Below are 123,882 nucleotides of genomic sequence, written 5' to 3'. Positions count from 1 at the left end.
CACATAACAATAATTACTTTGTCATCGTCGTAACAAATAAGGTCACGCGTCAAAATTAATTTAATTTTATTTGGAAAATGTTTCCTGCCTACCCACCATCTACATGTTTGTTGATAGTGATCGATGCTACCTAAATGACATTATGATCGTGTTTGGTAAACGGTAGGAACAGATTTATAATAACTGATAACATATTTTAATAGTAAATTTGACTATCTAATTAAATTAGGATAGTAAAGAAAATGTGTTTGTTAATTAGTAGATTATAGGACAACTAAATTACTTTCAAGTGTAAATTAAATATGTTGTTATGATATGCTGCTATTAACACCATCTTCAAAAACTGTAGATTTCAATTAATATGCTATTAGAATATATTGTTTATCACACACATACACATAAAATTATTAGATTGGTTGGTCAATATACTACTATTTAGGTCAGGATTTACCGATTTCACCTATTACCGTTTGCATGCTCTAACATTACCAAAAAATATAGTACTTTTTACCAAATTAAAGATGGCCTATTTTTATATTGAGGAACTTGTTAACGATTTTTATTTTTACTTTTTAAATACGCATACATGTAAAAATAAAAGTGAGAAGTTTCAGTAGGTGGATTATACATCTGATGTATTACCACCAATTCTATAGTTTCTAAGCATTATAATGAGATTTTTGAGTTTTGTTTTAAAAATTATGAGTATTACTATAAAGTTTCTGAGTTTATTAATTAAACATTAAGTTCTAAAAATTACAATAAAACTCAAAAACATTACGTATAAATTTAGTAAAATTTGAGTTTTGATGAAAAAAAATGTAAATCTAACTTATAAATTTTAATAAGCTAAAAAAAATTATACATATGCTCAAAAACAAATAAAATTTGAGGTAATAAACTAAAAAAATATATATATATGCTCAAAAACAAAAAAGTTGGAGGTGATATATGTTTTTTTTTCTCGAGAAATTTGTATATACTTGTATTGGTTTCACACAAATGTTGTTGTAAAACCGTTGGTTAACTACCATGATTTACTAATAAAGACAATGTTTTTATATCGTAAATCTATTTTATAGAAGACTTAGGGGTCGTTTGGTTGTCCACTAAATTACACAGGAACTTTAATTCATGTGAATTGCAAAATGGGTAGGTTGTTTGTTTACCCCAATTCACATGAATTGAAACTTCCCATGAATTCCAATTCCTCCATAATGGAGGAAGTTGCTTACCTAGACCCCCCTAGGTAAGTGGGAATGCCTACATGAATTACAATGCCTACATGTAACCAAACAACATTTTCTAATTCACATGAATTCTAAAATCATGTGATATGACACTTCCTAGGTATTGTAAGTTCCCGTATGTAACCAAACGACTCCTTAGTTACTCAAGAAGTTTATAGGTCATGGACTCGGGGGGATTGTTGAATTAAGATCGATTCATAATGTAATGCTTAGACATAATTGTTTTTGATGTGGGATTACAACATGACATAATGAATTTTTTTTCGATTATAGATATATAGATATAGATATATAATTCGTCGATAAAATTGACGAATCATGCTTCATTAGGGCAATGATAAAGACTTGAGATGGAATTTTAGTGGAGGGCTAAAAAAGAGGACCAAGCAACTGAGTAATATGTAGAAAAATTGAGGTGTAAGAAGATACCAGCCATATAAATTGTACATGCATGTTTAAAGTTGTTAGGTGAATGTTTTATTGAAATTTTGTACGCAAGTTCGAGTCATATATATCCATTTGTTTGTGTTTTGTAGACGAGTTCGAGTCATATATATCTATCCATTTTTAATATCTTAATTATTAATGTATAATACCATATAAATCGTACATGCATGTTTAAAGTAGTTAGGTGAATGTTTGATTTAGATTTTGTACACAAGTTCGAGTTGTATATATCCATTCATTTGTATTTTATAGACAAGTTCGAGTCATATATATCTATCCGTTTTTAATATCTTAATTATTAATGTATAAAACCTTATAAATCGTATATGCATGTTTAAAGTAGTTAGGTGAATGAATGATTGCGATTTTGTACATACACAAGTTCGAGTTGTATATATCCATTTGTTTGTATTTTGTAGACAAGTTCGAGTCATATATATCTATCCGTTTTTAATATCTTAACTAGTTTTGAAACCCGTGAAAAATCACGGGTCCTATACAAATTTCTTTTTTTTTATATTAATAATATACTTGTATAAAATATATTTTGATTTGAAAACATTGCAGACAATAAAATAGGATGTAAATAATGAGATTGAACATAATAACACGGTAATATAAACAATAATAATAATAATAATAATAATAATATGAGATTAGTGGGGAATAGAGACATTGCATTTGTCGTTAAAATGTGGGTCTTTGTAAAAGATACAAAAAAAATCTAATTATGAGTAACTCTTCTTCTCCTCTATTAACAACTTAGTAAATTAATGGGATTTAAGCATTTAATAGAGAGTTTTTTTAATGTATATGTTGAACGGATGGCGCTGCTCATTGCTCTGATGATTCATGATTTATGCTAGCTCGTAAATTCAGTAATGATTTGCAATCTAAATTCATCATACTCAAATTATGTAGTCTAATTACATGTATATAGACATAAGTTGTTTATATAGAAATCAATGATTAATACTTATACATGGGTTATGTATTATGTAACTTCAAAATATTGGTGCTCCGGAGATTGAGGAGTTTCTTAACCGTCAATTTAACAACGACGGTTAAGTTTTTTTTCCTTCAATAGCTAAAAGAAAAATAGTCTAACAAAGTGAATGAAGTAAGACTAATATAGTAATTGAATACATTGAATACGCGTGTCTCCATTTCAAATTTAATTATCATTTGAAGGTTTTTTTTCTCTTGTAAGAATTATCCGTCAATGTTGTGTCGATACTATCACTACAACTAAAAGGCCAAGAATAACTAATAGGCTAAAACCTTAGCATAATTATTGGAACAAAAATAGATATTCTAATATCAATTAAAATGAACGACATAAAAATACATCCTCAATATGGTGATTACTCCATTCAAGAGCTTCAGATTTGATCATCCATATGAACACATCCTCCAACATCAACTATCGTGTTAACTGATATTTAACTAATATCTGAAATAAAAAAATGATAATTCTTAAATTGTGTTCTGTACTCACCAATTGTCATGTATTAATAATTAAAATAGGAAAATATCAAAAAGAAATTCCAAGAAAAAAAATGAGAAACATCATGCTACCTCTTAAAAAATCCACATATTTGTCGACTGTCATTTGCACGTATTGATCTCCAAGTATGTCATGCTCCTGAAAATTCAATCGATTGTACAAATTAGTATTATGCCAAAATCAATTGTACACGAAATACAAAATTGCACAAGATATACCGAGTAGATGTAAAATATTATCAAATGAGTTTTGTATTAATAATTAAAATAGGAAAATCTCCACAAAAAAAATTCCAAGGAAAAAAAAATGAGAAACATCATCCTCTTAAAAAAATCCACATACTTGTTGATTGTCATTTGCACCAAGTATGTCATGTTGCTGAAAATTCAATCAATTGTACAAATTAGTATTATGCCAAAATCAATTGTACACGAAATACAAAATTGCCCATAAGATATACCGAGTATATTTAAAATATTATCAAATGAGTTTGACCAATATAGTAAAATCTTATCATGGAAAAGAGAACATGAGAAAAATGAATTAGTTGTAGGTTGATAAAAAATTATAATAAAAATGCATGTCTATTGTTGTGCTCATGGAATAAACATTATCATCTCAAGAAAAAAAGTAGTAATTAAGAAGTCAGAATATCATCAAAAGTTTTAAGGTAAACTAAAATATGAATCATTAGTTCTTCAAAAAAATAAAATATGAATCATTATAAATAAACTTGAGAAATGAGTTATGGAGAAAGAAGATGAAAAGTATGGTTAAATGCTTGTGGTGAATTGAATAAAGTATTGAAGTGGAAGAAGATAAAAAGTTATTGTCTTCTTTAATTTTTTCTAATATTGTAATTGTAAGAATAAATATTATGGGACATAAAAGAAAATAATTATGATGATGAGACTTGTAATATGACTTCTTGAAATCATGTGGTTATATCACATGTCATTTAAAAATGTACGCAATGTTAGTTTTTTTATACTATTTATTATATAGATTTTAAAGAAACAAATAAATGTATACTTTAATTTTATGAGTTGTGTTAAAATGAAAAAATTTAGCCGATTCACTAACATCTATGTTCTCTTCCAAAAATTTCAATTAAAATGTGAAATATAATTGTAAATTATAAAACTTTTATGTGAATTTTGGTAAGTTACATCTTTTTTTTGGTTTTTTTAGCTTATCAAATCTTAAATATATACATTTAATTTAAGAATATTAATGATGTCTTTTGATTTTCTTTAATTTTATGTTACACAATATGTAAAGACATTTTTGTAAGGACTTTTAGTAATCATTCATTTTTTTTATATGAATTATATCAAATAACCAATAATGTAATATAATTAATAAATAATTAAATAATCAATAAAAATTAATAGAAATTAATGGGGTATAAAATACTAAATGTTAATGCCATGTGAAATTAAATTAAATGCTTTAATCTAACCTGTTAACTATATTGTATAGATATACTTAAGTATTTATTAATTTGTTTGTAAATTACTTAAATTATATAAATATTTTCTTATCCATATATTTTATATTTTCCAAAACCTTACCCTTTACGTGAAATAATTTCATGAACTAAATACACGGTATTATTACCCTTTTAAAATTCTATTATTAGTGTTTAATTTCACTTAAGTATTTACAGAATTTGTTTATAAATTACTTAAATTAAATAAATATTTTATTTTTCATATATTTTATATTTTCCTAAGAAAATATTTTATATGATCTTTAATACCCAATTGTCGATTAAGTAGTTCCGTAAAACATCGTCTATATATAAAAAAGTTATAGTAACAACAATAGTGATATGCCTTTCAAAAAAAGTAATGAATTAGTGATAATACAATTTTTTTTTTTCAACTTCATTTATTCATCTTCGTTCTTAATTTCATATGTATTCAGTTTTTTTATTTCGAATACATATAATACTACTCCATATAAAATATCTTGAAATTATTAACTTATAATTAATGCGTATTTTTTTATTATAGTTTTTTTAGTTAATTAAATTTAAAGCTAATGGAATATGGATAGATTTTTAAAGAAAATAAGTATTTTAAATTAATGCAATATAATAATAAATTGGATAATCCATGTCATATTAGTTTGCCAAGTCACATTGTTACGTGGCTTTTTTTCATCCCGTGTGGCATTGTCTACGTGGCATTTTTAGGCTAGCCTTTTAATAATATTTATAGATTATTAATGTATAAAACCTTATAAATCGTATATGCATGTTTAAAGTAGTTAGGTGAATGAATGATTGCGATTTTGTACATACACAAGTTCGAGTTGTATATATCCATTTGTTTGTATTTTGTAGACAAGTTCGAGTCATATATATCTATTCGATTTTGATATCTTAATTATTAATGTATAAAACCTTATAAATCGTATATGCATGTTTAAAGTAATTAGGTGAATGTTTGATTGCGATTTTGTACATACACAAGCTAAGTTCGAGTTGTATATATCCATTTGTTTGTATTTTGTAGACAAGTTCGAGTCATATATATCTATTCGATTTTGATATCTTAATTATTAATGTATAAAACCTTATAAATCGTATATGCATGTTTAAAGTAATTAGGTGAATGTTTGATTGCGATTTTGTACATACACAAGCTAAGTTCGAGTTGTATATATCCATTTGTTTGTATTTTGTAGACAAGTTCGAGTCATATATATCTATTCGATTTTGATATCTTAATTATTAATGTATATAACCTTATAAATCGTATATGCATGTTTAAAGTAATTAGGTGAATGTTTGATTGCGATTTTGTACATACACAAGCTAAGTTCGAGTTGTATATATCCATTTGTTTGTATTTTGTAGACAAGTTCGAGTCATATATATCTATTCGATTTTGATATCTTAATTATTAATGTATATAACCTTATAAATCGTATATGCATGTTTAAAGTAGTTAGGTGAATGTTTGATTGCGATTTTGTACATACACAAGCTAAGTTCGAGTTGTATATATCCATTTGTTTGTATTTTGTACGGAGTAGACAAGTTCGAGTCATATATATCTATTCGATTTTAATATCTTAATTATTAATGTACGAAACCATATACGGAGTAAATCATATATGCATGTTTAAAGTAGTTAGGTGAATGTTTGATTGCGATTTTGTACACAAGTTCGAGTGGTATACATCCATTTAATTATATTTATTAGTAGACAAGCTCGAGTTGTATATATCCAATTTATCCATTTTTAATATCTTAATTATTAATTTAATGTGAAAAAAAATATAAATTGTATATGCATGTTTAAAGTAGTTAGGTGCATGTTTAAAGTATTACTCCTAATGCATGCATTATTGTTCCATTTCCATTAGAGCTAAGACTCATTAACATCACTAAATTAAAGTAGTAAAGTGAGTGCGCTTCTTGCTATAGTATCAGTCCTTCGATACAGTTTCGACAGAATTTTCATCACAAGTTATTCGCAAACATCTTCTTTTGTATCGCTAACACAGTTAAGTCTGCGTATAACCGATGCCCTTATCTCGCAATTACGGGATTCATTGGAGTAGTAAAGTGAGTGCGCTTCTTGCGACAGTATCAGTCCTTCGATACAGTTGTCGACAGAATTTTCATCATAAGTTATTCGTAAACATCTTCTTTGTATTGCTAACACAGTTAACTCTGCGTATAACCGATGCCCTTATCTCTCAATTACGGGATTCATTGGCTCATTGGGTGGTTGTATGTAACTACTCCGTATAAATGCATGAAAACCATGTAAGCATCGAAATCCTACGTGAACTGCAATGAGAACGACGTAGAATCTTTCACAACCTAGCAAATCAAGGCAATTTTAATACAGACATAAATATCCTAACGTTGATATAACAACGACATTCTTTAATTATATTTGAGTTTGTTTATATATAAACAATAGGTCTTAGTATAGACGGGTGGGGCGAACAGACGGGTAAAGACCTCTAATAAAATGGGTAGGGGGGACAAGGTGGGGCACCCCTATATGCTTTCCACTTTATGGCAAATGGATATTTTGTGAGGGCAAATGGTATCCGTCTATACGTATAGACGGATAGTGTCCGTCTATAATGAGAATTTGTGATATATAAAATAGAGATCTCAGCTTTAATTATAACGATTTTTTATTATGCATGTGCCCTAATGACATACATTAATAACCTAAATAAAGAAAGTATTAAATGAATATTTTACTCCATATGAATAAAATGAGTTAATATATACTCACATTTTCATGATATATTCCATTGATTGTTCTGTATTTAACTCTTAATGTATGCCCTAGCCCTAGAGACTTAGGGCACACGTTAAAAAATCCGTTTAATATTCTTAATTATTATCATAGTATTCAAAATTTTGATCAAATACATGAAAATAAAATGAATAAATGGAGTTACAAGGCCGGTAACGGTAACGGTAACGGTTTTGCATGTCAATTATTACGTTATACGTTGTCTATATTTTTTGTTTAACGAATGTTATTACAAGAATAATTTTAATACTGATAAAATCGAAACATAAATATTATTCTTCATAACTTCATTAGTTTAATTAATTTACATCGCTTTAATCTACCTATATTCGATGTACGTATTAATTGTATTAATTGTTGAGAACATGAGAGTATGGACCATGAACATTAAGCACACTCAACTTAATACCACACGTAATAATCCTCCAAAAAATCCATTATTCCTTTACACAAATTTTAATTTAAGACCAATATATCCGTCTTAAACTCAAAACGAATAGATAAACTTAGAGACACCGAAAAAACTTATTATCGGTTAGGTCAAAAGGATGAAACGATGTCAATTAATCAATTATATATGTCACAAAGGTAATAGTACGTGACGGTTTTACGTGTCAATTGCCTTACACTAACTACATTTACCTATTTTTTCGGTTTGAAAAGTGTTACAAGAACAATTTTGATACTGACGCAATTCAACATGGATAATATGGAGTATTATTCTTCATAATTTTTATCAGTTGAACTAATTGACATCGCTTTATTCTACCTAAATTCAATGTACGTATTAATTGATGAGAAGATGAGACTATGAGAGTATGGACCATGAGCATTAAGCACTGAACCCAATAGCACACGTACTAATTCTTCATACATCCATTATTCCTTACACAAATTCTTATTCAAGACGAATATATCAATCAGTCTTAAACTCACAACGACTTGACAACAAAAATAAGAGTATAAAACCAAAACAGAGTACTTAGAAACAAAACTGACTCGACTTGAATCACCTCTTGGGAATTACCCGACCCGATATTGACCAATCAATAATATCACCCAACTCATTGTTCCACACAATGCGTTATTCTTAAATAACTTGATAATAATAGACCGAACTGAATGACCCGACCCAACCCAAGTTCTGTTAAACTCGAAAATGAGTCGACCTGGGCTTTACTGAGCCGGACGCGAATCGATTGACCCGTTTGTCAGATATAGAGAGACAACTAAAATGCTTATTCTATCTATCCATGTAAAGTATCATTTGCCCTATTAATCTTAAGACGAATATTCCCGTCTTAAGAAAGACTGAACGACCGATTTATTAAAAGTATGGGAAATGGTCCTGACCAATTAAATAAAAGCCGGGTCCAAAAATCCATACCCTGCAGAAAATCCGAGATCGACAGACCAAAGTGTCGATTAAAGGACAACCATGTGGGTCGGACCCAATTAAAAATTTAATCCAACGGCTACGATTAATCCTTAAGATCTCAAATTAAATCTCGACCGTTAATTTAATGTGTCCCATTCTTTTATACGTAAAACTCTAAGTTATGTCCAAACTTGTCCCATAAATATTAGGACAATATCCTCAGTTGTACAGCTGCCAAGCTTGTCTAAATTCATGGCATTTCGGAATTCCATGCTCCTATATTAGGATAACGATTGTGTCATCGATTGTATATATAACCTAGGTTGCATCAAAACGGACACGGACACGTGACACGCATCCCATGAAATTTATGACAAGGGATACGTTATTTAAATTTAATAAAATATATATTTTGTAGTTATATATGTGTGATTTTATTTTTGAAAAAAGTATTTGATATTAAATTTAAATAAATGAAGGTAAAATTGGACGTTAAATATAACTTATTCTCATTTCTAAAACCAAAAACCAACTTATAATCAATTTTTTTCGACATCTCATTACTTGTCTAAAGAACATCATTTGCCCACCAAATTCAACCATATAACAATTCACGCCATTTATTTTAAATTCAACTTTTCGTTTGAAAGTGTGTCCAAATACCATGGACACGCGTCGGACACGTGCCTAAATAAAAGATGAAAGTTAGACACAGCTTTACAGGTGTCCGACACGTTTCGACGTGTGTCCGACGAGTGTCGTGTTCGACACGGGTGTATGTCCAACACGGGAACACCGATTAGTTAGGAGGAGTGTCCGTGCAATCTAGTATATAACCCATTGTATTAAGTTTCAAAAAGGGTATTATTATCTCGCTCTTAATTTAAACCCCGGTCATTTAACTAAGAAAATGGGAGACTTCATTTGGTGTTAACTATTTTGGTATGAAGGGAGCTATAAATGCAATTTTGATTCTAATAGGTTCGAGCCCAGATTATGGGTAGAATTTTTTATGACTTTACAAATTAAATTAGCTAATATTTGCACATTAACAGAGTTAAGGTATAATTTAACATCTTGAAAATTGTACTATCAACTTTAACACTAATTTATAGTACTATCAAGTCATGAAATCATGATATTTTCACTTTTACTCCAACATATTCATATCACTAGGAGTCTAGGACACTAGATTCCTTAATATTGAAGCTTTACAATTTCAATTTACATTTTTCTTTTACAAAATTATACTTACTCTATTCCAATCAATTCTATACAATTGATTAAAATATAACTCACATATATTCAACAAATGTATAGAAATGATTAAAATGGAAGAAATACTATTAGCTCATATAAAAAAGGTTAAACTATTAGCTTAAAACATTAAACTAAAAATTAGGTCTTTCTTAAAACGGATATATACATCTTAAATGAATTTTTTTTGTAAAAAATACATAATACTCTATACAGTATATCTTAACCGGTATTATGCTATATTAACCGCCTTATGAGATATCCCATCCAAAATAAGTTTTGTAGTCAAACTAAGACATATTAATTTTCGTACGACAAATGTTATATCATACCTCCAAATTTTAATCCCCCTACTACTAAGAGAATAAAAATCTCTTAGTAGTTTTCCGCCCAACTCCCCCCTACTTTAATGGGCCCGTCCTTTATGTACTTAAGTCACCACAAATAAGATTCTGATTAATGGGCCTGTGCTTTATGTATTTAAATCACCACAAATAAGATGCTGAGTTGAGCCCACTATCTAATTAAGAATATAGAAACATATTGATTTCTATTGATTACCACCATTCCAACGTATAACCAAAAAATTCTTTTGACTTTTCTAATTAAGAATCTTATATGGAAACAAAATGATTTCCCATTGATAACACCATTCCCACATATAACCAAAAAAATTCTGACTAAGATAATAACAATCCTATATGGAAACAAATTTTTCTACATAATTTCGCAGATCTCATTAGAACCAACCAAAATAGTTCCCCTTATTTCGTATATTATTTCGACCGTTTTTTTATAAGGCTAACAGATTTTTTTAAGTATAATTTACATCTAATTTAATTTCATAAATTAGTTCCCCTTATTGATTTAACATTATAGTATTATTATTAATAGTTCGAAACAAGACTAACTTAGTTTCAACTATCTTTTACGGTAATAAACTTAATTTTTGTCCTCCTTCCTAATATTATATCTACTACTCCCTCCTATTCTTCTTTTTCTTCCGCTTTGGTTGGGGCACAAATATTAAGGAGGATAATAAAATATGAATTGTGAGTTGGGTGGGGTTTGATGATAGGAGAGAAGAATGAATAAAATAAGGAATTGTGAGTTGGGTGGGGTTTGGTGATAGGAGAGAGAAATGAATAATTAGGAATTAAATAAAGAATTGTGAGTTGGGTGGGGTTTGGTGATAGGAGAGAGGAATGAATAAAATAAGATTAAAAAGTTTCCAAAAAAGGAAAGGGGAAGAAAACCTGAATAATCCGTTTTAGGAAATAGGGAAGAAAATAGAGAATAGGAGGGAGTATATTATAACATTAACTTAAAAGTACCATATATTTTATGCCAAAAACAATTTTATTGTATTTTCCTCTTTATAAACAAAATCTTAAAAATGCCGTGCTGTAGCACGGGTCCTATACTAGTACTCAATAAAGTGATTAAGATAAATTAAGTATATTAAGAACTTGAATTATTTATCGCGTTCCGAGAAAGTGGTAAACTAGTCCTTTAAGTTTGCATCAATGTGAGAATAACCCCCTTAACTTTATTTTGGTGTAAACAACCCCCATAACTTTGTAATAAAGTGAAATCAAGCCCCTTTCTCTTTTCCAGTCAAAATTCCGAAATGTTAATTTCTCACCATTATCTCACCAATATTACGTATAATTGCTCATAATTTAACACTGAGATTTGGGTGCAACTTTTACAAAATTAAATTGCTACGTCCGTAAACAATTGGCTCGGGGAAAACAAGGAAACCTGAGATTGCTATCACCTCTTTGAGAATAGAATGCCATGACATCATTCAGTCTAAATCTTTGAATCATCTTCAACAATGGAACTCTCTTCGCTCGCTTCTTTAAGAATAAATTTATTTATTTGGCAAAGTTGAGAAAAGGAAAAAAGAAGTGATAATATTTGTGGTGAATGTTGTGGGTGAGACGTCCGGGAGAGAGAAAGTCAGAGGTAGGAGTGGTAGGACACTAGGACATGAATTGTTGGATAATGTGCTAAAATAAGGCATATAGATCTTGCGGATACATGCATTTGTATAAATAAATAGAGTAGAAAGGGTGAAAATTATACGTAATATGTACAACATATGAGATATTGGTGAGAAATTGGCAATCCGACGAAATTTTGATCGGAAAAGTAGAAGGGGGCTTGATTTCACTTTAGAGCAAAGTTATGGGGGTTATTTACACCAAAGTAAAGTTAAGGGGTTATTCTCACATTGATGCAAACTTAAAAGGCTAGTTTACCACTTTCCCGTTTATCGTTCTTGCCCGGGTTATACGTAATTCCGTACCTAAAATAATCCAATGGAAATGCGACACGTGTTACGTAACAACCCATGATTATTCTCCGTGTCTTTAGACATTGGACCCGTCATATTAAATTCCATTTATTCCCTACTTTCCTATATAACACCCTTCCTTAGACTTACGACCTAACAACTCAAACTTTTTCTCTCATTCAAAACTAAAAAAATTAATTTACATCACAAAAAAAAAAAATCTTAATTTTCTTAGCTTGTGTACGTTCTAAAACTCTAAGAAATTAAATATTATGGAGATGAACAAGAAAGAGATCGAGCACCAAGATACCGAGTTAAGATTAGGATTACCAGGTTCCGATATATCAAAATGCGTTAATAACAAAAGATCTTTTATTGATATCAAAGGAGAGTCTACTTCTAATAATGCACAAGATTGTGTAACAAAGAACACTCCTCCTCCAAAGTACGTATTTAAGTTACAGTATGACTTTTTATTAATGAAATGATTTAAAAACCCGTATTTTTATATTTTGCTTAGACAACTTTTTTGTAAGAAGTCGAGTTATTTAAATTTTGACTAATTTTCCGAATTGATTGTATAGGGCACAAGTCGTTGGATGGCCTCCAGTTCGATCATACCGAAAAAACTGTCTACAAACAATGAAAAAAGATGAAGAAATTGGAAACATGTACGTAAAAGTTAGCATGGATGGTGCTCCTTATCTTAGGAAGATTGATATGAAACTCTACTCTTGCTATTCACAACTCCTTAAGGCCTTGGAAGATATGTTCAAAGTTCAAGTTGGTAAGCACTAAAATCGACTCATATACTGTACTGTCTGAAACGATCCTTTTATATATAAAAACACTCAGAATCTCAAGTTATGAACAATGAAAAACGCGAAAGTTTTATTTGTTCCCCGTGAACATTTTTGCCCCTTAATCGTAAATTCTGGCCCTGTCACTGAATATATTACTGTCTCTTAGAAAAAATTTCGGAAGTTTTAACTATTAACCAAGAGTATGTATCCTTTACCGACAGTTAGGGCAGTTTTCTTCTTCTGGATACTGAAGGCAACTTAATAAAGTCGATAATAATAACTCGAGTTTGTTATTTGTTTATATAGGTGAATACTCAGAAAGCAAAGGATACAAAGGATCGGATTTTGTACCAACATATGAAGATAAAGATGGAGATTGGATGTTAGTAGGAGATGTACCATGGGAAATGTTCATTAATTCTTGCAAAAGGCTTAGAATTATGAAAGCTTCTGATGCTAAAGGCTTGGGTGGTTTGGAGTAATTAAATCTACAAATAATTTTTTTTTTTTGTTTTTGTTTTTTGGGTTTTAACTTTTTTTTACCATGCATGTAAATTTGAGAATATATCAAGTTTTGAATTTGGTAAATATAAGTTATGTAAATAGTTTTTTTTTTTTTACTCTTATCTCTTGGCTTTTGTACTAGAGTGTTGTATTTTTTTGTTAGTATGAAGTTACTTAAAGTTACATGTATAATAGTTGAAGCAAATAGTTTTTTTTACCACTCTTTGTAGCACTTCTTACTATTTACTAGATGTAATCATTCTAGTACAATTTTTTTTTAAAATTGCACTAATTCTTCTATGAGACGGCTCTAAGAGCACGTTAATAGTATTGTGTGACGTCTTATAATTTGTCCTAATTCACCTATAATTTGTATGAGACATCTTTTCATATTGGTGGCATTTCATAATCGTGTGAGAGATTTAACCTATTAGTCGTCATATAGTCTTATACTCCGTATATAATTTGTGTGAGACGGTAAAACTAACTCATTAAGCATATACGGAGTAGTAATTTATAAATAAATACACTTAAGCTGGTTAAAACTGTGACTTGATTTAATATAGATTGCCATTATTAACTTGTTTGGTTGACATAAGGGAACTAAAATTCCCGGGAACTTCAAGTTCACATGAATTTCCAATTCATGTGAATTCCCAAAAACTGTTTGGTTTGCATGTGGGAAGTTAATTCATGTGGGAAGTTCCAATGATCAAGGGGGCAGTGAGTGACTTCCCACATAATGGAGGAAGTAGATTCATGTGGGAAGTTCTACTTCCCATGATTTTGGCAACCAAACAACATCATGGTTTTACACTTCCTAGGAACTTTAAAATCCCATGATTTTAATGGGCAACCAAACAAGCCCAACATTATTATACGAACTGCCTAAGGATAATAACAATGGTAACAGACTAACAGTATCGTGCTACTTTTTTTTTTTACTACCACACACATCATGACACATATTTTTTTTTTTTCTTTTTGGCTAATGATAGAATTATTCCTTATTTTTACAATTTTACAAATTGAATGGGAATGCAAGGTTTATAGTCTAGCATATCCCACCCTCTATAGTACTATTGCTTATTAGTACAAAGATTGGCCAATAGTATGTAAAGTCATAATCAACTATTCATATATAGTTGACCATGATTTTCTTAAGATAATTAGAATAACGGTTCTTTTAACCTGTGCCCTAAAAACATACAATACACATTAGAAAAACCGAATAAATAATATACACAAATTATTACATAAGACTATTGTTTTCATACACAAGTTATCAAACAAGATCGTTATACTTGGTGGTGCTATCTCATTTTCCTTATCAATAATCTATGTATCTCATTGAAGTACACGAGTTATTGTTCTCATCATTTTGACAAACGATTAACTAAATAAAAGAAAATATAAAATATATTTATATCTCATACGAGTAATATTTAAAAGCAAGACGGTTTTACAATACACTATTCACAATTGGTTATTATTATGTTTTTCTTTTGTGTGTAACAACTCTAACAAGTCATAAAGTCGTTTTTAATGCTAAACGTATTTAAAACCTGATCATAAGCATCACCTTTTATGATTATCATTTATCAGTACTTATTAACTAAATTAGTTAACATCTGCCGAAAATTATTATATCGGAATATATTAAGATGACAAATCCACAACTCATAATAAGTCATGATTGAATTGATTCTCCACTCAAGTAGATGAATATAAACAATGGGCCGCGTTTTCAGTAGAGGAAGCTTTTAACCTACCAACAATATAATAGGAATAATTATAATAGTTGTGCCTTAACCATCACTTTAAAGTTTTGGTTGAGATGATTCAACTATCATGATATCAGAGCCAGTGTGACCGAAGGTCACAGGTTCAAATCCTGACAACCTCAAAACTCCTCAAAAACTCAAAGTGGAAACCCAGCACACGGTACGGGGGAGCCGGTGCACAACTAACCATTTTTCAAGCCCAATAATGGGCATTTGAGTGAGAGATCGTAATAGGAATAATTATAATAGTTGGGCCTCAACCATCACCTTAAGGTTTTGGTTGAGATGGTGCATCTATCACAATAATCTTTTAATTTCTTAGATTATATTATCTTTATATTTATTAAAGGACAAATTTGGGTGGGAATACAATGATTAATAATAGGGAAATGCTTAATAATAAAGTGGATTTTTGATTAAAGTAGTTGATTAAGTATAGCACTAATCAAGATCTCTGTCTATTAATCCTCAGACAAGATTGACTGTTAATTAAAGATTTAAATACTAAAAGCATCATTGAAAGCTAGTTGATCATTATAAAATGTTAACCCTACCAACCACTAGACATAAATAAACTATTTGTTTACTTTTTGATCATTAAAAATTATGATTATTTTTTCCCATTCAGCTGACTATTAAAGAAGTTTATTTTAAAGCAAAAACTTTTATTTGTGACTGTTGTAAATTACGACGAAATAAATGTGACCATTCTCTGATAAAAAATGACCACTAAACTTGAGGGTCACTTTTTTAATCAGAAAAACGATGACATTTTATGATATAAAATGTAAGTACTAAAAGAATGTACAATAATATCGAGTATCTTTTAACTAAACATATGCTGTATTCAAGGCCCTGTTTTTTCCAAACGTTAAATATGAAGGTTTTTTTTTATCTGTTAATACATTTTCATAATTTCTTTCAAAATATTACTCAAGTACCGCCAATATAATTATTTTAACGATTAATTTAAACAATTTATTAAAGTTTTGAGCAGAAGGGTAATTTATTCAAATGGACCGTTATCTTTAGCAAATATTCTTGGTTATAACCATCATAAGTTATAAGAACATTCACCTAATTTAAATAAGACAAAAATAAAAGACGAGTTATAATAGATCTTAAATTACGACGACGGTACGGGCTCACTATCGCACACATTTGGAATTCAGGGTCTAGTTTAGTGGGCTGTGGTGCTTAAGATGAGTGGGCTTTGGGGCTAAGATTGTGGGCCTGTGGCGGCCTTGAAGCTTGGTTACATTAGACTTTACAACTTTCGTATAAAACCGTCTTAGGTTAAGATGATCCAATAACAGGTCTCGAAATATACGAAACTCCGGCCTCTTGCCGACGAAGATATGAGCGTACTTTGTATTTGTTAAAAACTTTTATTTATGTGTTTTACTTTACTATCACCGTAGATAAGCTAGCTGACATCAGCAGTTGTCGACGAGTTTCCTTTGTGTATCTCCCAGGGAACATATGGATAACTTTGTCGTAAAATTTCCTTAAATCAAGTCCCTAATTATAGATAAGCTTCCTGACATCAGCAATTGTCGACGAGTTTCCTTTGTGTATCTCCCAGGGAACATATGGATAACTCCGTCGTAAAATTTCCTTAAATCAAGTCCCTAATTTTTATTAAAATCTAATAAGTTATGAGTTATCTAGATATAATTATAGATAAGCTAGCTGACATCAACAATTGTCGCCGAGTTTCCTTTGTGTATCTCCCAGGGAACATATGGATAACTACGTCGTAAAATTTTCTTAAATCAAGTCCCTAATTTTTATTAAAATCTAATAAAGCTATGAGTTATCCAGATATAATTATAGAAACCTTTTTTATTAAAATCTAATAAAGCTATGAGTTATCCAGATATAATTATAGAAACCTTATCTAAATAATTACCGTAATTCGAACAAATTAGTAGATAAGTACGAAACCATAATCCAAAATTATTATAAAAAAATATTATAGAAAAAAATCCGATATTTGTTCGAAAACTATATATAACAAACTCAGCTATTGTACATATCAACTCGATTTATATTTATTATTATTACATCCAATCTAATCTAAATTATATCGACAAGTAACGATGAAACGACGACAGGGTCAAGAACATGAAGACGCGGAAAAGCTGGAGCAACGACAACAGCAGGAACTGGAAAATGCGGAAAGGCTGATGCAACGAAAACAGGAACAGGAACAGGCGGAAAAGCTGATGAAACGGAAATTATGCAACCGGGAGTCAGCAAAAAAGGCGAGGGAGAGGAAGGAGAACCACATTGCGTGTCTCGAGAGCGAGATAAACAAACAGGAATACATAAACCGTGCTTTACAAACACACATTCAAGGATTAGAAAGTGTGATCAGGTCTAAGGATGCAATGATTCAGATTCTCAAGGAACAGACTGGACTCACCATGCAGGTTCCGTCTTATGAAACCGAGTACAATCTTCGCCGTCAGTTGTTGTTAGACGTTTGTCAAACAGCGTATACGGACGTCCCTCAAAATATGCTGGCTCCGCTTATACAAGAGTCCAATCATGGCGGTCCTGTTGATGCTCCGGAGATTTCTGAGATTTTGCTTACTCCATGGAACTATGTTGACGATTTTCAAATCTAGTGTTACGCGATCACTTAGCTCTAGCTAACATATCTCGTATAGTCATATATTAGGATATTTTTAACTTTCCTCGACATAATTTTTTTTTGTCGAGGATACTATAGTAGCCAAGCTAAGGCGATACTCGTTTTTACGGTATCGCCTTTAGAGGAAGCGCGGCTAATTTATTTCTTTCGTTTTTCCTAGTAAATGGAAACATAAGCTTGCTAGAATAATATGGTCGTCTATATATATGTTTATATTATATATTATATGATTTCGAAATTTTTTCGTCTCAATTTCTGATTTTTGTTAATAAAGATTATGCTACAATATTCATACATATGTAATTCAGACCACATCCTCTACGCACAAAGAAAAAAAAGGTAAACAAATGACTGGGACGGAAGGAATAGTTTTTAACTGCCAAGAAAGAACACGTTCAAACCGCTTATGATTTGATCAAAAGTCGAGTGAATCTCTCGGAAAATAGAGTCCTGTCTTGGGTATGTGGGGGCGACTGTAAGCATACTGACCTTGTGCTTCAGAAACAAAGAGGCGGTTTCCTGATTCTTACCAATAAAGGCCCTAACGAGTCGTTGGGCCATCAGAAATGGAAACCACTGAGTACTAAGTTATATAAATATCGCACAAAAAAAGACGCCCTGCGTTAAAACTTAAATTCAGACGGCCAGACGATGGGTTGCTCCATAAGAAATTTACTGTATCATTTACATTCTTTTTCTTTCACAAGTTCATTGACAGATATATGATATTATACTCGTCTAACTAACATGCCGCTTCCCTCCGAATAATTTCCTAAAGAAGGAAAGTAAGACAAAGAGCAAGGAAATAGTGTCGTACCAGGGTCGTATTTTGACAGTGATTCGACATTTTCCTCATTTACAGCAGATACAATTGACGGAGCTTCATCTGCTAATCTCTGATACTATTTGCCCAATGCGCCCTGTAGTTACCAAATCAACAAATGAATATTGAACAGTCTTCAACAATCTCGTCGTCTTTGAGTTATATAGCAGACAAAGGTAGGCCTCCAGCTCTCGGCCTGTTTTTTACTTCGGTATATAGCAATTGGAAGAGTCAAATTCTGTGGTAATTAGTAATTACCTTAGCATCTCTATTGAATTTAACTGGAGCCCACTCAGCACAGGCGAAATGCTGAAAGGGTTACCATCGCGAAACGATGGGTGTCCGAGAGGCATAGGCCTATCGGGAATTGGAGGAACTTCAATGTCGCCTTCCAACATTTTTAGCGCATCTGAAATCGTAGGCCTCAAAGCAACCATGACATGGGCACAAAGGATACCAACACGGACAAACCGTTCCATTATCCCCTTCGGATTGAGTTCCATGTTATCCCCTTCTTTCAACAGAAATGCGTCAAAAACCTCTTCGGCTTTTCCTTCCTTTACCAAAGACCACGCCCAGTCGGTTATTAAAACCGTGTTAGATGACCCTAGTGCTGACAGATCAAGCGCTCTTCTACCACACATAATCTCTAAAACTACCACCCCGAAACTGTAGACATCACTTTTATCAGTTAGTTGCCCGTATAGTGCATATTCGGGGGCTAAATACCCGTGAGTGCCCGCCACTCGGGTGGTGAGATGAGAATTTCCTTCCTTAATTTCTTTTGCTAACCCAAAATCCGCCACCCTTGCTCTCATATCGGCATCAAGGAGGATATTAGTCGCCTTGACATCTCTATGGTAGATTGGCGGTTTTATTCCGTAATGGAGATAAGCTAGCCCCTTCGCGACATCCAATATTATACTTTTCCTCTGCGGCCATGTTAATGGTTTCCGTATTGCTCCACTCCTGTTCACCGAGGCATAGAAGAGATGGTCATCGAGATTTCCATTTGGCATATACTCGTAAACCAGAAATCTTTCACTTCCCCCGTCATCATCATGCCCGCCCTCATCATGCATACAACATCCTCGAAGAGGCACTAGATTTCGATGCCTCAAATTGCTAATTATCTCCACCTCGTTTCGGAAATCAGAATCTCCCTCAATAGTTGGTTCTGTAATCTTCTTGACAGCAACTGTTGTCCCATCTTGTAATGTTCCCTTATAGACCACCCCAAAACCGCCACGACCAATGAAATTCTTCTGTGAAAAGTAATTTGTCGCTTTTTCAAGCTCTTCAATCGTAAACCATATTGCCCCGGTATTGGGCCGCATTCTAGGCCTACTTCCTTGCTCTGCATCAAAATCAGGCCCACCAGGTCCACTACCCTTCGACTTCTGCTGCTGCTGCTTTCGGTAATACCAAAAGGCAAGAGCTACTGAGCAGATGATAAGAAAAACAGCGACAGCAGAACCAGCCAATCCAAAATGGAGCTGTGCATGACTGTTATTCTTAGACACAGGAGCCGAATTCAGCGAAAGCTGGAATATACATGAACTTGTCCCAACACTTTCAGGGCCAAACTTGTTGACGATTCCACCAGCATACAAAATTGTGAAATAAAAGCACTCCAGGGAATGTGACGTATTTCCATCAATTGAAATCAACTTAGATTGGACCCTGGTACCCGCAGTATAGCAGGTATCACACGCCGTGAGATCTGACAGATCCGGCTGACAGTTCTGATCTAGTGAAGTATTCGTACCAATCTTATCGTCCCAATCTTGGAGGGACTCAATACCAGCACAAACATTAGGAGCGATTACAAATTGTGAAGGCGTGAAACATTCAGACGTCAAATTCGGGGAAAGAGACATAGCATTAAGCTTGGACTGAAAGTCAGATATGCACGCCATTGACGTTGGCAAATCTCGGAGCCCAAACAGATGAGTATTCTTGAGATTTTTGGCAAGTCCGATTCCAAACAAACTCAAAAGAGTTTGACAACAATGAGATCCTAGGCCATTTTCCGAAACTTGAGCATGACACTGTGAACTGTTCCAAGGGAGTGTTTCCACATAACTTACATCTATAGGACACTTGGACGCCAAACAAAACCCCGATAAACTAGCCAAAATCAACGCCGCAAGCCCCAAGTACTTCATTACTTGAATAGTTTCACTCAACTACCACACAACCTAGCATCAATCAACCTATGACCAATTCACTAAAATAATCAAAACCCACTTCATATTTCATCCAAAAATTTCGCCTTTCTTTTCCCTTCTATCAATCAACCTATGACCAATTCACTAAAATGATCAAAACCCACTTCATATTTCATCCAAAAAATTCGCCTTTCGTTTCCCTTCTATCAATCAACCTATGACTAATTCACTAAAATGATCAAAACCCACTTCATATTTCATCCAAAAATTTCGCCTTTTCTTTTCCCTTGTATCAATCAATCACCACACTGGTAAAACCTGAACAATTTCCTATATGCTATCAACAATCCACCATCAAAATGACCAAAACCCAATTCATTTCTCCCCTCAAAAAGCTCAATTTCAATATTACCCTTTTCTTAATCGACAAATTCTTATGTAAGACGGTCTTCCACTAAAAATTACTAAAACGGATTTTCAAGTAACTAACTTTTCCCTTAAATGGGTTATAAGACGGCCTTACAGAAGAATAACTCGACAAATTCGTCTCAATCAAACAAAATACACCAACCCACTTATTTTTTTTTACACCATCAACAAACTATACCATCAAAATAACCTAAACCCAAATCATTTCTCAACTAAAAAACTCAATCTTTGAATTTCCCTAATTTTTTTTTTTACTAAATCAAGCTAAATAATTGATTAATAAACTACAACTAAACAAAATTAAGCAAATAAAGTACAGAATTAATTAATTGGATGCTATTAAATCTTAAAAAGAAAGCAACTTTACCCAAAATTTGCAATGAGAGGTGATGTAATTAGAAAGAGTGGCAGTTGGTTTAGGAAGAGAGAGTCGTGTGAAATTCTGTACGAAAGTTTTGAGTCAAACAAAAAGAACCCACCTTTGGTTAGGTTGTGGACTTTTTTGAGTGTATGGAGCAGACATTTGGGTGATTGGTATACCATTGTTTAAGACGATTTTACACAAATATTTTAAGACGGACTTTCTATTTAACTAACTTTTAAAATTTATAAGGTATATTTAAGGTAGTTGAGATTTATTCTACTCTTTAGGACCATTTTATACAAATATTAATGAATGAAATTTTTTGTTAATTAAATATTATAGAATTTATGGGCCATATTTTAGGTAGTGGTAGTTACCGTGTGCTGTTGTTGTATGATACTACGAACAAAAAATAACTATTTATGTTAAAAAAGTAAAAAGGTGGTCACTTTTGACATATAATTTTTTTTTTTTTTTTTTTGGTGACAAGTGAATCTGAAGTAGCTTTTTTTAGTGCGCATTAGGTAAAAACTCGATATACATGATAGCCTAAAAATCACATAAAATTGTTATTTGTCATAAAATGCTCATTTATGATCGTCGTATCATATGACGATCACATTTAGATATAAAATGATCATTTTTTTTATCGTATAGTATCATATAAAGATCATATTTAGGTAGTTGAGATATATTTGTTTTTTTGGTCTAAACCATCCGGTAATCCGAACCACATTGGGCCGACTAATCCGGATTTCGGGGCGTGTCCAAGGATTACGGTATTTAAACTCCTCCCAATCGCAATTATGGGGGATCGATCCGCAGACCTCCCTACCAAGCGCAGCCCCATGCTACCACTGCGCCAACCAACGATGGGTAGTTGAGATATACTTCCTCCATTCAACTTCACTCTACCACTTTGTTTTTTTCACGTTCGCCAACGCGTATTTTGTACGGTAAATATCGTTAGCTACGTATTTGCTAAAATTATAAAAGTTATATATTTTTAATGTACTCGTAAAGACGAATCAAACAAGATCTCACATGAATATATTTTCACTTATGTATCGAGAGAAAATCGAGATTGAATGTTCATTTATGAATAGTGTAAAAAATAGAAATAGGTAGAGTGGAGTTGAATGGAGGAAGTATTTGTATAGTGGAGAAATTATTGGAGTGTGTTTCACGGTGCACTAGTGGTAAATTGGTAATGGATGTAATGATGAATATTATAATGATTGGCGAGTAAGTTGTACGCGCTGTGTTGTAGGACACTATTATTCCATCATGATGATTTAGAGAGATATTCTTTGTGGCTGCTTATATTACTAGTAAGGACAACGCTGTAATGCTGTGAATCTAGAGACGTCTTTAAAGCAAGCCACATAATTTGTCAATTATTTAGGATTTTTTTTTATGACAGACATATCTATCTTAAGATTATTGCAAGTCTATAAATTTTAAGTTTAAGAGGAATAGTAAGCGTTTTAAATGAGAATTTATGCTTAAGATTATAATGAGTTAAATCTATATATTTATATAGACGGGATAAAAAAATTTACTAGTCTCTAGATATTCTGCTTTTGTCCTATCTATTTTATTTAACAAGTTTAAGTTTATGACAGATATAATTTGTAGTTGTTTTGTTATGTCAAATGAGTCGAGATTATCAATTAGGGAGATAATTTAAACTTGAAACCTATCGTTCATATAGAGGTGATTAAATACAGGCTTGAGTTGAACATGTCCGGGACTAACACGATTTGTTTGGCTCACGGATATACTGGTTAACGAGTTTTGGACGGGTTCATGAGCCAGGTCTTTATAAAGTTTAGAAAATACATTGTCCAAGCTCGCTTTGTTAGCGCGCCGGACAGGGCGGCTCTAATGGCTCATCCACTCGTCTGCCTGACTGACTGCAATTTTATATGAACATAAACACGAAATATAAGGATCTTGAAACATGCATTCATTAAATGCTTGCTGCCATCTCCATGTGTGTCTCTTTCTGGTTTCCTTATGACATGAAATACCACACCAATTTTGGATCACATTTCAGCATCTGTTTCCTGGTGTACAACCAAGGTATAAGAATCCGAGCTTATATGTATTTTTTCTGAGTTAATTTAAATTTCATGTTTTTAATGTGTAAATGGATGAGCTCAATACTTTCTAATAAAGCTCATATTATTTATCACAAAGCTCAGATTCTACACCGTACAACATATACAACTGGTTGTATAGTCCATGAATTGAATTCTACAGCCATTTTCGATCACCTTTCAGTAGACTGAGGAGTTCTTTCTTGACGGGTCGAGGTTAGTTTGAGATCATACGTAGTACTCCATAGTTATTACGGTCACTATCGCCTGGCATCGAAGGGAATTTCTAATGACGATGTATCTTATACATCGTCAGTAGACTATTTGGTGCTAAGTTGCATTAGGTGAAATGTAAGGTTATTGGAATGTGCGGAATTCCAGGATCGAATCTGACCGACACTTTGGGATTACTAATCGATAATATATTCTAGCTTTGTCTTTTAAAAGTTCGTATATATTTGGTAATCTGTTTATCGGAATCTAATTGCCTCAATTATGTCTATTTACAATCAACTTTCTCAACTAAGAAAGCAAAAGGAAAATATTTATTCTAAATGTTTGTCTCGAGTACACTGCATGGGGACGAAGAGTTGGGTGGAGCAAGGATTTTAGGTGCTCGGGTTCCTTGCGCCGCTCAGTCAAGTCTGCATCGCCATGAAAAGTACACGAGTCAAACAAAGTCCTTTAAGAGGTCGTTACCTGATTTACGCAGACTGCCTGCTAAAATCAGGAGCTCACGCGATGCTTGATTATTAGCAATGACTTTTGGCTCGAGAAAGGAAAAGAATAGCATTTTACATAACGGTACAGGTGGTAAATGGTAATACATAATGAATCCAGTACAGGGAATTTACGCAGTAATGTTAAACCTTTAATGTCTGCGCGGTCACTGCTCAGAGCCACCGTGTGGGCTACCTTGATACAATCCTCCATGGATTGAAGAGCTTCTTGAAGTGGGCCCAGGGCAAGGGTTATCAACTGGCTGGTAGAAATGAGGTTGCTTAAGGTTGTGTTGCACAGGCACGGCAGCATCAGCTGTGTCTGAAGGGTTTCCGTTGAAGGCTGCCATTCCCATTGCAGATATCTCCGACATGGCTTGTAGCAAAGGATTCATACCAGTGACTCTCTTCACTGTCTCCTCAGCCATTTTTACCTGATGAGAAACGCAAACCAGTAAGAGCCTACGATCCCGACATCTGGCTAAATAGATTTGGCAAACGAACCGAACCGTTTAAGTACAGGTTTGTCTAGCTTTTTTTTTCCCCGATCAAGTCACCTTAAGTCGTCAATTATGGATTGTGACTAAAAGTTTTTGTTTCAGATTGGCTAACTCAGGCTATTTCGGGTCAGCAGTAAAACCACAGATCGAGTCTACTTCAGTTTTTTTTTTTTTTTTTTTTTGATGACGAGGGGTTTAATCCCCCCGGGCACATGCAATACCCTGCAAACCACGTGTGCAAGGCAAGACATCTCTTAGGATGGCAGGTAACCGCAGCACTCCCGTGTAGGGAGTCGAACCCGGGACCTCTCAATTCGTTGCCAATTGCAACGCTTTGAGGCACTCCCGCGCTCCACTACACTCAAGCCACTTTGGTTGAGTCTACTTCAGTTCTGCTAAGTTTTAAAAAGAAAAAAAAGAAAGAAAGAAAGAAAGAAATCTGGGCAAATAGATGCATACTTTTGCCCGTAATGTCTCAACATCGGCTTTTAATACCCTGTTGTCCACTGCAGCCTCGTTAAACTTCTGGCTGATGTCAGTTAGACGCTTCAATAGTGTGGAGTTTTCCCCTCTCACCTGAGAAACCTATTATAGAGAAGACGGGTCACCAAAGCTGATAGACGTAAATCGTCACTGTGAAATTACTTGCAAGTGAGATAGTACCTGGGTTTCAAGTTCAGTTAGTTGTGCCTGCTTTCTCCTCCTCGATCTCCTAGCTGACTCTCTATTTGACAGCATTCTGGTTTGCATAACATTTGTAGACAAAGTTCATAAAAGAGTGAATGGGTAAACCATGGCTATCATACCAGAAATCAGGCCGATAGTACTGTCTTGGCCGAAATAGAACTGACACACAACGAATGAAAAAAAATTAAAGGTGCATGAAAAGGACGAGCATATATAGGAACTAAATTAATTTTAAATTGTCTGCGACTTCTGAAGTTTTAGACTCACAAAGTCACAATATTATGAGCCACAAATTACTGAGTAAAGAGAATCAACGCTTGAAAAAAATTTGCAACGAAGAGACTATTGATATATAACTGAGACACATGTTATTGAAACTGTACGAAAACAGAGAGATGCAAGATCTCAGATAAAAATGACATATTTTGGTTGCGGAGTTTGTGCACTTCATGACTTCATACCATTTCAGGACAAACTCTATATTCGATATGCAGATAAACAAGGCTACACATAAAGTCGTGATGTAGCTCACTAGCTCAGCATCTTGAAAGCCAACACCAAACTATTCTGTGGACTAATGCTTTGTTATGGTTCTAGTGCGGTGCCAACAGCAAATTTACGTATTCTGCCTTTCAGACCTAAAACACGAACACTGGAAAGGTGGAAGAATGATTTCATAATATGTATGGTTAAAGAAAATGCTCTCACCTCCTTACACGCTTTACATCAGTAGGGTCCGTGTTGTCCATTTCACCCTCTACTTCATCATCATCCGACTGATCTGATGAATAGCTTGTAGCCTGCTTGGCCTGAACAATGGGCTTCTTTTGCGTCGTAGGAATAGAAGGGGTTCCAATGGGCCCTACACCACCCTTAGCTTGGGAACCTAAAGCGCATAGGAAGTCATAACTCATAACTACATATACTTTCCTCTTCAACAAATTCTAATATAAAAACTCACACCAAAAAGGAAAGCAAGCCGACCAAATCCGACAAGGTAACAACGTTTCATACTTTCATCAACTTTGTTTAGCATCATTAGAAAGCATACAATTTGTGCTCCAAATTCCACATGCATATCGATTTCTATGTCTACCCAGATCTGTGTTCGATAATACATGGCATAATTAAGTGAAAAGACGTTTAAGATTTCACTTGTCCTCCATGTTGCAATTACATACTGAATGCTCTGGGCAGTGGGCACACAACTGCATATACTTGTGTTGAACAACAGAAAGTTTTCTCTGATCCAGTCAACATATATATTCAAGTGTTTTTCCAGCCCTTTAATGATTAAGTGGTTAACAGCTTTTAGAAACATCAGAAATGTTGAAGCTAAGAACGACAAGGTGCAGAGCCAATCACAGACGCAGTCAAAAAAGAAGTCGCGAATAGCCACCCAGATAATACTTCAACATGTACTAATAAAGATCACTTTGGCTATGTATTAGCGGAGAGAGCGGACACCAACCTTTGCATGGAGGACGGGTACCAGATTGTGCTTCCACAGCGCCTTGTGTTACAGTTTCTGTGGCAGCAGTAGAACCCTGATTTACTACGAAGGGTGCCTGTACATAAATGACTGGGAATCAAACGACAGGTGTAAACACAAAGGAGACCAACCAAACTAGAAACACACATTTTGAAAACAAATAAAAGCTTGTGTCGGCACTGAGACGATCTGACCCTTTATGTACCTAAGCCACTTATGAGACTCTTCCTTCGCGTTCATCCATGAGTTCTGACTACAATTTCTTATAGTTTCTAAATTCCGGTATAACTTATTCTACACATACAGTGCCCCCTGCCAACGGTCTTGTTACTCTTATACAATCGACTTAACCTCTATAAAATTACTTCGTACTAGCCATTGAATTAAGTCATGTTTAAACGTTTACGTTCAAAATACTAAAGCTACGAAATTTAATCGACAAGAAGACCCTCAGGGTGTGTTTGGATAGCAAAAATGGAGGGAAAGGGAGGGGAGGGGGAAGGAGGGAAGGGAAAGGGAGAGAAGGGAAGGGGAGGGGGAATGGGGTGTGGGTGTTTGGATACAATTTCCCTCCAAATCTTGCCTATTGTGGAGAGATTTTGATTAGGCTTGGAGGAGGGAAATTGGATCCCTCCAAATCTCTCCCCCCTTCATTTCCCTCCACCCTAATTTCCTATCCAAACAAGGCATTTTAAATCCCCTATTTCCCCTCCCTTTCTTTTCCCTCCAAATCATTCAATCCAAACACACCCTCAAGTCTCAAAGTAAAGAGAGCCAGAACCGAAAAAAAGCTTCAAACTTTAACCCTGACCCTGACCCTCAAGTCTCAACGTAAAGAGAGCCAGAACTAAAGAGATTTGGAGGGAATCAATTTCCCTCCTCCAAGCCTAATCAAAATCTCTCCGCAATAGGCACGATTTGGAGGGAAATTGTATCCAAACAACCACAATCCATTCCCCCTCCCCTTCCCTTCTTTCCCTTTCCCTTCCCTCCTTCCCCCTCCCTTCCCTTTCCCTCCACTTTTACTATCCAAACACACCCTTATACAATCCATTTAACCTCTATAAAACGTACTAGTCATTGAATCATGTCATGTCCAAATGCTTAGTTCAAAACGGAAAAGCTTCGAATTTAAAGGAAATAAACAGCAGAAAACCACCTCAAACACAAGCTCCCCAAATCGACGACAGTACCCTCACTAGAAACAGAGCTTCAACCCAATAAAGCTTTGGACTTTAACCCGAAAATGCAGCATTACTTAGTTACCCGTCCCTGACCTTATCCTATCATTACTCGATTTTCCTGAACTAAACTTCCAGACCGCAGAAATAAATAAATAATACTCACTCCGTCTCAGTCAATAGTAAATTTAAGCTTAAAAAATAAACTACCTAACACAATTTTCTAGTTCAATACTCATTCCGTCTCAGTCAATAGTAAATAAGCTTAAAAAATAAGCTACCTAACACAATTTTCTAGTTCAATAGTCACTCCGTCTCAATCTTTTGTTCGCCTAATTAAAATATCAGTCACGCAAAATAACAAAAAAGTAAATAAATGACTGAGACGGAAAAGTAAATAAATGATTGAGACAGAAAAAGTAATCCGTAATAAACTCTAACAATCAAATCAAGTAATCAACCTCAAACATAAAGCTCAACCTAAAAAGTTACCAAACAGTTTGACTAATCTCGAGCCTAGCTTTGACCGAACTAATCCTATCCAAATATCCAATACCGAAAACGCCAATCAAATGAGATCAAAAATCAAGAAACAAGTGAAAAGACGAAAATACCCTGGTGAAAGCGACAGCAGCACAAGCTAAATTAAGCCGATTTTTGAGAAAAGCTTGGTACTCCTCCGACGACACGTCAGCAACAACGTCATCATCCTTAATATTAATACTATTATTATTGTGATTGTGATTGTGATTTTTGATCTCGACGACGTCGTTTGGAGAAGAAGAATCATGTTGTTGAAGGAATTTCTGGAAGGCCCATTCGGATTCGCTTCGGTTCATCATCTTCGGGTCGGAGTTAATTGGTGGTGGTGGTGGCGGAGGAGGAGAGTCGGACCAGAATTGGTCGGATATATCGCCTACGGAGAATATCCGATCCATTTTTTTTAATGAGACCGTCTCGTACAAGAATTTGTGTTAAGTAAAAAAAATGAATTGGAATGATTTACGGTTTGTTATGAGTAGTTACGGTGGGTAAAATTTATAATTGAGTGTTTTGGTGGGAAAGATTGGGGAGGGAAGAGGAGAGGAAAGTGGGTTTTAGGTAAAGTGATTTTTTCAATCAATGGATGACATACACAGATACACTTTACATGCCAACTCTTTTTGACTTGTTAATTGAGTAAGATTGGATTCTTTTGAATTGAAATTGTCTGAATTAAATTAAACTAAATTTAATAGAGTTGAACTAAATTTAATGGAGTTTAATCGAATTAAAGTAAAAGTTGATTTGTGAAGAGAAGAGCTAAACTTAACTGAATAAAACTGAACTAAACTGAAATTAAGTCCAAAAAAAAAGGTCTACTAAAATTCAGTAGACCTCCCTTATGACGGCGCAAAAAAAAAATTATGATGAAAAGTGATATTTAGAAATTTTTATTTATCCTATAATGATTACAGTACATTCATAAAATAAGCACATTTTAAAGGTCTACAAATGAGAAATTATGTTGGAGTTTACAATCTAACTAAAAATGTTTGAATTGATTTTATAATGCTTTAATTAAATTAAATAGAATTGATTGAATTTAAAGAGTAGAACTAAATCAATCGATGAATTTGAAGTATAAAAATGAAGTGGATTGAACGGATTTGAAATGAATAAAGCTTATGGAAACTGAAATCGAGTAGTCCAAAAGAACTGGATTTCACTAGGAAAGAGCTAAACTAAAGGGAATTGAGCTGAATTGAACTAAATTAAGGTTATGTTTGACAAGGCATTTCAGATACCTGATTTGACCAATCAACCTGATTTGACTAATATTTCAGGTAGTTATTTTACTTAGTACTGTTTGGTAAAGTCATTTCAGGTACCTGAAATGAAAAGCTACTCTAGATAGCTTTTTAAAGTTTCAGGTAGCTGAAATGTTCTACTTTATATATTTACCCGTTATTTAAATTAATTTATTATAATTATTAATGTCCTTTTATGTCATTTTATAAAAAAATCAGTTATCTTTTCAGTTAGTTTTACCAAACACTTTACAATTAATCAGTTACCTTATTAATTTCCAATTTTCAGCTAGCTTTTCAGGTACTTTTTTAATTCCAGTCACCTTATAAAGTTTCAGGTATCTTTTCAGGTTTCAGGTACCTTTTCAGTCAGTTTTATCAAACAGAGCCTAAACCGAATAGAGCTCAAGTAAGAGTTACTCTAAGTAGAGTTGAGCTAAATTGATTTTAGTTGAATTGAATGCAGTTGAATTTAAGCAGAAAAAACATGACATAAATCCGCTTCCAATGTCATAAATTCATTTTTTTTTTTTTGAAACCCAAAGGGGTAATTGCATATCATTAAGCAATAAGACAATCAACAACATTAGGCAACTTCCCGAACCAAACAGTTTTTCCTATAGCTAGTTTAGCTACCGGTAAAACATGCGCGAGAGCATGAGACAATCAACAACATCGAGCAACTTCCCAAATAGTAATTTTTTTCAGCATTATTTAAAAAAATAAAAAATAAAAAATAAATAAAAAGAATAGAATAAAAAAACACAAATTCTAAATTCTTGTTTGTGACGGCACATATCCGTCACTTTTGAGTGACGGATACCATTTTACCTCACAAAGTACCCACTTTTTCTCTCTCTGCAACACTATTCATGTGGTCCCCTTTCTCCACTAACCCATTTTGTTACCATTTTATCTCACAAAATATCCGCCACAAATGGTAACCCGTCACAAGGGAGACCAATTGATAAAAAAAAGTGAAGAAAATACTAACATGTGTGGTCCACTGGTCCTATCAGATTTCTATCCCCAACTGAGAGGATTTCACAGGAGCCACACCCTGTATTCTTAACAAGACACCCTTATCTAAATCACACAAAGACTGATTAAATTTCATGTACTTTTTATTTTTCCAAATAATTATTAATTTTCATGGCTGCCCTTCTGCAATCCATATCCCCGATCACGAATCCGACTCGAGAAACACCCCGAAAAGCGTGTTCTTTCTTCTCCCATATCCCAAATTTACATACAGTTTCGCTGAATGCCGGGTTTTCCAGGGTACTAGCATCCAACAACATTACTACTGTTTCATCCAATACAGTGTTTACTTTACCGAATTGGCGGTCTGCGAAGCCGGATCTCAAGGCGAAAGATGTCAAGGTTAATGACGCGTTTCTGTACTTGGAATATATGGTTGAAAAGGGGAATAGACCGAATAAGGGACAGGCTACTCAGTTGCTGTATGATCTCTGCAAGATGAGTAAAGTTCGGAAAGCGATCAGAGTGATGGAAATGATGGTTGCGTCAGGAGTCAGACCTGATGCTACGTCTTATACTTTCCTGGTGAATCATCTGTGTAAGCGTGGGAATGTCGGGTATGCGATGCAGTTAGTCGAGAAAATGGAGGATTATGGTTATCCGACTAATACAGTCACGTATAATTCGCTTGTTAAGGGAATGTGTATGCTCGGGAATCTGAATAAGAGCTTGGAACATTTGGAACGGTTGCAGAAGCGAGGTTTGCAGCCGAATGTGTTCACTTACTCGTTTTTGCTGGAAGCTGCGTATAAGGAACGGGGAGTTGATGAGGCGATGAGGCTGTTGGATGAGATCATTGCCAAAGGTGGGAAGCCGAATCTGGTCAGTTATAATGTTCTGATGACCGGTTTGTGTAAGGAAGGCCGTATTGAAGAGGCCATCCGATTTTTCAGGAATCTACCGAATAAAGGGTTTCATCCCAATGTCGTTACTTATAACATTCTTCTGAGGACGTTGTGCTATGACGGGCGGTGGAAAGAAGCGTATGATCTTCTAGCTGAAATGGACGAAGGAGCTCGCTCTCCATCCACTGTCACATACAATATTCTCATCGCTGCGTTGGCTCTTCACGGCCTAGTAGATCACGCATTTGCAGTACTCGAGGAAATGATGAAGGTAGGATTCAAGCCCAGTGGAGCGACCTATAATCCGATCATAGCTCGACTCTGCAAAGACGGAAAAGTCGATCAAGTTAGTAAATGCTTGAATGAGATGATTCTTCACCAGTGTTATCCCAACGAGGGAACGTATAATTCTATTGCCGTCCTCTGTGAATCAGGAAAAGTTGAAGAAGCATTTTCCATGATACAAAGCTTGTGCAGTCTAACAAATTTATCAACTAACGAATTCTACAGAAGCGTAATTATGAGTCTGTGCAGGAAAGGGAATACATACCCTGCATTCCTGTTGCTGAATGAGATTATCGCTTACGGATTCACCCCTGATTCCTTCACATACTCAGCTCTTCTCAAAGGATTGTGCAATGAAGGTATGACTGATGCAGCCATTGAAATTTTCGGGATCATGGAAGAAAACGAGTGTTGGCCAGACGTCGACAATTGCAATTCTCTAATTGTCGGACTATGCAAATGCCAAAGAACTGATGTGTCCTTGGATATCTTCCAAATGATGGTAATGAAAGGGTATAGGCCGAATGAAATGACTTACACGATCCTTGTCGAAGGCATAGCTCATCAGGGAGAAAGGGAGCTTGCTGCAAATGTTCTGGAACAATTGTACGAGATGCAAGCGGTGAGTCGCAACACTGTCGAAAGGCTTGCATTGCAGTATGATCTCCAGTAAGTCCATTTGTAAGCGAGGAAAGTATCACCCTCTCACATGCCCTTCGGGTCCAGACGGTTTTGAATTATATAGGTGCAGAGAATTGACTTGATGAAGTATTTAACTTTTTACATCTGTACACTTATTTTTTAAGATTAGTCGCTTTCAAATTAAAAGATGAAATATTTAACTTATGTACATCTTTACACTTCTTAATAATAATATACGAGTATGTCGTTTTCGAATGACATTCAAATCAAGTTAGTATTCAATTATTTTTCAAAATAATTTTGGGTACAAAATCGTGTTCTTGTAGAAGAATTCGGAAGATGACTAGCAACAGATTAAAAAGAATTGGGATATTCTCTCGTGTACCCCTGAACTTTTACGTTTTCTAAGGTGTACCCCCTCGTTTTTCACAAAAAAACTTTGACCGACAATAATTCTCTGTTACGAGTTCAGAAAACGTTAATTTTTTTTTCAAACCAATTATCTCGTCAAGGCCTTGAACTTGAAAAAAAAAAATCACCATTTTGGACTCATAGCTGGTAGTTATGGTTGGTCAAACATTTTTTAACGAATAAACTTTGACCGGCCATAATTCCCGACTACGAGTTGAGACGTCGGTGAATTTTTTTTCAAATGAAGACCTCTTAAAGACGGTCAATTTGGAAATTTTTTTTATCATATTCTGAATTTGTACCCAAAAGTTATTGACGGTCAAAGTTTTTTTGCATGAAAAGAGGGATATATCATAGAAAATGAAAAAGTCGAGGGGTACACGAGAGAATATCCCAAAAGAATTCAAGAAAAAAGCACACTAGTAATCTCATATTCTCATATATATAATGTCGAGTGTATATAATTCACAGGAGTCGGTCTTATTAAACAAGGGGGCCGGTGTAATAAGATACATTCATAATATAAATCCATGAAGGATACAAAGGTTTCACTAAACTCAATTCTCGGAATCATGGAATACCGGATTGGCTTGTAATTGAACTACAAATTTCTGGAGGATCGTCATCACTAGATCTTCAAAATCACTCTTTTCGAATGTTTTAGTCTTAGACTCTTTGCTGATTTCAGTAAAAATTGCATCATGTAGAAGAATTACCACTTCATTGCCTTCTAAGGGAGGTAACCCTAATTCTTTACCATTCTTTTCCAGGTAACTCCTAATCAATTCTATACAGTCTTGTGCATTCTTGACATCGTCCTTTTGGGAATATATCTTCTCTATGATTTCATCAATTTGTTTCTTGTCGGACAGTAGCTGTTTTGTAAACCAAATACACACAAATTTCAGCATTTACGGAATCTTTTACTTTCCATGCAAATAACCTTACGGATTGTTGAAAGTTGGTCATGAATCGTATTGTTCAATGACATTTGCTAATCATTGCGGTAATGTGAAAGCCTTTTTTGAGACAATTTTGGAAGATAAAGGAACGATAATAGGGAGTTGTTACTAGATGACAGAATTTGTCGAAATTCAGAACGAAGGGACTAGGATACGAGATAGTTACCTTTGCTAGCTTAGAACCATTTGTTATTTTGACATTCTGAATGACAGTGACATGCTTAAGCGCCAAAGCATCTGCAACATCTTGTAAAATTGGCTGTAGTAATTGAGCAAATTGCGCCTGCCCTAATTTTTCCTCTCCTTCAGCTCCATATTTCTTCAAAATGTCATTTATCACCGAAAAATCTGATAAGCAATAACCGCGACTTTAGTTTTAGAGCATTTACAATGCAGCAAAGATAATTAACAATAGAAGAACTTGTACATCTGGCTTGGTGAGTGGCAGACGGTGAAGTACAGTGAGGACAAGCATCACTGACTCGCCAATGTAAACACATCTGCCTTATACAACTATGGCGAAAGATGAGAAGGCACGGAGAAAAGCCAGATGAATTGATATAGCCAGTCTAGTGACTGGTGTACTGGATGCACTGCCAAGCTATAGAGTGGCTTAAGGGACTATGCTGGGTAGCTTACATTACCATATGATCCCAATGTTCAAATGCACCGACAACGGATAAGAATCACATTTTTTTTAATCAATATTTGCTTCACCTCCGTTTTTTTTTTTTGTAAAAATATTTGCGACTTCATATCTTATTATGACCAATCTAAGATCACTTCAATACCAGCAATGCAATAAAAAAGTTACTCGACATGAAAATTTTATTTTCTTTGCATGGTATAAGCTACAATAAAGAGAAGCCAACTTTAATCCAAACTTTATTCCATTCACAGTAATTCTTGAAGTTTTATGTTACTCAAAGTCCCTGACCAGCCAGGGAAAATATAACAGTTCACGCACACAACATTAGACGTAACCCTCGAGCCTCTAGGCAATCCTGATAATTAACCTACCCAAAGGGCTATCTGCTCAAAGTTGAGGTGTCAAGAAACATGCACATATCCTACTCAAATGACCGTATTGAATACTAATAAATAAATTTCGTATATTTCAGATCAAGTTACAGTCACTAGCCTTCAAAACTAATAAAACACGAACAAATAGTAGATTAGTAGAGATTTATATTGACGTACAAATTACAATTATCTGAATACGAACCTGTAAGAGGAGGGACACCCATTTCAACTCCCATATGAACTAAAGCACTCCGTACTTCACTCTTGCTTAGCTTGCCCTCATCTTCTATGTCCAAGTCTGTGAATAGATTTTCGGCCAGCATTGCAAAATCATCTTCATCTTCCAAAAACAGACGAATGGTGTTCCCGTCCAAAACTGATACTACAAGTGGATCATCTGCAGATGAGAGAATGAAACCACGAATGAATTAATGATCCCCTTAATCTCATTACTAGAGAACAAATTCCGCGTAAACCCTAGAAATGTTCATTACTAATCCTCGTTTAAAAAAAATTGTTCAACTTTCAAAAATGATAACATCAACGATAAGTCGATAATATACTACTTAGCCTCAAAACGATAAAGATAAACAACAACGTTCTCAACGATCTAAAAAAATAAAATAACATGAAAAAGGCTCAAAACATAAACACAACCTTTTAGCATTCAGCAACATTTGCAGTCACAGAATTTACAAGCAAATCCTCAGGAATGTTCATTTCAGTTTCAATTTGGAGAAACTCAGTAAACACGAAAAGGCTAGCTAGTATGACACAATAAAACACGATTTCGTCATTTTGACCACAGTAATTACAAACATGCCAGATAAACCCTACAAATGTTCATGACTAATTCTCGTTAAATATGTTATGCAACATTACCAACATATTATAACTCCTACTTTATTTGGCCTACTTCAACATAAACAACAAATCTCAGTGATCTAAAAACCTGACAAAAACTTGAACAAAGCTCAAAATAATACATTCATTTCAAAGACCCTATTCTTTTGGACTTAAATTCACCTTACTTCACTTCAGCTCAGTACAATTTTGTTCTTCAAATAAGTTCATTCAGTTTAGCTCGTTTTAGTCCAAAAGAACAGAACCTAATCCTCAACAACATTTTTTCGAAAAATGATACATCTAAACATTCTACTTTACACAGCCTACTGCAACAAACATAAACAACAAAGCTCACTAGCTCAGATTGATACATCGACCATAAATTAATTACTGCGGCTCTATTCTTTTGATCCTGATTTCACTTCACCTCAGTCCAATTCAATTCATTTCAATCCTCATCAACATTTACAACAATGATACATTAAGGATAACATTCTACTTCACTCGGCCTACTCCAATAGACATAAAAAAACAAATCACAGTGTTCTAAAACCCTAACAAAAACTCGAACAAAGCTCAGAATGATACATGGACCTCTGTTCTTTCACACTTAATTTCACTTCACTTCGCCTCAATTCATTCCAGTTCAATTCATTTCGATCCTCGTCAACATTTTCAGAAATGATACATCGACAATCACATTCTACTTCACTCAGCCTACTCATCTCAGCAATCTACAACCCTAACAAAAACTTAAAGAAAGCTCAGAATGACACAACGACGATATATTCATACTATTAAAACTCCGTTCTTTCAGACTTAATTTCACTTCAGCTCATTCAGTTCACTTCAATTCATTTCAATCCTCGACAACATCTTCAAAAACAATACATCAACGATAACATTCTACTTCCAACAGCATTCTACAATAAACATAAACAACGAATCTCAGCAATCTAAAACCCTAACAAAAACTTGAACAAAGCTCAGAATGATATATTGACGATATATTCATTACTACTAAAGCTCCGTTCTTTCCGACTTAATTTCACTTCACCTCACCTCAGTTCAGTTCAGTTCAATTCGATCATCGTCAACATTATAAAAAACGATACATCGCCTACAACAATAAACATAAACAATGAATCTGAGCGATCTAAAACCCTAACAAATTCTTCAAAATAGCTCAAACAAGCTCAAAATCAATAATTCGTCAAATCGGCAGTACTAGTAGTAGAAATAACCTTTCAATTGATCGGCGATCGCGGAGATATAACCACGAAACAACACCTCAGCTTGTTCTTGATCAAGTTCCCGCTGCTGCTGATCTTGCGACAAATTGAAACCGACGCTTTGAAGAGCAGCGGATTTTACATTCGACGGAAGCGAGACGCCATGGAGAAGCTCGGAAGCTCGCAAGTCGGCGATCTCAATGACGCGGTCTACGGTGGCGGTGGAAGACAATTCCGGCGGTGCGGTGGCGGTTGCGGCGGCGGCGAGTGGTGCTCCGTCGAGAACTTGTAAACCGGCGTCGGACATTATATTATTATTATATGAGACGGTTTACGACAAGTTTATTGATGATTTTGCCTTGTTTGAATATTCTGGGTTGATTCAGTGTGTTCAAAGTGGAGAATTTATGTTAGTCAAAGAAATGTCATTGTTTAATAATGTGGAATTCGTACTGGTTACGTTATTCATTCGGTGACGCGATTCTTGCCTTAGATTGGTTATTTAGATTGGTTATTTATTAAAAGTTGTTAGCTCATAGCCTCATCACAAATTCTTGTTTGTGACGGCACATATCCACAAAGTATCCACTTTTTCTCTCTCTGCAACACTATTTATGTGGTTCCCTTTCTCCACTAACCCATTTTGTTACCATTTTAACTCACAAAATATCCGCCACAAATGGTAACCCGTCACAAGGGAGACCAATTGTAGCCTCATACGACATACCCTTATTTTGATCATTTTTTTTTAGAAAAGATCATTATCATTAATAAAAAGTCATACGACATATACAACATATGTCAAACTCAATCGGATACAAATCGATTACAACCATATGAAATAAATTATTGTTCAAAGAATGAAACACTACAACAGAGTCTCTATCATCGATTCGCCGCAAAAGGCTTTCATCCATAAGAGGGTCTCCGAATCTTCCTTGACGAGTATCCATTTCTTCTGACGTGATTGATTGTAGCCATGAATAGGACAAAATATGTAAAACCATATAACGATCTATAACAACGATGATCTTCAGCTGACTTATTTTGATCATTTGTTTATTTACGAACGCAAAGATTATGAAAACTGAAAAGAGGAACGCATTAACTATTAGTATGTTGCCCGTGCGATTTACGAATTCTAAAATAATTTGATAAATGTATAATGCGTAAAGACATTTTAGCCTTTATTGTGTAAACTGTAAAGGAATTGTGACACAATTTGTTGTTATATAAGATAGAGTTGTATTTTCTCGAAAATGTACTTAAACTATAGTTTCGGATTGGATTGGATATCCAAATGTTTTAATTCTAATATCCATATCCAACCCAAAACCAAAGATTTCGGATCGGATATCCAAAAATTCCAATCAAATTCAGATCGAGTATCGGATCAGTTTGGATAATCGGATATTTTCTCAACCCTAAGAGCAAATGTTCGGAGTATATTAGTAGCATCGAAAAAACCCATCACTAATTCAGATTGTAACCTCTTGGGAGATTCAGTGACTGGATCACTGATTCATATAACAAATTTCAAATACAAAATGTATAGTTTCGAATACAAAATGTATAGTTTCGAATACAAAAAGAAACATCACCTATAAATAATAACAATTCAAACACAAAGCACACGACTTTGCTCTTAAATAGAAAAACTAACAATCATTATCAATAATAAAAATTCAAATACAAAGCACACAACTTTGGTTTTAAAAACAAAAACCAACATCATCACTGATAACAAAAATTCAATTGCAACACAAAGAAACGGTTTCCGAATAACCCAATTTTCAAATCTAACAATTTAAAACAAACCCAAACTCTTGTAAATCCCCAAAGTGGCTTGTCCCGAAGTCCCGAACTGACTCGATCCAAGCCCGATTCATTTGACCCGTTTACCAAGTCTACAAAAGTGATATAACACTTTTCTACCGTTGCTATTATTGTAAGTTTCTAACCAATTAATACCGACTCGGACTCAGACCCAGACTCAAACCAATACCCAAACCCATACGGGTCCTCTATTGTTGGGTTTCTTACTTTCTTGATAGAGAACTAGTTGAGATCCCGTGCTAAAGCACGGCATTTGAGAGCTAAAGCAAGGCATTTGTGAGCTTGGCTTATATAGTGGGAATTTAAGATATTTATATAAATGAGATGTACTTATAATAAGTTTTAATGTACTGGTTGTAATGTTAGTGATATTTTCAAAAAAAAAAGTGTACCATTTAAAGAACTTTTAGATTAAATTATTTTTGTGCGAACCTTTTTTAATTATTAAAAATAATGAAAGCCGACTATTATTCAAAAACATAATCTAATATAGGGTCACTACTTATAGAGGATATAAGCATTGAGTTAAAAAAGAAATGTGAGTATATTGTAATGCGGAAAATTTCTGGTGTTACGTAAACACCACATCACTATAATGACGTGGTGTTACAAACCAATAAAAATGACTCAAATTGTCATCCTAAAATATAGTAGCAAAGAAATAAATCCAGCATGTAACGTGATTCTATATACTTAGCATGTGTACTGTATATTACGTACAATATCAAAATTATATACGTAGTATATTGTAATGTGATTCTATAAATTATATTAATAATTTTTTGTATTTATTTTCAGTTTTTTTTTTTTTTGAGAAGAAGTTATTTGTTGGTGTATAATTTATATACTCAGCATAGAATAAAAATTGTATAGAATATTATGGAACCCACTTTCTTTTATTAGTCAATCAATTGATCCACTTTATTTGTACTTTATTTTGTACCCAGTTACAATGTAGTGTAGAAGATTGTATAGAATAATATGGGGTCCCACTTCATTTTGTTAGTCAATCATAACAATTATTATAATTTCAGCACGGCCCACCACTATGTCAATTAACTGGGCGGGAAAACTTTGAGAGTTTCTTATTCTTTTAGTTTAGTGGGGATTAGAGATCTTCTCTTCCTATCATTAGCACCAAATTTAATCCAGATCATAGTAGTTGGGTGATGGGTGTGTGTGTTTATATTGTGGTAGAAAACTAGAAATAGTCATCCACATTTGAGGCAACTTGAGTTCGAGCGTGTTGTTAGGAAGGATTGAACCTGTATCAACTTATTTGCTATTTACCTTCATTCAACCACTATGACAATGACAATCAATACATATATATAAAGCAGAAACTTTTCGGGCGATATTAGAGAGTCCAACTTTTTTAGAAATCCTAACAAAAGTAGATTTGGAAAAAGTTAAATAAATAAAATTATCCTAATAAAAGTATATTTCTTAGTATTTAAAACAAATTTTAATAAAATTATTCTAATATAAGTAGATCAAATATATTTTAATAAAATTATCTTAATATAAGTAGATTAAAATTATCAAATAGATAATAGAAATTCATAATAGTTCAAGTTATCGTATTTATTTTCCCCAACTTATGATCTCATACATTTTTAGTTTGTATTCTCGCATCAAAATTGAAGAAGCTGGCGGATAAAGATGAATTTATTTATTAAAGTGTTATGTTAAGATGATGTAGTAATTACACGAAGTATAAATTACAATTTCATCAAAATGTAATCACTAAATAATCATTGGAGTGTGTGTATAGAAATCATAAACATAAATGCCTCCGTGTACATTCAAGGTATCAATACATAAAAAATTTCACTAATCTATATATGTTACTATTTTTGTTTAACTAATTTACTTTCTATAAGAATGCGGAGACCATTAGATGGAGGAATGAAACAGAGAAAACCTGAAGTAGAATTTGGGGATTTAAACAACTCAAAGCTTTTGTGTAACCATGAACAATTCACAGTGTTATTCATATGATGAATTGATGATCGATTGTAGACTCACGCATTAGTAGTATCACCTAATTTCATCTACTACAAAATTTCATATAAACCCCCAGCATATATCTAAGTAATTTAACCAATACGAAATAGTAGGTGCTACATACTCAAAAACTATGTAACTAATTATATGGTATATTAATGTTATACACATTATTCATATACTATATCTTATATTTCATTATAAAAAATTAACTGAAACCTAAAAAACGAGCTTAAAAGATAACTGAAAATTCGGAACCGATTAAATAAAAATTGCTTTTTAAACTAACCAAAAAAAAAGATTTTTTTTTTATAATATGGCATAAAAGGACATTGTAAGTACTCCATATTTGATATTATAAATTGAAGTATTAAAAAAAAAACATGTAGCTTATTTCTCATATGCTTCACTTATTTTGGTAAATAATTTATCCGCTAAATACTTACAACAAAAAAAATAAATGAAATTTTGATTAGATAAATTTAAGCTTATTTTTTTCAAAACAGAGCCTAAATATGAGATTTTTAATTTCATGATCTCTTGACCTTTATAATATCAAATTAATTTCTTTTTGATATTTTTTTTACCCATGTTTACTTACTTTTGAACCTATTGTTAGGAGTTAATCTCATGTTCCATTTTTAATTTTATAAACTTGAATAATGAAATAAATAGCTATTTGTTCAGAATAAATATTAGCTATGAGACATTGTAACACAAAGTACGTATATATCATAATCATGAGAAATAGAATAAATAAGCAATTGGTTCAAAATTAATAGCGTTCCATATAAGAAAATTGTTAACTCTACAATAAAAAAACAAACTTGATCAAAAGGAAAATCTATTACAATTGTCCAATTATATCTCTTTTGTCTGGGATGCAGCGAATATAAAGAAAGTTTCAGACTCAAACTGAATTTTAAATCATGTCAACCATGGGACATGGGTAAATAAAATATCAGAAATATTTGAAAACTATAGAATAAGCGAGAATATAACATTTATATGGAACGAACTGTTTTAAGATCTACACAAGTTGATCTATGGCTTTGAAAATTTTTACTTGTGACAACTAAGGGCATATAATTTTTCAAACTAATAATATGGGTATGAGAAAGCCTACATTCGTCTTGTCCCCTCGCCCGTATGACATCCTTGCTTTTAGGAGTCGTTTTTTTTTTTCCTATTATTCGAGACTTGGTAGAGTATTTTAGTCCCGTTAGACTTTGGGAGCAAAATTCATTATCTTTTAGGAATTTGACACTAAATGTACATCATCCTCTTCCCAATGATCCTATGAATTGTTTTTGCAGAGTCGTCAATACATTAGTTTGACCATCATTTCTGACATATTAATGGTCAAAGTTATAAACGACGTTTTACCCTTGAGAAGTAATGAGAAAGATGTTTATTAAGAAGTGAAGGGAGTATAGACGATGAATTTTTTAACATAACTCATAATGGTATGTTCTACCAAGTGTGGTATGTCGGTTATGTTGTTGAGGAACATCAACTCCGTAAGAGGACTATCTAAAGAGACATTGTTTTATTATCAATCGCCTTGGAAAATTCGAAATAGAAAGGAAGATAATTACGGGTTCCAAAATTGGCAAAAGGTACTGAACCGAGCATAGGAATGACTTCCTCGGATACAAAGATTCCTTTCGTTCTTAAGCGGAGACAATATACATTAAGGTTATGCTTTGCTAGACAATAAATAAGAGTCAGAGACAATCACTTAATCATGTTGGAATTTATGTGCTGAAACCAGTTTTTAGTAATGACCACCTTTACGTAGAAGCGTCAAGAGCAAAGTCATCCAAGGGATTAAGGTTCTCATCGTGATAGAGACCAAATGTATCAAGGCCAAACGAAAGACATTATTTACAAAGAAATTTTCACAAATTTATCAAATTATGTATCATATTATATATTTTGCATGAAGCTTTTAAGGACAAGTAATCTTAATTGTAAATAGTCAAAGACTATTCCTATTAAAAATCAATGACGCATGAGATTATAAGAATAATAACTCTACAATCCAATTATATTTGTGAATGTTATACAACTGATATAGTCAATACCAAATGCCAACATTTTTGTTGCGTTTTTGTGAGAGGAACTGATGATTAATCTCTCCTCATCTAAATCAACTCCCGAATTTTTGTTTGCTCTCATTTTCAGCATGGTTTGACTTTTTATTAAATTTAATAGTTTTCTATTACCAGACCATGGTAACTTAAATCATGTTTCAGCGTTGCCATAAAATACTAATTTTGTAACTCAACGATTTTAAATGATGTCATAAAACTAATAAATGATGTTGCCCCGTGCATTCTATGCAATAGAATCACATATATTTTTGATTGTTATTTAGAGACTAATCAGTTTGGATTTGATGTTGTGAGAAGTTTATAAGGAGCAAATACTCTTAATTGTAAATATATATAATCAAGGTAAAATTATGTTTAAGAGATCTAACATTTTCTTTGAACACGATATATATAATTATGATAATTGTTGTTTTACGTAACAGCATTCAGTTTTACGTAGTTGTTGTAGGTTAAAATAATTTACAAGACTCATAAAGGTCTGTCTCCGTTATTAAGGATTCATTTTGGTGAGTTGCACCATATTTACAAAGAAAGCGTTTTTTATTGAATTAAAAACCAATTTGTGTTTGCAACAATGACAAAGCAAAGTACATATTATAAATAAATCACTTGATGTTATAAGTATTATTAAATGTCAAATTTTTACGGTAAAAGCACTAATAATTCTTCAATCAACTATACCAACCATGAATTTTTTTTCATCAATGATTCAACATAGTTGGACTTTTTCTTGTTAACTTAAGAATATATATTTTTATAGATAATTCTAATAGGAGCCCCGTGCATCGCACGGGCTTTCCAACTAGTATAGTAATATTTTAAAGAAGCGTAATCATATTTAAAAATAAGTATTTCGGTGAACCTTGCTACCGCTCTCCATTATCAGATTATTGTTTTATCCGTAGTATTTATCAAGCATTAATTAAAAATTATATATTAATATAAGTTATTGTTAAAAGTGGCTATCTGTTAAAAATTATATATTAATGTTATGCCCACTAGGCATAGGATAAGAAAACAAAAAAGAAAATAATTAAACGATGTTTTTATGGGAACTTGCAATATTTCATTATTTTTACTTTTCTTTACAAGAAATACATTTATTTCTTTCCCTTTTTTGTTTTCTTATCCTATGCTTAGTGGACTAGACATAGGTTAGTGGGCATAGATTAGAAAAACCCTTTTAAATATCGGCCCTCGAAATATTCGAAACAGCCCTGATTTGACTAATTATATTTTGGCTTTTTTTATGCTATAACTTTTACTAAATAGTTTTAACAATCGCACGGGCTTGCAACTTTATTAAGACCGTTCAATTTTACAAACTTTGCGTTATTTTTTATCCGAATAATTTTGACTAATATATAAGTCGGGTTTGTATGAAGCCGCCTTATTAATAAAACAAAGAATAAACTTAATTTTGGTTAAGCAATACGACGAACTACAATAACTACTCAACGAACTGACATTGCAAGATTATACAAATGTGGCGGATGTTAATGTAGATTCCTAAACACTTTATTCCCAATTAGCCAAATCTAAATTCTGCCCAACACGGCAACATCTATCACCAAATCACGGTCGCTATCAAAACCTTCCAAGATTATGCCACAGCTTAAGATAAATTAGCATAAAACCCAGTACTCCACATTTATGCTGAAGTTAGGTCCATACTAATTACATGTCCATCCCAATTTAGAAATGTAATTAGTAACTCCACCCCTCTATTATATTAAATCATCAAATATATATCACGGCATTTATACTGTAATTAGTACACTCTCCCGGTGATTTGTTTACCTTTAGTTTGGGCGCTAATACCAATTACGGCACAAACGTCATCTTATCAGTAAAAACCATTCACACAAATGAAATGACATGTTGAAAAATTCACCAACTTTGTAAATCCGCAAACTTTGTAAATCTAACAATATTACCAACCAATTCTTTAACAAGAAACAGCAATCTTTAGCAGGGTGATGACATTACAGCTCAACAAAGTATAACTTTACTAACATCCTATACTTCCAATATTGATATTTACCGTCTTACGTTTGATTAAAATACGCCTTATAAAGAAACAATAAAAACGTAAAAAACCTATCGAGGCCTAGGAGGGGTAACAAACTAACAAACAATAAAACAGAATCAAGATAATACCCATAAGATAAAATCAATCAAGAATAGTGAAAAAAACAGTAAAATCGAAAAAGGGGTAAAAGAATTATACCCAGTAGGTAAAGAATCAACATAGGAAACAAGCATCTCGATTGTATATACCGAAAAAAGAAAAATGTAAAGAAACTAATGAATGCGAGAGAATATGTTATAAGTACTAAACGAAAAAGGGGTTGAAATTGCCATTTTAAACGTGCACGTAAAGCTGTCAAAACCTGACCCGACCCGAAAACCGACCGTAACCCGACCCGTAAATAACCCGCAAATAACCCGGTGTTTTCAACCCGAACCCGAAAAGTACCCGAACCCGTTTTGACCCGTAAATAGCGGGTCGAAACCCGACCCGTAACGGGTTGACCGTTGGGTCAAGGGAATATATCTTCCTTAAAATTGATAATGTCAAATAGGTATTGACTTATAAAATTTTAAGGAAAGATATGTATATATACGGAATGTCACGTCATCACCTTGAACCATATGCCACGTCATCACATCAAAGTGTGTGTCACACCGTCACTTTCACCATATTACGTCGATCTGTATTCTTTCACAAGATCGCCATGTTATCATTTCAGGCAACATGCCATGTCATCACCTTGAAGTGTGTGTCACGCCATTACTTTCATCGTGTTACATCAAACCGCATTCCATGTCGGCACTGCCACGTCATCACCTCGATCACATGCCATGTCATCACTTCGAAGTGTGTACCACACAGTCACTTTTATCGTATTATGTGGAACCACACTCCACGTCAGCACAACCACTTCATCACCTCTGGTCACATGCCACGTCATCATTGTCATCTTATTTGAGTCTCATTGTCGTACTTATAGAGTTAGTGAGGGTAATGATGATGATGATGACGGGGTGGTGGCGGCGAGAATGGTGACAATTAAGTCAACTAAGACGAGCAAGATGAGAAAAAACGTATAAATGGTAGGAATTACGATATACTCCGTAAAAGAAATTTTAAAAAATGACAGAAAAAGATGTTGATCGGCCCGTTGTTTACCCGAACCCGACCCAATACCCGTGTCGAACCGTTCGTATAACGGTGTGATATTGAAAATATTAAGCAAAAAATATTTAATCTTACTAATATCATATATTAAACTAGATAATAATAAAAATTTAAGAATAATTATGTGTTTATAGGTAGAATTAAAGAAAATGGAATTTTTTAAAAAGGCGTTAGTGGGACCCATTCTGACCCTAAACTCGACCCGAAACCCGTATAAACCCGTATTTTTCAAACCCGAAATAGACCCGACCAATATTTTACCCGAACCCTAAATGACCGAACCCGTAACCCGTCCGTTTGACCCGTTTGACAGGTCTACGTGCATGGGTTAAAATCTGCATGTTATCCGTGCATAAGTCCTACAACTGTCTAAGAGTTGGACTGAATGAAAATTAGTTTTGACAATTGCACGGGCTTCCAACTTTATGACAAAATAGTTTTAACAATCGCACGGGCTTGCAACTTTATTAAGACCCGTTCAATTTTACAAACTTTGCGTTATTTTTTATTTGAATAATTTTGACTAATATATAAGTCGGATTTGTATGAAGCCGCCTTATTAATAAAACAAAGAATAAACTTAATTTTGGTTAAGCAATACGACATATCGAACTACAATAACTACTCAACCAACTGACCCTAATGCATTATTTAAGCTGATTGCAAATGAAATTTATGATTTAAATCTAACTTAAATATGTCTTTAATTTAAAATTGTTTGACAAAAAGTGGAAAATTTTTATTACTTTATTTTAAAACTTTATTTCTAAAGATAATTAACTTTAAAAGGAGATAATTAATTAATATAAATATTATCTGAACTGTAGTTGAGAATATTTCAGGATGATAGGGTCAGTTGGTAATTGCTTAACCAAAATTAGTTAAATATTCAGCTCTATGTCGCTATTTCAAGAGTCACAAGCAATCAAAGTGGCTTGAGTGTAGTGGAGTGCAGGAGTGCCTCAAAGCGTTGCAATGACAACGAATTGAGAGGTCCCGGGTTCGTCTCCCTACACGGGAGTGCTGCGGTTACCTGTCATCCTAAAGGATTTCTTACATGGCACACGTGGTTTGCAGGGTATTGCATGTGTCCGGGGGGTTTCAACCCCTCGTCACCAAAAAAAAAAAAAAAAAAAAAAAAAGAGTCACAAGCAAAAAGGTATTGAAGATTCTGATTTGCGATAATGATAAACGCGTGTCCAATAGAACATATAACGTAGTGTATAAAGAAGTTTTTGAGAAGCTATAGTTTAATTAACTTATGATTGTACCCTGTAACAGCTTTTTGTTGTACTTATTTCTTTCCAATTTGTCTACTTTTGTTAAGTCTTATAATTTTGAGACTTTTTTTTTTATGTATTTCTAGAATTCCGAAATTAATACTACCATGAAAGACATCCCCTATTAACAACCCTACTTCTCAACTCTAAACGTCAATCCCGTGCAATTTGCACGGACATAAAACTAGTTATATATTAATGCTATGCCCACTAGGCATCGGATAAGAAAACAAAAAAGGAACTAATTAAACGATGTTTTTATGTGAACTTGCAATATTTCATTATTTTTACTTTTCTTTACAAGAAATACATTTATTTCTTTCCCTTTTTTGTTTTCTTATCCTATGTTTAGTGGACTAGGCATAGGTTAGTGAGCATAGATTAGAAAACCTTTTTAAATATCGCACAAAGCCCTCGAAATATTCGAAACAGCCCTGATTTGACTAATTATATTTTGGCTTTTTTTATGCTATAACTTTTACTAAACACCCCTATTCCGTAAATCCTAGATTCACCAATGATGTGGTACCAGGTGTGAAGGTTGTTGTAGAGCGTATGAAGGTACGTATATGTCCTCAAAAAATACGTAGAGCGTATGAAGGTACGTATAAGTACTCTTCAGCGGAGTCAGCAATGAAAGTTCTAGATATGTTTTGTATAGTTCTTGTTTGTTCTTCTTTGTACCTTAATAATTTGGTATATGTGTTCTTGTTTGCTGATTAAATCTTTCTTTAAATCGCGCAAAATCGAATCGATACGAAACTGGAGTATGAGCTACGTAATTTTACCGTTTTTTCATTAATCAAGCTTCATTATAGCAATTTTACAATATACTTTGTTTTAGTGCACACCAGGTGTTTGTAGAAATGCCAATTAGAAAAATTGTTATCGGTTAAAGTTGCGTACATTCGACTATCCTTAACCTCCCATTTACGGGTGTCCTTGAGGCACTATGTTACGATATTGTGTCGGTTAGATTACGCTACTGGCGTAATAAAATGTCCTGTGTCCATATCACAAAGGGACTGCATTAGAGTCTGAACTGTAAAATGTCGTGTTTCCGTGGACAAATGATTTAGCTTACCGTGTTTTCTATACAGTGAGATCAATTTAGATACATATGCTCTTCTTAAGGCGATCGATTGCTAGAAATTTGGAAGAGGTTCTCGGTACAAGAAGTTTTTACAAGAATTTACCATGTTACGCTTGTACGCAGAGGGCGACTTATGTTAATGTGTACATGAAACGGAAAAAGGATCGGAGTTATGACTCGATTGAAACAATTTTCAGAAGCTTAGAATTAAGACCAGTGATAGCTCTGAAAAACTGCATTGCCCGATCCCCTGATGGGTGCATCCCAATCTCGGAAGTATCTAAGCGAGGAAGAGAACTGGATGTTCCGGGTGTGAAAGTTGCTAAGTTTCTGAGGTCGTATCCGTCTGTGTTTGAAGAGTTTGTTGGACCTCAGTATAATTTGCCATGGTTTAGATTGACCCCGAAAGCAATTGAGATTGACATGGAGGAGAAGACTGTTTATGAGAATCAGAAGTTGGATTTGAGGCTTAGGTTGAAGAAGTTGATATTGATGAGTCGAGATAAGAGGTTGCCCGTGAGGATCGTCCAGGGTGTTCAGTGGTATTTAGGGTTGCCAGACGATTTCCTGAAAAATCCCGAATATAATCTTGACGAATCTTTCAGGTTCCTGTTTTCATTTCTTGTTTGTGTGTAGGGAGTCGCAAGGGCAACACTGATATTGACGGGTTCCAAACCCAACTCGTAGGTGTACCACTAGACCTGGCAAAGCTGACCTGACCCGATAAGGCGGACCCGAGACCCGAAATGTATCACCCGAAAGTGACCCGATAAACCCGAAGTGACCCGACTTAAGTGACCCAAAATGACGTATTTAAGGCAAAATTATGACCTGAAATGACCCAAACGACCCAGATTGACCCGACCCGAAAATGACCCAATAAGTTATTGACCCGACCCGATGTGACCCGATCCAAACCGACCCGAATGACCCATTTGCCAGGTCTATGTACCACCATTTACTGACTTTTAACTTTCAGGTTCATGGATTTGGAAGACGGAGATCGAGCAATAGCTGTAGACAGTGAAGAAACGACGGTACAGTCGGTTTTACAAAATAATGCAATGGAAAAAGGAGAGTGCAGTGGAGGGTGGATGGAGCCAATTGCATTCCCTCTTTTTCCATCAAAAGGGTTGAGGCTGAAGAGAAAGATTTCAGGTTGGTTAGACGGTTTTCAAAAGCTGCCATATGTTTCTCCATACGAGGATATTTCCGATCTGAATACCGACAGTGACATAGCAGAAAAGAGAGTTGTGGGTGTTCTGCATGAACTACTATCCCTCTTTGTCGAGCATGCTGCCCAAAGGAAGACGCTGTTATGCCTGAAAAAGTATTTGCAGCTGCCGCAAAAGTTTCACAAGGCGTTTGAGAGACACCCACATATATTTTACCTTTCGCTGAAGGCGAACACCTGCACAGCTATCTTAAAAGAGGCGTACAGAGACGAGACTGCTATACCCAAGCATCCGCTGTCAACTGTCAGAATGAAATACATTGATTTGATGAAGGATTCAGAGAGGATCTTGAAGGAAAGGCGGTACAAAAATTGTCATGTTAGCAATCAAAATGAAGATTCAAAATTGGGATTAGATACAAATTCCGAGTCAAGTTCACGTTTAGATGTAGATACAATTTCCGATTCAAGTTCAGGTTTAGATACGGATTCTGATACGGATGTAGGATGCAAAGTTGAAGATGGTATACAATTTGGGAGTTGAGAGTTGTTATTCCCAACTTTGTATTAGACACGTCCGACTTCTTCTAATTTTATGTGTTTTTCTTAAAAAGCGCACAAAAAGTAAACGTAAAGAATCTGTTGAGAGTTGAGACGGAGGGAATAATAACAAGACAGTGAAATATTTCTTCGCATATATATCTAAATTGCTAAATTAGATATATAATGAAATATTAGTTTTGTGTTACAAATGTTAAATATGATTACATATAAAAAGTACTTTGTATAACAAACAAATCACATATATATCTAAATTGCTAAATTAATCACATTTACAAGCTCTAGATTGAATAATTTATTATAATTTTGTTGATTATGATATACACTTAAATATCCATTATTTATATATTTGTTTTTTCTTTTTTCAATATTTCAATAACAAACACGGATTTAAAACTATTTTCTCATCATGCAAAGTGAGTATAACATCACTTATTTAGATACTTACTTAATTACATGTAAGGATAAGTACAATAAGTCGTAATGGGACAAAGACTCTCATTTCTAAGAAGCCTCATATATCCATTTTCACCCCATGATTTACCCCACGAATTCTTAATAATCCAATAATCCTTCCCAGAATCCTCATCAGTGTCATAACCAATAACCGCGACCGCATGATTAACATGCGTGTCACAACCTCCACCATAAACCCCGCCAGCATAGTGTTTGAATTCCGTTGAATTGGCATTAATAGCACATGATACAGGTTGCTGGTTCAAGGCCCGTATTAGCGAATACGGGCCTTGTGAAATGGGCTCATAGCCCGAAATTTTAACCAAGTTTTGACCAATTTTACATCGGTCTGGATCGGCAGTGGCAACATAAGGGTACTCTTGATCCGCGAATATGCCGTGACGTTTTATATAATCATATGCTTTTATCATGTTTCCGGGTTTACAACCGTTTTTTTGAACACAGTCGACAAGCTCTTGTTCAGAGAGCGACACCAGTTCTCCGGTTATCAGTTTGTTTATCCCTTCGACTGCCGCGATTGATGCGAATGCCCAACAAGACCCTACAATAACCGTCAGCAAATATAATGATCATCAAAATTAATAGACAATTAAGGTTTTAAATTTACAACCTAATTAAAATAAAAAAAATGTTATAAACTTGTAGAATTAAGGTTATTATAAACATATTAATAGATACATGAAAAATAAAAAATTTAGCTTTATGATTATACTATCAGATCATACACATTTCTTAACTCGTGTGATAGTACTTCATCCTAATTAGTCATACACAATTACGACAAGATTCTTGTGGATAGACCTGTACTCGGGCCGGGCTCTCCTGGTCAGACCCGGGCTGTCGGGCCTTACCAATTTATTTATTTTTATTATATTTTTGCTAAAATGGCGGGCCAAGGGCGGGCTAGGATGGAATTTTAGGGCCTGGGCCAAGCCAGAGCCAATGGCGGGCCAGGTTGCATAAAATAACGGGCCAAGGCGGATCGGGTCCGGGTCGGGCCGTGCTGATGACCACCTCTACCTATGGATAAGTCTCATCCTAATTGACATACACTCGTGTGGCAAATATAATTAGTCATACACCTCAGTCTGATACTAACTATAAAATCTTTAATCTAAATTTAATTTAACAAGTTTTAATCTCATAACGAACAAACATTTTATAACTTATATAAATAATTGTAAATTTGAATATTCCGCTTGGCATCGCCATTAAAATAAACTTTTAACGATTTTTGTATAGGTTTATCTTATACGAAGTATTATATGATTATACTGTAATAAAATATTCTAAATAGAACTCTTTGAAATAAATCAAAATGAGCTTATTTAGTAAAAATATGCACGTAATTATTTATTTTCTTACCACATCTCTTTTGGTTTTTTACGGGTGTGACTGCGCCCGCGAGTCTCCAATCGACTGATTTTGCCACGTCCATGTTGTTAATACGGTCCAATTTCGAGGCAATTGTGCTAGACGAATTTTTTTCGGCCTTGTAACCCGTATAAAATGCTTGGAACTCTTGTATGGTCAAGTCCGTAAACTCATTTGGTCCTAGTTTGTACGATTTATTAGCGTCATCGCTATTAAATTTTTCAATACGTTTCATATTTTCTTCAAATATGTGAAAACGCTTCTCTTTCTCGGTTAAACTTTTATACTCGTGACCGTGGAGAGTAATCCATTGCTCGTACATGTCCATAATGGTCATGGACGAGGACGAAGCGTTATTAAGTTCGAGAGTATTACGGGAAATGACACCAGGAAAAATGAACAATGCGAAGAAAAAGAAGTAGAGGAATTGGTGCATGGAAGCCATGATATTTGTATTTTTGAGAAGATTTTGTTATATTAGACTTAGAATTAGAATTTGATGTCACTAAGCTTCAAATGTGATGACTTTTATAGGACAAAGTCTTGCTAAAAATATTCAGTATTTTAATTTAAATTTTCCAAAATTTTCCAAATTTGAAATATAATTTTGGTAAGAAATGAAAATGCTTGATTATAAATCAAGAGTCAAGAGTCATATATGATTTAGAGTTGGCAAGCCCGACCTGATCCGAGTGATTCGATCTTGACTCGAGCAAACTTGCGAATTCTGCAAACTGAAACCTTCTCGACCCGATCAAATTGAGTGTGAATGATCAAATTTTCCAAATTTGAAATATAATTTTAGTAAGACATGAAGTTGCTTGATTAATAATCATAAATCAAAATCATATATTGCGCAAATTCTTGTTTCAGACGGACTATTTTTATCAGAAATTAAATGTGACTAATTTATGATAAAATGTTGATATTTCCGATCAAATGTTCAAAAATGGTTACTTTCTATTAAAAAATATTATTTCCGATCCAATGTAATGTTATCTAAACCGATAAAATGTAAGATATTTCCAATCCAATGTAATGTTATCTAAACTGGGCCCGTCGGGCTATTGTCGGCTTTCGGGCTAAAACGGGCTTTTTAGTCATTGAACTTTGCAACTGTGGCATTCAATCATATGTTGAACAAAAATTAATAAATTTAACCATAAAATAATCAATAACAAGTTAGTATCCAAAGAATTATATTTCATATTAGGATTTACGATTGGATGGAAGGATTAAAACGCAACTAGACCGAGTTATGAGTAATGAGACGCGTTGATTTGGGGATTGATCCCGAAGCAAAAGAGCTGAAGAAGCAACTAGGAAAGCATGTACATACTTCTGAATTACGTATTGCAGTATTTGTGTAGGTGATTTATTTCTTTGGTATTGGAAATTGCTTTATTAGTTACATAACAAGTGAAATGGAAATAGTTTTATGATATCCACCAAGAAACACAATTACATACATTTACAGTTTTATACGCGGACGCTATACTTTTTAAAGGAGCTAATGAATTTTATCTATAAGAAAAAGAAAAAAAAAATCAGGGCGGGCCAAATTGTGGGCTAGAAGGTTGGTCAATACCCGGCCCTAAATATGTAGCGGGCCTAGTATGGATCGGGCCACCAGCTTTATGGGCCAAATCTAAGGCCCAATACCGGAAAATTATGATACAAATTCCGAGTCAAGTTCAAGTTTAGATGCTGATACAGTTTCCGATTTAAGTTCAAGTTTAGATACCAATTCCGATTCAGATGTAGAATGCAAAGTCGAAGATTGTGTTGGCCACATTTTGCAGCCATAGGAAGATTCAGATGAAATAAATGATTCTTTAAATAGCATTATTTAAGGCGATTTTCTTCGTTTATTTTCATCGAAGGTGCGATTTAACAAGATTTTCACTTTTTGAGACGCGTTTTTGACTAATTTCACCTTAAAAACAACAAAGCTAAACAATCTAATCAAATAAATTTATTACATTGTTCAGTCAATTTCTGAGTGAATCGGAAAATGCAGAAACGAAGCTCAAAAGCCTTATTAATATGAATCAGTACCAGCGATCATCAAGCCGGTATACATAATTCCATACTGTTTCCTGTGTACACAGTCATATCCTGGCATCCCGCTACAACTAAATGGCTTTTTGCCCTAACTATACTTGTACATGTCTCTTAACTATCGCAGTCAATAAATCCAATGAAACATTACAAAATTTCAACAAAGGTTTAAGCCGAGATGGGTCACCAAAAAAGATTTACCAAAGGGTCCGTATTAGGTTTAGTGGCCCTGGTCTTTAGCACTGTCGAATATGGAGTATGCCACAAAGATGAAGGAGAACACAGTCAATTTCATCGAATCAGGCCTTGTGAGTTGTGAGTTACGTCCGACTTCTTCTTGGCTTCAATCTCTTATAGGCCATAAATGTCACAGCTGCTGATAGAGAATACCTGTTCATTATTAACACCCACTTCAGAGTTCCGACAAAGGCATTCTTGAGTGACGAATAAAATACCGTTCTGCCTAAAACATGTATGTTAACTGGATTTGGGGAAAAGAAAGAGTAAACCAGAACACTTAAGACTCGACATAAACCAAAGTGGCTCAAGTGTAGTGGAGCGAGGGAGTGCCTCAAAGCGTTGCATATTGGCAACGAATTGAGAGGTCCCGGGTTCGACTCCCTATACGGGAGTGCAGCGGTTACCTGTCATCCTAAGGGATGTCTTACCTGGCACACGTGGTTTGCAGGGTATTGCATGTGCCCGGGGGGATTAAACCCCTCGTCATCAAAAAAAAAAAAGACTCGACATAATCCCAAAGTCGACATGTACACAAAAATATCGAGAGTACCTAACGCACGACAGTTACTAACTAGTTATAATAAAAAGTACTCCGAATGTACATCCAAGAAAACACATACCAGGTCATCATATAATTCAAATGGTCTTGTGGCATGACCGAGCTACGGATCAAAGTATTAGCATCCTTTGGAACAGGATATGGATTGCTAGCGCTAACATTTTCATTAATGTCCTCTATGTACAGTGTGTTCTTAGGAAGGCCTGCGGCTTGAGCAATAGCGGGAACATCAACATAAAACCACTGACCAGAGGCCGGATCGTTTGCTGGAACGAAAATGCTCGGGTTTTCACTCTCACGAATTACACCTACTATTTCCACTGATTTAACAGTTGGAGCTTCTTCCTGCACTTGAAGGAATGTAAAATTGAATGAGTTGTTGAAGCATAGTTGTGAGTGCTACTTAAAACAATAGCTGCTATGTGAAGAACTGGATCATGTCTTCGTGAGTTAGAGCATGTTACCCTGGTAAAAAGGGTAACTAAATTCGTGTACGTGATTTTGTACGTTATCACGATTCACGTATGCTCGGGGATTAACCAGTGAGCAATTGAGGTAAGGGCTACAGGTTCTGACTGTTATCCCTAAGAAAATAAATTGTGTGGATTACTACCTTTGCTCTTTCCGGACTTTTAGACCAGAATCTCCAAGTAGAACGCTTTTCGCCGTCAGTTGGGGAGGAGCTAGGTAAATTATTTGCCTTTTCAGCATCTTCAGAGGAATCTAATGCCTTGTCCCTCCAACTGCGTGGCACCCATCCTCTATTCACTAAAATAGGATACTGCACACTGAAATTTATATCATTACGAAGAGGACGAAAAGCATAGTTAAAACATTTATAGCTAATTGCTAAGGAGCAATTGATTGATCACACCTTCATATCAATAAGAGCGCAGAAGTTACGAATAACTTTAGCTCAAAGTTCCGGTATTAGAAACAAAAAGCTTAACAAAGGGACGGTGAAACTCCAAAGAGCGTTCTTTGAAACTAACTAAGAATGTAGAGCCCTATTCAAATATTTTTACGCGTTGATAGTAGAGTAACAACCGAGTTTATATATGAGGGCATCCATGAGCTACTAGTAACATCCATGAGCTACAGTTTACGGGGTAAATCACAACGTAACTACCACGCGAAGCAAAATTTGATGCTGCTCACCTCTCAGGGTCACCAGAAATAGGAAGAAGGGGCGTAATAACATAGTATCCATTTTCTGTAACTCCAGATATGCTTCGGGATCGTGGGCCCACGTATATTGACTTCTTCTCGTCAAAAGACCCTCTGCATTGCACTTTCCGGAACTCCATAGTACTTGGATTCTCATTAGCAGAAGTAGCATTGAACTTAATAGGGTCCATCTCCAACCGTTCTTTTCTGTAATCCAGCATTTTTATCTACACCAGCATACATCTATCGTCACAACCAAAAGAAATTATAGGATCCCCATGGACTGAACTCTGAAGTTACTTTAATACATGCATTACATATTTACATTCACCAAGAGAAGTCACTTGAATTAAGTTTGAAAACGTGCTGGTCACCCAATAAAGGCAAACTATGCTGTAGTAGCGCGTGCCACCACAAGAGGTAAAAAACACAGAGATAATTGGAAAGTTGATACCGTTTATATGCACCTTTTTTTTTTTTTTTTTAACAAATCACTACCTATTACTCCCTCCTATTTGTAGGAATTGCCTCACATTTCTTACTGGGTCCATTCTTTCGAATTGTTTCGCTTCCTTGTAAGGCGGTTTTTTTGTGTGTGAAATGACCCACCTCCCACTTGCCTCCCTAAATAAGCTAACAAAACAGTGAGGTGTGTAAAATGCTTCATACTCAATTAGGTTACTCAGCTTCACAGCTTTCAAAACCTGTCAAATTCGAATCAATTTTGGACTAACTAAAATCTATCATCAAACCATTAAGCTAATTGCCACAAACACTTTGAATGCTTCATAAAACCTCCAAAGGGCTTCGGCTAGGCTTTGATGTGAACATCAATTGCACTAGCCACCAGCTTAAATATCCATAAGCCCAACTGCGCTCCATAATTGAAACTAGCCCCCATGATATTTCTTACTTGGTATTCTATACCAACATATCCCATTTCTTATCATGTTGTGTTGCCTCTCTTAATGTGACTTTGCTTTACTACAACATACTACGGATATCACAATTCTGTATTGTACCCTAATTGAATTGCATCAATGACTACATCGCTGGCACGGAGTAATAAGAATTAAAAAACTGTTCCTTGAGGCAATCTATGAGTCTAAAATCTAAATTAGTGTCCAATGCCAACTTCTGACAATGTAACTTTCTCCCCCTCTCTAAATTTTAGGATTTTCTTCATTGCACCTACCACAATCACTTCAAGCTCTTGGCTAAAATAATATCGTTGAAATTCCAACTCTAGATTCTAAAACTAATAACTCATCAGTCAGAGAATAGCATAGCACAGCAGAGCAAGTACATGTATTGGTAGAATCGTGAAAACACATTCTTTATCGTGCCATTAATATTTCTTATGTTTGCTCGCGGTAATTGTAACCTCTCGGAAGAATCATTGACTCCATCTCTGATTCAGATAACAAATACAAAGATAACAACTTTGGTTTCAAATACGAAAAGCAACATCACCTATCAATAACAAAAATTCAGACATAAAGCACGCAACTTTCGTTTTAAATACAAAAACCAACATTATTACCAATAACAAAAATTCAAATACAAAGCACTCAACTTTGATTTTAATTACAAAAACCAACATCATTACCAATAACAAAAATCCAAATACTCCCTCCGCCCAGGTCATTTGTTGTCCTTTGGTTTTGACACAAAGATCAAGGAAAGAGGAGAGGGCCAATTACTAAATGACATGTGGACCAAATTGGGTGTGAATGATCAGACTGAGACACCCAAAAATAGAATAGGACAACAAATGACCCGGACGGAGGGAGTACAAAGTAAACAACTTTGATTTCATGGCAGCAACAGAATGAAACAGTAAAGAAAGACAAGCAATACATAACTAAAAGTTGAATAACAAACAAAACATTCAAACTCATGTCCAACTCTTTCGAAATGGTTTGAAAGTCGATGACTTTAAATTACCTCGCTTTTTTACTTTACATAAAAAAATTAGTCAATGCTTCAGGAAAAAAAGAAAAAAAGAAGTGACCTTGTCTTGTCTTCTGAAGATCTGCCATGTCCCAAGACCAAATGTAATAGCACCAGGAACAAACAACAACATCTTTGACCATATTCCTCTTGCATTTTCCCCTACAAAATCAACCAAATTTCAATAAAACAAAAACAACATTACCCCATTACCTCAATCGCTCCCGCAAATTACGGGGCAAGAGGGGGGGTCGGATATACGCACCCTTACCCTTATGTTAGCAACACAAAGAGACTCTTTCCGAATAACCAAATTTCAATACCACAACAACAACATAAAAAGAGGCTGTTTCCGAATAACCCGATTTTAAACTAATAATTTATAACAAACCCAAATGAGATAACAATAAAAAGTGTACCTTGATGATGAGAAGATGGATTTTGATCAATGGAAGAAAGGGTAGAAGAAGATGAAGTAGTAGTAGTAGTAGTAAGAAAACGAGGTAAAAGTTGAGAATGAAGAGATTTGAGAGATGGGTTATGATTGTGATTGGTTTTTACAAGGGTTTTGGAAATGGAAGCTGCCCATTTCATGTTCTTCATTCAATTTGATTTGATTTTGAGTTCAATTTGCAGTAAAAGTGCAGGATTTGTGATTTATTGAGGGTTTTATGTTTGGGAATTGGGTATAAGAAGAGTTTTATTTGTTTTTGGCTTGGATCGGATGTCCGTCGTCGATGATAATAGTAAATATTCTCTTTGTTGATGCTCTCACAAAGAGGTAAAGAACGATTTTATTCACGATATAAGTGAGTAGAGAAATATTTTTGATTGGTTTTAAAGTCTGAGACTTTTTTTAATGAGAGAGGTTATATAATCATTATTTGTGGATTACAATGCCTTTTTATTTGTGGATTACACTGCTTTTTTTCGTTAGATGTGTATCGACTATATGTTATAGGTCTAATCCGAGGAATTTGTAAATTATGTACTCCGTTGTCTCCGTATATTAGGTATAAAGTTCAAGTATGCACAGAGAGAACTTCTTAGAGGTATTGGGCATAAATGTTCTCGACTGATCATAAAGTTTGTAACTTTGGTTAATGAAGAGCGAATTTGTAACAAACTATTTTTTTTACCACGTGTATCGAGTTATAATAGGCCTAGTAACTTATCAATTACATATATTAGGTTAATTACCCTTTTTTATCCTTAAAGTAGTAGCTCGTGGTTTAACTAACTAAACATTTTAAGGCGGATAAAATCCAAGTTGTGATACCACCCTCCTGTGATTTTACCAATTAAGATAGTTTGATAGGAGTATTAAATTTAAGTGTGTAGATGGGAGAGCCCATGCTTAGACATTAGTTTAATATAAACAGAAATCATGGTGAAAGCGCCCTCAAAACATTTTAAAATGTGCAGAATATTTTGGTAAGACCACTAATATTATTTAATCAATGTATACTTTATAGCATATTATAAAATATAAACAATCATATTAAAATTTCAGAAAAGGAAGGTAAAAAATGGCAACAATGGAGGAGAAAATTGATGTTCCAAGAGTGAAACTCGGTAGCCAAGGACTCGAGGTAAACTACTCACTCATATTATTAGTTACGAAATATTATTGTTCGTGTTTATATTGTTTCTATTTGATTTTCGTGTTTAAATAAAGTTGACTTTAGTCGATATGACTTTTTTTTTTTTACTAATGTTGATATTAATATGTTGTTTCGATAAATCAAACCTAATAGATAATGAGTTTGTATTTCCACCATGGTATTTTTTATTTTTATTTTTTTGAAGGTAATAAAATTAGATTGATCATTTTTACGGCTTGACCTCATCCCGGTCACTGCACTTGTCGATATCATCTTAAAATGTGGTTTACAAACCAATCTAATACCATGGTTGTAGCGCGGTTTGAAAGAGTATGAATGACTGTGGAAGCGACTTGTTTACAGGTTTCAAGGTTAGGATTTGGCTGCCAAAACTTAACAGGTCTGTTCAATGTTACTGGACTTACTGCTGCTGAAGAGGCCGGGATTGCTATTATTCATGATGCATTTCATAAAGGAGTTACATTCTTCGACACTGCAGATTTGTATGGGAATTATACAAATGAAGTTATTGTTGGCAAGGTTATACTCTAACATCTGCAAGTGTCGGACACAACACGGTTATTTTCTGAGCAATTAACTGACAGGTCCTGTACTCCTGTAATGTATGTAGGCATTGAAGTATTTGCCAAGAGAGAAAGTTCAGATAGCCAGCAAGTTTGGGATTGTAAGCCTATATCCGACTATGATAGTTAAAGGAACACGAGAATATGTAAGGTCGTGTTGTGAGGGTAGCTTGAGTCGTCTGAATGTTGATTACATTGATCTGTACTATCAGCATCGCGTTGATACTTCAGTACCTATCGAAGAGACAGTAAGTCTGTCACATTTTCTCGTAAGTTTTTGTACATGAATAATTCCCTGGCACAATATAATTGATCAGCGTGTAATTTAATTATTAGATGGGAGAGCTTAAGAAGCTAGTCGAAGAAGGGAAGATCAAGTATGTTGGGCTGTCAGAGGCTAGTCCTGATACCATAAGAAGAGCTCATGCAGTGCATCCTGTTACGGCCGTGCAGATGGAGTGGTCTCTCTGGTCTCGCGATATTGAGGAAGAAATTGTCCCGCTTTGCAGGCAATTTTCTTTCCTTCCTGTTTAACCGTTCTTTGACTTGGGTGCGGAAACTGTGTTTTAGTGTAGCTGTCAACTAGTTTAGCGACAGTCATTGACTTGGTGCGGAAACTGTCGGTATTAAAATTTTCCGTTTGATTCTCGTACCTGTCAATAACAGTGTTACAGCACGTTTGCAGGGAACTTGGGATTGGTATAGTTGTGTACAGTCCACTCGGCAGGGGATTTTTCGCAGGCAAGGGGGTCACAGATCCTCTGCCTGAACACAGTTTCTTGGTAGACGACATTTCTTCGTTTCATTTTCACACTTGAGTACTACTTGACTCATTAATACAGGATTATCAAAAGTTTGTTTCTTTGCAGGCGAATCATCCTCGCCATAACGCAGAAAGTATGGACAAGAACAAGCAAATTTACGCAAGGCTAGAGAACCTCTCGAAAAAACATGAATGTACTCCTGCTCAACTAGCTTTGTCATGGATCCTACACCAAGGCGATGATTTAGTTCCCATCCCTGGTAAACCCTATCGTTTTCTAGCATTGTATTAATTTTAATCCCGAATATTTGGTCCGACCAAATCAGACTATACATCAATGTAATTATGTAAACCCTTATTTTGGAAGCCTTGAATGCGGCCAATACCTGTACTGCTGCACAAAGCAGGAACTTGTACAGGGTTTTGCTAACAGTATGTTTTCGCAGGAACAACCAAAATCCGAAACTTGGATATTAACATTGGATCTCTGAAGATCAAGCTTACAGAAGAAGAGTTTAAAGAAATATGTGATGCAGTACCACTCAGTGAGGTTGCAGGTGACAGAACTTATGACGGCATGATCTCCAAGACATGGAAGTTTGCCAATACACCCCCAATTCACGCCGATAAAAATGACGTCTTAGACAGTTAGGCTGTGTCAGTACCTCTCAACCCGACCAATTTATCGTTGAGAGATCTTTATTTTCTAGTTTCGAAAAATGAGACTGCTAATAAGATTTTTGTTAGATGTGGTTTTTGCTAGATATAAGTTTCATGATGTAGAAAACTGAACTACAGTGTACTACTGAAGCCGATCGCCGGTAGGACTGAGCTTCCTGGCAGTTTTTCCTCCCTTGCGTGCAATGGTTTGTCGAAAATTCTTGTATAAGGCGAGTTCACACTGTATTAGAGAAAAACCACCTCACACAAGTCATAACATCTTTTATTAACTACACATCTTTTAATTATGATATATATAATCGTGTGTGAGACTGTGAGAGTGTGAGACCGTCTTACATAAGAATATGTGATGTATATGTTTTTAATGGATTTTCATAGGGGGTAATTTAGTATAAACTCATTTTACACAAAAGTGACAAGCTCAACTTATTTTCAAGAGTCGGGTGAAAAAGTAACACACTAACTTGAAATTTTAATATTCTTTACACTCCGTATTAGGAAAAAAAGGGCATTCTCAACGGCTCTGTGATACATTATTTTTCCAGTTTTGCTACATTTTTATTGCATTTCATTATTTCATATCATAACCAAATGGGTTTGGTGTGGTGGTTACCATGAGGTTAGGAGTTCGATCCCTGCCCATGGAAATGGAGCAAACACTCCGATTTACACCAAAAATAAATAAATTGGATTGTAGAAAAAATCTACGAGTCGGAAAAAACCAAAAAAAAAAAATTGAATAAGAACCGACCGTCAATATAGTCAAATAGGCGGAATTTCGAACTCATCCGATTCAAGAAACCGAATTCATCCACCGTTATATCCTAAACCCGATCCATTATCGTCCCCAAATGCGACAAAATTTGTTACCTGCCCATGGGAATGGAGCAAACACTCCTGATTTACACCAAAAATAAATAAATTGGACTGTAGAAAAAATCTACGAGTAAAAAAAAATCAAAAAAAAAAATTGAATAAGAACCGACAGTCAATATAGTCAAATAGGCGGAATCTCGAATTGATCCGATTCAAGAAACCGAATTCATCCACCGTTATATCCTAAACCCGATCCATTATCGTCCCCAAATGCGACAGAATTCGTTACCTTGACTTACAGGTTATTACAACTAACGTACTACGTACACAGTCTACACACTACAAAGACTACACTCGTCATCTCTACAAGAATACAACTATACAATACAAGTAATACAAAGTATACAACTAAAAAAGAGTCAAACGGCAGGATCTCCTTTAACAAACTACGGTCAACGGAGAGAGAAACCTCAAGCTTTCCAACAATGGTGGCTCGTAAATTCTCCGTCCGCCATGGAAGCTCCACCTTCGACCTCGATTACGACACCGACGACGGCCTCGAAGTCACTTTCTCTATCTTACTTTTAATTTTGTATAACGATCATCATCATCATCATCATGATAGTTATCGTCATTGATGTTTTATTTGCAGGTGCTCAAATTCCAGTTATTTTCGCTAACTTCAATTCCGCCGGATGAACAGCAAGTGAATTTCTCGACTTTTGTAAATCTGTAGAAAATGTTGTGAATTTTTGTTGATTATTATCAAATTTTATGTTGAGATTTGTTGTGATAGATTGTTGGCGAGGATGATATCAAGGTTGTTAATGATGATTCTGACCTAATTTCGATATCGGAGAAATTGCGATTGATTTCGATTATTGATCAAGTTGAAACGTCGTCGTCTCATGTTAATGAAGATCTTCTTAAGCTTGATGAAGAATTTGCTCGTATGCTTCAGGTGATTAATTGTTTTAATATCTGTTGATTAATTTTCATTCATATTGTATGTTCAAATTTATGGATTGATTAATGCATTGTTTAACATTTTTCTCTAGCTTAATTACTTGTTGTAAACAGCTTATGAGATTTGTTTACTTATTGGATAAGTTCGGTTTAGTAGGTTATTAATGTCGAATTCGTGTTTAGTTTTTAATTCATAGCTGTTATGGGTAAATTGGCATTACTAATGTGTTTTTGACGATAAAGGAGACGACATTTACATGTCAGATTGTTTTGTATTCCATCCGTTCACTCGAATTTCATAACTTTGGGTAATATAATAATATATGCGAGGATTATTTAAATCAAATGTATGGAATTGCTGTGAACAGAGGGAGTACTACTTTGAAAATGTTTTTTACAGTGTCTAAGAGGCACAAGGAAAGTACTGTTACTGAGAAAATGTTTTTGCAGTGTCTATGACGCACGAGGAAAGAACTATTACTTTGTAAATTTCGTGATGGTAGATAATAGTATGTCAGATTATATCAGTAATGCACAAGTTTGAAATATCATTACTGGTGCATTCTAGAAAAATCGTCATTTTAGTTGATGAAGTTGCGTAATTTCAGGCAGAAGAAGAAGCATTGCTTCTTCAGCAGTATACAGCCAGGGAGGATGACGGACAGATGGAGCAGAGGATAAGGGGTTATATAAATCAAGTTTTAATGGTGATTAAGAGCTACTCTTATAGTTTTTAGCCTTTATTTTTACGGATGTTAGCTGACGTAACTGTTATTTTTCTTGTGTAAAATTTTAGTATGAGGATCCAACTCGCCAGGAGGCTGCTCGTAGGACAGTTCCCGTTGATGAACTGGAGGAGAAAGCATTGGTTGCTATTGCAAAAAAGGTGAGGTCTTTTTTTGGACTTGCCCTACATGTAATGTTCCTACTTTCGACTATTAGAATCATAGCTTCATAGGCAGTCATTTCTATGGGGTTCTTTTATGTAACCTACCTGATAATAATTACATACATAAACTGAAATTGATGTTTTTGTAAAACTGATGGGCGTATATTGTCTTGATATGGTCGGGTGCGAGACATTTATCACAAAGTAATTTAACTGTTCGATGCTTCCATTAGTCTCATGAACCAATTTGATCATTAAATTTGCTTTGTCATTCACACTTATTTTTTCTCGCTTTTACTTTTTAATTCTGTTCGAATACGGAATATTATTTTTTATGTCAAGTGAAATATATATAGGTTTACCTGGCTTTTTATGTTTCACTCCCCTTTTGTTTTTCACTTTTTCTTTTCTATTTTTCGCATTTTTGAGGTGTGCGTTCACCCATGGACGGTTCTAAAAGATGATTCATGTCAGCCGACCCCAAATCATTTTGGGATTAAGGCTCTGATGTTGTTGTTGCAAGTGAAATATATATCACTATTATTATGTTAATATTTTACTTTGTTTATCGATATTTATTTAGTCTTCCGTTTCAAAATTAGAACTTTAATTCATTTTTTCCTTAAACCCAAGACATTCTTTCTGTGTACCACTACCACTACTGATGCCGAGGGCGGAGTAGAGTAGCTGCTCTGAATAATAATCATCAATTTCATTGGATATAGCATAAATTGTGACACTATTTATGCATTTCTAGGAGGGCAAGTATGAACCAACAAAAGATGAACAGGATCATGCTTTCCTGCTACAGCTGCTATTATGGTTCAAACAATCTTTCAGGTATGAGCAGTGACTTGGTATGTTGAGATTGCTTCACTGACGCTCCCTGATGTAAGATTAGTATGTTGGGTTACTTGGGTATCAGCTGTATATTGATAGCTGTTAACAGAACTGTTCATTTTTAAAATATGCATGGTGTTCATGTGACTCAATGGCTTTGACTGCTGAGATTAGAGTAACTGTACATACACAACAGAGTATAGTTACATAGGAATAGCAAATCTGGTTCCATTTACAATACACAGGTAAGATGGCGAACATCTGAACTTCCTAACCTTCCCATAAGTAGGAGCTTTTGAGGAGCTGGAGTGGAGCAATGTTGCTGTTATTTTTGGATACTCTTCCTCTGAAGTTTTATGTGATTTCGATATTTCCATGTGGGTGAGGTAGGATTAGAGTTAGGAGTAAGATATGCCATGGGAAAAGGATGAACCAACCATCCTCCGCGGCATGATGATTGATGTAGATCAAAGTCGTCAAACCTGTGCAGCTTGAATGTAGCTTAGATGCTGTCTGAGACCCCTGCGACACCCTTGCTTTTTATAAAATGAAATGGATTTATGTGCTATTTTAATTAGGAAAAAAAACGACGACCAGGTTTTTGCTCTCTGCAGTTGGGTCAATGCACCTGCTTGTGATGGCTGTGGAAATCAAACTACGGGCCAGGGCATGTGTGAAGCGTTACCTGAAGAACTTCGGTACGGTGGTGTACGAGTTGAGCTATATAGGTATGAATAATTTATATATTACACACCGTACTAGTCAGCCTTCTATGCTATTTCATAAATCTAGTTCTCTTTTATCACAAGATGTTGATTCGCTAAAGATCCCTTATAGCTTGCACCACGTTTTGCATTTATGAATATGATGAACTTAGCTTGATACTCTGGCTGTCCTGTTCATTTGTGATATTGTCGGTATTAGAAATCTTGGAGGGAGTTTAGAGTATAGTTTGAGAATATATTTATTTGTATCCCGCATTTAAATAAGGGTTATTTCATAAATAAAGAACTTAATTATTCTGGTGAAACTGTTTCAACTCATAGGAAACCAATCATCTATCTACAGTCTACACACCTCACTCTATTTATCTATATTAAAAGGATCCCTTAGTACTACTGTAGAAAGTAGAAACAATATACTCCTTCTAACTCAAAATTATCTTCCCATTGACTTTGCACGGTTTCCAAGACGCCGCCTTGATTCATTTTTCTCCATTTATATACTACTTTTTGTAAAGAAAATATATGTTTTTAGAAGTCGTACTTAAGATGAATGCAGATATTTTGTGGTGATGATAACATTTACAATATTTTAACACTTAAGGTCAAAAATTTTGAACTTTGACCCCAGAAAGTGAAATGAGAAAATTATTTTAAGTAGTAGGAGTTAAGGATTTATGTACTTCTGAGTCTTTCGACAAAGCATATATATCAACTAAGCTACTTCTTACTTGTTCTTTGTAGTAACCTTCAATTTCAATGGCATTATTTGTATCTGCGTAACAGCGTAAGGCCATAAACATACAGTTTATTCATTTGGGATGAGACTTTGATAAGCTCTTAATGAATACTCCGTAGTTTTTACTAGCTATTCTATAACCTATTGGGTTTATTAAAAGAAGCACTGCATTGGGGTTTTCTGTTTTGTTAAATCTCCATCATTGCATTTTGCCTCTTTATGTTGTGTGTTTGCCATTATATGATACTCCCTCCTTTCAAATGAATTTCATACGCTTTTTTAATGTATGTGAGGTATATTTTAATCAAACGTATGGAATTCATTTGAAAAGTGGGAGTATTTTTTTTTGTGTATTGGGAGTCGTGAAATGAGTAAGTTGTTGCAACCAGAACCAAAAGAAGTACGCATGTTGAAGGTTTTGTGTGAAGCTAATGCTTTGCACGAAGACCTATAATACTCCTTTCTATATCACCCAACACTGTTTTTTATCAACCCGCAGCTGCAACTATTGTTCAAGGAGTACTCGTTTCCCGCGCTACAATGATCCAATAAAAGTAATTTTCATCATTTATTCTATATTGGCGTATATGGGCATATGTGGTAGCGTAAAAACTGAGAAGATGACCTTGTTCATCTGTGATTCTACGCATGCAGCTTTTGGAAACTAGAAAAGGGCGTTGTGGGGAGTGGGCCAACTGCTTTACACTATATTGCCGAGCATTTGGCTATGAATCTCGTCTTGTAAGCATATTTTTATTTGCTTTTGATTGGTCCTCATTTGACTAAGCGTCTGTCTTCTTTTTCTTGCCTAGAGCTAGTAGATTCGGTTTCCAATTTAATTGTTCCTATATGAAAATTTGGTGCTACTGAAGTAACGGTGCTCGATCCTTTGACCATATAGTGGTGGCTCCTGGCTTAAAGCTGTGGTTCTTTTCACTAAGACTTCGATAAGATGAAATTCTTAAGAAATGTTTTAACTTTGAAAGATATCTAAACATGGTCTTACTAAGAATTTTAGACATTAAGAGATCCGTTGGACAACAGCTAGTTATTTGTCCTGCAGTGCTCTCTGCCTCTCTCTGTAGCTTTGGCCTTCTTAGTTTGGCGCTTGTTATCTTCATGCTGGTTAGGTGAAAGATCTAATGGCTGGCAGGATGATAAAAAAGGTAGAAGGAATAATGAACTCTTCCAAGTCTCAGAGTTGGGCTCATTGATATTTTGGTTATGTACATGGAATTTAAGAAATTTTCTGTGTTTAATTTTTCTTTTGTCTAAAGATTGCAATGCATCCTACAGGATAAAATCTACTCTTTAAGTTTTAGCTAAACTTTTATGCTCAATGTAAAATATAAACCTAATAGGCACGACAGTAACCTTAGCGCCAAACACGTATTAATCAAAATGTTCCTAAGAATTTTAAGAAGTTAAGTTTCGACGTATTCAATGCTATTTAAATTTATACTTGTATAGTTTAGCCCATACATTTAGAAAGTATATTCTACGGGAATGATTACTCATCTTTGATACGTTATGGTTTTTAATAAGACTCAATAAATGACTGTAGTTCTGTTTAATTTGCTAATTCAACGAAGACCTTGTTTGCCATGCTACTGTTTTCCCTTTGCAATGTAAGTGTTGGTTTTAGCTGTTGATTTTATATTTCGTCAGTAGGTGCTTACAATCTTACTTGCAAGTGATCGTTGCCTCTGTTTTATTTCAGATTTTGGATTTGACAGATCATGTCTGGACTGAATGCTTTTCTCATCATTTGGGAAGGTAAACTATGTGCTATGCATTCATACATGAATATTCATGTGTGACCATTTTCATGTCTAACATTTTCTTGTTGGTACCTTGTGAGGTTTGGTGATACCTATCACAGGCACTCTATTTCCTTTTACTATTTGTTCCGCTCTTCCTTGCTGCGGGAGCTGTCATGGTTTGGAAATCTTGCACTCATGTCTTGTGAGTTGTGAGTTGCCAGACCTAGTTGCATATCTAACAATAGATTCTCAGGTGGATGCATCTTGATCCTTGCGAAGGAATATATGACAATCCTCTGCTGTATGAAAAAGGGTACACTTTCAGATTGATCTTTGGACATCTCATATTTTCTAGTTTTCTTTTAAAAAATGGATCTCAATACTGAACTCTTTTTTTTATTATTACCTACAAATATGTGCTTCACAGCTGGCAGAAAAAGTTGAATTATGTGATTGCTATTGCAAAAGATGGCGTATATGATGTCACAAAACGTTACACAAGAAAGTGGCATGAGGTACTCCAATTGTAACATTTATCATAGCTCTTAAATTACTATCCTATACACTATACAGTTACAGTAAATCTTACATTATCATCCCTATCTTGATGGATTGCAGGTCCTAACGCGTCGGAATTTTACTACAGAGCCAATGTTGTGCCAAATTTTGGCAAATCTAACAAAACAATGTCGAAGAGGTTTTAAACCAGAAACAATTTCCTTTCTTAATGAACGGGATAGTCAGGAAAGAGAAGATCTAGAACACAATCTTCACTCTCAGGATGACGCTGCAGTTTCACTGCCCGGGAGACAGACTGGGGACAGGCAATGGCGTATCTCAAGATCAGAATACGGGTCTGGTGAAGGTGGCATCTTGAGCTCCTCATGTCCTGTTCGCCCGTGTTTTGACGAGCATGTCACTAAAATTTATAATGCATTAGGCATGGTTCTTTCCCAACTTGTTGGCATTTCTCAATCTGAATCCATGGTAGTAAATACCTTGAAGGAATTTAGAAACAATATGAAAGATCTTAAAAAATCTCCTTTTAGATCTCGGAGAACTACAATCAACTATCTAGATGGTCTTGAACCTTCTTTGGAACATGTGGTGCGTGTTTTTGATGAGATATTTGATGCACTTGGCCTGAAGCTTGACTTGGACTCGAATAATCATGTTGTTTTGGCTGGTCATCCTGTAAAAACCTCGTTGGCTTTGCCTGTTGCACTAGATGCCTTGGATGATATGATCGAGAGCCTTGTTAAATATGACAGATTTGGGAAAGATATACTCTCATTGCCAATTTTGAAGCTGAACAGAGTTCATTCAGGTTCCGTCCTTGCAAGCGGAGAGGAGCTTCCATTTGGAATTGTGAGTTTAATAAATGTTGGTCTTTGTGTTTTCTCTTTACTGATCTCGTGTTGCAATGATAGAATAAAGCAAAATGGCTCTCTATGTGCCTTTTGTTTTATGGTGAAGTAGTGAGTCGTAGTAAGTCATTCAATACAATTCTCAATGCAATTTTCAGTATGGGTCAGTCAGAATCACGCTCTCTGTGTTGTTAAGACACGGGTATGTAGTGTACACACCACTCTCTTCACCGTGTGGCATTTGCGACTTTGCGTGAACTCTTCTTGCATTGGGATAATGTTGCTTTTTTTTTTTTCCAGGCCACTTCAGCTTTTGACGGGTTACGCCTGTCTAAGTGGGAAGAACCAAATGGAGCAAAAGGTCTGCTTTATTTTTTTAACAATCAAAGTACCCATGATTTATTAGGTTGAAATTAGACTGAAATAGCCTTTTCACTGTAGCTGAACTTTTTACAAACCGTTCTGTTATTGCTGATTTCATCCTTCTACCCCTATACCTTCCAATTGTGGCTTGCAGGTTGCTGGATTGCATATAAGTTGAAAGAAAAACAAATGTGCGAGCTTGTTGCATATGAACTGATGTCTGCTAATGATGCTCCTGAAAGAGATCCAATGGACTGGTATGATGAGTAGCAGTAAATATATATTCAGAGTGCTAGAATTCTATAAGTAGAGTTAAATGCTGCAATAATTTAGCTCTCGTTACAACTTACAAGTGATTTATGACCAAGGATTATTCCGTGATAAGCAGACCTAGTCAAACTCAAGGCTTTAAAATGCAGTCTTTTCATTGCGCTCATATCTTTTGCCTATAGGTCACCATTCTGAGCATTACACGCCTTCTTACGTATTGTTCCTCCCACATGACTTCTTACGTCTCATGGTTTGTTTACAGGATTCTTGAAGCAAGCACGGATGGAGGATCCACCTGGAACATATTAGATAGACAAACTTCTCAGAAATTTGATGGTCGTTTCCAGCGTAAACTGTACAAGATTAAATCATGCAGTCCACAGTCAAATGCCTTCAGGTATATCCTAAACCGTATCAGTTACAATTATCATCTTGGTTCCCCCTTTCCCAATCAAATTAGGAAAAAAAAAGGATTCCGACAAAATTCTGGATTTCTTGCAGATTCAGCTTTTCTGCTGTCAGAAATAGTGAATCGAATTCACGCCTACAAATTGGCAGCATTGACCTTTATGCCAAAAATAACGAAGCTATCCCATGAAGATTAGTACTACCAGGCTTAATATGTTTATTATTCCGATTATTATTGGCATATGTTTCGACTTTTATCATTGTTAATGAAGCATCCTAGCTCTAGAACTGGCTTTCCCTAATCTAACTGGGTTGTGTAAATTATTAACATTATACTGTATAATGGCTCTAATCGCTATAACTTCGTCCAAGCCAAGTGACCTTAGCGCAAAATAGCTCTTTATGAAATACAGTACTCGTTTTCATTATAAGTGTACCTATTTTATCGTTGATCCATTTTAAAACTTTAAAAAAATAAAGTCTACTCTACCGTCTAATTTGTTTATTTAGTTTAATGTAAGGATTGTAATTGGAAGACAAGAGGAAGGTTTTGTGTTATTAAGCTATATATTAAACTCCGTCAAGGCTATTAGGCATGACGGAAAATTGTTGAATATTACAACCTCCTTCGATGATCCATAGATATAATGAGTAAGACTGTAAGAGTATTCCCACGCCTTTTGACAGGAGAAATTGACAGGTTTCCGAATTTAAAAGGAATGTAGTACCTTATATAGTATTCCAATTCAAGAACGAGTCTTACCTTATGATCTCACACGATTCAAATTCCGAGTCGACTAAACAGAAAGGCAAGAAAAAAGCAATTGCCTTAAACTCTCTATGAACAAACGTGCAACACATGAACTAAACGTATGCATAGCTGTACAATTCCATTTATTTATTCCTCGACCAATATTTGGAAGACACGACGACCATTAAGGCGTAATTTTCACTAATTGTTTTTTATGAAAATAATCGATTTCAATGGAAATATTCCCTGAATCTTAGATTAAATAATTAAGAATCCTAAATTACGTGTTTGGATATATTATTACCTGTATAAATGCTCATAGTTCATGAACTCCGTTGGCTCCTAACATTATTCTCATAGAGCAACAAAGTGTATCAAAAATATATATACAGAGTTTTGCAGTTTCGGAACCATGGCTTTCAACCTCAATCTTCACTTTCTTCTGTTTTTGGGTACGAATCTCTCTCCCCCCTTGGTTTTTTAAAATGTCTCGTACAGTTAGTTGTAAAACAATATCACAAATTGTAGTCCGAGGAAATCTAATTGTAAAAACGAGGTTATTGATCATACAATATAATACGAGTACATGTCAAATATTAATCTACGTTTGTGTTGGTCTAACATTATCACGGTCTCATACATGCTTACTTTAGAAGTGCATCTTAGTAACCTCGACTCATTAAAATCGACAAATATATTTCTACCGATGCATTCTGCCACATGAAATTGAGTTAGGTGCGGGTATTGCTCTTTTGCACACTTTCGTGTTACACGCACCTAACTCAATTTTTTGTGACAATGCTAGCGAACAAAAACCTAAACTTGGGCTGCCCAAAAAAAAAAAAAAAAAAAAAAAAAAAAAAAAAAAACTAGAATGAGCAAACAGTTAAATTAGAACTGACAATAAACCCGACTCAACTAACAAGTCAATGTCACTTCTAAAGAACAAAGAACTAATAATCTTCTTCTTCAAAAAAAAAAAAAAAAAATCTTCGGCGTAATTCACATAGTTCTGCCAAACTAAAGGGTTTAATTAGATAAAACTCATGTTAATGCAGGCGCCGTTATGATAGTAATAGGAAGCAATGTAGAAACAGTGAAGGCAGAAAGTTGCTCAAGTACATGTTACTCAGCAAGTACAATGAACTGCCCAGACACCGGCGACCAGAAACCGGCGTGCAACTGTTGCTATGCTAAATCTGGTTGCACCATTTACCTTACCAACAGTTCTGCTGTTCACTGCTACTAAATTACGCTTTCTCAATTCCTCGCATTTATACAAGGTTTTTGAAGGAACTTATTTCTTTTTCTTTCCCATTTTCCAACTGTAACTCGAATCAGATTGTGTTTGAACTCAGCAATACGGGTAGACAGACCTAATACAATGTACTAAGTACTGATGTGTATCCTGATCACAAATTCTCGGACCAGGCGTCCTTAACATAGTGTAGTGAAATGATCGATTTACCCATTCAGTATTCATTTTTAACCCGACTCTTGTTAATATGAGCCAATGTTTCAAAACAATCAGAACAATTTTACTCCCAAGATAGCAGCAAGAAAGACGAGCGAAGAACACAGAAAATATAATTGCATCTTGGAAGGCTGTGAAGTGTACAATATCATTGGAGAATTCTCGCATATAACATTTCACAGGGATGGGAATTTTAGTCGTCATCCACAGCCAAAACTGTTAGTTGCATAATCCAATATGAAGAAAACAAATACGATTGAAAAGCGTAAATACTTTCTAGGAAATCGTTCAATTGTAGCATACTTTGGATCCCCGTGCCTTCTCAAAGCAAAGCAGCTTTAATGATGGTCCTCAACCTTCTTCAAATCCTTCATGACTGTTGTTTCAACCCTGCATTGCAATCCAATACCGTAAAATGAAGCAAAATCTATAACGAACAAATATTCATGCATAAAACATGATATATCGACATTAATGAACAAAAAAAGTTCATCATATCCCATTTATGGTTTACCCGTGGTGGAGACGTGGGTGGGGGGACAAAATTGTCCAAAAGATACAAATTGATTGTGTGGAAAGCAGCAGCGCTCGCAGAAAGCTATGTTAATAAAAAAATGACCATCAAAAGATCCTTATTATAGACATTTTACTTAATCCTCTCGCAACTTAGATAAGAGCATAAAAACTGAAAACAGTCGGACCTACATCATAGATCTGCCAGAAAACCCATTCCGAAATGACTCTCAGGCCTCAGCCATTGAAGTTTAGGCATAAACTAAAGTAAGTAACAACCGTCAAATTTCAATTTTTGGCAAGAAAGTAATACAGAGGAGCACATCGGTCAACAAATACGCGACACATCCCAGAAAAGAGATAAACGCCAGATTATGGAGATCAGAGAAGCATGGAAACTGAAGTAGATAATTTAGGACTTGGGATGTACAAATCACATATAAGCTCAAAAGTTATTGAAAAAATGAGAAACTTACGTTGTCCCGTAAAGACCAATCTTCTGGACCTTGGTAGTCTCAGAATCTGACTGATTGTCTTCAATAAAAATTGTCAAGCTGGTCCAAACAACATAAGATCGGTAAAGAAGTTTAAAGAAGATGACAAGCTGAGAAGAGCAATAAGCCAATAAGGAAGTAAAGAAATAACCCTACCTTCGAACATTTTGGAATTTTACATACTTCAGGACAACTGGCTTGCCCTGCAATGGATGAAATATATTCCAGCAGTAAACAAATGAGTTTTATTCCTTATTTATTTGATACTACTCTAACTATATTCGAATGAAAAGAAACAAAAGGCAGATACATACGTTGAGAGTCTCAGATGATAGAACAACAGTGTCACTAGGTGGGAAATCATTCACATTACTGCCACAATTTGCAGGTAAGTGTCAGAAAATCGAAGAACTACTTGGGTAATTGCAGTAGAAAAATTAAGGAAACAGAAATCATGAAATCATACCTGAATCCCATATGCTCTCTGTTTGAATAAAGTTTGATAGTTTTAGGACCTGAGAACAACAGACTCTTCAGAATTCTAATTTTTTGACAGTACGAGGGAAAAAGTTGCATCATTTAGGTAATCCGGTTACTGCTCAGGAGCCCACATGACTCACACAAGTACACCCATTAAGATAAGTCACAACTTTCTCCCTCCCAAATATATATCTGTGCACAACGACTCAACAAGAAGTTTTCAAATAGAGTTTTCAAGCAGAAAATAAGTGTTGGTCTTTTGTTAATATTACCTTCGTCTTCTGGTCCTTTGACAACAATAGAATGTAGCTTTACAACTTGAGTAAATGGTATGTAGAGCAGAAGTTGCTCGTCTGCATCACTCTCCAGAATCAACCCATCATCCTCGCGGTAACCCTAGAAAATAAAGAACTAAGCTTTAATAGTGAACATCAGAATGGCAATCAATACTAAACTCAAATAACATTCTAGCTGAAATATTACAGAATCAGCTGCATCTTGGCCCCCTATTGATAGATTACACTAGAATATATGTCACAAATAACCATCCAAAGTCCACCATTAGGGGAAAAGACTCTTCTGACAAAAGATGTGAAGCCCGGTAAAGGGAATATATGTCATAGAAAAGGTAAATAAAAATAATAACTATTAATATTTGTTTTTATATATGAGATGCAAGGGTGGACCTGTATTGCACAAAGCCCATGGTACCATGTTGTCGATGACTATCATAAATTGTGAGGAGAATACTATTGCAAATTGAACATTAATAATTCAACTACTAGAATAAATTTAATTTCACGGGGCAACGATAGTGAATAAATTTGGAGACAAAATGACACTGCATTTATTGTTTGGACATATACCCATCAAAATTAAGTTTGAACTTGAAGCTTAAGTACTCGTAGCATAATTACTACTACTCCGGGAGGAACACTCAAACTAGGAGGGAGTATTAACTAGCCATTAGTGATCATTATTCAATGATCTAGATCCCACTAATTAAATCAATTATCATGTTAGTTTTTCCAAATAGTAATTCACAAAAACATCTCTATATATATATTAAGCCATACTTATCATAATGTTCGGATGGCCCAACCTGGATTATACAAATAACACGCTCGTGTTTGTGTCCGTGTCTGTATTTAGATCAAACTTCGCCATTGACTTGGTGCCGCTAGCTAAGCTGGATCAACGAGGAGTGGTGCCGATGTGTTATACTCACGAAACGGTGGTGATGATATCGTAAATTCAACATTCTTCTCTAAATTCGCTTGTAATAATGCAGTTGCTATTTGTGGATATTCAGCTCCATCGTTACAATATCATCAACACCGGTTTATTACTATAATACATTGGCACCACAAGTTGATCGAGGAGTGGTGCCGATGTGTTATAATAACAAACCGGTGGTGATGATATCGTAAATTCAACATTCTTCTCTGAATTCGCTTGTAATAATGCAGTTGCTATTTGTGGATATTCAGCTCCGGTTCATGAGTATAATACATTGGCACCACAAGTTGATCCAACTTCAGCTAGCAGCAAGTCAATGGCAAAGTTTGATCTAACTGCAAACACGGACACAAACACGAGTGTGTTATCGTATGATCCATCACCGTTGTCACTCAACCTTTCACTGTCATAGTCTGTCATTGTCGACAGAAGCGGCCCAAACAACAATGCCATCCATGAAGTCGGCATATCAAGTGGTAGAAAGGTTAGGTTGGGCCATCCGGATGCTATGATAAGTGTGGCTTAATATATATCTAGATATGTTTTTGTGAATTGTTATTTGGATTAAACTAACACGATAACTAATTTAATTAGTAGGATCTAGATCATGGACAATGATCAGTAGTGGCTAGTTATTAGTAGTTATTATGTCGAAACAACAAATGCAACATCATCTTATCTCCAAATTTATTCACTATTAATGCTCCATGAAATTATTTGTATTCCAGTAGTTGAACTATTAATCTTCAATTTGCAATAGTATTCTCATTCCAATTTATGATAGTCCATCGACAACATGGTTACCATGGGCGGTGTGCAATTCAGGTCCACTCTTGCATCTATAAACACTTTAACACTTGCATCTCGCATATAAAAACAAATATTTGAAGTAAAATTTTCCGAATTGTGATTTGATAGGCTTTGGGTTTTGGCCAGTAGGGAATATATGTCATCAAAAAAAAAAGGTAAATAAACGATTGCGACGGAGGGAGTATTTCGATTAGATTCAACCCCAAAAACCCGCAATCATCAAACAAAAACACACCGTATGCAAGAATCAATCAACCCCAAAACCCGCAATCATCAAACAAAAACACACCATATGCAAGAATCAATAACTTAAGCAGCATAACTTCATAAAAATTACTTACATAACTATATAAACTAATAAAGACCCAATTTTGAGCAACTGGGTTTAACGCAAACTAACAGTAATTAGGGTAATTAGGGTAATTAATTGAAGAAAAAAAAAAAGAGAGACCTGCTTGAGAGCATTAGCAACGGAGTGAGAAGAACTTTGATTGAGACATTCAACGCTACTCCAATCAATATGCTCCAATAAATCAACCTAATTTCAACAATTAATTAACATTAAAATTACAAAACATGAAATTAACAAGAAATTGTTCTTCAAGTAATTAAATTAAGGAAATATACTGTATATAATTAATTAAGAAAGATGAAGAAAGTTAAATACTTGATTTCTTTGGATTGCGGAAGCAGATTCGGCGGCCATGGCGGAAGAAAGAGATTGAATTGAGTTGAAGGTTGAAAGAAGAAGATTGATTTGATGAAGAATAATTGAGAAGAACAAATTGTTGTCTAAAGTCTAAAACTTTGATTTGATTCTTTGTGTTTCTCACTTCCCTTTTCTTTTGTGTATTTATATTATCTTTTCGAGTCTTGAGGTATTGTGGATAATAGATGTCGGGTTCTTGGGCTTTTAGCCTTTCTTCTCCCAATAGATCTTGGTTAAAACGGAGTATCTATTTTATAAACGGATCCAAATACTAGCATGGTGATAATAGGCAGAAAAAATTCGGCATACCCTAGGCAACTTTGCATGTCACTTGGTGGTATTTTTTTTTTTTTTTTTTTTTATGTAAGAAAACTAGGTTGATCCTCTAGGGTATGACCAACCTATCACATCCTTTCGAATGAGGGAGGTAAGTTGAAGCCACCGGCTATCAAACTACCTCGAAAGAGTTGGACATGAATGTCCAACAAAAGCCATGAAGTCAGCAACCGTGTTGGCTTCACGAAAACAATGTTTAATTATCACTTCATCGAAAAAATGAAGGTCTAATTTCACATCCTTGATAATACTAGAAATTTCCCACGGAATTTGTCAAGTACCTCGAATCGAGTTAATAACACATAAGTTATCACCCTCCACAATTAACTTTGAGATTCCTAAGTATTTAGCTGCTAAAATACCTTCTTTTAAAGCAAGTGCTTCCGCAATAAGGATACTATTGGATCCGCACTTTTTTGCTCCCAGCAAAACGACTTTACCATTGTGATCTCTTATAGAATATCCTAAAGCAGCTTTATTACCTTTTATTCTCGATCCGTCAAAATTTAGTTTTAGGAAACCGTTTGTAGGTTTTTCCCACCAAATCTCTTTCTTACTGGAATTGTTTCTAGCTGACTCTTCTACCTCGGGATTGTTGAGATCCTTAAATCTAGTCACATTCCATGTCTTAGTGCTATTATTACATAAAGTAATAAGTTTGCTGATACTTAAATTAACATTATTAAAGATAATATCATTTCTATGGAACCATGCATTCCACTAAATAAAGATAATCTTTATAAACTCATCTTTTGAAATTAAATCCTTGAGATAATTAAGTTTCGTTAGAAAATTTTGACTTATAATAGTATCATAATTTGACAAAAAATCGTTGAAACTAATAATGTTCAGGTCTTGGATGACAGGCCCAATCAAGGGACATTCGTAAAAGAAATGATCTTTGTTTTCAATAGGGTTGTTGCACAGAACACAATGAGGTGGGACATCAATATGACTCTTGAGAAGTCTACTTTTCATTGGAAGGCCGTCAACACGGGCTTTCCAAAGAAAAAATTTCAATTTAGGAGGAATATTCAATTTCCAAATCCACTGAAATTCACATTTGTCAAGAGCTTGATTGAACAAACCTTGCGCTAACTAAGTTGCTGTTTTGGTAGAGAAATTTCCATCTACGGACAACCCCCAAATGAGGGTATCTGGAATATCATTATGTGGCACTGGAATGTTAGTAATCTTGATTAACAATATCGTTATTCACTAAACTGGATAATTTACAAACATCCAATTGCTTGTCTGAGGTTATGAAATCTTTAACCAAAAGATTAAGATCACGGTTACTATCATCATCAACCATACTGCTTGTTAGTGGGTGTGAAAAAACTCAATTATCAGACCAAAACTTACTGTTGCTACCATTACCTATCTGCCATCTCAGTCCTTTTCTAAATAGAGTCCGAAGACTCATTAGTTTACGCCATTGTCAAGAAGAGGCTGAATTAGGCTTATGATCAAATAGTGAACAATTTCTCAAGTATTTTTTAGATACCACTTTGACCCATATACTTTCCTTATCCATAAGAATTTTCCATAAAAGTTTCATTTGAAGAGCTTTATTAGCTGCTTCAGAAGATTTAATTCCTAAACCATCAACCGACTTTGGTAAACAAACTTTATGCCAACCAACCAAATTAGGAGAACGATGGGAAGGATTCTTATTCCAAAGAAAGTCTCTATTAATTTTATCTAATCTATTATGGATCGATGAAGGGAGGAGGAAGCTTTGCATCTGAAAAGTTCCCTTCGCGGCTAAATTAGCATTGACAAGAACTAGTCTACCTGCTTGAGATAGAGAATACGCTTTCCATTTCGATAATTGAGTGCAAGAAGATTGAATAATGTTCTCGAAAGTATTTTTAGTCACTCTGCTATCAATTATAGGACATCCTAAATACTTACCCAAATGAGCTTCCTCGTTCATATGAAGAATGCCTCTAAAGGATTCACGAAGAGAACGCTCAACTCTTTTACTCTTATTTTATTCATTCTTTTAATATTTGTAGCCCACAATTCCTTATTTAACTCCTTATTATTCACCTTTCTCTCCCATCACCAAACCCCACCCAACTCTTTAACTCTTATTTTCTCTCCATAATATCCGTGCCCACGAACAATAGGAAGAAAATATGGAATTAGAGGGAGTATAATTTTATTTGTAAGATACATACTTTTGAAAAAAAAACTTGAATTTGAGTTAAAATCTAACTTGATAAAAAGTAAACTTTTGAAATTTTTTTAAAAATAAAATAAGAAAAGACAATTAGTTTAAAAACTTGATTAACTAAAATAAGGACACTAAAATTAGGGGTGAGCAAAACAAAACACTACGTTTTTATTACACATATACATTACAATATGCAGTTTCAATTATACGAATTTTCGTATATACGATATGATTATATAAAAACTGTATCGGATACGTAACGACAAAATATAAAACCTGATATACTGTTTTCGTTACATGTAATCTTTTTATGAATTTCTGTATATACGATATGATTTATATAAAAACCACAAACGAAATATAAAATTACACATGTGACATTGAAAACCGAATAACGTATATACAGCTTTCAGATATACGGGAAATTCAGATATAACAGTATATGCAGAAAATACATATCGTGTAAGATTGTTTTAAAAAACGAGATTTTAAAAATGAACATAAATACAGTTTATCAAAAAGTCGAAAGTAAAACAAATAATCTAATTTAATCAACAATAAAATAAAAACCATATAAGAAAAAATTATCGATATAAAATTCAATATGAGAATTTTTTTTTATTGAAAATGATTCCATCGTAAAGAAAAATAAAATAGACTAAACCATTGAAACTCACATGTCTAAATAAAGTAAAAGGAGTGAAAAGTTTAAGGAAAGAAACGATGAATAATAATAAAGATAAATAAGTTTAGAAAAAAGAATAAGAGAAAATAGAAATACAAAATCGATAAATTTAAGAAATAAAAAAAAAGTTGGGAAATGAGATTGCTTTTGTGAAAATAATATTTTTTTAACTCATGTACTATTTTGAATATTAAGTAATAATAAACATAGTATTTAAAAATAAAAATCACTTTAAAAGAATTCAAAGGGTTAATTATATCAACAAAGTTCACTTGAAATTTCGGCAGCTAATGATAAGAACTCCAAAGTTAAGCGTGCTCAGGTGAGAGTAGTCTAAGGATGGGTGACCTCTTGCGGTGAGTCAAATAACGTTTGAGAATCAAGTTACCTAACCAAGTAATTACGAAGCATGACATGATTTTATATGAGATAATATTTTTGTCATGAAATAGTAAAATATTATTACTATTCATTTATCTATTTATTTTATATCTCGTTTGCCACGGGAATAATTTTTGGCCACGGGATAAAGTTTTGGTCACGGGAGTCATTAGCCACGGAAGATCCGTGACTAAAAAATATATTTTGGTCACGTTATTGTTTTTCCTGTGCCTAATACTTAGCCACGGCCACTTGCGTCACGGAAGGTATTTCCGTGGCGAAGTACTTTAGCCACATAAATTTAGCACTTGCGCCACGAATTTAGACGTGATACAAGTGCTCATTTGTAGTAGTGCTACTTGTGTGCTGATGTAGTATATTGATGCCGACAACAGTAGTTTATCTCTATTTTGCAGTGTCCAAACTTTCTCTACCCACCATACGGCACGGCGATACAGAGTACTATGAGATTGAGTTTGGCGTCTTGGACAAAGAGCTTGATCTTCAACAACTGCCGGGTCGTTTTCTACGGTGCTCATTTGTAGTAGTGCTACTTCTGTGCTGATGTAGTATATTGATGCTGATAACAGTAGTTTATCTCTATTTTGCAGTGTCCAAACTTTCTCTACCCACCATACGGCACGGCGATACAGAGTACTATGAGATTGAGTTTGGCGTCTTGGACAAAGAGCTTGATCTTCAACAACTGCCGGGTCGTTTTCTACAGTGCAAAAAGGAAGATGGTGGCGTATACAACACCAACCCTATAACTTTCATTTTCTCACTGCCTTCTACCTATGCATCTATTTGACTTGTATTAAACAAGAATTTGTCTTCTTTTTCACCTTTCCTTCGTTTCTTGCGCGGAGTATTGTAATGTCCTTTATGTAGATTTGTCAATAGTAACCTGGTACGAATGACTTGACTCGCACCTACATTTAACAAACGACATGAATCGACCTAGGTTTTGTTTATTCATGTATACTAATATTATTATCTTTCAATAATTTAATAACAACACACTCGAAAATGCCTTAAACTCATTATGGCCTGGCTCAATCCATCAAGAAATGAATGAATTCTTGAGAACTTGAAGCGAGCTAGCCTACATTTAATCTTATTATATTAAACCGATTGTCAGATTGCCTCTCAAGTTTCTTTAACAAAAAAAATCGAATATATGATCCGACTTAATATATAATCAACCTAAGTTTTAAATTACTTTTAAACACATTGTTACAAAGATTGTATATACGAACAAAGCGGGAAAAAAAGGGACTATATAGTGAGGGGGCGTATGATTAGAGAAAGGGATAGGAAAAGGAAATCAGTAAGGGTAAGACGGGGAAAGGTACGAGATTACCTAAAACTTAACTAGTTGTTTGGTTACATGAAGAAAGGGAACTAATGTCCACCCACTCTCACTCCTACCACCAGCACAAACCACCACAGAAAACCACTTATCTACTAAAAAATGGCTGCAACCACCGTCTCCTCACCCCACTGCTGAGACCCCACCGCATCGCCCCATCTGACACTGACGCCCACTTGCCGTCGACGCCCTACCCCACCCCAACACCACAACCGTCACTCTTCACCCTAAAAAAAACCTCCCCTACCCTCGAAATCCCTTTCCCCACCCCCAAAAACACTAGGATCTTGCCGTGTTCCGTGAGGTCTGGGCACTGAGGTGGACAGTGGGCTGCCGGCGATCTAGGGTACTTGGGGAGAATATTGGTGAGTTTTGGTTTGTTTTGGTGTGCGGGTGGTTTAGGTAGGGTGATAACTTTGTTTCCCTTTCCATTTCTTGTACACCCCCAATCAAACGCCCTTTAAGTACATTTAGCCAGATTACCTAAGTGCAAAAACTTTTGTACTCATAATTCACGCTAGCTTAAGAGTATAAACAGTAACTATTTTGCTACGACATAGTTTAAAAGGCACTCTTGAGTCTTGAGGGGTTGAGATGCATCTATTTCAAACTATATGCTCTTTTTTGTTACCTTGAGACATTTTTGTATTATATACCATGATTTTTGTGCGCTTTTTAGGATATTTTTATTCTGGGGCCTAGTTGTCCAAAAACATTGATTATAATCTCTAGAATTTGCATTTTTCGGCAATCTTATGCGAAACCTTGTCAGTTGGATCAATATGATATGAAATGATTCTCGTTGTTCAGGCCCTCTAAAACGATTCAAAATGGAGTTTATAAAGTTTGTTTCGTCTATTTACATGACATGGTGTTTATAAAGTTTGTTTCGTCTATTTACATGACATGGTGATAATGGTAAAGTCGTATTACCTTTGTTGAACGTAGTTCTTAATATATTGTTTTGATTATGTCAAGTAAATGTGCTAGTTTAATTTCATATAATATTGGTACACGTAATCCTTTTATGTGTGAGTTTTTCTAGTTCAAGACAAAGTGATGATTAGATGAATATTTGATTCAAGCCAAAACAATAATATATTAACAAGACGAGAAGCTAAAGAAGATCACAAACTACTCTATAGAAATCAAGCTCATGGAAAAGGAAGATTACAAATTAAAGAGCGAAGATCAGAGTTCAAGCAATGAGAATGAAGTAAATTTTATCAAGTAAATTTGTTTTAATGATGTTAGTCGTCTAGGGGGTTGTAATCAGACCCTGTTTCTTATTCTCCCGATTTTTTTTACCACGTGTCCGATGTCATTTCAGGAGTTAACATATTTGATTTCAGCCCCAAATAACGAGTAGTAATCCATTTTTCACGATTATCCGAGGTTCGACGAATGCTGGTTTAAGGCATACCGGCATCCCCAAATGTTTTCCATTGCTACTCAAGTTTTCTGAGGCCGCTTTATCTGAACCAAAGATCTTTCGTGTGATTTTCGGAGAATTTTGTTCCGGGTCCCTGGAATCCCGAAAAACCGTGTATACCCTGTTTCTTTTTCTCCCGGTTTTTCTTCCACACGTCCGAGGTCATTTCCGGAGTTAACCTATTCGTTTCAGCCTCAAATAGAGAGTATTAATACATTTTTAACGATTATCAGAGGTTCGACGAATGTTGGTTTATGTCATACCGGCACCCCCAAATGTCTTCCGTTAGTACTCAAATTTTGTGTGGCCGCTTTATCTGACCCGAGAATCTTTCTCTGTGATTTCCGGAGAATTTTGTTCAGGGACCCTTGAATCCCGAAAAATCGTGTATTATACACTTCAATTTGAGCCGTTCTAGAGGTCGTACCGGACCCTGTTTCTTTTTCTCCTGGTTTTCTATCACGGTCCGAGGTCATTTTAGGAGGTTATTTCAGGAGTTAACTTATTAGATTTCAGCCTCAAATAACGGGTATTAATACATTTTTCACGATTATCCAAGGTTCGACGAATGCTGGTTTAAGGCATACCGGCATTCCCTCCGTTGCTACTCAAGTTTTCTAAGACCGCTTTATCTGAAGCGAGGATCTTTCGTGTGATTTCCAGAGAATTTTGTTCTGGGACCCTCGAATCCCGAAAAATCGTGTATTATACACTTCAATTTGAGAAGTTCGGAAGGTCGTACCGGACCTTGTTTCTTATTCACCCGGTTTTTCTATCACGCGTCCGAGGTCATTTCAAGAATTAAACCTATTCGATTTCAGCCTCAAATAACGAGTAATAATACATTTTTCACGATTATCCGAGGTTCGACGAATGCTGGTTTATGGCATACCGGTACCCTCAAATGTCTTCCGTTGCTACTCAAATTTTGTGTGGCCACTTTGTTTGACCCTAGGATCTTTCTGTGTAATTTCCGGAGAATTTTGTTACGGGACCCTGGAATCCCAAAAAATCGTGTATTATACACTTCAATTTGAGCCGTTCATAAGGTCGTGCCGGACCCTGTTTCTTTTTCTCCCGGTTTTTCTATCACGTGTTCGAGGTCATTTCAGGAGTTAACCTATTCGATTTCAGCCTCGAATAACGAGTATTAATACATTTTTCACGATTATCCGATGTTCGACGAATGCTGGTTTATAGCATACCGATACCCCCAAACGTCTTCCGTTGCCACTCAAATTTTGTGTGGCCAGCTTGCCTGGGCCGAGTAACTTTCTATGTGATTTCCGGAGAATTTTGATCCGGGACCCTGGAATCTGGAAAAATCGTGTATTATACACTTCAATTTGAGTCGTTCGGGAGGTCGTAACGGACCTTGTTTCTTTTTCTCCCGGTTTTTCTATCACGCGTACGAGGTTTTTTCAGGAGTTAACCTATTCGATTTCAGCCTCAAATAACGAGTATTAATACATTTTTCACGACTATCGGATGTTCGACGAATGCTGGTTTATGGCATACCGGTACCCCAAAAAGTGTTCCGTTGCTACTCAAATTTTGTGTGGCCGCTTTAACTGACCATAGGATCTTTCTGTGCGGTTTCCGGAGAATTTTGTCCCGCGACCCTGGAATCCCGAAAAATCGTGTATTATACACTTCAATTTGAGCAGTTCAGGAGGTCGTAGCGGACCCTGTTTCTTTTTCTCCCGGTTTTTCTATAACGCGTTCGAGGTCATTTCAGGAGTTAACCTATTCGATTTCAGCCTCGAATAACGAGTATTAATACATTTTTCACGATTATCCGATGTTCGACGAATGCTGGTTTATGGCATACCGACACCCCAAAACGTCTTCCGTTGCTACTCAAAGTTTGTGTGGCCAGTTTGTCTGGGCTGAGTAACTATCTATGTGATTTCCGGAGAATTTTGATCCGGGACCCTCGAATCTGGAAAAATCGTGTATTATACACTTCAATTTGAGTCGTTCGGGAGGTCGTAACGGACCCTGTTTATTTTTCTCCCGATTTTTCTATCACGCGTACGAGGTTTTTTCAGGAGTTAAGCTATTCGATTTCAGCCTCAAATAACGAGTATTAATACATTTTTCACGATTATCGGATGTTCGACGAATGCTGGTTTATGGCATACCGGTACCCCAAAATGTGTTCCGTTGCTACTCAAATTTTGTGTGGCCGCTTTAACTGACCATAGGATCTTTCTGTGCGGTTTCCGGAGAATTTTGTCCCGCGACCCTGGAATCCCGAAAAATCGTGTATTATACACTTCAATTTGAGCCGTTCTAGAGGTCGTACCGGGCCCTGTTTCTTTTTCTCCTGGTTTTCTATCACGCGTCCGAGGTCATTTCAGGAGTTAACTTATTCGATTTCAGCTTCAAATAATAGGTATTAATATTTTTTTCACGATTATCCGTGGTTCGACGAATGCAGGTTTAAGGCATACCGGCATCACCAAATGTCTTCCGTTGCTACTCAAGTTTACTAAGGTCGCTTTATCTGAACCGAGGATCTTTCTGTGTAATTTCCGGAGAATTTTGTTCCGGGACCTTGGAATCCCGAAAAATCGTGTATTATACACTTCAATTTGAGCCGTTTGTAAGGTCGTGGCGGACCCTGTTTCTTTTTCTCCCGGTTTTTCTATCACGTGTTCGAGGTCATTTCAGAAGTTAACCTATTCGATTTGAGCCTCGAATAACGAGTATTAATACATTTTTCACGATTATCCGATGTTCGACGAATGCTAGTGTAACACCCCCATACTCCGAGTGCCTTACCAGGACCACTCAGGTATGAAGACATCACCATCTCGGTTGCCCGAGGTATGATAATCAAATAGACAAAACAGAAACAACATTTATTATAAGTAATTTAATGAATAAGTACAATCCTCGAAACCAAACTGAAAGTACAATACATTATTCCAAAATCTTTCTCAATGAAATATAAATAAATACTAAACTACAAGCGGAAGACTCTATCGTCATGTCGTGGCCATCCCAGCTATCCCAATATCATCTCTATACTGTTCAATATCTCGCTCACCATCCCCGAATGGATCACCGCAGTTTTACAAAACAACACCGGTCGTACTAATCACACAATCAAAATAGTTAACAATAATAAGACAAAACAGAAATTTAAATCGCCACACACACACACGCACATCCAACCAACCGTCTCAATCACCGATCGTCCACCTTTGGACCAGACCCGCCAGTGGGGGACCGCAGCCGTTCCCACCTAAGCCCCGCTCATCGTACGAGCGATAACCCCGTCCATTAATGTGCACATCCCCTTTCGTGGCGGGTTCCACGAAGGGCGAAACTAGGGCGTGAGATCACTCCCGCAAGTGACCCCACTCAGCCGAGAACGCATCTCGAGAACCATCAACAAACACAACCACAATCACAATCACAATTACAATCATCATAACAATCAACTAACTACAAAGACATCACCAATATCCCATTATGGGACTAATCGAGTAGAAATCCTACCGGAAAGCACAACACGCAGACGGTATATACACTGTTTGTCTCAAAACGCCTCTTCTATGAACTCTCCTCCTACCATACAACACATAGATACTACTATTCAATTACTATTCATAAAAACCCCCAATTCCTAAATTAGGGTTTCACTAATCTTAACAAAACATTATATAAATTACATTAAAAGCTTACCCTCGACGCAAGGAATCCAACGACACAAACTACGATGCAAACCGACCGTCGAACTCCGGAATTGTCAAGAACGCGATTAGGAAGAAGACAAGTTGCTTTCTCTCTTAAACGGGTTTTAGGTTTTGTAAAAAGTGATTTAGAACAAAGACGAATTGGTTTAAATACCTTAATCGCGTAATTAACAAAACCCGAGAAAACTCCCCGTAAAACCGGACACTCGATCGAGTACCCAAGGTACTCGATCGAGTACCCTCTTACTCGATCGAGTGCCCCTGACTACTCGATCGAGTGCCCAACAGTCGAAACTATTTTATTCGCAACATACCCTTACTCGACAGAGTAAGGGCTACTCGATAGAGTACCCCCAAGACCATAAATACGGAGTATTACAGTCTTCCCTCCTTAAAAGGAACTTCGTCCCCGAAGTTCAAACCACTACTAAACAAAGGTACTCCCATAAGCTTCCCGACTCGAAGGTCAAAATAAACACAACGTAAAACATGCTACTAACCCAACTTATCCCGACAACATACCGACACAACATATAAAAGGGGTGTAAAAACTCTTAAAAACTCTCGCGATCATCTCCTACCCCCCTAAAAGAAACAAGGTTACGTCCCCGTAACCATACATACCTGATCAAAAAGGAAAGGGTAACGCTCTTTCATGATATCCTCCGCCTCCCATGTAGCTTCCTCAGTCTCATGGTTAGACCAAAGGATCTTAAGCAAAACTGTCTCACCACTCCTGGTCTTTCTAACTTTTCGGTCTAGGATCTGCTTAGGCATCTCAAGGTATGATAAAGACTCATCCAACTCTAAGCTCTCTGCCTCCAACACATGTGACGGGTCACTCACATACTTCCGCAGCTGCGATACATGAAACACATTATGCACTCTCTCCAAAGCAGCCGGTAAAGCCAAACGATAAGCCACTTCCCCAACTCGCTCTAAGATCTCATAAGGCCCTATAAACTTCTGACTTAGCTTGCCTTTCTTCCCGAACCTCATAACCCCACGCATGGGAGACACCTTCAGAAGAACCTTGTCCCCAACCTGAAACTCTATGTCCCGACGATGTAGATCCGCATAACTCTTACGTCGATCCCGGGCCGCTCTCATCCGTTCCCCGATCATCTTAATCTGTTCCACCATCTCATGCACCATCTCTGGTCCTAAAACCACTTTGCCTCAAAGACTATCGTCCCAACAGATCGGACTCCTACATCTCCTCCCATACAAAGCCTCAAACGGTGCCATACCAATACTAGTGTGATAATTGTTGTTGTAAGAAAACTCTATCAAGTCCAACCTCTGCTCCCAGCTACCACCAAAATCCATCACACAAGCTCGCAACATATCCTCAAGAGTCTTGATTGTTCTCTCGTCTGCCCATCTGTCGCAGGATGAAATCTTTGTACTCATCTTCAAAGTCGTTCCCAACGATTCCCGCAACTCCTTCCAAAACCTCGATATAAACCTCGCATCTCTGTCAGACACTATGTCCTTAGGGACTCCATGTAACTTAAGCACCTTCTTTCGATAGGCCATAGCCAGTTGTGCCTTAGTCCATGTATCTTTCATTGGAACAAAGTGAGCCGACTTGGTCAAGCGATCCACTATCACCCAAATCATGTTGTTACCTTGTTGACTCTTGGGCAAACCCACAATGAAATCCATGGAAATGGATTCCCACTTCCACTCAGGCACCTCCAAAGACTGAACCTTACCTTGTGGTCTTCTCTGTTCCCCTTTAACTCTCTGGCATGTCAAACAACGGGACACAAACTCGGCTGTCTCTTTCTTCATCCCAGGCCACCAAAACGTTTTCTTCAAATCTTTGTAAAGCTTGTCTCCACCCGGATGAACTGAATATGGTGTGCAATGCGCTTCTGTCATGATTGTCTTTTTCAACTCCTCGTCATTAGGAACACACCACCTACCATCAAACCTCAAGCTACCATCTGTATGAATGGAAAACGGGACACTTTGTCCCTTTCTCTACTCCGACTCTCCACTCCACTATCTTAGGATCCAAAGCCTGTTTACCTCGAATATCATCATAAAACTCCATGTGTACTGTCATATCACCCATAGCATCTCCTTTCTGCATCATATGAATCCCAAAGCTCGCTACCTCATCCCTCAGCCTCATCAAAGATAGAGCTGTACACAAGGAATGTACACTCTTCCTACTCAAAGCATCAGCAACAACATTGGCCTTCCCTTCATGGTAGATGATTTCCATGTCGTAGTCACCAATCAGCTCCATCCACCTCCTCTGTCTCATGTTCAACTCCTTCTGCGTGAAGATGTACTTGAGACTCTTGTGATCAGAAAATACCTTAAAGATTGCTCCATAAAGGTAGTGCCTCCAAATCTTGAGAGCAAACACCACTGCACCCAACTCCAGGTCATGAGTAGGGTAGTTCTCCTCATAAGGCTTCAACTGCCTAGAAGCATAGGCAATTACTTTACCATTCTGCATCAACACACATCCCAACCCATTCTCCGAGGCATCTGTATAAACCTCAAAGTTCTCGCTCCCTTCAGGCAATGCTAAGACAGGAGCTGTGGTCAAACGCTCCTTTAATGTTTGAAACGCCGTCTCACAACTCTCATCCCAACGAAACCTGTTCTCTTTCCTCATCAACGCTGTCATCGGTCTAGCTATCTTGGAGAAATCTTTCACGAACCGTCTGTAGTATCCAGCTAAACCCAAGAAACTCCTCACCTCAGCAACGTTCTTTGGTGCTTCCCACTTTGTCACCGCCTCAATCTTCGCCGGATCCACAGCTACCCCATCTTTAGAGATTACATGCCCCAGAAAAGCAACTTTCTCTAACCAGAACTCACACTTGGACAGCTTAGCATACAACTCATGATCTCTCAACGTCTGCAACACGATCCTCAGATGCTCCTCATGCTCCTCCTTAGTCTTAGAGTAGACTAGGATGTCATCGATAAACACCACTACAAACCGATCCAAGAACGTCTCGAAGATCCTATTCATCAAATCCATAAACACCGCCGGCGCATTAGACAACCCAAATGGCATCACCACATACTCATAATGGCCATACCTCGACGTGAAAGTTGTCTTCGGTATGTCCACATCTCTAATCTTCACCTGATGGTACCCCGACCTCAAATCAATCTTAGAAAAGACTGTTGCACCGCTCAATTGATCAAACAGGTCATCTATCCTTGGCAAAGGATACTTGTTCTTTATCGTCACACGGTTCGACTCCGGTAATCTATGCATAACCTCAAAGTTCCATCCTTCTTCTTCACGAAAAGAACTGGTGCGCCCCAAGGCGATACACTTGGTCTAATGTATCCCTTCTCTATCAAATCATCCAACTGCTTCCTAAGCTCCTCCATCTCCTTAGGACCCATACGGTACGGTGCCTTAGAGATTGGCCCCGCCCCTGGCTTCAACTCAACGGTGAAATCTATCTCCCTCTTCGGTGGCAACCCCGGAATCTCCTCCGGAAAAACATCGCATATTCTCCCACCACGGTATCTCGTCAATGCAGGGCTCTCTATCCGGTCATCTCTCACATGGCACAAAATCAGAGGACATCCCTTCCTCAGATACGACTTCAAAGTGACGGCTGCAATCAACTTAACTTTGGGTTTGACTAGAAACCCACGGTAAGACACACTTACACCCTTAGGACCTCTAAGGGACACTCTCTTTGATGACAAGTCTATCTTAGCCTTATACTTTCCTAACCAATCCATCCCAACTATCATCTCAAAACCATTAAAAGGAAACTCTAGCAAGTCACGGGAAATCGACTTGCCCAACTATCAAAGATACATCTCTAAACAACCTCCCACACGATACGGACTCACCTGAAGGTATGAAAACTTGCTCCCTAACAGACTCATATACTCTCAAACCCAACTGTTTTACATGACTCAAGACACAAACGATCGAGAAGCCCCGAATCAAACAAAACAAACGTAGGAATACCATTAACAAGGAATGTACCGGTGATAACGTGCGCATCTTCCCGGTTGCCTTCTTCTCCATCATGAATAACTTGCCCACGGTCTTCCGCCCACCTCCCCGGACAAGATCTTGGTGATGCGGTCGGCTTAGCACCCGACCCTTGATTGTTGTTGTTGTTCATCGGTGTCTTCGATAAGAATTACCACCGTTGCGGTTGCCTCCACTCGATAGCTCGACTTCCCCGGTTTGGCCATGATCTAGCCGGGTCATTTGCTTGCAAAGCTCTGCGCAGTCTCGAAAGGATCCGGTGCGCTCGTGCCGATGTCTCTTGTGGCCTACGCCACCACAACCAAAGCAGTCACACTCCCAGTTTGTTGCTCACACTCCCACGACCTCGCCCAAAGGAAGCCCCAAAGACTAAACCCGGACCGGAAGAAAATCCCTTAGATTGATTGTGGTTGCCTTTCTTGAAATTAGATTGGCCACCACCCTCGCTCTCGGACTTCCTCTTCTCTCCACCCGACCTCTCCTGAGCCATCTCCACTAGTCTCTCGGCTCTCGCCCCTCTCATATGCTTCCTTCACATCAGTAAGGACTCCCACGGGTAACTTATCCATAATTTTCGTGGTTAGTCCGCTCTCAAACCTCAAAGCCAAATTCTCCTCACTCAAACCCATGTCCTCAGCATATCTGGATTTCTCATTGAACTGCCTGTAGTACTCAGCCACAGACATCTCAGCCGTCATCTTAAACTTGTCGAACTCCTCTCTCAACTTACTCCTCACATGTTTCAGTACGAACTCCTTCCTCATGACCCTACGAAACTCCTCCCAAGGTATAGCAGGTAACCCCTGGTTGGTATATATCTCCTTGGCACTCACTTTTCTTTGAATCCCACCATTTGCCATTTGCCTCCCTCGGATAGAATGCAGCATGATCCACTCTCATCTCATCGGGAGCGAACTAAATCTAGTATGTTCTCCATCTCCCTCACCAACTATCAAGATGGTTAGGCTCCTCAACTCCCTTGTACTCCTTCGGGTTAAACCTCGCAATATAGAGGCTGACTTTAGCATGGTCAACCTCCTTCTCCTTACTCTTATCCTTGTCCTCATTCACTCTCTTCAGGGTCTCTGTAAGAGCGTCCTGGTGTTCCAACATCTTAACGATGTCATCCGCAGTCATAACCTCAGCTCTCGCGTACAAAGCATTTCTCTTGGGCGGCATCTTGAAGCTATATAAGAAAGGGATAAACATAAACACGCGTACTAAACCTCAAAACACGAAAACGCGCTGCCCAGAACCTACTCGATCGAGTATCCAAACCCACTCGATCGAGTAACGGGCTACTCGATCGAGTGCCCCCATGTACTCGATCGAGTACCCAAACTCCAGAACCAAACAGACCTTCTGATCTCTAACCCACTCGATCGAGTATCTAGGCTACTCGATCGAGTGACCCCCTACTCGATCGAGTACCCCTAGTTACTCGATCGAGTGCCCCAAAACTCGATTCTGGACTCATAATCGTTAAAAACCTACCCGATCGAGTCCGCCTTACTCGATCAAGTACCCCCAATACGCAAGAGCTACCCGCATATTACGTCACATACTAACATGCTAACTTTAAAAAAAAATCATATTATATCATCATAAACATGTTACGCATCCTTCTACTAACTACGAAATCATTTCATTACGCTATTAAAAGCCACATCGTAAATCATTCAACTTGTTATCACTCATTAACATGTTCAACATATAATCATTCTCTTTCACATGCTCAACCTCCTACTTCAACACCAAACAATCAACACACTTCATCACTTTGTTGCACAAGTTAAACAATCACACAGACGACTCAACAAACACGTTCCCATGTGACCGGTTCAAAGTTGTAGGGCGACCCCCGCGACTTTAGGACGTCTCCCAAGCCTTTGCACTAGCTCCTACAACTTTTACCCCGGGTTCATTTTAATTGACCCCCTATGTTCATTAAGTTCATTGGTTACAGGTTTCAGGATCGTCGCTCTGATACCATTTGTAACACCCCCATACTCCGAGTGCCTTACCAGGACCACTCAGGTATGAAGACATCACCATCTCGGTTGCCCGAGGTATGATAATCAAATAGACAAACAGAAACAACATTTATTATAAGTAATTTAATGAATAAGTACAATCCTCGAAACCAAATTGAAAGTACAATACATTATTCCAAAATCGTCTGTTCTCAATGAAATATAAATAAATACTAAACTACAAAGCGGAAGACTCTATCGTCATGTCGTGGCCATCCCAGCTATCCCAATATCATCTCTATACTGTTCAATATCGCTCACCATCCCCGAATGGATCACCGCAGTTTTACAAAACAACACCGGGGTCAGTACTAATCACACAATCAAAATAGTTAACAACAATAAGACAAACAGACAAATTTGAATCGCCACACACACACACGCACATCCAACCAACCGTCTCAATCATCGATCCCACCTTTGGACCGACCCGCCGATGGGGGACGCAGCCGTTCCCACCTAAGCCCCGCTCATCGTACGAGCGATAACCCCGTCCATTAATGTGCACATCCCCTTTCGTGGCGGGTTCCACGAAGGGCGAAACTAGGGCGTGAGATCACTCCCGCAAGTGACCCCACTCAGCCGAGAACGCATCTCGAGAACCATCAACAAACACAACCACAATCACAATCACAATTACAATCATCATAACAATCAACTAACTACAAAGACATCACCAATATCCCATTATGGGACTAATACCGAGTAGGAAATCCTACCTGGAAAGCACAACACGCAGACGGTATATACAAATTGTCTCAAAACGCCTCTTCTATGAACTCTCCTCCTACCATACAACACATAGATACTACTATTCAATTACTATTCATAAAAACCCCCAATTCCTAAATTAGGGTTTCACTAATCTTAACAAAACATTATATAAATTACATTAAAAGCTTACCCTCGACGCAAGGAATCCAACGACACAAACTACGATGCAAACCGACCGTCGAACTCCGGAATTGTCAAGAACGCGATTAGAAGAAGACAAGTTGCTTTCTCTCTTAAACAGGTTTTAGGTTTTGTAAAAAGTGATTTAGAACAAAGACGAATTGGTTTAAATACCTTAATCGCGTAATTAACAAAACCCGAGAAAACTCCCCCGTAAAACCGGACACTCGATCGAGTACCCAAGGTACTCGATCGAGTACCCCCCTACTCGATCGAGTGCCCCAGCTACTCGATCGAGTGCCCAACAGGTCAGAAACTATTTTATTCTGCAACATACCCTTACTCGACAGAGTAAGGGCTACTCGATAGAGTACCCCCAAGACCATAAATACGGAGTATTACAGCTAGTTTATGGCATACCGACACCCCCAAACGTCTTCCGTTGCTACTCAAATTTTGTGTGGCCAGTTTGTCCGGGCTGAGTAACTATCTATGTGATTTCCGGAGAATTTTGATCCGGGACCCTCGTATCTGGAAAAATCGTGTATTATACACTTCAATTTGAGTCGTTCGGGAGGTCGTAACGGACCCTGTTTATTTTTCTCCCGATTTTTCTATCACGCGTCCGAGGTCATTTAAGGGGTTAACTTATTCGATTTCACCTTCAAATAACGAGTATTAATACATTTTTCACGATTATCGGAGGTTCGACGAATGCTGGTTTATGGCATACCGGTACCCCCAAATGTCTTCCGTTGCTACTCAAATTTTGTGTGGCCGCGTTATCTGACCCTAGGATCTTTGTGTGTGATTTCCGGAGAATTTCGTCCCGCGACCCTGGAATCCCGAAAAATCGTGTATTATTCACTTCATTTTGAGCCGTTCTAGAGGTCGTACCGGGCCCTGTTTCTTTTTTCTCCCGGTTTTCTATCACGCGTCCGACGTCATTTCAGGAGTTAACTTATTCGATTTCAGCCTCAAATAATGGGTATTAATACATTTTTCACGATTATCCGTGGTTCGACGAATGCAGGTTTAAGGCATACCGGCATCCCCAAATGTCTTCTGTTGCTACTCAAGTTTACTGAGGTCGCTTTATCTGAACCGAGGATCTTTCTGTGTAATTTCCGGAGAATTTTGTTCCGGGACCTTGGAATCCCGAAAAATCGTGTATTATACACTTCAATTTGAGCCGTTTGTAAGGTCGTGGCGGACCCTGTTTCTTTTTCTCCCGGTTTTTCTATCACGTGTTCGAGGTCATTTAAGAAGTTAACCTATTCGATTTGAGCCTCGAATAACGAGTATTAATACATTTTTCACGATTATCCGATGTTCGACGAATGCTGGTTTATGGCATACCGACACCCCCAAACGTCTTCCGTTGCTACTCAAATTTTGTGTGGCCAGTTTGTCTGGGCTGAGTAACTATCTATGTGATTTCCGGAGAATTTTGATCCGGGACCCTCGAATCTGGAAAAATCGTGTATTATACATTTCAATTTGAGTCGTTCGGGAGGTCGTAACGGACCCTGTTTATTTTTCTCCCGATTTTTCTATCACGCGTCCGAGGTCATTTAAGGGGTTAACTTATTCGATTTCACCTTCAAATAACGAGTATTAATAAATTTTTCACGATTATCGGAGGTTCGACGAATGATGGTTTATGGCATACCGGTACCCCCAAATGTCTACCGTTGCTACTCAAATTTTGTGTGGCCGCTTTATCTGACCCTAGGATCTTTGTGTGTGATTTCCGGAGAATTTCGTCCCGCGACCCTGGAATCCCGAAAAATCGTGTATTATACACTTCAATTTGAGCAGTTCGGGAGGTCGTACTGGACCCTGTTTCTTTTTCTCCCGGTTTTTCTATAACGCGTTCGAGGTCATTTCAGGAGTTAACCTATTCGATTTTAGCCTCAAATAACGAGTATTAATACATTTTTCACGATTATCCGATGTTCGACGAATGCTGGTTTATGGCATACCGACACCCCAAAACGTCTTCCGTTGCTACTCAAATTTTGTGTGGCCAGTTTATTTGAGCCGAGGAAATTTCTGTGTGATTTCCGGAGAATTTTGATCCGGGACCCTGGAATCCCGAAAAACCGTGTATTATACACTTCAATTTGAGCCGTTTGGGAGGTAATACTGGAGCCTGTTTCTTTTTCTCCCGCTTTTTCTACCACACGTCCGAGGTCATTTCCGGAGGTAACCTATTCAGTTTCAGCCTCAAATAAAGAGTATTAATACATTTTTAACGATTATCCGAGGATCGACGAATGCTGGTTTATGTCACACCGGCACCGCCAAATGTCTTCCTTTAGTACTCAAAATTTGTGTGGCCGCTTTATCTGACCCGAGAATATTTCTGTGTGATTTCCGGAGAATTTTGTTCCGGGACCCTGGAATCCCGAAAAATCGTGTATTATACACTTCATTTTGAGCCGTTCTAGAGGTCGTACCGGGCCCTGTTTCTTTTTCTCCCGGTTTTCTATTACGCGTCCGAGGTCATTTCAGGAGTTAACTTATTCGATTTCAGCCTCAAATAATGGGTATTAATACATTTTTCACGATTATCCGTGGTTCGACGAATGCAGGTTTAAGGCATACCGGCATCCCCAAATGTCTTCCGTTGCTACTCAAGTTTACTAAGGTCGCTTTATCTGAACCGAGGTTCTTTCTGTGTAATTACCGGAGAATTTTGTTCCGGGACCTTGGAATCCCGAAAAATCGTGTATTATACACTTCAATTTGAGCCGTTTGTAAGGTCGTGGCGGACCCTGTTTCTTTTTCTCCCGGTTTTTCTATCACGTGTTCGAGGTCATTTCAGAAGTTAACCTATTCGATTTGAGCCTCGAATATCGAGTATTAATACATTTTTCACGATTATCCGATGTTCGACGAATGCTGGTTTATGGCATACCGACACCCTCAAACGTCTTCCGTTGCTACTCAAATTTTGTGTGGCCAGTTTGTTTGGGCTGAGTAACTATCTATGTGATTTCCGGAGAATTTTGATCCGGGACCCTCGAATCTGAAAAAATCGTGTATTATACACTTCAATTTGAGTCGTTCGGGAGGTCGTAACGGACCCTGTTTATTTTTCTCCCGATTTTTCTATCACGCTTCCGAGGTCATTTAAGGGGTTAACTTATTCGATTTCACCTTCAAATAACGAGTATTAATACATTTTTCACGATTATCGGAGGTTCGACGAATGCTGGTTTATGGCATACCGGTACCCCCAAATGTCTTCCGTTGCTACTCAAATTTTGTGTGGCCGCTTTATCTGACCCTAGGATCTTTGTGTGTGATTTCCAGAGAATTTTGTCCCGCGACCCTGGAATCCCGAAAAATCGTCTATTATACACTTCAATTTGAGCAGTTCGGGAGGTCGTACTGGACCCTGTTTCTTTTTCTCCCGGTTTTTCTATAACGCGTTCGAGGTCATTTCAGGAGTTAACCTATTCGATTTCAGCCTCAAATAACGAGTATTAATACATTTTTCACTATTATCCGATGTTCGACGAATGCTGGTTTATGGCATACCGACACCCCCAAACGTCTTCCGTTGCTACTCAAATTTTGTGTGGCCAGTTTATTTGAGCCGAGGAAATTTCTGTGTGATTTCCGTAGAATTTTGATCCGGGACCCTGGAATCCCGAAAAACCGTGTATTTTATACACTTCAATTTGAGCCGTTTGGGAGGTAATACTGGACCCTGTTTCTTTTTCTCCCGCTTTTTCTACCACACGTCCGAGGTCATTTCCGGAGTTAACCTATTCAGTTTCAGCGTCAAATAAAGAGTATTAATACATTTTTAACGATTATCCGAGGATCGACGAATGCTGGTTTATGTCACACCGGCACCGCCAAATGTCTTCCTTTAGTACTCAAAATTTGTGTGGCCGCTTTATCTGACCCGAGAATCTTTCTGTGTGATTTCCGGAGAATTTTGTTCCGGGACCCTGGAAACTCGAAAAATCGTGTATTATACACTTCATTTTGAGCCGTTCTAGAGGTCGTACCGGGCCCTGTTTCTTTTTCTCCCGGTTTTCTATCACGCGTCCGAGGTCATTTCAGGAGTTAACTTATTCGATTTCAGCCTCAAATAATGGGTATTAATACATTTTTCACGATTATCCGTGGTTCGACGAATGCAGGTTTAAGGCATACCGGCAACCCCAAATGTCTTCCGTTGCTACTCAAGTTTACTGAGCTCGCTTTATCTGAACCGAGGATCTTTCGTGTGATTTCCGGAAAATTTTGTTCCGGGACCCTCGATTCCCGAAAAATCGTGTATTATACACTTCAATGTGAGAAGTTCGTGAGGTCGTACCGGACCCTGATTCTTTTTCTCCCGGTTTTTCTATAACGCGATCGAGGTCATTTCTGGAGTTAACCTATTCGATTTCAGCCACAAATAACGAGTATTAATACATTTAACACGATTATCCGAGGTTTGACGAATGCTGGTTTATGGCATACCGGTACCCTCAAATGTCTTCCGTTGCTAATAAAATTTTGTGTGGTCACTTTATCTGACCCTAGGATCTTTCTGTGTAATTTCCGGAGTATTTTGTTCGAGGACCCTGGAATCCCGAAAAATCGTTTATTATACACTTCAATTTGAGAAGTTTGGGAGGTTGTACCGGACCCTGTTTTTTTTTCTCCCGGTTTTTCTATAACGCGTTCGAGGTCATTTCTGGAGTTAATCTATTCGATTTCAGCCTCAAATAACGAGTATTAATACATTTTTCACGATTATCCGAGGTTTGACGAATGCTGGTTTATGGCATACCGGTACCCTCAAATGTCTTACGTTGCTACTAAAATTTTGTGTGGCCACTTTATCTGACCCTAGGATCTTTCTGTGTAATTTCCGGAGAATTTTGTTCCAGGACCCTGGAATCTCGAAAAATCGTGTATTATACACTTCAATTTGAGCCGTTCGTAAAGTCGTGTCGGACCCTGTTTCTTTTTCTCCCGGTTTTTCTAACACGTGTTCGAGGTCATTTCAGGAATTAACCTATTCGATTTCAGCCTCGAATAACGAGTATTATTACATTTTTCACGATTATCCATGTTCGACGAATGCTGGTTTATGGCATACCGACACCCCAAACGTCTTCTGTTGCTACTCAAATTTTGTGTGGCCAGTTTGTCTGGGCCGAGTAACTTTCTATATGTGATTTCCGGAGAATTTTGATCCGGGACCCTAGAATCTGGAAAAATCGTGTATTATACACTTCAATTTGAGTCGTTCATGTGGTCGTAACAGACCCCGTTAATTTTTCTCCCGATTTTTCTATCACGCGTCCGACGTCATTTCAGGGGTTAACTTAATTATTCGATTTCACCTTCAAATAAGGAGTATTAACACATTTTTCACGATTATCGGAGGTTCGACGAATGCTGGTTTATGGCATACCGGTACCCCAAATGTCTTCTGTTGCTACTCAAATTTTGTGTGGCCGCTTTATCTGACCCTAGGATCTTTGTGTGTGATTTCCGGAGAATTTTGTCCCGCGGCCCTGGAATCCCGAAAAATCGTCTATTATACACTTCAATTTGAGCAGTTCCGGAGGTCGTACTGGACCCTGTTTCTTTTTCTCCCGATTTTTCTATAACGCGTTCGAGGTCATTTCAGGAGTTAACCTATTCGATTTCAGCCTCAAATAACGAGTATTAATACATTTTTCACGATTATCCGATGTTCGACGAATGCTGGTTTATGGCATACCGACACCCCCAAACGTCTTCCGTTGCTACTCAAATTTTGTGTGGCCAGTTTATCTGAGCCGAAGAAATTTCTGTGTGATTTCCGGAGAATTTTGATCCGGGACCCTGGAATCCCGAAAACCCGTGTATTATACACTTCAATTTGAGCCGTTTGGGAGGTAATACTGGACCATGTTTCTTTTTCTCCCGCTTTTTCTACCACACGTCCGAGGTCATTTCTGGAGTTAACCTATTCGATTTCAGCCTCAAATAACGAGTATTAATACATTTTTAACGATTATCCGAGGATCGACGAATGCTGGTTTATGTCACACCGGCACCGCCAAATGTCTTTCTTTAGTACTCAAAATTTGTGTGGCCGCTTTATCTGACCCGAGAATCTTTCTGTGTGATTTCCGGAGAATTTTGTTCAGGGACCCTGGAATCCCGAAAAATCGTGTATTATACACTTCATTTTGAGCCGTTCTAGAGGTCGTACCGGGCCCTGTTTCTTTTTCTCCCGGTTTTCTATCACGCGTCCGAGGTCATTTCAGGAATTAACCTATTCGATTTCAGCCTCGAATAACGACTATTAATACATTTTCACGATTATCCGAGGTTTGACGAATGCTGGTTTATGGCATACCGGTACCCCCAAATGTCTTCCGTTGCTACTCAAATTTTGTGTGGCCACTTTATCTGACCCTAGGATTTTTCTATGTAATTTCCGGAGAATTTTGTTCCGGGACCCTGGAATCCCGAAAAATCGTGTATTATACACTTCAATTTGAGTCGTTCGTAAAGTCGTGCCGGAACCTGTTTCTTTTTCTCCCGGTTTTTCTATAACGCGTTCGAGGTCATTTCAGGAGTTAACCTATTCAATTTCAGCCTCAAATAACGAGTATTAATACATTTTCACGATTATCCGAGGTTTGACGAATGCTGGTTTATGGCATACCGGTACCCCCAAATGTCTTCCGTTGCTACTCAAATTTTGTGTGGCCGCTTTATCTGACCCTACGATCTTTCTGTGTGATTTCCGGAGAATTTTGTTCCGGGACCTTGGAATCCCGAAAAATCGTGTATTATATACACTTCAATTTGAGCCGTTCGGGAGGTCATACTGGACCCTGTTTCTCTTTCTCCCGGTTTTTCTATCACGCGTACGAGGTCATTTCAGGAGTTAACCTATTCGATTTCAGCCTCAAATAACGAGTTTTAATACACTTTTCACGATTATCGGATGTTCGACGAATGCTGGTTTATGGCATACCGGTACCCCCAAATGTCTTCCGTTGCTACTCAAATTTTGTGTGTCCGCTTTCTGTGATCCTAGGATCTTTCTGTGTGATTTCCGGAGAATTTTGTCCCGCGACCCTGGAATCCCGAAAAATCGTGTATTATACACTTCAATTTGAGTCGTTCGTAAGGTCGTGTCGGACCCTGTTTCTTTTTCTCCTGGTTTCTATCACGTGTACGAGGTCATTTCAGGAGTTAACCTATTCGATTTAGGCCTCAAATAACGAGTATTAATATATTTTTCACGATTATCCGATGTTCGACGAATGATTGTTTACGACATACCGACACCCCCAAACGATTTCCGTTGCTACTCAATTTTTGTGTGGCCAGTTTATCTGAGCTGAGGAACTTTCTTTGTGATTTACGGAGAATTTTGATCCAGGACCCTAGAATCCCGAAAAATCGTGTATTATACACTTCAATTTGAGCCGTTCGGGAGGTCATAGTGGAACCTGTTTCTTTTTCTCCCGCTTTTTCTACCACACGTCCAAGGTCATTTCCGGAGTTAACCTATTCAGTTTGAGCTTCAAATAAAGAGTATTATTACATTTTTAACGATTAACCGAGAATCGACGAATGCTGGTTTATGTCATACCAGCACTGCTAAATGTCTTCCTTTAGTACTCAAAATTTGTGTGGCCGCTTTATCTGAACCGAGAATCTTTCTGTATGATTTCCGGAGAATTTTGTTCCGGGACCTGGAATCCCGAAAAATCGTGTTTTATACACTTCATTTTGAGCCGTTCTAGAGGTCGTACCGGACCCTGTTTCCTTCTCTCCCGATTTTTCTATCACGCGTCCGAGGTCATTTCAGGAGTTAAATCTATTCGATTTCAGCTTCAAGTAACGAGTATTAATACATTTTTCACGATTATCCGAGGTTCGACGAATGTTGGTTTATGGCATACCGACAACCCCCAAATGACTTTCGTTGCTTCTCAATTTTTGTGTGGCCGCTTTATCTGACCCGAGGACCTTACTGGGTGATTTTCGGAAAATTTTGTTGCGGGACCCTGGAATCCCAAAAAATCGTGTATTATACACTTCAATTTCAGAAGTTCGGGAGGTCGTACTGGACCTTGTTTCATTTTCTCCCGGTTTTTATATCACGCGTTCGAGGTCATACCAGGAGTTAACCTATTCGATTTTAGCCTCAAATAATGAGTATTAATATATTTTTCACGATTATTCGAGATTTGACGAATATTGGTTTATGGCATACCGGTACCCCCAAATGTCTTCCGTTGCTTCTCAATTTTTGTGTTGTTGCTTTATCTGACCCGAGGACCTTTCTGGGTGATTTTCGAAAATTTTTGTTCCGGGTCCCTGAAATCCCGAAAAACCGTGTATTATACACTTCAATTTGAGCCGTTTGGAAGGTCGTACCGGACCCTGTTTCTTTTTCACTTTGTTTTTCTGTCACGCGTCCTAGGTCATTTCAGGAGTTAACCTATTCGATTTCAGCCTCAAATAACGAGTATTAGTACATTTTTCACGATTATCCGATGTTCGACGAATGCTCGTTTATGCATACCGACACCCCCAAACGTTTTCCGTTGCTACTCAAATTTTGTGTGGCCAGTTTATCTGAGCCAAGGAACTTTCTGTGTGATTTCGGAGGATTTTGATCCGGGACCCTGGAATTCTGAAAAATCGTGTATTATACACTTCAATTTGAGCCGTTCGGGAGGTCGTAACGGACCCTGTTTCTTTTTCTCCCAGTTTTTCTATCATGCGTCCGAGGTCATTTCAGGAGTTAACCTATTCGATTTCAGCCTCAAATAACGAGTATTATTACGTTTTTCACGATTATCCGATGTTCGAACGAATGCTGGTTTATGGCATACCGACACCCCCAAACGTCTTCCGTTGCTACTCAAATTTTGTGTGGCCAATTTGTCTGAGCCGAGTAACTTTCTATGTCATTTCCGGAGAATTTTGATCCGGGACCCTGGAATCCGGAAAAATCGTGTATTATACACTTCAATTTGAGCCGTTCGGGAGGTCGTAACGGACCATGTTTATTTTTCTCCCGATTTTTCTATCACGCGTCCGAGGTCATTACAGGAGTTAACTTATTCCATTTCACCTTCAAATAACGAGTATTAATACATTTTTCACGATTATCGGAGGTTTGACGAATGGTGGTTTATGGCATACCGGTACCCCCAAATGTCTTCCGTTGCTTCTCAATTTTTGAGTGGCCGCTTTATCTGACCCGAGCACCTTTCTGGGTGATTTTCGGAAAATTTTGTTCCGGGTCCCTGAAATCCCGAAAAACCGTGTATTACACTTCAATTTGAGCCGTTTGGGAGGTCGTACAGGACCCTGTTTCTTTTTCACCCTGTTTTTCTGTCACGCGTCCTTGGTCTTTTCAGGAGTTAACCTATTCGATTTCAGCCTCAAATAACGAGTATTAATACATTTTTCACGATTATCAGATGTTCGACGAATGCTCGTTTATGGCATACCGACACCCCCAAACGTCTTCCGTTGCTACTCAAATTTTGTGTGGCCAGTTTATCTAAGCCAAGGAACTTTCTGTGTGATTTTCGGAGAATTTTGATCCGGGACCCTGGAATCCCGGAAAATCGTGTATTATACAGTTCAATTTGAGCCGTTCGGGAGGTCGTAACGGACCCTGTTTCTTTTTCTCCCAAATTGTCTATCACGCGTCCGAGTTCATTTCAGGAGTTAACCTATTTGATTTCAGCCTCAAATAACGAGTATTATTACATTTTTAACGATTATCCGATGTTCGAACGAATGCTGGTTTATGGCATACCGACACCCCCAAACGTCTTCCGTTGCTACTCAAATTTTGTGTGGCCAGTTTGTCTGAGCCGAGTAACTTTCTATGTGATTTCCGGAGAATTTTGATCCGGGACCCTGGAATCCGGAAAAATCGTGTATTATACACTTCAATTTGACCGGTTCGAGAGGTCGTAACGGACCTTGTTTATTTTTCTCCCGATTTTTCTATCACGCGTCCGAGGTCATTTCAGGGGTTAACTTATTCGATTTCACCTTCAAATAACGAGTGTTAATACATTTTCCAAGATTATATCGGAGGTTCGACGAATGGTGGTTTATGGCATACCGGTACCCCCAAATGTCTTCCGTTGCTACTCAAATTTTGTGTGGCCGCTTTATCTGACCCTAGGATCTTTCTGTGTGATTTCCGGAGAATTTCGTTCCGGGAACCTGGTATCCCGAAAATCGTGTATTATACACTTCAATTTGAGCAGTTCGGGATTTCGTACCGGACCCTGTTTCTTTTTCTCCCGGTTTTTCTATCACGCGTTCGAGGTCATTTCAGGAGTTAACCTATTCGATTTCAGCCTCAACTAACGATGAGTATTAATACATTTTTCACGATTATCCGAGATTTGACGAATGCTGGTTTATGGCATACCGGTACCCCCAAGTCTTCCGGTTCTACTCAAATTTTGTGAGACCACTTTATCTGACCCTAGGATCTTTCTGTGTAATTTCCGGAGAATTTTGTTCCGGGATACTGGAATCCCGAAAAATCAAGTATTGTACACTTCAATTTGAGCAGTTCGGGATTTCGTAACGGAACCTGTTTCTTTTTCTCCCTGTTTTTCTATCACGCATTGGAGGTCATTTCAGGATTTAACCTATTCGATTTCACCTTCAAATAACGAGTATTAATACATTTTTCACGATTATCCGAGGTTCGACGAATGCTGGTTTATGGCACACCGACATCCCCAAATGTCTTTCGTTGCTACTCAAATTTTCTGTGGCCACTTTATCTCAGCCGAGGAACTTCTGTGTGATTTCTGGAGAATTTTGTTCTCAGACCCTGGAATGCCGAAAAATCGTGTATTATACACTTCAATTTGAGCCGTTCGGGAGGTCGTAGCGGACCTTGTTTCTTTTTTTCCCGGTTTTTCAATCACGTGTCCGAGGTCATTTCAGAAGTTAACCTATTCGATTTCAGCCTCAAATAACATGTATTAATACATTTTTCTTGATTATACAAGGTTCCACGAATGCTGGTTTATGGCACAACGGCACCCCCAAATGTCTTCCGTTGCTACTCAAATTTTGTGAGGCCGCTTTATCTGACCCGAGGATATTTCTTTGTGAATTCCGGAGAGTTTTGTTCCGGGACCCTGGAATCCCGAAAAATCGTGTATTATACACTTCAATTTGAGCCGTTCGGGAGGTCGTAACGGACCATGTTTCTTTTTCTCCCGATTTTTTTATCACGCGTCCGAGGTCATTTCAGGAGTTAGCCTATTCGATTTCAGCCTCAAATAACGAGTACTAATACATTTTTCACGATAATCCGAGATTTGACGAATGCTGGTTTATGGCATACCGGCACCCCCCAAATGTCTTCCGTTGCTACTCAAATTTTGTGTGGCCACTTTATCTGAGTCGAAGAACTTTCTGTGTGATTTCCGGAGAATTTTGTTCCCGGACCTCGAATGCCGAAAAATCGTGTATTTATACACTTCAATTTGAGCCGTTCGGGAGGTCGTAGCGGACCCTGTTTCTTTTTCTTTCAGTTTTTCTATCACGCGTCCGAGGTCATTTCAGAAGTTAACCTATTCGATTTCAGCCTCAAATAAGGTGTATTAATACATTTTTCACGATTATACAAGATTCGACGAATGCTGGTTTATGGCACACCGGCACCTCCAAATGTCTTCCGTTGCTACTCAAATTTTGTGTGCCCGCTTTATCTAACTCGAGGATATTTATGTGTGATATCCGGAGAGTTTTGTTCCGGGACCCTTGAATCCCGAAAAATCGTGTATTTATACACTTCAATTTGAGCCGTTCAGGAGGTCGTAACGGACCCTGTTTCTTTTTCTCCAGGTTGTTCTATCACGCGTCCGAGGTCATTTCAGGAGTTAACCTATTCGATTTCAGCCTCAAATAACGAGTATTAATACATTTTTCACGATTAGCCAATGTTCGACGAATGCTGGTTTATGGCATACCGACACCCCCAAACGTCTTCCGTTGCTACTCAAATTTTGCGTGGCCAGTTTATCTGAGCTGAGGAACTTTCTGTGTGATTTCCGGAGAATTTTGATCCGGGACCCTAGAATCCCGAAAAACCGTGTATTATACACTTCAATTTGAGCCGTTCGGGAGGTCGTAACGGACCCTGTTTCTTTTTTTCCCAGTTTTGCTATCACGCGTCCGAGGTCATTTCAGGAGTTAACCTATTCGATTTCAGCCTCAAATAACGAGTATTAATACATTTTTCACGATTATCCGAGGTTTGATGAATGCTGGTTTATAGCATAGTGGCACCCCCCAAACGTCTTTCGTTTCTACTCAAATTTTGTGTGGCCACTTTATCTGAGCAGAGGAACTTTCTGTATGATTTCCGGATAATTTTGTTCCCGGACCCTGGAATGCCGAAAAATCGTGTATTTATACACTTCAATTTGAGCCGTTCGGGAGGTCGTAGCGGACCCTGTTTCTTTTTCTCCCGTTTTTTCTATCACGTGTCCGAGGTCATTTCAGAAGTTAACATATTCGATTTCAGCCTCAAATAACGTGTATTAATACATTTTTCACGATTATACAAGAGTCGACGAATGCTGGTTTATGGCACACCGGCACCCCCAAATGTCTTTCGTTGCTACTCAAATTTTGTGTGGCCGCTTTATCTAACTCGAGGATATTTCTGTGTGATATCCGGAGAGCGTTGTTCCGGGACCCTGGAATCCCGAAAAATCGTGTATTATACACTTCAATTTGAGCCGTTCGGGAGGTCATAACGGACCTTATTTTTTTACTCCCGGTTTTTCTATCACGCGTCCGAGGTCATTTCAGGAGTTAACCTTTTTGATTTCAGCCTCAAATAACGAGTATTAATACATTTTTCACGATTATCCGAGGTTTGACGAATGGTGGTTTATGGCATACCGGCACCCCCAAGTGTCTTCCGTTGCTACTCAAATTTTGTGTGGCCAATTTATGTGAGCCGACAACTTTCTTTGTTATTTTCGGAGAATTTTGTTCCGGGACCCTGAAATCCCGAAAAATCGTGTATTATACACTTCAATTTGAGCCGTTCGGGAGGTCGTAACGGACCCTGTTTTTTTTTCTCCAGGTTTTTCTATCACGCGTCCGAGGTCATTTCGGGAGTTAACCTATTCGATTTCAGCCTCAAATAACGAGTATTAATACATTTTTCACGATTATCCGAGGTTTGACGAATGCTGGTTTATGGCATACCGGCACCTCCCAAATGTCTTCCGTTGCTACTCAAATTTTGTGTGGCCAATTTATCAGAGCCGAAGAACTTTCTGTGTGATTTCCGGATAATTTTTTTCCAGGACCTTGGAATCCCGAAAAATCGTGTATTATACACTTCAATTTGAGCCGTTCGGGTGGTCGTAACGGACCCTGTTTCTTTTTCTCCCGGTTTTTCTATCACGCATCCGAGGCCATTTCAGGAGTTAACCTATTCGATTTCAGCCTCAAATAACAAGTATTAATACATTTTTCACGATTAGCCAATGTTCGACGAATGCTGGTTTATGGCATACCGACACCCCCAAACGTCTTCCGTTGCTACTCAAATTTTGTGTGGCCAGTTTATCTAAGCTGAGAAACTTTCTGTGTGATTTCCGGAGAATTTTGATCCGGGACCCTGGAATCCCGAAAAACCGTGTATTATACACTTCAATTTGAGCCGTTCGGGAGGTCGTAACGGACCCTGTTTCTTTTTCTCCCGGTTTTTCTATCACGCGTCCGAGGTCATTTCAGGAGTTAACCTATTCGATTTCAGCCTCAAATAACGAGTATTAATACATTTTTCACGATTATCCGAGGTTTGATGAATGCTGGTTTATAGCATGGTGGCACCCCCAAACGTCTTCCGTTTCTACTCAAATTTTGTGTGGCCACTTTATCCGAGCAGAGGAACTTTCTGTATGATTTCCGGATAATTTTGTTCCCGGACCCTGGAATGCCGAAAAATCGTGTATTTATACACTTCAATTTGAGCCGTTCGGGAGGTCGTAGCGGACCCTGTTTCTTTTTCTCCCGTTTTTTCTATCACGTGTCCGAGGTCATTTCAGAAGTTAACATATTCGATTTCAGCCTCAAATAACGTGTATTAATACATTTTTCACGATTATACAAGAGTCGACGAATGCTGGTTTATGGCACACCGGCACCCCCAAATGTCTTTCGTTGCTACTCAAATTTTGTGTGGCCGCTTTATCTAACTCGAGGATATTTCTGTGTGATATCCGGAGAGCGTTGTTCCGGGACCCTGGAATCCCGAAAAATCGTGTATTATACACTTCAATTTGAGCCGTTCGGGAGGTCATAACGGACCTTATTTTTTTACTCCCGGTTTTTCTATCACGCGTCCGAGGTCATTTCAGGAGTTAACCTTTTTGATTTCAGCCTCAAATAACGAGTATTAATACATTTTTCACGATTATCCGAGGTTTGACGAATGGTGGTTTATGGCATACCGGCACCCCCAAGTGTCTTCCGTTGCTACTCAAATTTTGTGTGGCCAATTTATGTGAGCCGACAACTTTCTTTGTTATTTTCGGAGAATTTTGTTAGGGACCTCGAAATCCCGAAAAATCGTGTATTATACACTTCAATTTGAGCCGTTCGGGAGGTCGTAACGGACCCTGTTTCTTTTTCTCCAGGTTTTTCTATCACGCGTCCGAGGTCATTTCGGGAGTTAACCTATTCGATTTCAGCCTCAAATAACGAGTATTAATACATTTTTCACGATTATCCGAGGTTTGACGAATGCTGGTTTATGGCATACCGGCACCTCCCAAATGTCTTCCGTTGCTACTCAAATTTTGTGTGGCCAATTTATCAGAGCCGAAGAACTTTCTGTGTGATTTCCGGATAATTTTTTTCCAGGACCTTGGAATCCCGAAAAATCGTGTATTATACACTTCAATTTGAGCCGTTCGGGTGGTCGTAACGGACCCTGTTTCTTTTTCTCCCGGTTTTTCTATCACGCATCCGAGGCCATTTCAGGAGTTAACCTATTCGATTTCAGCCTCAAATAACAAGTATAAATACATTTTTCACGATTAGCCAATGTTCGACGAATGCTGGTTTATGGCATACCGACACCCCCAAACGTCTTCCGTTGCTACTCAAATTTTGTGTGGCCAGTTTATCCGAGTGAGAAACTTTCGTGTGATTTCCGGAGAATTTTGATCCGGGACCCGGAATCCCGAAAAACCGTGTATTATACACTTCAATTTGAGCCGTTCGGGAGGTCGTAACGGACCCTGTTTCTTTTTCTCCCGGTTTTTCTATCACGCGTCCGAGGTCATTTCAGGAGTTAACCTATTCGATTTCAGCCTCAAATAACGAGTATTAATACATTTTTCACGATTATCCGAGGTTTGATGAATCTTTGGTTTATAGCATGGTGGCACCCCAAACGTCTTCCGTTTCTACTCAAATTTTGTGTGGCCACTTTATCCGAGCAGAGGAACTTTTCGTATGATTTCGGATAATTTTGTTCCCGGACCCCGGAATGCCGAAAAATCGTGTATTTATACACTTCAATTTGAGCCGTTCGGGAGGTCGTAGCGGACCCTGTTTCTTTTTCTCCCGGTTTTTCTATCACGTGTCCGAGGTCATTTCAGAAGTTAACATATTCGATTGCAGCCTCAAATAACGTGTATTAATACATTTTTCACGATTATACAAGAGTCGATTTAAATCTTTGGTTTATGGCACACCGGCACCCCCAAATGTCTTTCGTTGCTACTCAAATTTTGTGTGGCCGCTTTATCTAACTCGAGGATATTTCTGTGTGATATCCGGAGAGTGTTGTTCCGGGACCCTGGAATCCCGAAAAATCGTGTATTATACACTTCAATTTGAGCCGTTCGGGAGGTCATAACGGACCTTATTTTTTTTTCTCCCGGTTTTTATATCACGCGTCCGAGGTCATTTCAGGAGTTAACCTATTTGATTTCAGCCTCAAATAACGAGTATTAATACATTTTTCACGATTATCCGAGGTTTGACGAATGGTGGTTTATGGCATACCGGCACCCCCAAGTGTCTTCCGATGCTACTCAAATTTTGTGTGGCCACTTTATGTGAGCCGACAACTTTCTTTTTGATTTTCGGAGAATTTTGTTCCGGGACCCTGGAATCCCGAAAAATCGTGTATTATACACTTCAATTTGAGCCGTTCGGGAGGTCGTAACGGACCCTGTTTCTTTTTCTCCAGGTTCTTCTATCACGCGTCCGAGGTCATTTCGGGAGTTAACCTATTCGATTTCAGCCTCAAATAACGAGTATTAATACATTTTTCACGATTATCCGAGGTTTGACGAATGCTGGTTTATAGCATAGTGGCACCCCCCAAATGTCTTCCGTTGCTACTCAAATTTTGTGTGGCCACTATATCTGAGCAGAGGAACTTTCTGTATGATTTCCGGATAATTTTGTTCCCGGACCCTGGAATGCCGAAAAATAGTGTATTTATACACTTCAATTTGAGCCGTTCGAGAGGTCGTAGCGGACCCTGTTTCTTTTTCTCCCAGTTTTTCTATCACGTGTCCGAGGTCATTTCAGAAGTTAACATATTCGATTTCAGCCTCAAATAACGTGTATTAATACATTTTTCACGATTATACAAGAGTCGACGTATGCTGGTTTATGGCATACCGACACCCCCAAACGTCTTCCGTTGCTACTCAAATTTTTTGTGGCCAGTTTATCTGAGCTCAGGAACTTTCTGTGTGATTTCCGGAGAATTTTGATCTGGGACCCTAGAATCCCGAAAAACCGTGTATTATACACTTCTATTTGAGCCGTTCGGGAGGTCGTAACGGACCCTGTTTCTTTTTCTCCCGGTTTTTCTATCACGCGTCCGAGGTCATTTCAGGAGTTAACCTATTCGATTTCAGCCTCAAATAACGAGTATTAATACATTTTTCACGATTATCCGAGGTTTGATGAATGCTGGTTTATAGCATAGTGGCACCCCCCAAACGTCTTCCGTTTCTACTCAAATTTTGTGTGGCCACTTTATCTGAGCAGAGGAACTTTCTGTATGATTTCCGGATAATTTTGTTCCCGGACCCTGGAATGCCGAAAAATCGTGTATTTATACACTTCAATTTGAGCCGTTCGGGAGGTCGTAGCGGACCCTGTTTCTTTTTCTCCCGGTTTTTCTATCACGTGTCCGAGGTCATTTCAGAAGTTAACATATTCGATTTCAGCCTCAAATAACGTGTATTAATACATTTTTCACGATTATACAAGAGTCGAAGAATGCTGGTTTATGGCACACCGGCACCCCCAAATGTCTTTCGTTGCTACTCAAATTTTGTGTGGCCGCTTTATCTAACTCGAGGATATTTCTGTGTGATATCCGGAGAGTGTTGTTCCGGGACCCTGGAATCCCGAAAAATCGTGTATTATACACTTCAATTTGAGCCGTTCAGGAGGTCAAAACGGACCTTATTTTTTTTTCTCCCGGTTTTTCTATCACGCGTCCGAGGTCATTTCAGGAGTTAACCTATTTGATTTCAGCCTCAAATAACGAGTATTAATACATTTTTCACGATTATCCGAGGTTTGACGAATGGTGGTTTATGGCATACCGGCACCCCCAAATGTCTTCCGTTGCTACTCAAATTTTGTATGGCCACTTTATGTGAGCCGACAACTTTCTTTGTGATTTTCGGAGAATTTTGTTCCGGGACCCTGGAATCCCGAAAAATCGTGTATTATACACTTCAATTTGAGCCGTTCGGGAGGTCGTAACGGACCCTGTTTCCTTTTCTCCAGGTTTTTCTATCACGCGTCCGAGGTCATTTCGGGAGTTAACCTATTCGATTTGAGCCTCAAATAACAAGTATTAATACATTTTTCACGATTATCCGAAGTTTGACGAATGCTGGTTTATGGCATACCGGCACCTCCCAAATGTCTTCCGTTGCTACTCAAATTTTGTGTGGCCAGTTTATCTGAGCCGAAGAACTTTCTGTGTGATTTCCGGATAATTTTTTTCCAGGACCCTGGAATCCCGAAAAATCGTGTATTATACATTTCAATTTGAGCCGTTCGGGTGGTCGTAACGGACCCTGCTTCTTTTTCTCCCGATTTTTCTACCACTTGTCGAAGTTTATTTCAAGAGTTTTAACCTATTCGAATTCAGTCCCAAATAACTAATACATAGCTCGAAAACCTTTTAGGCCTCCAGGTGTTTTTATTTGAAACCATATGTCCTTTCTATTACCCTCGTACATTTTTATTTGGTATAGAAAGATTGCAAAGCGAAATTCGATACATTTTCATATGGGACCTGATTGGCCAAAAAACGTTGATATAACCATTTAGAATCGGCAATCTTCAATGATATTTTTCGAATCAATATTCGCTTGCAGGACTCTCATTGTTCACGATCCTTTGAAACGGCTTAGAATGGAGTCTTAGTAGATTTCATCTATTTACGACACAGCTCGAAAAGTACTCTTGAGGCCTCAAGAGTCAAGTGGTATCTATTTCAAACCATATGTTCTTTTTGTTACCCCTAGACATTTTATATTGTACACATTGGTCCAAAATTGGAATTGGCAGTTTTTAGTAATCTTTCGAAAGTCCTGGAACTTTTGACAAAACCTTCAGTTTTAATCTTGTGAAATGACTCATGTCGTTCAGGACCCTCTAAAAACGATTTAAAACGAATTCTATGTAATAGGTTTCGTCTATTTACATGACAGCCCGAAAAGCATCCTTGAGGCCTTTAGATGTCTCTGGAAACCTTCTCTCCGTTATTAAGCACAAATTTTACGTCATAACATAGCTCGAAAAGCCTGTTTGGGGCATCTAGATGTCTCTAATTGAAACTTTTTCTCTATTATATTACGACAAATCTCATTTGTGACGGCACGTATCCGTCACTTTGGAGTGACGGATACCATTTTCCCTCACAAATGACCCAAATAGAGGAGAGAGGGAAGCACATGGGGTTGCCCCCACCTTGTCCCCCCTATCCGTTTTGTGAGTGACATTATCCGTCACTTGCTCCGACCCGTCTTCAGCAAGACTAATTGATTATATTATTTAAGCACAAACTTTGCGTTATGACGTTTCTACAAATGTGTTCAATAGGCCTAAAAAGTATTTTGCCCCTGTTCATCGGAACAAGCCGACTAATATTTATCCATAGGCTTTCAGATTTTGCTGGTACATTTGCTCATGGTCGCCAAAGTGAAATCAGATTTCTAAAGCAACCATTGAAATATTGAACCGGGAATCGGAAGCTACAGGTAGCTTTGTTCCAGATAATACCATAGTAATTCAGGGAGTCGGAACATAATTGTCGATAGGGACAAGATAATTTAACAGTTTCAATTACAATGGTAATTACTACATTTAGTCATTCACTGCTCACTGCTTACTGCTTACTGCTTACTGCTTACTGCTCACTGCTCACTGCTCACTGAGACAATGACTAAGAAGCTGAAAGTTTATTGTACATCCACTTGTATTATAACTAAAATAACAAGGGGAGTCCCGAGAAAGGAGTGTATACTACCGTCGTCTCCTTCTCTTCTCCTAAGCTTTGCAATAAGTATCTGACTTCTGAACTTTGGTCATTCGCTCCTACAAACCCATCAGATAGAGCAACATTTTCTAAACGAATTTCCATGTCCAAGTGAGAAGCTTAGCAGCGTATTTGCATTGTCAAGTCTGCAAAATTGGAACATAATATCGAATCAATAAACTTGTAGATGTCCTAGCATGACTGACACAACTCAAATAAACCGATCCCTCGGCCCTCACCACAAACATGAAAAATCAATCCGTAGTACATTCCAACCCTAACCGTGGATCTGAAACCCACCCCGACAGCACGTAATAAACCCACCCTTGACCACAGACTCAAGACATGAATCCGAGTTAATGGGTACCAAAATTACCCAATACTAACGCGCCGAGAATGGCATAATACTTGTAGCGACACGACCTGAATATTCCAAGGGATCATAAGGTCCGTAATGCATCCCTCCTAAGAGGCATAACCAAGATCTGATTTAATAATATCTTACTGTTAACCAACATTCATAGTCCAAAACCCTACATTTCTAAAAAACTTTTTCTAGGGTTTCCGTCTTAGTCTAGTTTTTAGGTTTTGGTTTCTCCTCTGCTTCGCAGCTTCTCTCGCGTTCTTTTACGTGAGATTAGGCTCCGTTTGTCTTGTCTTTGTTGTTGTTTCGTTTGTGCAGGGACAGGGAAGAGTTGATCTGATGGCTTCTACTGCGGGTAAGGGGAAAGGAATAGAAGGGAGCGAAGGGCTGGTGGGTAAAATTTGGGCTCAGAAATCGATAAACGTGAAAGCCGATGTTGAAACAATGATCAAATTATGGAATCCTTTGATACCAATTATAGGCAACCTTGTCGATGCGAAGGAGAGGACGCTTGTGTTTCGATTTGGGACGGAACGAGATAAGGAGAAGGTGTTGGAAAATCAACCATGGCATTTCGATAAGTTTGTTTGGTGTTTCAATGAACCAAACATAGCGGGTAAGATAACGAATACTCCTTTATTTCATGTTCCGTTGTGGGCGAGAGTGTATGATTTACCCATTTCGGGTAGGAAAAGTGAGGCTAATGCTCGAAAGATCGGAGCGCTGCTTGGCATATATATTAATATGGAGGTTGGGCCAAACCCTGAAATGGATAGGGCAATTAGGATTCGGATGATGCATGATGTTCGTGTTCCGTTGAAAGCTACTATTCCTATCAGACTGCAATCTGGATTGGTGGCGAGTTTTGACGTTAAATATGAGCAATTGCCGACCTTTTGCTATGGTTGTGGGGTTTTAGGTCATGAGGAAAAGGATTGTGACGAGGGACCTTATGAAGACGAGGATCTAATGTTCGGGGAGTGGCTCCGTGCTTCGCCTTGGAAGATTACTAAAACTGTTAAAGAGAGGCCTGAGAAGGCAATGCGTTCTCTACAAGTGGCTTTTGATGAAGGGAGGAGGAGATTGCTAAGATGATTGAAAAGCTTCAGAATATTGCTGTGGGGTTTAGGAGTAAGAAGAAGCGGGAGATGAAGTCAGGGATTGACGAGATGAGTCGGGAGAAGTGTGGAGACAAAGGGGGTGATTCGCAGGTGACATGGGGGAGTGGAGAGCAGGTGCAACCTTCTGTTTCTGGGGAGATGGCGCAGGTAGAAGGGGAGGGGGCTGGGCAGAGGTGTATGGTGGATATGGTGGTAGATGTGGAGGTGGCAGGAGAGGTTAGGGAGAGTGAGGGGAAGAAAAAACAGAGGGAGGGTGACACTAGACAGGGGCTGTCTCGATGGGGGGAAAGAAGGGTGGCGACGGTGGGAAAGGGAAAATCTGGGCCAGGAAAGTACGAGCTGGTGTGGGGTGGTGACAGGAGGCAGCACTCTGGAGGTGGGGGCAAAGAGGGGGAGGAAAGGCAATGAAGAGGTGGGGAGGAGTGGGAAGAAGGTTAAAGTTATGGGGCATCATTATACATGAGGTGGTGGTTGAGGCCCAATGAGTCTGTTAAGTCTTACCTGCCGGGGCTTGGGCAACCCCGGTGTAGTTGGAGCCCTTCGCCATCTCATACGGAGGGAGACCCCGGCCGTGGTGTTTCTTTGCGAGACGAAGCTAAGTGGTCATGAAATGAAGCAAAGTTTGGATGTAGGTTGATAGCATTGGCAGGTCTGGAGGTCTCGCGTTTTGGTGGAGGAAAGAGATTAATTGTGATTATGTGTCGTCGTCTGTTCATTATATGGAATTTATTGTTCGGGAGGATGCGGGGGATTTGAGAGTGACCGGTTTTTATGAGTGGCCTGCGGTGGCGGATAGACATCTCTCATGGAAGTTGTTACGTATCTTAGGTAGGCAGTCCACGCTACCTTGGATGTGTATCAGTGATTTTAATGAGATTTTATTTGCGAATGAAATGAAACGACGGTCCCGAACTCCCGGGCGCAATGGCAGAAGTATTCCTCGAGTTCAGGATGACGCAGTTTCCCGGGTTGCCACAACCTATTTTGCTGAGCTCTTTACGGCCTCTCGGGAGCGGGATTTCAGGGACATTCTTGTGGGAATGGAGGGGAGAGTGACGGAGAGGATGAATGGTATGTTGCGGTGTGACTATAGAGAGGAGGAGGTTATTGAAGCGATGAACCAGATGCACCCGCTCAAAGCGCCTGATGGGATGAATGGCTTGTTTTATCAAACATACTGGCATATAGTTGGCACGGTACTGGAAGTCCTTCGAGGGGAGCCGATGCCACATAATCTTAATCATACCCATATTGTGCTAATTCCTAAGAAAAAAGCCCGGGATATTTTCGACCAATTAGTCTTTGTAATGTGGCTTATAAGCCAATTTCGAAGATTCTGGCTAATCGGCTTAAGCAGTTCTTAGGCGAAATTGTGTCAGAGAATCAGAGTGCGAGTAGGCTTATTACGGACAATATTCTTGCTGCCTTTGAATTATTTCATTATATGAAGAATTCGAGGCATTCTGAGGGGTATATGGCGGTGAAGCTTGATATGGCGAAGGCTTATGATTGGGTAGAGTGGGATTTTTTGGAAGCGCAATATATGGGTTTTGATAGGTTATGGGTGGACCGGGTTATGCTGTGTGTGTCTTCGGTTTCCTCGGCGGTGTTGATAAACGGAAATGCAAAAGAGGTGTTCAGGCGGCCGGGGCTCGCGGCCGGGGCTCGCGGCCGGGCCTCGTGGTTTGAGGCAAGGAGACCTTGTACCTTCTTATCTCTTTATTATGTGTGTGAGGTTGTCTAATTTGCTAATTTGCTGAGGCGCGCTATTGAGGATACCTTGCTCCATGGTATCCGTATTGCAGCACAGGTGATATCTCATTTACTGTTTGCTGACAATAGTATTTTCTGAAGCAGAGTGCATGAATTCTATTCTTCAGAGTTATGAGCGAGCATCTGGTCACCTAGTTAATTTGGATAAGACGACGGTTTCTTTCAGCAGGTGTCTCAGAGGGAAGGAGGGTGTCTATTGCGTGGGAGGCTTGGTGTTGGAGTTGTGGAAGAACATGCTCGTTATCTTGGGCTGCCTACGGTCGTGGGACGGTCGAAGAAGCCGATCATGGACATTATTCGTGATAAACTCATTAACGGTTGCAAGGATGGCGCGGGAAGATCTTGTCTAGGGCGGGTAGGGAGGTTCTCATAAAGGTTGTGGCCAATTCTCTTCCTACTTATGTTATGAGTATTTTTATACTTCCGGCTAATTTTTGTGACGAATTGAGATCGATAGTGTCGAGATTAGTTTGGTGGGGAAGTGAGGATGGAAGAAAAAAGATCAGTTGGGTAGCTTGGATACGGCTTTGTAAGCCGAAAGATATGGGGGCATGGGGTTTAGAGACTTTTATAGAATGAATCAAGCTCTACTTGGGAAGCAAGCTTGGCGGCTTCTTACGGTGCCAAATTGTTTATGGGCGCGGTTGATGCCGAGCAAGTACTATGATGGGTCTTCTTTCCTCGATGCCGGGTTGGGTTATAATCCGAGCTACACTTTGCGTGGTATTATTGGTGCAAGGGAGGGGTTGGTGAAGGGGCTGCGGAAACGTATTGGTGATGGTGTGGATACGTTTGTATGGCGCGACGCATGGATTCCGGGTACACAAACTGGACGGGTTGTGTCGCCTTGTGTTGGGGGTGATGATACAGTGAGGGTGGTGACGGAGCTGGAGCTGATGTCGGCTGACGGGCATGGATGGGTCTACCAGAAGCTTGCCCATTACCTGCTGCCATTTGAGCTGATGTCGGCTGACGGGCATGGATGGGTCGATCAGAAGCTTGCCCATTACCTGCTGCCATTTGAGCGCGATAGAGTCAGGAACATTCGTCTAAGGGTGGTGGCGGAGCTGGAGCTGATGTCGGCTGACGGGCATGGATGGGTCGATCAGAAGCTTGCCCATTACCTGCTGCCATTTGAGCGCGATAGAGTCAGGAACATTCGTCTTAGTGCGGGCCATCGTGCTGACTCGTGGTATTGGTGTATGGAGCGGGGCGGTAACTATAGTGTCAAATCGGCGTATAGGTTACTTGAGGGGATCGATTTAAGCATGGGGGAACCATCGCCGTGTCTTCATGTCTTCATTTGTTCCGGATTGTTGGACGGCTAGGGGGGTGTGGGATGGGCTGAACTTGGTGATGGGTGATGTGGGGGATCTTGTTGGGATTCAGGAGTGGGTGGAAGGCTGTTGGAGGCAGATGGACACGAGGGAGCGAGAAGTTATGATGGTAGGGTGCTGGACTGTGTGGGAAGCTAGGAATAGGGTCGTCATTGAGGGAGGCCGTGTGTGGGTGGGAGTTGTGCTGAAGCGAGTGAGACACGTGGTGGAGGAGATTGAGGGGGAGAGTGCGGTGGTGATTAAGAGGATTGCAGGGGGAAGGCAGGGGACGGATGAGGTACGGGTGGAGGGCTGGAAGGCTGGAAGGCTCCGGAGGCCGGGTGGGTAAAGCTCAACGTGGATGCTGGGGGTGAAAGAGGGAGTGGGAGTGGGTGTTGGTGCGGTTTGTCGGGACGAGACGGGGAAGGTGTTATGGGGTATGACGATTTCCAGGAAGGAGTGTTGGGAGCCTCACGTCGCGGAGGAAGTTGTAGTTCTTGATGGATTAGAAGAAGCGGTGAAGGTGGGATATGACGCGGTCGTGGTGGAAAGCGATTTTTGAAGCCTTGAAGATGCAGAAGACGGGTCGAAGCATGTTTTTTATTGTCATTGAGGATATTTTAAGTTGTTCTTTTCGTTCTGTTGCTTGGTCGCATGTTTGTCGTGGAAACAATGAGGTAGCTCATGCTTTAGCGCATGTTGTACAAGTAGACGTAGGGAAAACTCTATGGTTGGATAAGCTACCTGAGGTAGCGGCTCGCTTTGTTGGTTGATTTATATTATTACCCCGTTGGGTTTCAAAAAAAAATAAAAAAATTGACACGCCCAAAGAAGACTTCAGATGTTTCAAGAGATTACAGATGTGAATATCAGATTGTAGCTCAAAAAATAAAATTACCTCTCTTATCCCATGTTCCACTTTTGATAATCAATGCTCCGATACCTGCATCACTTCTTGCCCACTACATAACATCATTCAATGTTTTATGAAATGCAACCTGCAGAAGTATAAAAACAGGTTAACATGGTGAAGGCGCCTAATAGTATAAAATCAGGGGAATATTAAACCAAGAATCCACCCATATGAAATTCGGAAGAATTAAACCAACACACATACAGAAGTAGATGTCTTGAGAAGCTCCCTTATTGCCATAGTCGCATAGCAAGAAGCTGGGAGAGTAAGACTGAGTTTCAGAGCTGTTTGTGGGACCTCTGAGCTTTGAATTGCACCTGTTTCTTCATTACCAACAGCTGTATATTTTTCATGCGTCATGGTTCCAGATTTAGAAAGAATGTCTAGATCTGTATCTGCCAAGGGTGTGGTCGCATCTGTGTACTTGAGTATTTCCCTGCGAAGGATTTAACAATACAAAAAATAAGGATAAGATACTAACTTGACCAAACCAACAAGCACATTTATTAAACCATTATGATTTACAAGGGAACGATACCATTCAAGATCCTTTGGCTTTTGGTAAACTCGTCTGTAACCGCCACTCATACTAGTTATTGAAAATTCTCTGGAAACAGAAATTATCATTAAGTTCATGCCAAATTGACCATGAGGGATAAATGAGCAAGGAGAGATTCTAATATAGTTTAAACCAAACTAAGCGTGTTTAAGATACATACTTAACATTATGCACACTTTCCGTCAAGGTTATATTATCCTGGAATGCAAGCAAAGAAGGCAACATGAGTCCAAAGATTAATGTGCATTGATTCCTTCTTAAGCTTCTTCTATTTAAGTTAACAACGTTCTGATCTAATAATTCAGGATTTTACACCAGAATTTGAAAGTTTCCGTAAGTAGATGGTAGTATGATACATACCTTCCTAGCCAAATCATGATAGACATTAGCAACATCATTTGCTGGATAGACTGCCCTCGAACTGTGATAGAATGTGTTACACAATATTTAGCACCAGCATCAACCATAAAGATGGCACAGAACATCAACATAACATGTAAATTACCCGGGTAAAGGAAGTAGTATGTCATCAATAGTGTACTTCTGTTTGAGCAAATCTTCCTCATCTACAACCTGACCAGGAATTTAATTACATTGTCAGGACTGAAGAAAGCCTACACTACACTTCGAAAAGTGATCGAGCAATATGATAACAATTGTCATGCAATATTATAGTGCCTATTTTTGGGACTCTATCCTCATCTTCTATCTGGGCTCATTTTCCTTTTTAATCTAATTTTGATTTTTTATACTCCCTCCATGGCCATCCCATGTATACTGTCTCCATTACTTTACGGTAACTGTTTACTCGCAATCGGACGGTTGATTTTTTCAATGAGCATAAAACTAAAAAACAATTTACAATTTTTTACCTTGACTAGAATGCTTTTCTCGGCAGGAACATCAACTTCAAGAACCTCTTCGAGATTGCCAACACCATCTGCCTCGTTCAGACTATCCTCCTCGCACTCTACCTGAGGGGGTATGAGCTCCTCACTGGAATCATCTTTGCAATATACAAGATCTCCTACAACCACTGCATCTGCACCTGCCGTACAGTTGCATAGAAGATCAGTATCAACTGGTATACAGTTCAGATGCTCAGTGATACATGAACAAAGTATATACAAAACTCTTCTTAACATTTACAAGGACACATCACATACCATACTTCTGCACCCTCACACTTGCTGCATTGTTCCACAGGTAGCTTTGGTAACTGTGTACATACCTAGACACAGAATGACTCATTGTCATACATATGATTGTCAATTAATAAAAAAAAAAAAAAAATTGCCAGTGTAGTGCATAGAAACCCTTGCAACCAGGTAGAGGAGTCTTAGACCGTTAAACGTCTAATTTTGTAGCCTTCCATCCCATAAAACTGGGAGTCTGGGACAGAGACTACAGTTAATAAGGTCATTTCAAAACAGTTCGTTTTGGAAAAAAAGACACCATCACACATCTCCTGAAAGGCAGAAAGAAAAAGGCAAGTACTAACAGAATCAATGAGTTGCAGTACATTATCAAAGGCTATGAATTCCATGACTGCTCACAACAAATTAAAATCAGGTCAAGGCAAACCACACTTAGTTGCCAATGTTTGATGTTCTAATCAGTTAAAAAAAATGCAGTAAGAAAATCTATCGTTACTTTTGGCACTAAATGGATACTGGACTATTGAACTATCCATTTTTATTGGAGTATGTTGTAGTATGACTGTATGACACAGTTGATAATGTCAGGACCTGTCAAGCGGGTCGGGCGGGACGGGTCAGACAACGGGTCAAGAAATAATTTCTAACGCCTTTTTAAACGATTTTTTAAATTAAAAAAAAAAATTAAAAAAAAGTAAAACATATTTAAAACTAATATTTTAATCATATTCAACGTTTACATTAATTATATTGACATAATTATTAAAATAAAGTTTTTTTAATAATTGTTTCATTATTAAGTATTATAAAAATATAAAATTGACTTTTTAGTTGTGTTTGTAATTTTTAATAATAAAAAAAATATTTTTTTAACTATTTTTTCAAATATAATATATAAATATTAATATTTTAATAAAATTCTTGATTTACCTTTGACCCAACGGGTCGACCCGTTCGGGTCGGGTCTCGGTCCTAAAATAACGGGTTATTTCGGGTTCGGGCCGAACGGGTTACGAGTCGAAAAAACCAGGTTTGTAACCTTAGAAAATGGGTCGGTCGGGTCGGGTTTTGACAGGTCTATGACAGGCTGTTGGCTAGATTCGAATTTATTCGTTGTGCAGGAGTACAAAAGTGACATATTTGGACCATATCTCGCAAGGCAAAAATGACACGATTCAAGTAGCCATGGAAAGGTATGATCGATACCTGCTGTGTAGAATCACGCAAGAACTGATTTTGTTACTTAGTCAAACTAGAATGTTGAAATGACAGAACAAAAAATGACCATATGTTTCATAATTATTATTGGAGTAACCCATAATGGTTTGGCCCAAATTCTCCCTACCCAGAGAACTTTCCATACAGAGTAGGACAAGTTCAAAACCCACTTGGATGGAATCATGCATGATGAAAAGGGAAAAAAAAGTAAAAAAATAAAAGGAGAGATTAAAACAACATACTGTAGGAGAAAAGAATATGTGGCGGTAGAATGACGGAGAAGTAGAATTGAAGAGACCTATTTTAAACAATACTAACGGATTCTAGGGGAGACAGATAGCATATAAGACTCACACAGCAATAAAAAGGTGAAATGAGCCATTCTGCACCACATACCAAGGCAAGGAACACTGAGGTATTCATCAAAAAGACAAGAGATAACATTGACCAAAACAACTCACATCATTCTAAGAGTTCTAGGGATAGCTCTTAACGCCTGTAAATAATCACCAGGACATTTCTTCAAACCGTGCAACTGAAAACGCAGAAAGAATCAATAATTAACCAACTAAAAAGTCTAGCAGGCAAAGATTCAGAATATCGTGGCAATTAAAAAAAAAAACTGCAGAAGAAGAATTCATGTTTTGAATCAGTGAGAATGCTAAAAATAGTCAAAAACATAAGACAGTGGCAGACAATTGACATTAAAGGTCTTCGTCAATGAGAAGCTTATACTAAAATAATTATCCGTGGTATTGGTTCAGACTTCAGACTTCA

General features: G+C 37.3%; 12 protein-coding genes across 18 annotated transcripts in view; 5 read left to right on the top strand and 7 right to left on the bottom strand.

The window, feature by feature from the left end:
- Window positions 1-12,546: 12,546 nt before the first annotated feature.
- On the top strand, window positions 12,547-13,963 carry LOC141619559 (auxin-induced protein 22D-like). The gene is made up of 3 exons (XM_074436574.1): window positions 12,547-12,881; window positions 13,021-13,223; window positions 13,546-13,963. Exons 1-3 carry the CDS (start codon window positions 12,709-12,711, stop codon window positions 13,719-13,721), a joined length of 552 nt encoding a protein of 183 aa, XP_074292675.1. The 5' UTR covers window positions 12,547-12,708; the 3' UTR covers window positions 13,722-13,963.
- Window positions 13,964-18,842: 4,879 nt separating this feature from the next.
- LOC141619558 (putative receptor-like protein kinase At1g11050) lies at window positions 18,843-22,117 on the bottom strand. The gene is made up of 2 exons (XM_074436573.1): window positions 19,268-22,117; window positions 18,843-19,106 (listed from the first exon to the last, which is right to left on the bottom strand). Exons 1-2 carry the CDS (start codon window positions 21,175-21,177, stop codon window positions 19,076-19,078), a joined length of 1,941 nt encoding a protein of 646 aa, XP_074292674.1. The 5' UTR covers window positions 21,178-22,117; the 3' UTR covers window positions 18,843-19,075.
- Window positions 22,118-24,824: 2,707 nt separating this feature from the next.
- LOC141619557 (light-inducible protein CPRF2-like) lies at window positions 24,825-29,789 on the bottom strand. The gene is made up of 6 exons (XM_074436572.1): window positions 29,269-29,789; window positions 27,453-27,549; window positions 26,690-26,867; window positions 25,958-26,033; window positions 25,754-25,879; window positions 24,825-25,228 (listed from the first exon to the last, which is right to left on the bottom strand). Exons 1-6 carry the CDS (start codon window positions 29,590-29,592, stop codon window positions 24,962-24,964), a joined length of 1,068 nt encoding a protein of 355 aa, XP_074292673.1. The 5' UTR covers window positions 29,593-29,789; the 3' UTR covers window positions 24,825-24,961.
- A 1,708-nt stretch (window positions 29,790-31,497) lies between these two features.
- On the top strand, window positions 31,498-33,609 carry LOC141619554 (uncharacterized). The gene has a single exon (XM_074436570.1). It carries the CDS (start codon window positions 31,597-31,599, stop codon window positions 33,286-33,288), a length of 1,692 nt encoding a protein of 563 aa, XP_074292671.1. The 5' UTR covers window positions 31,498-31,596; the 3' UTR covers window positions 33,289-33,609.
- A 463-nt stretch (window positions 33,610-34,072) lies between these two features.
- Window positions 34,073-38,203, bottom strand: LOC141619553 (uncharacterized). Its single transcript, XM_074436569.1, has 4 exons — window positions 37,744-38,203; window positions 35,856-36,050; window positions 34,797-34,978; window positions 34,073-34,543 (listed from the first exon to the last, which is right to left on the bottom strand). The coding sequence occupies exons 1-4, from the start codon at window positions 38,036-38,038 to the stop codon at window positions 34,226-34,228; spliced, it is 990 nt and encodes a 329-aa protein (XP_074292670.1). The 5' UTR covers window positions 38,039-38,203; the 3' UTR covers window positions 34,073-34,225.
- An 11,000-nt stretch (window positions 38,204-49,203) lies between these two features.
- On the top strand, window positions 49,204-51,025 carry LOC141619551 (protein WHAT'S THIS FACTOR 9, mitochondrial). The gene is made up of 2 exons (XM_074436567.1): window positions 49,204-49,871; window positions 50,246-51,025. Exons 1-2 carry the CDS (start codon window positions 49,294-49,296, stop codon window positions 50,982-50,984), a joined length of 1,317 nt encoding a protein of 438 aa, XP_074292668.1. The 5' UTR covers window positions 49,204-49,293; the 3' UTR covers window positions 50,985-51,025.
- A 428-nt stretch (window positions 51,026-51,453) lies between these two features.
- On the bottom strand, window positions 51,454-53,297 carry LOC141621069 (fruit bromelain-like). Its single transcript, XM_074437784.1, has 2 exons — window positions 52,844-53,297; window positions 51,454-52,019 (listed from the first exon to the last, which is right to left on the bottom strand). The coding sequence occupies exons 1-2, from the start codon at window positions 53,295-53,297 to the stop codon at window positions 51,454-51,456; spliced, it is 1,020 nt and encodes a 339-aa protein (XP_074293885.1).
- A 1,574-nt stretch (window positions 53,298-54,871) lies between these two features.
- LOC141619550 (surfeit locus protein 1) lies at window positions 54,872-59,498 on the bottom strand. The gene is made up of 6 exons (XM_074436566.1): window positions 59,252-59,498; window positions 58,894-58,994; window positions 56,871-57,106; window positions 56,326-56,500; window positions 55,774-56,057; window positions 54,872-55,303 (listed from the first exon to the last, which is right to left on the bottom strand). The coding sequence occupies exons 1-6, from the start codon at window positions 59,433-59,435 to the stop codon at window positions 55,234-55,236; spliced, it is 1,050 nt and encodes a 349-aa protein (XP_074292667.1). The 5' UTR covers window positions 59,436-59,498; the 3' UTR covers window positions 54,872-55,233.
- Window positions 59,499-60,362: 864 nt separating this feature from the next.
- Window positions 60,363-62,435, top strand: LOC141621068 (perakine reductase-like). Its single transcript, XM_074437783.1, has 7 exons — window positions 60,363-60,424; window positions 60,800-60,976; window positions 61,068-61,268; window positions 61,357-61,529; window positions 61,706-61,802; window positions 61,890-62,043; window positions 62,230-62,435. The coding sequence occupies exons 1-7, from the start codon at window positions 60,371-60,373 to the stop codon at window positions 62,433-62,435; spliced, it is 1,062 nt and encodes a 353-aa protein (XP_074293884.1). The 5' UTR covers window positions 60,363-60,370.
- A 1,210-nt stretch (window positions 62,436-63,645) lies between these two features.
- LOC141619548 (peptide-N(4)-(N-acetyl-beta-glucosaminyl)asparagine amidase) lies at window positions 63,646-72,038 on the top strand. Of its 2 annotated transcripts, XM_074436565.1 has the most exons (18): window positions 63,664-63,843; window positions 63,933-63,986; window positions 64,077-64,241; window positions 64,855-64,953; window positions 65,043-65,132; window positions 65,893-65,975; window positions 66,590-66,703; window positions 67,936-67,990; window positions 68,091-68,177; window positions 69,157-69,212; window positions 69,319-69,375; window positions 69,453-69,512; window positions 69,627-69,714; window positions 69,818-70,567; window positions 70,867-70,927; window positions 71,084-71,186; window positions 71,462-71,596; window positions 71,701-72,038. In XM_074436565.1, the coding sequence occupies exons 1-18, from the start codon at window positions 63,766-63,768 to the stop codon at window positions 71,795-71,797; spliced, it is 2,232 nt and encodes a 743-aa protein (XP_074292666.1). In that variant the 5' UTR covers window positions 63,664-63,765; the 3' UTR covers window positions 71,798-72,038. The 2 variants fall into 2 exon arrangements, with proteins under 2 accessions (XP_074292665.1, XP_074292666.1); XM_074436564.1 differs by lacking the exon at window positions 69,319-69,375 and having other exon boundaries at window positions 63,646-63,843.
- Window positions 72,039-73,930: 1,892 nt separating this feature from the next.
- LOC141619547 (PITH domain-containing protein At3g04780) lies at window positions 73,931-78,203 on the bottom strand. The gene is made up of 8 exons (XM_074436563.1): window positions 78,036-78,203; window positions 77,820-77,906; window positions 75,592-75,715; window positions 75,306-75,354; window positions 75,154-75,211; window positions 74,996-75,042; window positions 74,822-74,899; window positions 73,931-74,222 (listed from the first exon to the last, which is right to left on the bottom strand). Exons 1-8 carry the CDS (start codon window positions 78,072-78,074, stop codon window positions 74,171-74,173), a joined length of 534 nt encoding a protein of 177 aa, XP_074292664.1. The 5' UTR covers window positions 78,075-78,203; the 3' UTR covers window positions 73,931-74,170.
- A 36,153-nt stretch (window positions 78,204-114,356) lies between these two features.
- Window positions 114,357-123,882, bottom strand: part of LOC141619546 (uncharacterized) — a 14,938-nt gene continuing 5,412 nt past the window's right edge. The window contains exons 12-22 of one of the 6 annotated variants that reach the window (XM_074436558.1): window positions 123,567-123,640; window positions 121,897-121,961; window positions 121,603-121,778; window positions 121,236-121,303; window positions 121,091-121,151; window positions 120,891-120,928; window positions 120,710-120,778; window positions 120,376-120,607; window positions 120,157-120,256; window positions 114,567-114,830; window positions 114,357-114,530 (exon numbers count right to left, since the gene is read on the bottom strand). In XM_074436558.1, the coding sequence (XP_074292659.1) occupies window positions 120,221-120,256; window positions 120,376-120,607; window positions 120,710-120,778; window positions 120,891-120,928; window positions 121,091-121,151; window positions 121,236-121,303; window positions 121,603-121,778; window positions 121,897-121,961; window positions 123,567-123,640 (819 nt within the window). In that variant the 3' untranslated portion in view covers window positions 114,357-114,530; window positions 114,567-114,830; window positions 120,157-120,220. Of the gene's footprint in view, window positions 114,831-120,156; window positions 120,257-120,375; window positions 120,608-120,709; window positions 120,779-120,890; window positions 120,929-121,090; window positions 121,152-121,235; window positions 121,304-121,602; window positions 121,779-121,896; window positions 121,962-123,566; window positions 123,641-123,882 lie in introns of all 6 variants that reach the window. The other 5 variants (XM_074436559.1, XM_074436560.1, XM_074436562.1 and 2 more) reach the window with 5 other exon arrangements.

Source organism: Silene latifolia, chromosome X (genome assembly GCF_048544455.1).
Source record: "Silene latifolia isolate original U9 population chromosome X, ASM4854445v1, whole genome shotgun sequence".
In the NCBI taxonomy this organism is placed as follows: Eukaryota; Viridiplantae; Streptophyta; class Magnoliopsida; order Caryophyllales; family Caryophyllaceae; genus Silene; species Silene latifolia.
Note: the sequence above shows the minus strand (reverse complement) of the source record. Positions and strands in the feature narration are given on the sequence as shown.

Excerpts from the sequence above, each read along its gene's own strand:
- LOC141619559 (XM_074436574.1), top strand. The coding sequence starts at position 12,709 with ATGGAGATGAACAAGAAAGAGATCGAGCACCAAGATACCGAGTTAAGA. Across the intron at positions 12,882-13,020 it reads AAGAACACTCCTCCTCCAAA|GGCACAAGTCGTTGGATGGC; the intron begins GTACGTATTTAA and ends TTGATTGTATAG. Across the intron at positions 13,224-13,545 it reads TATGTTCAAAGTTCAAGTTG|GTGAATACTCAGAAAGCAAA; the intron begins GTAAGCACTAAA and ends TTGTTTATATAG.
- LOC141619558 (XM_074436573.1), bottom strand. The coding sequence starts at position 21,177 with ATGAAGTACTTGGGGCTTGCGGCGTTGATTTTGGCTAGTTTATCGGGG. Across the intron at positions 19,107-19,267 it reads AATTCAATAGAGATGCTAAG|GGCGCATTGGGCAAATAGTA; the intron begins GTAATTACTAAT and ends TGGTAACTACAG.
- LOC141619557 (XM_074436572.1), bottom strand. The coding sequence starts at position 29,592 with ATGGATCGGATATTCTCCGTAGGCGATATATCCGACCAATTCTGGTCC. Across the intron at positions 27,550-29,268 it reads CTGCTGTCGCTTTCACCAGG|GCACCCTTCGTAGTAAATCA; the intron begins GTATTTTCGTCT and ends ATTTATGTACAG. Across the intron at positions 26,868-27,452 it reads TACCCGTCCTCCATGCAAAG|GTTCCCAAGCTAAGGGTGGT; the intron begins GTTGGTGTCCGC and ends TATGCGCTTTAG.
- LOC141619554 (XM_074436570.1), top strand. The coding sequence starts at position 31,597 with ATGGCTGCCCTTCTGCAATCCATATCCCCGATCACGAATCCGACTCGA.
- LOC141619553 (XM_074436569.1), bottom strand. The coding sequence starts at position 38,038 with ATGTCCGACGCCGGTTTACAAGTTCTCGACGGAGCACCACTCGCCGCC. Across the intron at positions 36,051-37,743 it reads GATCGCCGATCAATTGAAAG|ATGATCCACTTGTAGTATCA; the intron begins GTTATTTCTACT and ends TCTCATCTGCAG. Across the intron at positions 34,544-34,796 it reads ATGGTTCTAAGCTAGCAAAG|CTACTGTCCGACAAGAAACA; the intron begins GTAACTATCTCG and ends TTTACAAAACAG.
- LOC141619551 (XM_074436567.1), top strand. The coding sequence starts at position 49,294 with ATGCTCTTCTTAAGGCGATCGATTGCTAGAAATTTGGAAGAGGTTCTC. Across the intron at positions 49,872-50,245 it reads AATCTTGACGAATCTTTCAG|GTTCATGGATTTGGAAGACG; the intron begins GTTCCTGTTTTC and ends TTTAACTTTCAG.
- LOC141621069 (XM_074437784.1), bottom strand. The coding sequence starts at position 53,297 with ATGGCTTCCATGCACCAATTCCTCTACTTCTTTTTCTTCGCATTGTTC. Across the intron at positions 52,020-52,843 it reads AAAAAACCAAAAGAGATGTG|GGTCTTGTTGGGCATTCGCA; the intron begins GTAAGAAAATAA and ends CGGTTATTGTAG.
- LOC141619550 (XM_074436566.1), bottom strand. The coding sequence starts at position 59,435 with ATGAAGAACATGAAATGGGCAGCTTCCATTTCCAAAACCCTTGTAAAA. Across the intron at positions 57,107-58,893 it reads TCTTCAGAAGACAAGACAAG|ATAAAAATGCTGGATTACAG; the intron begins GTCACTTCTTTT and ends ATGCTGGTGTAG. Across the intron at positions 56,058-56,325 it reads AAAGTCCGGAAAGAGCAAAG|GAAGAAGCTCCAACTGTTAA; the intron begins GTAGTAATCCAC and ends CTTCAAGTGCAG.
- LOC141621068 (XM_074437783.1), top strand. The coding sequence starts at position 60,371 with ATGGAGGAGAAAATTGATGTTCCAAGAGTGAAACTCGGTAGCCAAGGA. Across the intron at positions 60,425-60,799 it reads TCGGTAGCCAAGGACTCGAG|GTTTCAAGGTTAGGATTTGG; the intron begins GTAAACTACTCA and ends ACTTGTTTACAG. Across the intron at positions 61,269-61,356 it reads CAGTACCTATCGAAGAGACA|ATGGGAGAGCTTAAGAAGCT; the intron begins GTAAGTCTGTCA and ends TTTAATTATTAG.
- LOC141619548 (XM_074436565.1), top strand. The coding sequence starts at position 63,766 with ATGGTGGCTCGTAAATTCTCCGTCCGCCATGGAAGCTCCACCTTCGAC. Across the intron at positions 64,242-64,854 it reads AATTTGCTCGTATGCTTCAG|GCAGAAGAAGAAGCATTGCT; the intron begins GTGATTAATTGT and ends GCGTAATTTCAG. Across the intron at positions 70,928-71,083 it reads AGAACCAAATGGAGCAAAAG|GTTGCTGGATTGCATATAAG; the intron begins GTCTGCTTTATT and ends TGTGGCTTGCAG.
- LOC141619547 (XM_074436563.1), bottom strand. The coding sequence starts at position 78,074 with ATGGCCGCCGAATCTGCTTCCGCAATCCAAAGAAATCAA. Across the intron at positions 77,907-78,035 it reads CCGCAATCCAAAGAAATCAA|GTTGATTTATTGGAGCATAT; the intron begins GTATTTAACTTT and ends TGTTGAAATTAG. Across the intron at positions 74,223-74,821 it reads ATTGGTCTTTACGGGACAAC|GGTTGAAACAACAGTCATGA; the intron begins GTAAGTTTCTCA and ends ATTGCAATGCAG.